Genomic DNA, 144,179 nt, shown 5'->3' with positions numbered 1-144,179 from the left:
GCTGATGGTTTATATACGGACAGAGCAAACATTCACCTTCCCTAGTGAAGCAGGACGCTCAGCTCTTATGTGTGACCAAACCTGCCGTTCTGGTAACTGCTACAATCTTTTGGTTATCTACACACCCACTTTTGTTTTTATTATAAATCCTTGTTTCCCTCTTTGCTTGTTAAAACATCTTTTTTTTTCTCACATAATCCTTGCTTTGAAACTTTTTTATTTCTCCTGTGCTTTGTTAGTTTTTTTTAGAGCACTGGATAATTTCTGGTTTCTTATCCCAGGCATTGCCTGTACTTTCCTTTTTAAGTATTTTCATGGCTTTTGTTACATTAGATTTTTTCAGAAGCTCTGCTCTAAGCTTTCACCTTGCCAGATGTCCCTGCTGGAAACACTCCAGCTGCCTAAAGGAACACAGCTTTTTCCAACAGTTGTCCACTTACTGCTGGTGTTTACACAGCAGAGGCAGTTTGTGCTTAAGGGTTTGCATAACGGAGCCTTCATTACACTGCACATTATTAAGAAGTGCCGGGAAAAGGAGGAAAAATGGGAAGATGAAGAAGGACAGTGATAGAGAGCAGGTGGAGGCAGGGGCAGAGCTAAGAGGTGATAATGCATGATAACATTAGACCATGAATGAGGGAAGAGCTAAGGAAAGAGGGAGCATTTGGAGGTGGCCTGATATCTTCACAGCACCTGGGTGTTTGCTGTGAGTAGGCAAACCAAACTCAGGGGACTGTGGCAGCAGCTGTTGGCTGTGGGAGGTAGGAAGCCTCAGGGGAGGAGGAAAGTGGCTGATGTGTACAATGCCCTTGCCTCATGGTTCCAGCACATAGGATGCTCTTTCCAAGACTTCTCACGGCCTTTGGATGCATTTCTAAGCTTGTTAGTTTGGTCTTTCTCCTGGTGGCATTTCTGTTCACTGTCTGTGCTAGTGTCCAGTGAATTGGTCACCACGCCTCTTCTTAAGGTGCAGGAGAATCTGGCACCTTGCTCCATGAATGTGCAGCTCTTTTCAGCCTGTTTTGTGTTACTGCAAACCCGAGGACTGAAGAGCCTGTCTTGTGGAAGCAATGCATTGTGCCTGACCCCTCTCATAGCCATCCTTGGGCACCTGCACTGGACTCTCTTGGAGTAAGATTAGTTACGCAGACCTTTAAGTCAGTGAAGTGGCTGCTGTCATAGTCTTGTAAATAGGCCATGGGAGTTAAATAATTTTTTCCTATCTTGAGAGTTTAACTCCTGACACATCTTTAGAGATACAGGGAGTTTTGATTTAAAACACTGAGGTGAAAGCATTGCCCTAGAAAATGGCTCTATTTGTTAACTACATTTACTGATTTTTTGAAAGGAGCCTTTTCAAACTATGAATTCAACTGGCTTCTGCTTCTAGCTGTTTGATCTGTTAACTCTCTGCTTACCAAAGAGTTTTCTGCTAATAGTAATCACCTCCGAATGCAGCTACTCGTAGATAAGTCACCTCAACCTTTCTGTGGCTGAACTGACTAGACTGTACTTCTTTGGTAAATAGATTTTCCTGGTGCTCCCCTGTGCTGGTTTGAGGCCAGCCAGAACATCTCTTGCCCCGAAAGGGACAAAAGAATGACAGACACAAACGGATTGGAGAGTGGTGGAAAAAGTTAAAATGGAAAAACGAATTGGTGAAGCTGCAGAAAACTACAAACTACAAAGCATAGTGGAAAAGAACACCCTAAAGCATACAGAATCCCCTCACAGGATTCCCAAAAGCTTCCCAGTCCTCCCTTCCTCCCACCTGAGGGTCTACCCAACCCCTCAGGGCTCTTCCTTCCCCCCCCTCCTACTGCTAGGCAAGTCTCAGGCTGGCCAGGTCTGAGACTGCCCCCCCCTCCATTCTCCTCCGGGCATTAGGCCTAGACAGGCCTAAGAGGCCTTGAGGATACTCCCCCAGCATTACCCGATAAGAGAGGACATCTCCCATGGGAGCACCGGGAAGAAAGAGGAAGAGAATGACTCTGCAGATGGCCTTATAGGGCGCAGGACTTATGGGTAGAAATACGCCATTTCCTGTGTCCACCCCTCTGGGTGGGCACCCAGGACACCAGAGGTGTATCTCATGTAGCAGTGGCAGGGGGCATCCAGCCTAAACTGCCACATCCCCTTGTTCTCCTTGTTTTTTTCTGAACTCTTTTCAGTTCTGCACTGTCTACCATAGAGGTTCTGGCAGAGGCGCAGGATTCCAAGGAGTGGCTGCACAAATGCCACATTAGCTTTACTTCTTGTGATCATGGTCCTGTGCTTATTACTTATTTTGTTAGGGACACTGACAGAGCAGGGTCAGTGGGTTAACCTACTTGATTCAGAATCTTTAGAATCCTTACTTTCCAAACTAGAACTGTGTTTGTGTGTCCTATAGCCTTCACTTTTATGTGCATATCTATAGACATAATGCAATGTATGAATGTGAAGCTGTTTCCCATTGAGATACAGATATGACAGTACTCATGACTTGATCTATTCTCCATTCCACCCATTTTGCCTCATCTTCCAACTTTTCCAGATGTATGTTTGTCATCATCTAGGGAAGATAAATCAAACAACACTGGACTGTGAACAGACTCTTTGGCCCACAAAAAAAAATATCTCCATTTGTCATCTGTCTTTGTAGCTTTGAGATCTAGCAGAGGGAAGATGTCTGCCAAGATGATATGCGAAGGTGTCATCTCGCCAAGTTTATATTGGTGGGTAGGGCTTATCCAGTCTCTGACTCCAAACTGAACTGAAAACTCGGCTGAAGTAATACTTGGTAGAAATCCAGGATCTGTGCAGTTCATAATTCATTACAGTCTTCAGACCATGGCCAGTCCCCTGTGGATGATTAACAGGAATTTTCCAGGAGTTAAATGATGAAGTATGTTATGAAGGTATGTTAAAAAAAAAAGGGGGGCAAAAAATAAACCCCAAGCCAAAACAAATAAACAAAAAACCAAACAAACAAACAAAACACCAAAAAAACTGCCTAAAAAAAACAAAATAAGAGAAGTAAAATTCTTAAAAGAGCCCTTCCTGGATACCACAGCAGCAGACTGAGAACTGTGGTGCCTCTAAGGAAGAGATGAACATTGGAATGCAAGCTTGCTAGGTTTGTGTCTCTGTGCAGAGCAGAAACAGAAATTAAGCCATCTGTTTCCAGCTGTGAGGCTGAATGTTTGCTTCTTTTTACACCTACTGATGTGACCTACTCACCCAGTTCCTGGGACTGCTGACACCCATGTATCTGGGACCAGAATGGGTCTTTAGTTTTGTCCCCTCCTCTCTCCGGCCCCACAATGTGGATACGAAGTTCTGGGCATGGCTCCAGACACGCTTCTCCTGCTTGCTGCTTTCTGCACACAACATGAGGAGGATAGCATACAACTTTTACAGCAAATAAGGACTTGGTATATCCGGCAGAGGTAAGCAGGCAAAAGCCTGCTTTGAAGCAAGGGTAACTCTGGCAGATCTAAACAGACAAAAACCTGCTTTGAATCAGGAAGGAAAGCTAGGCACAATGGAGAGTTCCATGACTGAGAACAGCTGGGTAATATAAACAGGTAGCAATATGGATAAGGAGAGTACCATCTGAGGATGAGCAAGGGTGCTTGAACCTCTGTAATGGAGGAGAGCATGGGGCTAAGGGGGCAAGCTTGGGTTGGTGGAAGAGGTTGTTATGAGCTGAAGACTGTACTGAAAGAGAGAGCAGGAATGCCCCTCCCACATTAACAATAACCAGGCTAACTCAGTCCAGAAGCAAATGAAGCTGTATTTACAGGCAAAACGACAATCTATGATGAAATGCAATGAATGTGTACAAATACACACTATTTACAAATATGTACAATCAACAGAAAAACACAACAAAGCCCCTTGGCCCCCAGAGGGGCCCTGCTTCTTTTCCCTGAGGGGCCCCCACTTCTTTCCCCCACTCCTCTCCCCTTTCCCAGAGCAGGCAAAAGGGAAGAAAGCCAAGAAGCAGAGAGAGGTTTGTTAAACATCAAGGTCAGTATGTGTGTGTGTTATCTCCAGCCAGAAGACTGCTCAGCAGAGACACACCAACAGCAAGACAGAGAGGGACTGCCTGTACCTTGTTTTGACTATTGACTCTTAAACATTTCTATCTCTCCAATGGAAGTGTTTAGAATAATCATTATTTTGCTTTCCTACACCCAGTAGTGATTTATTTACATTCTTTCACATTTCTGCTCGAACTTTGTGGAGTAAAATTAAAGGTATAGCCTTAAAGCCATCACAAGTGAGAAAATATACAGTGCATCTTATTAAATAGTCCCAGACTTTTGAATATATAATACTTGTATTCTAGCAAATGACCTAGTAAACGGTTGACACGAAAAGAAAAGAAAAGAAAAGAAAAGAAAAGAAAAGAAAAGAAAAGAAAAGAAAAGAAAAGAAAAGAAAAGAAAAGAAAAGAAAAGAAAAGAAAAGAAAAGAAAAGAAAAGAAAAGAAAAGAAAAGAAAAGAAAAGAAAAGAAAAGAAAAGAAAAGAAAAGAGAAAAAAAAAACAAAAAACAAAAAACAAAAAAGAAAAAAGAAAAAAAGAAAAGAAACAACAACAAAACCCGAAAAACATTCACTGCAGGAAAAGAGGGAGTCCAGGCAGCACATATTTAAGCCAAAAGCCCTCAATCCTTCTAGTACAGAGAAATAAAAGAAAATTTTGACCTAGGTACTGAGATGTCAGCACTTGGACAAAGAGGAAGTTCAATGGATTTGTGCCATCGAATAGTTTATATTTTCTCTGCTTTATTGTGGTTGAGATAGAAATAGGTCACTGTGCTTTAAAGGTGAATGATCACAAGGAGGTTAGATATACTGTGTTTTTCTCAGTGTATGTTTTTCTCAGTGTATTTACTTAGATATTCTCTGACTCCTAGTTATTTTGCAAATATCAGTGCTTTTAGTGAGGTCTTGTCTTCTGTGTAACTGCTCAATTATATATAAAGTCAATGCAAACAGGGCTTTTTCCTCCGCAAACATTTAGTTTGAAATTACTAGTCATCAAACTGATACCTGCTGGACTTTTGTGCATGTGATCTCTTCACCTCTTCTCAATGAGCTGTGAATTGACTGCTTAAATACACCTATTTTTGTCTTTTTTTTTTTTAAAGGCCTATCTTGAAATCTGAGTTCTCTGAGGAACTCGTGTTCCTCCTAAAATGAAGTTCAAACAATCTGGTAAGATTGTTCATGGTTTTTCAGTGAATTTCCAAATAAAGCATTCTATATTGTTGTCCATTCAATGATGAAAAAAGCAAAGCTGAAGAAATAATAATTATTTTAAAAGAGCAACATCATGAAAACCCATCCACCAAAGCCCAGCTATTTACCGTGGAATGTTTCCTAAAGGTAGGGAAAAAAGAAATACAAATGTCTGATTAAAAGGCTACTCTGTGTCTCAGAAGCAGCATAAACAACCATACCATGTGGCAGTTTCTATAGTGACTAGTGCTTTCCTTTGAAACCTCACTAAAGAGTCAGACAAAACCAGAGTGACAGACTGAGGTGTTGTGCAATTATTCCTCCCCTCCCCCCAAACACTGAATACACAGATTTTCAACCTTTGAATTAGAAATGCCCCTCCCTGTGAAAGAGCCTTTGTTGTGCGAGAGAAAGGCGGGAGAGGCTCCAGAAACAGTTCTGCGGTGGTGTGCAGAGCAGAAAATTAGTCAGCTAGCTGAACTGGCTTCTGGCTTGTGGCCTGGGATTTGACCGGCTCCAGAGCGACCATCGGTGGGAGCGACCGTCGGTGGGACCGCTGCCCACCAGGCATGCCACCATTGCACCCGAGGCATCACAGGCGTCCCAGCCTCGCCCCTCTCTCCTGGGAAGCGAATCACCGAGCAAGATAATGTCAAGGACATCGACGGAAACGGAGTGCTAGTTTCCTGCAAACCTCTGTGCTGTGCTGTGCTGTGCAGAGAGCACAGCTACAGACCTTTGGAGATGGATACACGCTGGTAGTTTAAAGAAAAAACTGTTTCTCCTCCTTTCCCCCACCAAGTCTTTTGTTCTCTTCCATCAGCTTTGCTCTGCTTTTATTTGATGCAGGTTTAACAGCAACAGTTTTTTGCTTTGTGATATGAGCATTTTATGGCATTCAGTAAAATCACATGCTTGATTCCTGCTGTAAGTTTTCAGATGATTTTTATGAGTGTCTTGTAGAACACTAATTGCTAGAGAATGGAGAATTGGAGATAAGTTCAGAAGTTTATTTTATTTCCCCTTTGCAGCTGTGCCTACTACATTAGTACCTTCCTCCCTGTTTGTCACTCAGTGCTTCAAGAGATGCCAGACAAGCCTCTGTGGCTGACTGACAAGAAATGGATATCAGGGCTGTAGTCACGAGGGAAAAAAAGAAACCAACAAATCACTTGGTGTCCAAAGAAATAAGACTCATCTGACAGAGCAGGCTGCAGTAATGTTGAGTTTAACCTCACCTCTACAGCAATATAGCTCCAAGTATGTCCTGACTAGTTTTGAGTAAATAATTCATCAGTGCATGATCCATTTGATTTGTTTCAGATCTTCTCTTTGTAGAATGGTGGTACGACAATCCTGACTTTCTTTCCTTGAGTTTCTCAGCAAAATTTTGCCTTCTTCCTGAGCTCTGTATTTATAGCAGACATTTTGCTGTGAAAATTTAGTGCTTAAGCTCAGAGGCACATTGACTAGAGCATTAATCACATGGCATTGCTCTGCTGTGTTTTGGGTCTCCTGCATTTTCTGGATGGATATAGCTTAGAATCATAGAATCAACAAGGTTGGAAAAGACCTCAGAGATCATCAATTCCAACCTGTCACTCAGCACCTCACGACTAACTAAATCATGACTTCATGTGCCACATCTAATCTTTTTTTGAACACCTCCAGGGACAGTGACTCCACCACCTCCCTGGGCAGCACATTCCAATGGCAGATCACTCTTTCTGTGAAGAACTTTTTCCTCATCTTGAGCCTCAGCTTCCCCTGGTGCAGCTTGAGACTGTGTCCTCTTCTTCTGCTACTGGCTGCCTGGGAGAAGAGACCAACCCCCACCTGTCTACAACCTCCTTTCAGGTAGCTGTAGAGTGCAATAAGGTCACCCCGAGCCTCCTCTTCTCCAGGCTAAACAATCCCAGCACCCTCAGCCTCTCCTCATAGGGTTTGTGTTTGAGGCCTCTCACCAGCCTCATTGCCCTTCTCTGGACATGTGCAAGTGTCTCAATATCCTTCTTAAATTGAGGAGCCCAGAACTGGACACAGTACTCAAGGTGTGGCCTAACCAGAGTGGAGTACAGGGGTAGAATGACTTCCTTGCTCCTGCTGGCCACACTATTTCTGACACAGGCCAGGATGCCAACCAAGCTTGTGACCAAAAGCTTGGGAAAAACTCCCTGTTTGGAGAGGGATGTTTGGGTATAAAACCTGTGAATATAAAACTTGATTCCTGAAGATACCATGGGAATAAAATCAAATTGCACCAATAATCATGGGAAATGAGGAAAGAGTGTATTTCAACGAATAGTTCAGAGAAAAACATGAGGATACCTTTGCTAGTAGGAATTTAAAAGCTAAGTTGGTATACTGACCATGGTAAATTCTTGTGGTAATTTTATTGTTGTGGAAAGATATTCTGCTGCTAAAACTGAGTACAATTATGCTGCTTCTTTGGAAGGACAGTCTTGATTTTGATGTATTGATGTTTTACTATAGAGCAAGACAAAACCTTTGAAAAGGAAAAAGGTAGGCAGCAAAGTGGATTTTTGGCAAGATAGGCACAATCAAATATTTGCTGCTCTTAATATACAGTTCACTTGTATACTATTTTAATTTTAAAAAAGTGCTGTCAAAGTAGATCTTAACCACCTTTAAGTTGAGGATGTTGAGTAGTGAATGAGAGTATGATCTCAGTAAACAATTTTTAGTCTTATGTGGCATTTAGAAAACACTATAAACTAATATGGTGTCCACCCATAACTACTGAAAAAAGGGTGACAAGCAGGTAGAAATGGTGCTTGCAGCAGTGCTGCAGAAAGTAGAAAAGCTGGTTTTAATATCTGACTCTACCACAGACTTTCTCTGAGACCTTGAACAGACCCTCAAAGCCTGGTCAACACAAAGCAGTTTATAGTGCATGGTCAGAGCTACAACACTCTGATGTAGAAGTTCATTGGGCAGGAGCCAAAATTAGCCTGGCATAAGGTGCTTTATACTGGAATTGTTTATCCCCTTCCCAGAGGAGAATATACTTCATGAGTATGAACAACGCTGTTCATATCTGGGATTCTTAGTATTTCTCAGTGGACCTCATTTTCATCCTGGGCATCATGGTTTAGTAGTCATGAGGTCTTGGGTGACAGGTTAGACTTTGATGATCCTTGAGGTCTTTTTCAACCTTCTTGATTCTGTGATTCTGTGATCAGAATCAACATAATGCAAGCTGGCTTTGAAAAGCTAGCCTTAGAATGTCTCATTTCAACATCACTGCTAGCATTAGCTGGTTTCTTTGCAACAGCAACAGAAAATGTCATCTGCATAATTACTGTGAATTTTATATTGTCATTGTAAAGGTGTTTAAAGAATACAAATAAATCATTTCATAGGAAAGGTTGTTGGTTTACTACCTGCCAGGGTTTGTTTACAGATTGTAAATGGATATGCTAAAGACAAATAAGCCAGGTGATTTATTGAAACATTTAGCACCTCAGCTTGAGCACAGATGTATTTGTGAGCTTTACATGCAGGCTGGGTAGTAGCTTGAAGAGACCTCACTTTTTTTTTTTTTTAAGATGCACTGGCAGAATTTTGTATGAAACAACATGTTCATTTCAGTAATCACCTTCTTGTATTTGGTCTCCTCTGGGGACAAGAGCAGCAAAGGACCTTGTTACTGTGACTTATTTGACTGCTCTCCACTGCATGAAAACAAGCTGCTGCTTCAGCATTCTGCACATGGAAGGAGATGGTTTTTCTGGCTTTTTTCCTTCCTGGTCTCAGCCCAAGACCATGTTACACAGCATAGTGGTCAGTCACTCATTGGTGCCCAGGCAAGTAGTGGACTGGGATAGTTTTTCTCATGCTATTTGAGCCTGGTCATGCTGGTGACAAATGTATTTATACATTTCTAGTATGTAGAGGAAGACTGCTAATGACTTTAAATCCTTGCATCTCACTAGGTCTAGGATCTGCATCATTCTACCCAGGCTAATGCCTTGTCTATTACATTTTCACATCTTTCATGCTTCATTTTGAAAGTATGAGTGCTCCTTTTCAAAGAAGGCTCACTGATTTCCATGTTGCAGAGCAGAGTTTTCAACTGCTAGCAAGGTTTTTTTCATCAGCTGAAATCCAGAAGAGATAAAAATGATAACAGGATTTTTCAATGTACTAACCTTTGCAGGCTGCCCTGTGAAAATACATCCCTTCACAGGGAGTAATAAGCTTGCAGTCACCTTACAGGCAGGTCAGATGGAATGCAAAACAGGCAGCACTTGCTTCAGGCAAGGGCAGGAGAAGATTGTATATATGATCTTGACTGATGTATATCTGGCAGGAGGATGAGGGTCATTAAAAGAGCACTTTCCTGAGCCAAAGGCAAACATTGGAGTCCCACTGAGGTAATTGCTGCACCACGTTGTATACCATGAGGAGGAACCTGGGGTCTGAGGTTCATCAAGTGATAAACTGAGAAGAGACTGGAGGCTCACTCACTGCTATGAAATCTCTCACTTCAGCAAAATCTTATTGGTTGCAAGTAACAACCCAAATAAAAATCTGAGTGGAGAGGAAATACAAAACCAAAGCTTGCTACTAGCCCATCAGTAGGAGTGTAAGAAGGCATCAACTTCCAGGCATAGCTACCCAAAGGTATTGTGTCCCAAAACTTTCTTTCCTAGTTTTGAGGGGAGGTGGTTGAGTTACCATCCCTGGATGCGTTCGAAAGCTGTGTAGATGTGGTGCTTGAGGGAACAACTTAGCAGTAGACTTGGCAGAGTAGAGTTAATTGTTGGAGTTGATGGCTTTGAAGGTCTTTTCCAAGCTAAATGATTCTATGATTCTATTACAAGAGACTCTGCTTGCAATGACATTTGCATAATGCACTGTACACAAAACCAGTTAACTTTAACCAGTTAGCATCACAAAATGTTCTGTTTCAAACAAGAAAGGAGATATCTTTGATGGAAAGGCATAGCAGCTGAAAATATCCTGCTATCAGTAAAGGGTAGTTTCCAAATTGTTAATGAGACATCATTTGTCTCAGTCACTGATACTTCCAAAAACTGTTTACACACAGAACTAGCAAGGAAGTTTTATAGCTAACTCTGTCTCTTTAGATAATTTTCTTTTCCTAACTATGAAGAAATATCATTCTGTATTGGTGGAGATATTGAAAACCCAACTGAACGTGTTCTAAAGCAACTTGCTGGGACTAGAAAATCTGTAGATGTGCCAGCTAGTAACCCTGATTTTGTGATTATTTTTTTCCTAAAACTATAGATGTTATTGTTTACCTTTTTTTTTTTTAATCCCACAGAAATAAACAGGATTGATAAGTGTATCTGTTACCTGATTTTAGTGAACAATTTAGTGAACAACATGAGGAAATATTTTTTCACTGTGAGGGTGATGGAACACTGGAACCAGCTGCCCAGGGAGGTAGTGGAGTCTCCCTCTCTGGAGATATTCAAAACCTGCCTGGATGCATTCCTGTGTGATCTGGTATAGATGATCCTGCTCTGGCAGGGGGGTTAGACTAGATGATCTTTCCAGATCCCTTCCAGTCCTTAACATTCTCTGGTTCTGTGATTCTGTGATTACCAGTTAAATAGAAAACTTATAGAAGGGTAAATATAATTTAAAAATAGGGACTAGAAAGAAAATCAAGGGTGAAACCAGTAGGTTAAAGCAAAAAGATCTGAAAAGAGATTATTAATTCCTTGAAAAATACATCAGAATACTCTAACACTAAGTCAAGGGAAACTGAGGCAACCCAGGATAGTCCCAGGTTCACAAAGGTGAGACCAGAGCTGTCTTTTTAAAAAGGTAATCCTTCTACATAGACAAAGAGCTTCCCATTGAGTTTTAGTAGGGCATCTGCTTTGTTTGTCTCTGTTTCGAGCTTTGAGATGCTGACCCAGCTGTCTGGTTTGTTTTTTTTCATCAATGTGTCAGACTGGTCACTTCCTCATATGGGGCACACCTGAACAGCAGGTCATGGCTTTGAGGTCTGTTGGTTGCAGGGGTCCTTCCTCCAGTAAAGGCATCAGAAGAATAGCTGGAGAGAGTGAGACCAACCAGGTTATCAGTTAGCCTGAGTTAATTGTGCCACTGCTGTGTTGCTGCTAATGCTCAATGAACAGTTGCTGGGACTGTACTACATCTTAGCCTAGGTGATAAAGGCAACCAAAAGTAAAATCAAGCATTGCTTTTAATTCAGTGTTTTCAGCTGTCAAAGAAATGTACCATTCCTCATGATTAAGTGCAGATTATAGGACTAACAAATTAATAAAGGGAGTAAGATTTCTAAGAAATTATCCTGATCATTAGATGCAAATGCTCAGAGCCACTTCTGAAGTCACTGGGACCAAAGGACCAGGAGTTAAATATGTAAATTTTTTTGCCACTGGCACCAGTAGAATGTGAGATCTGTTATTTAACTTGTGTTAAGAATAAATCATGAGTAGCTTTGACAGTCCTGATTAAATTCTTAACCTGAAGAAAAGAAGTAGGGTGATTTCACCCTCACCAATCTCTCTATAAGGCTCCCAGTTCTGATTTCTATTATCCAGAATACTTGGCTGCAGCAGCCACATGAGAAATATCTCTGGATGAATCCTCTACATGGCAAAAAGCTGCAGAACTGCAGTATTTGTGAAAACTGTAGTGAAATTTCATCTCCACTTATTGAAAATAGATCCTAACCCTGGAATAAAAACTGCACAGGATGAAATTTCTATGACCATGTGTCCATGGCCAAACATCCAGCATCAAGTCTAGTGCCTGACAACTGGAAGAAAGCAAATGTCACTCCAGTCTTCAAAAAAGGCAAGAAGGAGGACCCAGACAACTACAGACCAGTCAGCCTCACCTCCATTCCTGGAAAGGTGATGGAGCAGCTCATCCTGGAGGTGATCTCTAACCACAGGGAAGACAAGAAGGTTATCAGGAGTAGCCAACATGGATTTACCAAGGGGAGATCCTGCCTGACTAATCTGATAGCCTTCTATGAAGTAGTGACCAAGTGGGTAGATGAGGGAAGAGCAGTGGATGTCATGTATCTTGACTTCAGTAAAGCTTTTGATACAGTCTCCCATAACATCCTCATAGAAAAGCTCAGGAGATGTGGCATAGATGGTTGGTCAGTGAGGTGGACTGCAAACTGGCTCCACAACAGAGTTCAGAGGGTCGCCATCAATGGCACAGAGTCAACCTGGAGGACTGTGGCAAATGGTGATCCCCAGGGATCGGTAATGGGTCCAGTTTTGTTCAGTATCAAGAATCAAGAATCAAGAATCAAGAATCAAGAAGGTTGGAAGAGACCTCAAGGATCATCGAGTCCAACCTGTCACCCTACACCTCATGCCTATCTAAACCATGGCACCAAGTGCCACGTCCAATCCCCTCTTGAACACCTCCAGGGATGGTGACTCCACCACCTCCCTGGGCAGCACATTCCAATGGCCAACCACTCTCTCTGTGAAGAACTTTCTCCTCACCTCCAGCCTAAACCTCCCCTGGCGCAGCTTGAGCCCGTGTCCTCTTGTTCTGCTGCTGGTTGCCTGGGAGAAGAGACCAACCCCCTCCTGGCTACAACCTCCCTTCAGGTAGTTGTAGACAGCAATGAGGTCTCCCCTGAGCCTTCTCTTCTCCAGGCTAAACAGTCCCAGCTCCCTCAGCCTCTCCTCATAGGGTTTGTGCTCAAGGCCTCTCACCAGCCTCGTTGCCCTTCTCTGGACATGCTCCAGCAATTCAACATCTTTCCTAAACTGAGGGGCCCAGAACTGGACACAGTACTCAAGGTGTGGCCTAACCAGTGCTGTGTACAGGGGTACAATGACCTCCCTGCTCCTGCTGGCCACACTATGCCTGATGCAGGCCAGGATGCCATTGGCTCTCTTGGCCACCTGGGCACACTGCTGGCTCATGTTCAGGCGCCTGTCAACCAGTACCCCCAGGTCCCTTTCTGCCTGGCTGCTCTCCAGCCACTCTGACCCCAGCCTGTAGCTCTGCATGGGGTTGTTGTGGCCGAAGTGCAGCACCTGGCGCTTGGACTTTATCATATCTTTATCAATGATAATATTATCAATGAGAATATCTTTATCAATGACCTGGATGAGGGCATTGAGAGTACCCTCAGCAAGTGCAGTGATGATACAAAACTGGGGGGGTTGGCTGACACCTGTCAGGCTGTGCAGCCATCCAACGTGACCTGGACAGGCTGGAGAGCTGGGTGCAGGCAAACCTCATGAAGTTTGACAAGGACAAGTGCAGGGTCCTACATCTGGGGAGGAATAACAACAGACACCAGTGCAGGTTAGGGGCTGCACTGCTGGAAAGCAGCTCCACAGAGAAAGACCTTGGAGTGCTGGTGGAGAGCAAGTTCTCCATGGAACAAGAATCTGCTCTTGTGGCCAAGAGAGCCAATGGGATCCTGGGATGTATCAAGTATGGTGTGTCCAGCAGGTCTAGGGAAGTTCTTCTACCTCTCTACTCTGCCCTGGTGAGACCACACCTCGAATACTGTGTCCAGTTTTGGGCTCCCCAGTTCAAGAGAGACAGAAACCTGCTGGAGAGAATCCAACAGAGAGCCATGAGGATGATTAGGGGACTTGAGCATCTCCCCTATGAAGAGAGACTGAGATCCCTGGGGCTATTTAGTCTGGAGAAGAGAAGACTGAGAGGAGATCTCATCAATGTGTATAAATATCTCAGGGGTAGGTGTCAAGTGGAGGGGGCCAGGCTCTTTTTGGTGGTGTGCACTAATAAGACAAGAAACAATGAGTTCAAACTTGAACATAGAAGATTTCACCTCAACATGAGGAGAAACTTCTTTACAGTGAGGGTGACAGAGCCCTGGAACAGGCTGCCCAGAAGGAGTCTCCTTCCCTGGAGACTTTCAAAACCCACCTGGATGCACTCCTGTGCAGACTACCCTAAGCAATCCTGCTTTGGCAGGGGGTTGGACGCAATGATCTCTTGAGGTCCCTTCCAGCCTCTGATATACTGTGATACTGTATTGCAGCAACATGTTTTGTTGTGACCTGATGTCCACATTAGTAATTTTCAATGAAAAATACGTAGTGAAAGATATGGAGGAAGGGGAATAAAATCTTGATGTTGGGAGGAGATTTGCAAGAAAAAAATCCTTTGTGGGAATTAAATTAGGGAAGACTGACAAGCATCATTTAATTTTATCACCCGACCCTAATAAAAAAGGAATGGTAAAGGAGATTGGGCAAGTGATTGATGAGGGCCTAGCAGAACTCATTCCACGAAGGCAACCCTGACGGGTGCTATGAGGACTTGGTTCGTGACTGTTCCTTCTACATGGCAAGATGTTCTGCTTTCCTCTGAAGAGGTGCAAACCTTCTTCCATTCTGGTTGCAATATTTATCGATTCTTGAGAATATTACATTTTAGAGTGATCTGCCTTTTCCAGTTAATGGAACTTGAATCTGAATCTGGAAAATTTATGATGGCTTTTTAGATCAATACAAACCTGCCCAGAAGCACATTGCTTATGCAATGACCAAAAAAGGGAGACAAGACAAAGTTAGGTATTTCATCTGCAACATAAGGAACAATAAATATGCCTTGGATATCAAGCCTAATTTTGCTATAAGGGGATCCAGCTATTTGAGCCTCCAAGAAGAAATCACAAAGTATGCCACAGCCTAAAAGTAAACTTAGCTGCAGACAGTGATTTTGGGCAAGGACAACATTACAGTAACACCCTTTAAAAACCCAAGCCAAACAAACAAATCAAAGCAAAACAAACAAAGCAAAACGAAACAGAACAAAATCAAGCCAAACCAAACCAAACCAAAACCAGGCAGTGCCCTAGTAGCATGGCTGACTTCTGAAGATTAATTAATTTGATGTAAATATGCAGTTTACACATTTCAAAAATCTTTTCTGCTACTGAGTTCTCAATCCTTCTTGGCCAGTGGGCTAGTCTGAGTTACTTGTCACAATCTGAGAGGTAAGAATACATGTCAGGTAGAAAACAAATTATGTCATAAATGTCTATTGTGTTTTGGGGTGGTTTGTTTGAGGTTTTTTCAGGCATTGGTGTTTAGATCAGATCATTGCCTGAGGGAGCCTGCTGAAGCAAATGAGAACTTATATCAACAGCTGGGAGAGTCCTGAGGACTCCATACATTATTTTAGTTCAATTATTTTCTTTCAACAAGGTGCCATATTACAGCTGTAAAAATAAATGTATTGAAATGGGAAATACTGCAATTTAGGAGTAGTGATTACATATGGTAGCCCTCCATGGTATCTCATACCAGATGGAGTTGCTTGAGCAATGGTGTGCATTCAACAAATAATTGAGCAATCCTCTCCCTTAGTTTTCTTGTTTTTAACTCTTCCTTTCATAGCAATAATGGTGGGCATCAAAACTTTGAATATCTCATATCAAGGATGCAGAATAAAGAGACATTCCTTCCCTTCTGCTCCCTTTCCCCACTCCAACTTAACCTTGATAAACTGGTGTTGCTCTGAGGTTCAAGTGAACTCTGACAGGCATAGCTTTCATGTTTTACCAGGATGCATAAGTTTACTCTTCAGTTGCATGGACTCCTCATAAGTGCCACTGTTAACTTCTTCACTGTGGTTCTTGATTTTTAGGGTGTTATTTTTTATTTTTCAGAAGCATATTCCACACATACCTGTCACAGAATCTCAGAGACCTCCAACTCCAAACATTCAGTTTTGGTGAGGATGCTGTTCTTCTGATCAGTGCACTGGTCATTAAAACTTGTCTGATTTGTTGATACTTGGTGTACAGATAGCAGGAGAGCCTAAACACCAGCTCAGCAGTCAGGTAAATAAGAGAAGGCATGTGTTGATGACCTTATTGTCCATTTTTCATGTTTCAGCCCTTTGCCACTATCAACACTGTGCCCATTTAGGGAAAGCCACCAGGAAGTGGTGGCCCATCAAGGGGAACTCTCAACACAGAGTTGCCACTACACACTTACGGAATATTGCCAGTGGGCTGGGAGGACAGTAGGCAGAAGGCTGGATTAATCAGTGGTTGCCCTTCACAAATCAGGTGTTGGCTGTGACCTAAACCCCTGGAAAATAGCTTGATCTCCTAAACTGAGCTCTCAGGTAGAACTTCCTTAGCTCAGAGTTTGGATGTGAAGTGGCTTTTGTTAGGGGAATATCTGGAGCAGTGACATACATATACTAGAGGTCTCATGGCCCTCCCATCCTCTTCTTGCTTGCCCTTGTCAGGGGCTGTGATGCAGAGGTCACCTTGCTCCACTCTGAATACAAGATGCATGCATTTCTTAAACCAAGAACAGCCTTTAAGTTGCTGGGAAACAATGCAGATGTGAGATCCTGAGTGGCTGGGGTTTGATGAATTGCTGAAATTAAAGCAAAGTGGCTTTTTGCCTCTGTTTTGTAACGTGTGGTATACTGATACTGTGGTTGGGTCCTTGCTGCCAAACACTGCTGGATTCTGGAACTCACCCAATCCCTGTCTGGCTTCTGAAACGCTTCATGCAAGCACCTAGGGTCTTCTGAGAAGGATTGTGTGAGTCGTGTGAGGATTAAAAATATGAAGAAAAGGACATAATTGCCTTTCAAAGACTGGAAAGTCAAAAAAATAAGCATGTTACAGAAGCATCAAGATGCCCATTCCCAATAGGTCTTTGTTTTTATTTCAGTGAGTATTTGAAATGTGCTTGACTATTCAAAGCAAAAATGGGGTCTTCCAGAATAAAATTCTAATCTCAGGCAGGCTATCACTGCTTTCCTGATACCGCTGCAGTGGATTGCAGAGGATTTCATAGATGCCAATCCCCTGTGAGTCAACTCTTTTGCCTGACAATCTGCAGACAAATGTGCTCATTTTCAATAAAGGTCATAAGTTAAAGGGAAGCAGGAGAGCTAGAAAATGAAAAGGTGTGCTGTCCAAAACACTGTGACAGAAACAATATAGAACAGGTATTTTTAATGCAATGTAAACATTGGATTCAAGCCCAGTAACAAAGTTAGAAAAAGCAGCATTTCAGCTAGCAAAACCCTGAAAGAAGAGCTGGAACTACAAGAAATAGTTTCAAGACTGTCAGCCTCTGTTTTGAGCCAATAGTTTGAAACTGCAGCAGCAGGGGTTAGTGTTTAGGAAGGACCTCTCTCATCTCCATGCTGCCAGGACAGTGAAAGGCATTACACATGTTGAACAGTGAGGCAAATCAGAAGGGAAGGTGTGACAAGGTCACTTGCAAAAGTGAGGACAGACTGAAAGAGTTGGGGCTCTTCAGTCTGTTCAGAGAAGGCTCTGAGGAGACCTTATTGTGGCCTTCCAGTGTCTGAAGGGGGCCTACAAGAAAGCTGGGGAGGGACTTTTTAGGGTGTCAGGTAGTGATAGGACTAGGGGAAATGGAGCAAAACTAGAAGTGGGTAGATGCTAGGAAGAAGTTTTACACTGTGAGGGTGGTGAGACAGTGGAACAGATTGCCCAGGGAAGTGGTAGAAGCCCCATCCCGGGAGGTTTTTAAGGCCAGGCTGGATGTGGCTCTGAACAACCTGATCTAATGTGAGGTGTCCCTGCCCGTGGCAAGGGGGTTGGACCTAGATGGTCCTTGAGGTCCCTTCCAACCCTAACAATTCTATGATTCTATGATAATAGGTAGCGAGCTGATAATGAGCCAGACCTCTGTGTGTGTGACTATTTGGACTCAGCTGCAAAATTTAGCATAGTGTTATTACTTGCCCTTGGTTTATAAATAAATGTTGGTGTATTTTCAATTTTATTTCTCTAAATGAATGGCAACTGGTCTGCTGTATTTCATTTGAGACTAGTGCTTTCATCCAAAATAAATTTGGAATAGCCTCACTGTCTCAGTGCTTCAGTGGCTGCCCAGTTTCAGTAGTGTAATTTATTACTCATATTTTGGACGAAAACAAAGCCTCCCCCTTTTCTTAATTTTGAACATCCCTGCCTCAGAACTTGAGCTGGTGAGTAGTAAAGGTCAAAACACCAGTGAGATTCAAACTGATATTTGAGCTCTCATGTACATATACCAAGCCTTCCTTTATTTCTGCTTTCAGAATTAGCATTTCTGTATGGGTGCAGAGGCCACCTAGGCAGTATCTAGCAATGAATGTATGAATTTGAATGAATCAGCATACGCTTGTATGCCAAAGTATATGCCTGTATATTTCTCACACAGTTTTAGAGGCAGGAGTTCAAAAACTAGAACTGAAAATACAACCTTAAAGTAGGCAGAAGTGGCAAGAAGCTGGAGATATCTTGATGTGATGACTATAAAGATCTGTAGAGCTGTCATGAAATTACATCTGTGGTACCAAACTTGACTTGTATGAGGGTGAGTGATAGCAAAATTACTATGGATGGTTTCAATGGGTAATGAGTTTCAAGTTTTATATGGAATTAAATAGAATATAGTATCACATGTCCAAAGTGGGTTAATATGAACAATGACTAAATCTTATGATCCTTCAAGCAAATTCAGTGTTAGATATGCAAGATGCCAAATCTGTCACTGAATGTTACATTAATCTCCCATTGACTTTTGTGGTGGTTCCTCTTTCGGGGTGATGGTAAATGACCAAGGGCTCTGAGGCAGGTCACAGTCTTCAAAAAACATTAGAAATTGAAAAATAGAAAATGTGGTTATCAAGAAACTTTGGTTATCAAGAAACTTCAGGCATTTTGGATTCAAATCTCACTGCTATCTTTTAATGAGGCTCTATAAGGGGTATTCTAGGAAATATTTCGTCTTCAGTTTTAAGACTTCCCAGGTTTTCCCTTTCATTAATTTGTTTTTTGCAACTCATCCTGAGATGCTATTTAGATGTTGATTTTGTTTCATGCAAGTAGGGCTTTGTGATGGTTTGAAACTGTCTTTTTAATTTTTCCTTGCAAAATTCAGAACAGAGAAAGTGAAAGAATGTAAATAAGTCACTATTGGGTGTAAGAAAGCAAAATAACGATTGTTCTAAACACTTCCATTGGATAGATAGAAATGTTTAAGAACTATTACCCAAAACAAAGTAGACATTCGGCACATTCTGCGTTCGGCAGTGGGGGCAGTTGCTGGGCTGTCTGGCTGCTGTTTCTTCTTCTCCTCTGGCTGAAGATAACATGTACTGACCTTGGCAGCTAAGTTAACAACTTTCTGCTTAACTAACTCTGCTTCTCTGTCCAGGGGGGTCTGGGGGGAAGCTCCTGGGAGACAGAGAGGCCCCTTTGGGAGGGTCCCCTTGGGGGGAAGCAAAGGGAGCTTGGTTGTGCTTTTCTGTTGATTGTATATATATGTAAGTGTTGTGAATTTTGTATATGTGTACATATTCATTGCATTTCATCTGCTTGTAAATACAGCTTTTCATTTGCTTCCAGACTGAGCTAGCCTGGTTATTGTCGGTGGGGGGGGGAATTTCAGCTCACACCGACACACTTTTTATTTTTGGCGCTCCAACTCGGGGCTCGATTGCTTGTATGATTTATTCCTGCTCAGATTAGGAAGCAAAATGAAGCTGTTTTGGATTTTGAGTAATTTTATTTCCTCTGTTATCAGTGTGATTGTCTACAGATGGGCTGTTTCCTGCATGATAGACAAGATTGTGAGATATGTGGCATATAAGTAATTTCTTTGGGTTAAGAACAAGTTACTGAATGCTGTTGAATTCTGTTGTGGTCTTATTGGGCTTAGAAGATATGGTAACTCAACTATGAATCTGCTAGCAGACACATTTGAGTTTGTTACTCCTCTTACAACTACAGAGGGTCTTTGGAACCAGTGGTACCCTAGATATCTTGTGCTAGCCTTAATTTTGTTGTTTCTTGGAATAATCATATGGCTGCTGATAGCACTGTGTCAAGAAAGACGTAAGGCCACTCACTCTTCCGACCTGCGTAGATGTAAGAGGAAACGTAGAAAATCTCAGAGAGGTTCGGAATTGGTTTCTGATTCTGATTACGGTGACCAGGAAATCACAGTTCAGGTTTGTGAGAAAGCTGCTGATAGTTTTGACTCAGAGCCAGCAACAGTAGCTGCAGGACCTTTGCCAGAATCTGAGATAACAGACTCGGGTACACAGGCAGACATAGTTACACAGACAGACTCGGCGACACAGACAGACTCGATTACACAGGCAGAGAGGGGTGCACGGGCAGACAGGGGTACGCAAACAGACACAGTTGCGCAGAGAGAAATGGTTGTGCAGGCAGACATAGTTACACAGAGAGAAATGGCTGTGCAGACAGACATAGTTACACAGAGAGAAATGGTTGTGCAGGCAGACATAGCTGTGCAGGCAGACGCCATTAACGAGGCACAGTCTCCTCCTCCTCCCTCTGCTGCCCAGACGGACGCAGCAGTGTCTGCAGGATCTCGAAGCACACCTCCTGCCAACCCTGCACAGACTCCCTCTGCTCCTGCTAACCCTGCACAAAATTCCTCTACTCCCTCCAACTCTGCTGTGAATGTGAAAGCCAATCCAGTAAATTTGGTGGCCACTGTAAGCAGAAAGCGTAAAGGAGCTGCAGGAGGAGATGCAGATGCTGCAGGAGATGGTGCAATGGAGATGAGGGTCCTTCTACTCAGGGTCCCTCTGTTAAGAAAGATCCTTCTGGTGAGGAAGAGAAGGTTAGCCTTAAAACTCTGGCAGACCTTTTGAGACCCCACATGGATGATGGAGATGTAGACCCTGCTGAATTAGCAACTGCAGGCAGTGCCTCTGAACTCAAGGAAATTCAACGGAGGATTAAAATAGGATTATGGGGACAGCGACCTCAGGATGATGATGATGAGGAGGAGGAGGATGACATACAGTCAGCTAATGCACCCAGACAGGAAATTAGACATGTGAGGAAGGATTACATCAGAGGAGATAATGAGCCAGTCCTGTCTTGGCTAGCCAGGTGTTTTGATATGGGAGCCCCAGCATTGGTGGTAGGTGACAAGTCGGCCTCTCAGTTGGGGATGCTCTCAAAGGATACAGGCATAGACAGGCATCTAGGCAAGTGCATTGGTAAAGCTTCTCTGTGGGCACGCCTCCTACTGGCAGTCTCGCTGAGGTACCCCAGCAGAGATGATTTACCATGGAACCCTAAGCCTTGGACCAAAATAGATGAGGGAATCAAGCATCTGAGAGAATTTGTTGTGAGAGAAGTAATTTATGGAGATCATAAGACTCTGAATCCTGATGAAATTCCTGTTGGAACAGGCCTTGCCAAAAAGCTCATTAAGCTTGCTCCTCCTAATTATGCCACTATTATGGCAAGCAGGATTGTGGCAAGAAATTATGGTGGAGTGCCTCCTACTGTTGGCCATTTCACTGACCAAATGAGGCAGTTAGGGGATAGTCTTGCACGTACATCTTTGGTTTCAGCCATTGAAACTTTGTCTGGAGAAATAAAGAATTGCATGAAAGAGCTGAAGGAGGAACTTAAAACCTCCATATCCAACTTGATGAAGGGGGATGATTCTGATTCCTCTTCCTCCAGATGGATACAAGTTTCAGCTGTTAGGAACAGACGTGCTCCAAGAAGGCCATTCCAGAATAGGTCAAACCAAAACAGGCAGCAGAGGCAATCACGTGGCAGTATCTGGATAACTCTGCGTGATCAGTTTGGTGAGAACATGAACAGATGGGATGGTCAACCAACTTCTGATCTTTTCAAGAGGTTACGGGAGCTGCAGAGGGGCAGATCCCGAGGTAGCAATACCAGGAGGGTAGCTGTCACTTCCTCAGTTTCCCAGAACAACTCTGATAGCTCCAACAGTGATCCTAATTCTGGTGCTGGACGTTGTGCCGGCTGTACATGTGGAGGTAATCCCCACCATTAGGGGTGCCCTGCCTTCCTCCAGGGGGAGGTAAGGGATAATGGAGATAACAGAATCTATTGGGATGTGTACATCCAGTGGCCTGGCACTTCAAAATTTCAGAAGTACAGGGCCTTGGTTGACACAGGAGCTCAGTGCACCATAATACCATCAAATTATCAAGGGGGAGAATCTATAACTATTCAGGGAGTCACTGGTGGATCTCAAGAGTTGTTTAAGATAGAAGTTGACATAAGTTTAACTGGGAAGCAGTGGAAGAAACATACTATTGTAACAGGTCCTAATGCACCTTGTATTTTGGGAATTGATTTTCTGAGAGAAGGGCGTTTTAAAGACCCTAAGGGTTACAAATGGGCTTTGGAATAGCAACTGTAGAAATTGATGGAGGAAAATTGAAGTTGTCTATTAGACCTGAGCTTTCAGATGAATCTGCAGTTGTGGGACAACATGAGATAGAGGATGTAAAGCTGCCGGTTGTTTCTCAAACTGTGCATCACAGACAATACAGAACCAACCGTGACTCTTTGGTGCCCATCCAAAACTTGATTCGTCAGTTGGAGAGTCAGAAGGTCATCACCAAAACTCATTCACCTTTCAACAGTCTAGTCTGGCCTGTGAGAAAGCAGAATGGAGAGTGGCGTCTGACAGTTGATTTCCGTGCCTCGAATGAAGTAACTCCACCCATGAGTGCAGCTGTACCAGACATGATGGAACTCCAATATGAGCTGGAATCCAAGCAGGCCAAATGGTATGCTACCATAGACATTGCTAATGCTTTCTTCTCTATTCCCATAGCAGAGGAATGCAGGCCTCAGTTTGCTTTCACCTGGAGAGGCATTCAGTACACATTCAATCGTTTGCCCCAGGGGTGGATTCACAGTTCAACCATCTGCCATGCAGTGATCCATGATGCTTTGGAGAAAGGTGGAGCTCCAGAACACATTCAGTTCATCGATGACATCATCGTTTGGGGTGAGACTGCTGAAGAAGTCTTCGAGAAAGGTAACAAAATCATTGACATTCTCTTGCAAGCTGGTTTCGCTATCAAGCCAGACAAGGTGAAAGGACCTGCCAGAGAAATCCAGTTTCTGGGAGTGCGGTGGCAAGATGGTCGCCGTCACATCCCAATGGATGTGATAAACAGAGTCTCCACCATGGCAAATCCCATCAACAAGAAAGAAACTCTGCGTTTCTTAGGCATAGTGGGATTTTGGAGACTGCACATTCCTGGATACAGTCAGATTGTGAAACCTCTATATGATGTGACTCGAAAGAGAAACAGTTTCCAATGGGGTCCTGAGCAACAAGCAGCCTTTGACCAGATCAAGCGAGAGGTAGTCCAAGCCATGGGTCTGGGACCTGTCCAAACTGGTCCAGACATTAAGAACATTCTGTACACGGCCACGAGTGACAATGGTCCAACCTGGTGCTTATGGCAAAGAGCTCCAGGGGAGACACGAGGACGTCCTCTTGGTTTCTGGGGTCGTGGCTACAGAGGCTCAGAGGCAAACTACACTCCAACAGAGAAAGAGATTTTAGCTGCTTATGAAGGAGTGAAAGCTGCTTCTGAAGTGATTGGAACTGAGTCACAACTTCTTCTAGCTCCTAGATTGCCAGTTCTGAATTGGATGTTCAAAGGCAAAGGTTCTTCACCACATCATGCAACAGATGCTACCTGGTCTAAGTGGATGGCTCTGATAACACAGAGAGCTCGAATGGGAAATCTTGAAAGGCCTGGTTTGGTGGAGGTGATCACAAACTGGCCAGAAGGCACAAGCTGTGCAAAACCTCCAGAGGACAGAGTAACTCGTGCTGAGGAAGCTCCTCCTTACAGTGATCTGTCTGATGATGAAAAGAGATATGCTTTGTTCACAGACGGTTCCTGTCGTCTGGTTGGAAACAAGCGGAGATGGAAATCTGCAGTGTGGAGCCCAACGCGCAGAGTTGCAGAAGCGAGAGATGGAGAAGGAGAATCCAGTCAATTTGCAGAGGTAAAAGCTGTCCAGCTAGCTCTTAACATAGCTGAACGTGAGAGATGGCCAAAGCTTTATCTCTACACTGACTCATGGATGGTAGCCAATGCCTTGTGGGGTTGGCTGAAAGACTGGAAGAAGAATGGACAACCATCAGGCAGATCTAGCTGCAAGGGTTTCCCAAGTGGACACAAACTCTGATCCTGATCCTGATCTTGACTGGAAACACCGAGGTGAGCTGTTCTTAGCCCGGTGGGCCCATGACTCGTCAGGACATCAAGGCAGAGATGCAACCTACCGATGGGCTCGTGACAGATCCATTGACATTTCCATGGATGCTATCACACAAGTCATCCATGACTGTGACATTTGTGCTGCTATTAAGCAGGCAAAGCGGATCAAGCCCTTGTGGTACGGTGACCGATGGTCCAAGTACAAGTATGGTGAAGCCTGGCAGATTGACTACATCACTCTACCTCGTTCTCCATCTGGTAAGCAGTATGTGCTGACTATGGTAGAGGCAAGCACTGGATGGCTGGAAACTTATCCAGTTCCTCATGCAACTGCACGTAACACCATTCTTGGCCTGGAAAGACAAATCCTGTGGAGACACGGAACTCCAGAGAGGATTGAGTCAGACAACGGAACTCATTTCAAGAACAATCTTGTAAAAAACTGGGCCAAAGAGTACGGCATGGAGTGGATATTCCACGTTCCCTACTATGCACCAGCTGCAGGGAAGATCGACGCTACAACGGTTTGCTGAAAACCACTCTCAAAGCCATGGGGGGTGGATCTTTGAAAAACTGGGAGAAACATTTAGCACAAGCAACCTGGTTAGTGAATAGCAGAGGTTCAGTGAATCGAGCTGGACCTGCCCAATCAGATTTGTTGTGAAAGGAAGAAGGTGATAGAGTTCCTGTTATCAGAGAAAAGAATCTGTTAGGCAAAACTGTTTGGGTATTTTCTCCTTCAGGAGAGGCCAAACCTGTCCGAGGGGTGGTTTCTGCTGAAGGTCCTGGTCACACCTATTGGGTGATGCAAGAAAATGGTGAAATTCAGTGTATTCCACAAAGAAATCTAACTTTGGCTGAGAGAGGTTAAATTCAGAGTGTTGCGCAGACACAGCATCGCGCCCAAGAGGAGAGTTCATGAGATCTACGGTGCACGAACCCTGAGAGCCCTGAGTCACCTGAGAGTCCCTGTTCTGTTCTTCACTCCATCTGCGAGGAAACAAGCTGTTTGCTGTTTTTCCTGTGATTTGACTCTTTTGAATCATCTACATCTGAGATAGCCAGAATGGACTATGGTCTTTATTCACTTATTGTTGTTCATATTATTTTAAATTAGATAAATGATAGTAGCAGCCAATGGAATTGTTTAGAAGGGGTGGACTGTGATGGTTTGAAACTGTCTTTTTAATTTTTCCTTGCAAAATTCAGAACAGAGAAAGTGAAAGAATGTAAATAAGTCACTATTGGGTGTAAGAAAGCAAAATAACGATTGTTCTAAACACTTCCATTGGATAGATAGAAATGTTTAAGAACTATTACCCAAAACAAAGTAGGCATTCTGCACATTCTGCATTCGGCAGTGGGGGCAGTTGCTGGGCTGTCTGGCTGCTGTTTTCTTCTTCTCTTCTGGCTGAAGATAACACACTGACCTTGGCAGCTAAGTTAACAACTTTCTGCTCTAACTAAACTCTGCTTCTCTGTCCAGGGGGGTCTGGGGGGAAGCTCCTGGGAGACAGAGAGGCCCCTTTGGGAGGGTCCCCTTGGGGGGAAGCAAAGGGAGCTTGGTTGTGCTTTTCTGTTGATTGTATATATATATGTAAGTGTTGTGAATTTTGTATATTTGTACATATTCATTGCATTTCATCTGCTTGTAAATACAGCTTTTCATTTGCTTCCAGACTGAGCTAGCCTGGTTATTGTCGGTGGGGGGGAATTTCAGCTCACACCGACACAGGCTTCCATTGCTCTGACAGGCAGAGTTTGCAGAACTCAAGTGCTCTTTTGCTTGGTGTCCTAGGGTTGAGGGTATTGTTTCATTACAAATTCACCGTGACTTGCAGTTTCCCATTTTCTCGCATTGCTTCTGAGGGCTGTGTTGCTGATTATTTAAATGCCCTCTTGTTAGTAAACATCGTCTTGTGTTGAGCAAACAGGTATCAGCTTTATTAAATAAAATTTCCTCTACAAATTTTGGCAATTAGAAAGTCATTAGAAAGCACAGACAGCAAGGAGTAAGCTAAAAATCACTTAGCAAAATGGGAATATTAAAATAATCATTAAAAAATGAGAAGAGGTTTGATCATTTTTGAAAGTCCCTGATTCATCAGAAATGTTTTTGTGCTCATATTCTCCCTACAGCAGGCATGTAAAGGAATAGTGATTGGAAAAGACAAAATGACAGTGTAAACTATCTAAGGCTGTTAAGGAGAAAATACATCTTCTGATTAGCTAGGAAAGAGAAAAATGTCAAGAGAGGAAAGCAGCACTGAGAGGATATAAAAGATAGACTGAACAAAGCAAAAATCAGACACAGCAGGTCAGAAGAAAATAGCTGAGAAGGGGAAGGGGGCATTAGCAAAATCCAAACTTGAGCCTTTTTTACAGGCAAAGGTCATCTTGGAGGCTTCTGGAATAGAGGAGGGCATCCCTGAACTCTCTCACAGAGTTTGCCTGAAAATTTATATGCAAATTATGTCCATTGCTTCTTTTCTGTTAAGTGATGAGCAAGCTCCCAGTGCTTGCCCAAAATTCATACAGGCCTCTGTCTCCACTCTAGCAGACAAAAATATAGATGGGGACATTTCTGAAATGTGATAATAAACATGTGGTGCCTTAATTATTCAACTCTACGTTTTGCCTTCAGAACTCATAGCAAAGTGTCAATGTTTGCTTACAGAAACCCTAAAGCTATGAGAGTGAAAATGGAGAGCTGAAGTCAATTCACTGCTGCTCCATTCATGCAACTGGAAGCAAGCCAGGGTTACCAAGTTTGTATCTGTAGATGTGTGAGACCTTACTATGCCTGTGACCCTTCCTGCTCATTCGGATGCTTCTCTGTGCTTATAAATGCAAAACAAGGGCATGTGGGTGGCAGAGAAGGAGCTGACTCTCTAGGAAAAGCCTTTAGTCTGGAAACCAGCAGGCCAACCAGCTGTGGTTCTGCTTCCTCAGGGAGGGCACTTTGAATCCAAGTCTGAAGGTTGCAAACTGGAGCTGGAGCTGTAAGAGTGAAAATTTGCATAATTCGCTAAATTTTTAGCCACTGCTTTATTTTGAGCAGCTACTTGCAAATGTAATTTTAAGAGAGGTTATTCAATATGTTAGTTTTCCTCTGATAGGAAGCTGAATAAGCAACTCATGCATTAAATATAACAAGACTAGCTAATTTTCCATTAATTCTGTGAAAAGGGAATTTTCCCTACAGACAACATGAGTATTATTATAATTAATAACTAATGTGCTAAAACCTGAATCTGGATTTCTCTTGTTGTCTTTCTTCCATGGATATCTAGGTATATACTTTCAATATAACTTTAGAAGATTGTTTATCCTACAGAGTCTGATATGTAGATGTATGTATATATAGAAATATGTCTGTGTGTCTGCACATTTGTGCATGCATGCAGGAACAGCAAATGTGTGAGTTCCTCTCTCTACATAGCATATATGTTATGTATAAATATAAAAAAACCTCCCTGCAAATGTACAACATGTACTTTCAGGCGTGGCTGAAATGCAGCCATCATGGTGTGACAGAAGGAGGACTGTTGACAAACCATTGTATAGAAAACAGCCATTTCAGCCAAATGCATCAGGCAAATTCTCACTCTTTTGTGCAACCTGATGCTATCTTGAACATGCACGTTAGGAGGAGACAGGTGGTGAGTTGGAGTGTACACAGATAATCTGTGTGAACACATGCTCAGGTTATCCGCTTCCTGATAACATCTATTTGTTTGGGACAACAGTTTAATTCTATTATTGGCAGAAAGATGTTGGCCTTGAATATTGCACAGTTCATTCTTTTATAGGAAGAGCCAGAACTGAGCCGGAGAAGGACATTTTACTCTGTCTGAAGTAGTCATGTTTTTTCCTTTTGGATTTCTGCAGCATCCAGCACTGAACTGCTCACCCTAGACTTGGCCTAGAGAATGATGTAAGACAAATGAGCGATGATAATAATGCTAAAGTATTCCTGAATCCAGATGAAGTAAAATCGAATAATTCAAACAACGAAAAAGGGAGTATTTTCTAAGGAAAGCATACTTGTAGCCAGGTGGATTAATTAAGGGCCTGTGACCCCTCTGTGTTTTTGTTTTATATGGTACAATAAGCTTGTTTCTAACATTAGGAAACTGTTCCTCCTTTATTCTGCCTGGCTTTCTTGAAGACTGAGAAATCAAGAGGTTTATGACTTCAGAGTGGCTATGAAAGTAGGGTGAACTTCACTGGGAAATTTTCTTCCCAATCCTTTTGCAGTATTTTTGAAGATGGATTATCTGCTGCATCTGGTATCTCCCAGGACATTGGGTGGGCCACATCCACACACACATACACAGTAGACTGGAGCTGGGCAGAGTCAAGAGTAGTGTCCCCAAAAAGACAAACCAGGAAAGCACTGCCTGAAGGTGTTACTCATACTTCCAAACTCACCCTGGCATATACCATGTGTCAAGTATTACTTCATACTCCTGCTTGATACTCCATTGTTGCCACTGGTGAGGCTTAGCAGAGATCTTGTGGGGAAGAAAGGCCATTGTCCAGCCTAGTTGCAGCTGCAGGATGAATGCAAAGGGGATGTGCAGGGGGCTCTGGTCACTGGGATGATTCACGGTGTGTGATAACGCAGCACATTTCCATACATCTCCTTCCTCATCCTGTAGAACACCTGGCTTCAGGCACATAGCCACTCAGACACAGCTGCAGAATAAAACGTGTCTAATAGAGATGACCAATGTGCAGTGGGAAAAAAGTGTGTATAGGCAGGGGGGTTGGACTAGGTGATCTCCAGAGATCTCTTCCAACTCCTAACATCCTGTGATCCTGTGATCGTGACTGCTATTTTTCTTATCTTTAGAACCACACTGCAACTATTACAAGTTAGTATACCACATACAAGATTCAGGCAAATAAGCTTGCATCTGATTGATTGACTGATTTGTAAATTACCTGATTTCTGTGCTACAGAAGCCTCTCTGAAGTTAATCAAACTGAATATAAAAGGCTGGCACATATTTCATTTTAGTATGCTGTCCTATTCTATATTTAAAGTGGCTTTGTGTACAGCATTCAGGATGCTGATGACATTTCTATCAGTACAAATCCAGAATAACTCCACTGGCTTTGATGTCACACATGACAATGAGAACATGATAGCACAGCTCGCTCATTTATTTACCAGCTGTCACTTGTTAATCGTTGGTTACATGCTCCTAAAATATTGCTTAACCAGAGCACCAGTGCTGTCCTGGTCAATCCTATGGCCTTGGGCCCTGATTTTGCCCATGTGCAATGTTGTGTACATGCAGCAGTACCTCTGTGCCTATGCAGAGCCATGCTGTGAATTTCTCAGTGAGACCTGGTTCTGAGTAGCACCTCAGGCAGAGCTGCTTTACTGATACCAGGTTCATTGCCTTGCCCGTTGTGGGCAATGCAACCACCACCAGTGTAAAAGCTAAGCACTTGCTACAGGACAACCTTCAAAGTGTTATTAGGGTTGTGGTTTTCATGGCTGTTTTTTGTTTGTTTGTTTATTTGTCGATTTTGGGTTTGTGTGGAGGTTTTTTTGGTGGATTTTTATTATTATTTTGGTGGTGGTGGTGGTTGGTTGGTTGGCTTTTAATGGCGGGGGGAAGGGTGGAGGGTGGTGCAGGGTGGTGTCTGTGGAAATTATACATGGAGATGGTACTGAGTAGAAAAGACCCCTTACCAGAGAAGAAGAGATTTTAACATAGCTAACAGCTAACACATGTTATCTTGCCTGATGCTTCAAAAGGCCATTCCTGTCTGAAACCCTTAAATTCTGAAGAGGAGGCATCAGTCACTCTTTAAAAATCTTTAAGTCACTTCATAGCCTTCAAGACCCACCTTTTAAAATACCTAGCTGGTATTTTCTCTAGGTTTAAAATACCTAGCTGGGTTTTCTCTGCCTTGTATCCCAAACTGTGCTGAACTACTTCTGGCAGTTCAATGCAGTCTTGGAACAACATCACAAAGTAGAAATTCTGCACTGTTACACAGTTTATGAATAATAATTTGACAGGAAGTGTAAATGTTAGGATTGAAACCAGCCCCATTCTGATTCCTCCATGAATTTTCTGACCCAACTGCTAGTAAATTTTTTTCTGTGTGTACAATTAAATAATGTCTGCTCAAGAGATGGTATTAATAAATTAGTACAGAGCAGTGTATCTTTTGAAAGCAGTGCCCAGTCTCAGACTGATGTGATTGGTTCTGGACAATAAGACAGTGGCAATGTTTATTCTGACATAAGAAAGACTGCTCTGTAATTCTGCTCCTGGTGTTTCATTCTGGTGTGTCCAAATGCCTGCCAACCTCCTCCTGCATAAACTGAAAGGCAACTTTTTGTAACTAAATGAATAAATAAAGGATCTGGCCAGTGTTTTGCAACCCACATGTTTTGTTTATTTTCTATTCCTTTAATCCAGAGGCATGCAGAGAAGATTTAGCTGTTGCAAATCAGTGTGTCACTACTGTAGTATGAAGTGTAGGTGTCTGTGCTTTGAAAGAAAGCTCCACTCCTTTGTAGGCCAGTTTTTTTAATGTTTTGCCAGTTGTAGCATTAAAAAAAAACCCACATGTCTTTCTTTTTCTTCACCATGCATTGAATGTGAAAGTTAAACACCGTTTATCGGTAAAACACAATATAATTTTCCATTTTGACAGCAAAGGATATCTCTTATTATAGGAAGATTTCTGTATGCATTTGACTCTTTTGTCGTTATTACATTCCCAGCATTGCCAGCTGAGGCAGGAATGTGAATCCCAGTGAGGTGAAAATGTTTGGGGTTTGGCAAATCAAGACTTTGGTACATTGATACTGTATAAGGAATGACACCACTAAGAGTCTGTGTTAATGAGCTACTTTTGAGTGAAGGAAAGCAAAGTGTGTAATGATTAAAGAAATAAGGATAAGCAAAAATAACAAGGTTTCATTGTGGTTCAAAGCTATTAAAAATGAGCAAATAGTGAGCCTTCACTAGTTCTGTGAGGTATTTGTCATATGAACTGACAAACACCACATACACCAGTTCCAGTATTCATATGCAAGAGAGCATGCAAGAATGAAAGTAAAATGCCAATTCAAAAGCCATGATTCTGTTTTAATAGGAAAGGAAAAAAGGCAAAAAGGCAAGAGTATGGAATAGTTCTTTTCCAAGACCTTAGATCCTAAGCTTGTCACTGCAGGGTATAAAAAACAACATTGCAAGGAATGACATGCCACAACCATAATAAATCCCATTGTCAGTCCCCTGGGATATCATTAAATTAATTGAGGATAAGATGGAAATGGTCCGGGTAGTAATTTTCAGAGTTCTACTGGTGACATCCATCCAACATTAGCATCACCTGGGTTGCAAATTAAAGAGGAGCTGACAAAAAACATCCCAGGGAATCTTAGACCATTGTTTCATGTTAAATACCTATAGTTACACAAAGTAAAATATATGTCATGTTTTTTCAAATGTTTCATGCTGTTGAACACATATGTCAAGCAAAGAATCACAGAAAAGTTCAGGTTGGAAAAGACCCTCAGGATCACCAAGTCCAACCAATATCCCTACTGTACAAGATTCACTCCTAAACCATATCCCCAAGCACTACATCCAAACAACCTTTACACACACCCAGGGTTGGTGACTTAACCACCTCCCTGGGCATTCCAATGCCTGACCACTCTTGCTGTGAAAAAAAATGTCGTAATATTTACCCAGCCACACAAGTGGCCATTCCCTCTTGTTTTGGTGCTAATTACCTGTGAGAAGAGACCAGCACCAGCCTCTCCACAACATCCTTTCAGGTGGTTGTAGAGGGAAATGAGGTCTCCCCTCAGCCTTCTCTTTTTCAAACTAAACAGCCCAGCTCCCTCAGTTGTTCCTCATAAGATTTATTCTCCAGGCCCTTCACCAGCTTCATTGCTCTCCTCTGCATTCACTCCAGCACCTCCACATCTCTCCTGTATTGAGGTGCACACAACTGGACACAATACTCAAGGTGTGCCCTCAGCAGGGCCAAGTACAAGGGGACAAACATCTCCCTACTCCTGCTGGACACAGCACTTCTAATACAAGCCAGGATGCCATTGGTTTCTTGGCCACCTGGGCACACTGCTTGCTCATATTCAGTTGCTTGTCAGTTAGAACCCCCAGGTCCCTTTCTGCCAGCTGCTCTCCAGCCACACTTCCCCAAGCCTGTAGCATTGCTTGGGGTAATAGTGACCCAAGGGCAGGACCTGGCATTTGGCTGTGTTGAAGCTCCTCCCATTAACGTTGGCCATTGATGCAATCTATCCAAGTCCTTCTACAGAGCCTCCCTACCCTTGTGCAGATCAACACTCCCACCCAACTTGGTGTCATCTGTGAACTTACTGATGACACACTCTACGCCTTTGTTCAGACATCCAACCATATTTTATCTCAAACATCATCAGCATGCCCCATTTTCTGTTGTTATTATATCAGTGGAAGTGAGGATTGTGAAGACAAAAATGAACCCATGGCATATACCACTTGTTTGGTAAGTGCAGTATTGGAAAAAGAAAAAATGGAATATTTCTTCTATATTTATATTACTGCTTTAATGCAAACTATTCTATTCTATGAACACATTACAAACAAAAGGAGGGCTAAAGAGAATCTCCATCTTTTATTAGATGTAGGGGGAAACATAGTGCCCAAGGATGAGAAAAAAGATGAGGCACTAAATGCCTTCTTTACCTCAGTCTTTAATAGTAAGGTCAGCTATTCCTGGGGCACCCAGCCCCCTGAGCTGGAAGACAGGGGCAGAAGGCAGAGTGAAAATCCCAACTGCAAATGGTCAATGACCTACTACACTGTGTAGATGCTCACAAGTCTGTGGGGCTTATTGGGATCCACCCAAGGGTATTGAGCAAGCTGATGGAAGTGACCTCTAAGCTACTTTCCATCATATATATTATACCATTAGTCCTGGCTAACTGGAGAGGTCCCAGTTGACTAGAGACTGGCAAATGTGATAGCAATGTACAAGAACAAGAATATTGAGACCTATAGCCTGTCAATGTGTCCTTGGTGCTTGAGAAGGTTTTGGGGCAGATAATCTTGAGCGCTATCACACAACACGTATAGTACAATAAGATGATCAGGTGCAGTTATCATGGGTTTATGAGAGACAGGTCCTGCTTAAACAACTTGACCTCCTTTGAAGAGAAGGTGATCCACTTAGGAGATGAGAGAAAGGCTGTGTATATTGTTTACCTACACTTTAGTAAAGCATCTCCTCTATGAAGACAGACCGAGATCCCTGGGGCTATTTAGTCTGGAGAAGAGAAGACTGAGAGGAGATCTCATCAATGTGTATAAATATCTGAGGGGTGGGTGTCAAGTGGAGGGGGCCAGGCTCTTTTTGGTGGTGTGCACTAATAAGACAAGAAACAATGGGTTCAAACTTGAACATAGAAGATTTCACCTCAACATGAGGAGAAACTTCTTTACAGTGAGGGTGACAGAGCCCTGGAACAGGCTCCCCGGGGGGGTTGTGGAGTCTCCTTCTCTGGAGGCTTTCAAAACCCACCTGGATGCATTCCTGTGCAGACTACCCTAAGAGATCCTGCTTTGGCAGGGGGGTTGGACCCAATGATCTCTTGAGGTCCCTTCCAACCTCTGATATACTGTGATACTGTGATACCATTCCTGGAGATATTTAAAATGTTTGTAGATGTGGTGCTTAGTAACATGGCTTAGTGATAGTAGTTGGCAATGCTAGGTTAACAGTTGGTCTTGATGATCTTAAAGTTTTTTTCCAACCTGACCCATTCCATAGTTCTGTGTATTTTCCAGTTTCAAGTACACTTTCTGAACCACTGTTCTGGATATCATGTGTCCTCATTACCAAATACTATACTTGGGCAAGGTATTACACTGAAAACCAGAAGTGAACAAATGTGCATTTTAAACAATAGAGAAATCATTCTGGTCATTTCTCTTCTGAATAACCATTTCAGTTAATGTCCCTTTCATTGTCCCTGGCAAATCATTTTCATCTGAAGCATTGATAACCAATGCTCTTATTTTCACTAATGGACCTGGGGATAGCTCTGATCCTCAGCTGCAGTTGTACTTACTCATGCCTGCAAAAATTGTTTCAGAAGCTGAAAGCTGCTATTTGACTAAAGTTGATTGATAGCCAAAGATGATTCATCAAAGCAGTTGGGGCACTTTGATTTGGGAAAAATAATACCCAGTAACTGGAACAATCCAGGATAAGAGACGGGAGTTACAGATATTAATTCTTTTTTGAAGATGAAAGTCCATGACAATGACAAAACCGAGTCTGTATGGCTCTTACTTTATGTCCATTCTCATTCTCCTGTTTATTTTGGCAGAATTTGTCCCTTGGTTATCTATTAAATTCAAGAGGCTAGAGGAGCATTACCAAAGAGACACATTTGCCCCCAAGCAAATGGGAGATTTCTAAGTGAAGGGAAATGGGGATTTATGTGCTTATTTATTTTGGAGTGCATAGATTTGAGACCTTTTAACCTGTTGGGGGGCTTCATGTGATCATGACCTCAGCAGGAATATTCTTTGTGGGTGCTTAGTAGCATCTGAAGCCATGCAGTGTCCGAGCTGTGAAGTGTCTCCTTAGGTATAAAGTGAGGTTCATATCCTGTCTTGGGGATTTTCCATGTGAGGTATTCCAAAAGCAGCAATGTTGTGTGCACTGTACAGGCTGTGTGCTTTGTCAAGGAGATGTTATAATGATTCTTTCTGTCCTAGCTGCAATAATCTAAATAAAGCCATTCAGACTAAAAGCATTGGTTGTGAAGATGGGTTTCATGAATAACATAACACTGTTGGGCTGGAATTTCTAATGCAGCTGGACATTGTTGAAAACTAAAGAGTACAATGTTTTCAGTGAAGTAGTGCAAGAAACCTTGAGAATTGTTTTAGCTATAGAGCAAACAAGGAACAAACTTTATTCTCAGGCTCTATGAACGTTCTTTGTCAAAACTCACATAGTTTGAGCCTCCTTTTATGGTGACCCTGATGACAAGCTTGCTTTGTTTTTTCTCATCTGTTGAAACAGACAGTATTCTGTCTGCTAGGGACTACAGGGGAACTATAAGCTCCTTGAATATGCCTTCTTGAAAAGCCTTTGACCAAGTTCTGCTTTAGAAAACTAGATTGATTTTAAAAAAAAGAAAAAAAACCCCACAAACAAAAGCCCACCCCACATTTCTTTTAATTTTATAATCTTTAGTCTTTCCTTAAATTTTTAGTGAGTTAGTTGGCTTTCAAAATGTCTACATGGCTCTGAACATGGTATTTCTATTCTCACATTTACTGGTGACCTTACCCTTAAAGTTATCCTTACCTGTATTTTGTCAGCTTGACATTCTGCTATGTTCAGCAGTAACCTGGCGGCTATATACCCAGTTTCAGGTCCCTTCAGCACTCTAGCAGGAGTGATAAAGTCTACCAATCTTGCAGTGCTTCTCAGAGTTTTTTCTAATGGTGAATTAAACTAACAGCATTGAAAATTTTGACATTTGAAAAATCCCAAATAAAAGGATGAAGAAATTTGCTTTTGCAGGAAAAAAAAAATCTGAAAGTTGTGGCAAAGTCTTTTTAAATCCAAATTAGAGGATATTGAGAATTTAATTATTATCTAGGATTCACCTACATGCATATTCCTTAATAGCTCATTTCACAGAGGTGGATATGTGATCTATTTATGCAGATGCTCTCTGCATGATAAATATAATGCAGGAAAAGGGGATCAGAGACAATGGTACTCTGTAGTTCATCAACTATTTATATTTCTCAAGACTACAAAAACAGTGAATCACAGCAAAAGGCTGAAGCTCAACTTCTTGTTTCACCTTTCAGGCCATAAATGGATGCTGACAGTAATCAGCAGACAGTGGGCTGCTTCTGAGCATGCCTGATAGGGAGGCTTGTTTTTTTCCAAAGCACAGTTTCTATCTTGAGAGATGGAGGGAGCTGAGATGTGCTTGATCACTCTCCTTGCAGCCTGCTCTGGCACAAGTCCCTCTGCTGTGCAAGGGAGTTCAGCCATCATTCAGCAAGGCCTTTGGAGAGGAGTTAGAAATAATGGAAACAGAACTGAGAGCAATACAGAGGACAGAGATGAAAATACTGCTATGATAAAAGGAGTCAAAGGCTGAAAATACTGTAACATATAGCCCCTTGTTTTGTATGAGACTGATGCTGGAATTCAATATAAATCTAATTTTATAGCAAGGTAAGCATAAGAAACCTCAAGATAAAATGTGAGATAAGCGAACAATACAAAGGAAATCTTCAGTGCTGTTCTGTGAAACAAGTGACCTTCCTTCCCTGTATCAAAGAGACTACTCTCCATCTATCTTAGCTGATTGTAAGCTTTGCTTTATCATCACTGATGAACTCCAGTTGGATGGAGTCCTAGAGCTAAAAGCCTGAAGCATCCAGAGTAGGAGTACATTTGGCAGCAGGTGCTGATGGTATAGCACCTTTCAGGGCAACTTGGTACTGAGCAATCAAACTGGAAATTTCTTCAGTTCCTGGTAGTACAGGCTGCACTGGCCTTCTGACGTCACTTGCAGAGCTATTTTATTCCATTTATGCTTTAACTTCATGGATGGCACTTGGTCTTAAAATAGGAAATTAAAACATGAACCAGAGGTTTTGCTCTGTTTGTCTGTGCTCTCCAGTATTAGACATCATGCTGGAACACTTTAATAACAATAAGAATCCACATTAGGGTAGCAGCAGTATAGTCACAGACTGAGTTTCTTTTAAGCTGCCAGGGAAGCCATTGACAGCATAGGTCTTCAGACTGGGACCAAAGCTAGGAAAAGGAGAGCTAAAAAGAGCTACCTTGTGCAGTTCTGCTCTTGGAAACAGTTTGGAAGCCTCTGGAGATGGTGTTACTATAGAGACAATGCCCTTGCATTACTGTCAGCAACTTGCACAAATAAAGACTGTCAAAAAGATTTCTGCTAAGTGTTTTCTCTAAGATGAAGCATTTTTACAGCATATATATATATATATATACACACACATTCAAATGCTCTCCTTCATTGTTATACAAAACTTTTGCATGTTTCTTATTTCCCAAAGCAGAATGTCACTTCTTTTTATGAATTTTTTCTTTCAGAACTTTGATTTAAATGACAAGATAGTGCTGTACTACCCCAGTTGTGTATGGACTCACAATTCCCTGCCTGCAGCACCTACTTTTTTTTTTCCTCGCAGCCCATTTTTTTATCACAATTATGCTGATTTTTATTTTATTTTACCAGGAAATTATTCTACCAAGTGCTGCATTGAGTAGAATACAAGTGAACCAACAGATCACATGGTCCCCAGCCAGTCCTTCTGCTATAATCCAGCTGACCAAGACATGTGCTAGAGCAAGCCACTGTTACACAGCTACCTAGGTGGCCTGCTGCTCAGCTAGGTAACCAAAACTACCATTTCATGTTATACATTCACTTCTGTGTTACAGTGAATTGCAGAGACTTCTTGGAATTTGGGCAGTGTTTCTAGCTGTTTCAAAGAGTGTGGGACTGGTGCAATCACACTGTCTGTTGGCTTCCCTTCTTCCTCCTCCCTGTGACTTCTGGACAAGTTTGAATCAAGTTTGAGAGAGCAGATGATGTCACAAATGTTATGAAGTTCTTGCACATATGAGCATTAGTGGCATTATCACAGTATCACAGTATATTAGAGCTCAGAAGGGACCCATATGAGAAGTTAAAGCAAGCAGTGAGCTTTTCAGACAATGTCTTTCTACTGAATAATAATTTAAAAAAAACCCTTAAAATTTAAAAAGAAAATCTGTTTAATGAGTTAATGAGTTAGGAGGAAAGCAAGTCAATAAACCTTATACGTAAAACACTGGCACAATGCTTATGGTTGCCAAATACTCTGTATAGATGCAATAGCTGACTAAAAGGCTAGCAACTTTGGCTTTAAAGACAGAAACAGTATTTTGCTATATCTAAGTTTAATTTCACTTCATATTTGAAAACAACACTTGGTTGTCTAACATAGTCTTTAGACTATGTTAGAAGACCAGAGCTTTAGTCAGCAACTAAATGTTTTTACGTTTTATTATATTGCAGGTTAAGCATTAAGGAAGACAACTGCAAAGATGCTCTGATGCTTGGGTTGAATGCGTGACCCAGATAGTGTAATAAGTGGCAATTTATATTTATCTATGTTTTACTTTCAAATAATACTAGAATTGTAGAATCATATGATTATTTAGGTTAAAAAAAAAAAAAAGACCTGCAAAATCATGGAGTCCAACCATCAACCCAACTCTACCAAGCCTACCACTAAGCCATATCCCCAAGCGCCACATCTACTCTGCTTTTAAACACATCCAGGGATGATGACTAAAACACCTCCCTGGGCAGCCTATTCCAATGCCTAACAACCCTTTCAGTGAAGAAATTTTTCCTAATGCCCAGTCTAAACCTCCCCTGAGATAGCTTGAAGCCATTCCCTCTTGTTCTATCACTTGTTGCCTGGGAGAAGAGATCAATAACCACCTCACTGCAATCCCCTTTCGGGTCTCCCCTGAGTCTCCTTTTCTCCAGGCTAAACAACCCCAGTTCCTTCAACCATTTTCCACACAACTTTTTCTCTAGACCAGCTTTATTGCTCTTCTCTGGACATACTCCAGCACCTCAATGCCTTTCTTGTAGTGAAGGGCTCAAAATGAGTACAATATTCAAGGTATGGCCTCAAGTTGTGACAGCCTTCCCCTTAACCAAACCAACCCCTTAACCAGAAGCAATTTGATACATGTCCAAAGGTAGTAATAGGCTGAGCCAAGAACGCCTCTAGGAAACCCACAAAGTAGCAGAAGGAACAAAAAAAGTTGTGGATACAGGGAGTCTTGTGCCTATCTTTCCCATTGTACGCAATCTGACTACAAGACAACCACTTTATCTCATAAATGTGACAGTTTAATTGAGCCTTATTTGTACTTTCCCTTCCAGACAGTAATCTCCAGGAATGAGATCTTTTACCAACAGCAGAGTGAACAAGCCCAGTTTCAATTCTTCCTGGACAGCAACTGGACTGCACACCAGGCAGTTGTCCCTTTGTTGCAAGGTGTCTCTCGGTATTAAGAGGAATTAGGAATTCAGCTTAAATAAATAAGTTTTAAATAGAATGAATCCCACAGATTTATAATATATGTTTAGCTTTACTTATTTAGCATGAGTAGCCTTAGGCCACAAGCTGTAAATTTCCACTAGGATTTTAGAACTTGTATCTACTTAGCCAAAACAGAACTTTATCAGAAGGTAAGGAGGCTTCAAAGCTACAGCCATCAACAGAAGCTGCAACTAGACAAGATAACAGCCTGTGTGGAGGCAGTGAAGAAATTCAACAGAGAGTCGGAAGATGTTCAAACTAGAATCATTGCTGAACTTAATAAGGAACAAGAAGACTTCAGACTCAGATGTTAACACTGGGCTGAGCTATCATGTGAGAAGCAAGCCTGTAAGGGTATAATTGCCCAGGGTTTTTTTCCTTTTGTCATTTCATTTTCCGTTCCTTTGTGGGACACCTCTGTGGAGGCACTCTACAAGAGCTGACTCTGCTGCTTTACCACTCTATTATATTATGTATTTTTGTAAAATCTGATGCCTGAGAGTGTGCTTCCAGAAACGCAGGGTTCAATCTCTGGAGCAAATTAATGCTGGACACCTTGATGAAAGGTAAGTGAATTGGAAGTACGCATCCTGGAACTTTGCTAATTGACATAAAGAATTGAGTCACTACATATAATCCTTTAGCTACAACACATTGATCAAGTCTGAGACTAGGTGTGGGTCTAGTTGCAGCTAGACTCATCTCCCAGATAGAATTTAGAAATCAAACAGGTCCATTCTGGACCTTGTGACTCCATGGGAAAGGTCTCTGTTACTTTTGTGCATCTCCAATCTCTGTTGATTCTATCAATCATACCAGGTTGATTCTAATTTAGTTTTCCATTGTATATTGCCTCTGAGTAGTAAGTAATAGAGTGAACCTTGCTATCAAATGTTGTGAAGTCATATTTTTACAAACTCAGTGATCTAAAAGTGCTTATTCACAACACCAGTGTGACAATCACTTCCCTAGTCCTGATGGCCACACTGTTTCTGATATGACCAAGAATGCTGTTGGCTTTCTTAACCACCTGGACACACTGCTGTCTTGTATTCAGGTGGCTGAATACCAGCAGCCCCAGGTCCCTTTTGGACTGGCACTTTTCCCAAGCCTGTAGTGCTGCATGGGGTTGTTGTGACCCAAACAGCATCTGGCACTTGGCCTTGTTGAATCTCACAGTATTGTCCTCAGCCTGTCCCGTTCCCTCCCTGCTCTCAAGTAGATCCTGTCTACCTTGATGTCATCTTGTACTGGTTTACTAGAGATCAGATGATGAAAATTTGCTGAGGGTGTCCTTGATCCTTTCACAGAATCACAGAGTCAAGGTGGCAGCTCATTATAGGTCTGTGTGTCAGACTTCCTAACACTATTTGACATATTATTATAAAGGTAGCCAGGATTTTTTACAGTCACAGAATCATCAGGGTTGGAAGGGACCCCATGGATCATCCAGTTCCAACCCCCCTGCCATGGGCAGGTACACCCTCCCACCCTCAGGTTCCCCAGAGTCACATCCAGCCTGGCCTTAAAATATCCAGGGATGGGGCTTCCACCACCTCCTGGGGCAACCTACTCCAGTGTCTCATCACCCTTAGGGTGAAGAAATTCTTCCTGACATTTAATCTAAGTCTTCCTTCCTCTAGCTTGGATCCATTCCTCCTAGTCCTATCACTACCTGACTCCCTAAAAAGTCCCTCCCCAGCTTTCTTGTAGGCCCCCTTAAGATATTGGAAGGCCACAATAAGGTCTCCTCAGAGCCTTCTCCAAACTGAACCACCTCAACTCTCTCAGCCTGTCCTCATAGGAGAGGTGTTCCAGCCCTCCGATCATCCTCATGGCCCTTCTCTGGACACATTCCAGCATATCCATACCTTTCTTGTAATAGGGGCTCCAGAACTGGACACAGTACTCCAGGTGGGATCTTATAAAAGCAGTGTAGAGGGGGAGAATCACTTCCCTTGACCTACTGGTCACAATTCTCTTGATGCAGCCCAGGATGTGGTTGGGTTATATGAGCTGGTGGCTCATATTGAGCTTTTCATCCACCAGCACCCCCAAGCCCTTTTCTTCAGGGCTGCTCTCAGCCCCCATACTGAGCCCTGAGGACCACCAACCATCAACTAGGTAACTTCATTCACCACGATTCTCTCCACCCCATAAGTTTTTCATCCAGTGAAGAGCATACCTGTTCCAGCCACGAGCAGCAAGTTTCTCCAGGAGAATTCTGTGGGAAATGCATTCAAGAAAAAAATCTTGATTTATTATACATTCCACAGTGGATCTATGTCACACGTCTTATTGATCATTACTTAGTCTGTATTCTCTTAAACCTGAATAGCAGATTTACAAGACACCACAGACAAAAAATTAATAAAGAATATGATGCAGGGAGATAACAGTGTTGGCAGTACCACTACTGGTTGGCAAACCACCATATGGTGGTTTCTGCTTTCCTAGTCTATGACTGAATTACATGTTGGCATATGTACAGCCAGGATTTTAGTTTGTTTGTTTGTTTGTTTTTTTAATAGATGTCTCCAGTAAGATTCTTTGCTTGTAGTAAGCTAGTGGGGAAATTCCAGTTAAAAATTAGATTATGCTCTAAATACAGATATGGGTCTCTAACTTCAGGAGCACATCTTTCAAAATCTCTGCTTTCATAGTTCCAGAGTTTGATACACACCTGATTTGCATCAGTTTATAGCAATAATTTCAGAAAACACGATCCTTTGAACATTAACATGAAAGCACAGTAAATCTTTATGGTATGCACATGACTATGGGTGTCCACACAAATACTTGGTGTTTGCAGATGCTCAGAGTTTTCCTCATCCTGTGCACAAAGCTCAGAGCATGAGAGCAGATGTCAAGATAAGATTGTAGCCAAGTTCCATCAAACAGAAAGCTTCACAAAGCTACTGATTCCTGCTTCATCAAGGTGTGTGTGCACAGATCCCTGGGCAAATAGGCTGATCTGCAAGGTTGGCCCTCTATATGGCACTGGAGTATCAGGGCTGAAGAGAGCTGGGGACTCTGTGCCTTGAACCCAAAAACCTTACATAAAGCAGGTGAAATATTCCCAGGAAATACAACTGCATTGCTTGGGTGTTTGTGACTGTCCCTGAATACAGCCCTATTAGCCTGAGAATGGATATGAAGTAAACCTTATGCATACAGTCTGAAATTTATAAATGTTGTATCGTAACCTTGCAATATGTAACTATAATAGAACTATGCAGCAGGACTCTCAGGATAGGAATAGTGATTAAAAATGATGCAATGAGGAGGAAAGACCTTCCTACAAACTCTTGGGACTTTGTTCAAAGATGACTTAGTGAACAGCTGATCCTAAGCAAAGTTCAGGAAATAGATAGTGAACTGCAGATTAAGAAGCGGAAAACTGCCAAGACAAAACCTTACTATGTAAGAATTGACTAATTTGCAAGAGTTCCTTGGAAGCTCTTTCAGGAATTAGACAGCTTGTCTAGACTGCTTTCCTCCTCTTTTATATCCTGCTCTGTCCCTATCATCATGTTGATCAACACATTGTTTTAAGAAATCTACCATATTCACCATGAGCCACAAACTCACAAAGGGAATAACGTCAATCCTGGACCCAGTCAAGCCTCCTGGGTAAGGATGATCACTGCTCTCATTTAGCACTTAGCATAAAAATGAGGAAAGAACATGATGAGTTATCTGAAAGGATAACATTGTAGAAGGGAGAAGCAAATGAGTTGCAGCTATTAGCCTAACCATGAACACTGTAAATCCATAAAACTTCTCCATTCCAATTTCAGTTATAAATGCTTTAAAGAAAGTAAACCTTGTTTGCAACCAGTGCATAGAATTCTGTGTTAATGTATTTACTGAATTTGCATTATGAAGCATAGAAAAAGTAGTACAAAATGATGTTCCAGAAGTAATATTCAAGGCAAAACTGTTCATAGGTCTTTGATTTACTAAGAACAGGACATCAATTTTTCTTTAAACATCTATTGGATGGTAAGCATCTGAAAAATGGCATTATTAATGATTTCGTACTGTGACTCACTGATTAATTATAGAGATCTGGAGAGAGCTGAAAGCATAGTAAATTCCCATCAAACTTTTTTTTCATTTAGAAAGGAAAAACACATAGCACAGGCTCCTTCTCTTCTGCAGTTGGACAGACTTTGACTTCCATGCTCCAAGACAAGGATTATTAGAAATGCAACACAAACCCCATACTGCACAACAGATACTCACTGTATCAGAGGCCATAGTTAGAACACTTGTCTTACTCACCTGCCAGTGTGGCAGAGGGTAGGGGAGTTCTTGCACAGTTCAGTTCAACTCCCTGACCTCCCAAACTGCAAATAAGGCTTAAGTAACCTTTCTTGCTACTCAGATTGTCCTATGCACCATAACAATGACAGAGTGATGGTGGTGCAGATCCCACCTTGAAAACAAGGAAAACTGAACTGCATTGCTGGTACTGTCTAAGGGAAAGAATTTTTATTGAAGAAGTATGACTGCAGTAATGAATTATTCATTGTTCACACATTTGAGGTATCTTCCATTATTTCATTAAATTTCAGTTTCAATACCAGGGCAACTCTCATTTGATAGAAGACAAACCTTTTATAGAATGATCTGCATTTCAAAATGGCTGTGACCTCTGTGCTAGAGAACTATGTGATATTTGGTGAGAACAAACCCAAATCAATATTATAGGATGAGGTTATGGGTCAGCATTTACCAATATGACAGAGATGCAGTGGAGAAAAGGGAAAGTAAATGAGTTTTTCTTTCATCTAAAGTATACATCAATGTTTCTTCCCTCTGGGCATCCTGACAGTCAATGAATATTTCAAGAAGCAAAACCATAAGGTTTAGCTCATTGTTTCATTTTCTACCTTTCCATTTGGACAGTTAAGTTTAGCTGAAACTCGGCAATGAGACCACTGCAAAAGTGACAGTGTTCACTCACTTCAGCTGGGTTTCCTTTACACACCAAAGATCTTCAATGTCTTCTAAGAGCCAAGGAGCTGTCATCAGCTAAGCACATAAAAGTGCTTTAGCCTTCATTCAAAATTAGCAACTCAGTCACTTTCCATACAAAATACAAATATAAATTTGTAACTTTATAAGCTTAAGTTACCACAGTTAATGTTTTAGGCTTCTAATCTAGTGTCCTGAATCGATCCCCACTGTGATCTGCAGAGGAAAAGGGGTGCTCCTGCTCTGAACACCACCTTGTCCTTTTTTGATGGCAGCAGAAATCCAAGTTTAGTGTCATTCTTAGGCAGTAGGACTGGTCTCAATATTCACAGTGCAGTTTTCAAATTGAATTTGACTGGCTATTTTTGGGAAATCCTGATGCGATCATTACCCAACATACATGTATGCAGCCAAAGTAATAATGCAGAAGAACAGACTGTTAGGTTATTAAGGCTGAAATTAAGACAAGATGTAGTTATTTTGGTCTGGGCTAGAAATATGCTACAAATTTTAAATTGCTAGTATCCTGAAACTGTGAAGCAACCAGGCTTTGATTCTCACCCTGTTAAAAGAACTGAAATTTTTCCAGTGATTTCATTACACTCCAAATTAGACCCGGTACGAAAGACCCAGGCTTGGAAAGGTGAGCAGACAAACTTGAAAATCAAGGCAATAACTGATTGAACTGGACATCAGGGACTGAAGTGACAATATTAAGGATATCTCATTTTCAGAAATGTAACCTTTAAGGTTAAATGGAATGAATGCAAAAGATTTAAGTATTAAAACAAAACAAAGCAAAACCAAAACACAACTAACCAAAAAAACACTAGAAGCTATTCAGATAAACTTTCTACTCCTATGAGATGTTGAGCATACATTTAAATCATGTGGCTCATGCACACCTTAGGCATACCCCACACTTCCCTAAGGATGCTGCCTTCATCCAAGCCTGAAACATCTGCAGTCAGTCTCAGCTTATAATAACACCTCCATCTGCATTTTGGGGTTCTGCTTTGAGACGAAGGGCCATTATGATGCCTTGGGCCAGGTGTTCATCCCCATCACCTGTTAAACCAGCAGCAATGTTCATTACTTAACTCAGTATCATCCAGTTACTAGGAAGATGAACTCTTACAAGGGTGGTTAGGATGTGGTAACTGCATAGCTACAAGCAAATCAGATCATTACTTACCATGGTCTATGTTACGTGTACAAATTATTCTTCCAGGTGGTTCAAAGCAGTTGGCTGTGTGTCTAACAACTCACCTAGGCATTCTGGGATTGCATGATAAAATACTACTTGTCGTGTCTTGTTGCTTAATTATTGTTATCAGCTTGCAGAATTTCAGTGAACTAGGTGTACTGCATAATGAGGTTATAGTAAGCCAGAGGCGTTGTATCACAAGTACAAAGAGAGCTACTATATTGTACCAGACACACTATTAGCTCAGTGTAGTAAACTTAAAATTCTCCTTTCTTTTTATGTAGAGGAATCCCCCCTCCCCAGTTTACAGTACACTTTTCTTCAATGTGTCTGTATCTTAAATTCCCCAGGAATGATAAACTCTCTGATATGATAAGCTCCCTTAGCCAATATCATCACAGCATGCTTAAAAAGTATCTGGAGAGTAGATGAGACGACCCCTCAGGCTAGAGTATGGCAAAAGGGAAAGCAAAAAGGGAATGTTCGTCCTCTCATGTTAGAGAACTCTCACCTTCACTCATTCAGATTGTGACAACATCCCTCTCTTTTTTTAAACAGTGATACCAAAAGCATAAATGTTTAAGGTAAAAAAACTCAAATGACTGACTAACATTAGCAGAAAATTACTTAAAAGCAAAATATATGACTAGGAATCCAAGCAGAAGAAAACGTAATGAAATAAAAACCACCACCACCAGTAGGGAAAACCAAACCAAAACAAAAAACAAAACAAAACAAAACAAGACAAACCAAACCAAATCAAGCCAAAAGAACAACTCCCCCCCCAACCACCAAACAAACAAAACCAAAAATAACCAAGACACACACAAAATACCCCCAAAACCTACTGACCAATCAAAAATCTCTGGTTTTGCTGTTCTCTAAGAAATTTTATCTTTCTTTTCTCCTATGTATTTTATGCAGCTCTCCAAATCCAAGAAAATTTGCAGCTTGTAAATGAGAAAATGGAAAAAGAATGAAGGTCAAGTACATGATTTAATATAAATGCACCTGTGTGACAAGTGTAAAATACATTGTTTCCCTTGGCAGGTGAGATCCTCTTACTCTTTCACTATTATCTAAGCTTAGTATGCTTAGATTTTATTAATTTTTACTGCCATTAGCAGTAGAAAACAAATTCAGCTCTTGGAAGATGAGCTGCCTCTTGTTCTAGTTTATTTATCATTAAAAGAACTGCTAATTAAATTCTCAGTGCAAAATATCACTGTAAATCCATCAGCCCAAAATAACCCAGCTTGGTTTTCAGTGTTTATTAGATTCTGCTGAGTATTTTCCTTCCCATGCTCAGGAAAAAAACCATAGCAAAACAAAACCAAACCCTAAAAAAGGCTTTTAAATAGATTTTTTTAATTATTATTTTTTCTAGAAGCCACTTGGCAACATGGAAAGAAAATTTTAGTGTCTCTGGTCAGACAGCAAGGCAACATAAAGTTTGGGATAGGTTAGATGCCCCTGATTAGTCCTTGTGCACTTGCTGTGGGTGCAGTAGTAAATGGACAGGCCAAGCCACCACTGGTGCAACGCAGAAATACAGGGAGGCAGGGATGTACAAGTAATCTTATTAAATTTCTTCCAAAGACATGAGTTCAGGGAGATAACAGTGCACTCAGTCTGGAAAATGCTTACTCATGAAAGCATCCCATTAGCACTTGGACCTGGAGCCAGGGCATATTGGCACTGCTTGAAAAGAAGTTGAAGAGCAGCATGCTGTACATCAGCCTTGTGGCGTGATGCTGTGACTATGCTTTGGGCAAACAGTCCTGTCGATTACAGTAGGAGGTTTATTGTGGTCTATAGGTGAATGAGAATCTTCAGGAGGCCTCTCAGGAGCTGTAGAAGGCATCTTAGAAAATCTAGTCTGTCATCAACAGGTTTAAATTTTCTCTGTGGTAATCTGCATCTCTACAGGACAGCTCACATATTTGATAAAGGCTGAAACTGGATTAAAATCATAAAGAGTTGTTTGTTCAGTCTTACAATCCTGGGGGCTGCTGGTGAGTCCAGTCAGTATCAGTCAGTGCCCAGCAGGGAAAATGAAAGCTGTTGCAAGGATCCTGAGTCAGGAGCTGCCAGAGGTGCTGACTATATAGCTGATGCTCTGCTCCACAGGGAACACAGATAACTGCTGCTGCAAGAAACTGTTCTGCTTGTCTGAGATGATGAAGCAACTCTTTTGGCCAGTGCCCACTTTGACTTACCCTTTGTGCAATGCTTTGGACTTTACAGGCCTGAGGATGAAGGAGCATTGAGCCAGGACCAGCCTTCTCCCCCTTTTTTCCTCAAATGATCAATTTCCATCCCACATCTGGGACAGTGATTCTCTCAAGCAGAGTGCACTGGAAGGGATCAGGTTTTATGCTTATTTAGATTCTACTGTTCAAATCTCTTCCTACAGCTGCCTATCCTTCTTTATGTAATTACTTCACAAATTCAACTGACTATGCCATGCCCTCTTGCTAGTCATCTCTTTGCTCCTACTCTACTTTCCCCCCCAGTGCTCAGCCTGAAAGCAAGTATTATTAAGTATTATCATAGAAAGTTGCACATTATCTGGGCCATTTTCCTCTGCCAAAATAAAGGTTACTCTTTCTTGCTTTCATGATGTTCTTAGTCAGAAACTTTTCCTCTTAAAACTATTTTATAGGCCTTGACATTTATCCCTTTTCTGTGCTAGATGCCAGCAGAACAGGGGCCTTGCCAGTCAGCAGCACTCTTCAGCACCAGACCAACATGGCAGCCACCTAACTTGACTCTCTGAAAAGACAATGGCAAAAAAAGTTCATCCATGAAGTATAAAACCAAAGCCTAGTCTTCAAAGAATATTTCTGAAGGAGAAAATAGCTTCATCAATGTCCTTTGTAGTTTCTATTCATGACTCTTCTCAGTACTTTGCACCATAAAGTGGTTTTAGCAGTCGTCTTCTAGATACAGTTTCACTGGTCCTTCTGCCATGGTCTTAATTTATTTTTCTATAAAAGAAGACATGGGCAGCTGCTTTATACTACCCAATGAGTTTGTTAATATCAAATGGGATTGAGACACTAACTGAAGCCAAGGAAAATGCTGTGGTCAAACTAGAAGCCTAGAAGCCAGTTCTGAGATGCTGGAAAATTAAAAGGTAATCAGAGATTCTAGAGATAAGCAAAATTTTTTTACGGAATAAATAATCTACAATTATTTTAATGCAGAAATATAATAATGAACAATTTTATGACCCTTAACTCATATGGAATTGTTTGGGTCCTTTTTAATCAAGGACGACAAAAGCTATTGAGGCAGTACCCAGTGCACTCAGTCTGGAAAGTGCTTACTCATGCAAGCACCCCAGTGCAAAGTCTCTGAAGAAAGCACAGCCTGCTTGGGCAAAGATGTCCAGATAAGTAACACTGTTTCATCAGTTTATTAGTTAACCTATTTCCTATTACAGAGTTGACACATCATGTTGGCAGAACTGTGATTTTCTCAGTGAAGCAGGAGAAAACATCTCTGACCACATATTGCTAAAATCCAGAGCCTTTCTATTAACCAAAAATGGAGATTATATTCAGTCTGTGCAATGTAATTCCTTGACTTTGCTTGGAAAGGATCTATGTTTTCATGGCTTTTCATAAAACTAAGTGCAACTGCAGGGTACTGTGTGTTATGCAAGAAATAGCAGCACGCAGCACTGGAAAAAAATTATTCCTGTACATAAAAAGTCACAGGTGCTCAACAGAACATGAGACAGGGCCCTTGTGAAATAATAACAATCAGGTTTAAATTCTGCAGAACTAGCAGATCTAGACAAAGTCTGTAAAGTATTTTAAGGCATGTCTTAAAGCTAGATGGGGGTGGGGGGGAGAAACACAAAAACCCACAACAAAACCAAACCAAAACCAACCAACCAAAAAAAAAAACAAAAAAAACAAAAACCCAAACCCAAAGCCAAAACACAAAAAAACACAAAAAACCCCAACGAAACAAAAAACCTCAAACAACATAGAAAAATCCACGAGTAAAATAGCTATTTGCTGTTGGATTTTCAGAGGAGCTTTATATGATTCATCCTGAATCATATGAAAACAAAAAACCTGCCTTTTGCTCTAGAGCAACTCCATGAGCTTTTGCCACCCAAGTAGCTGGGATAGAGCCACGTGTATCCAAAATCTTTCTCTTGTGTGCTTGCAGTTAAGTTATGAGACTATCACCTGGCATAAAAGATGGCTGATGGTCTTTCAACAGGGCCATGGATAGGGTGGGATTGCCAGGGCACACAGGTTTCAAGTAGGCTGTGGCCAGGCTGAACATATGTATTACAGCAACCAATGCCACCTTGCAAGAAATCTCAGCTTCCAGATGCCCTCTGAATTAAGCAGATGATAGTGTATACATTAGTAATTCAAAACCTGTGGGTTGATTCACCCTGCTCTTAAGCCAAGAAGGAGCTCTAAAACTGGCTTGAAAGGATGCATATGTTGAGGCTCTGGACTGCAGGGCTCCTGTATCTTGTCTGTAGAAGACAAATGTAATGACGTAATTTGCAGTCCTTCAGAAAGAACTAAAAACCTGCAGAGCTCACCTTCTGAAACTTAAGCTATAGGTTGTATCACAGACCATTCATCTCTCTTCTTCTGAAGGGTTCAAAACTGCTCAAAGGAAGCTCAAAACTACTGCCTGATTCCAATTCACACTGTCTTACCATTGTTTTTGCTGCTGCTGTTGTTTTAACTATATACCCAACTTTGCAGTACAATGAGTATCACTGCTTTCAACGTTTTACTTATTATTTCTGGCTGAATTGCAGATGTCAACCTAAGTAGTAAACAGGATCTAGCAACTTAAAACTGCTTTATTTTCTTTCCAGCAGTGGGGAAGCAATCATTTTATTTGAATGCAAAGTTATGCATCTTTTCCCAATAAATTTGAGTATTAGTTTAGTCAAAATAATTATATCTCCCCCCCTTTAGTATATGCATATTTTTTTTTTTAGTTCTGACTTATTTTTCCAATTATTAAAAGAGGGAAATTACTCTGATTAAAACAAAACAAAATAAAACCAAAACCCAACAATTCCATTGGGAACTAAAGCAAAATGATACTTGGTGTTATTTTTTTCTCACTTCAAGAGAGAATGCTGAAAGTGTGAGAAATTGTTATTTTTAAAAGCAACAGTGTTGCTTTCCTCACTTTATTTTTAATATTTAACTCCCTCTTCTCTGTAGGGAAAGTGGGAGGAATGGGAAACTGCTGAAATATGGATTAAATGAGTATTTCACCAAAAGAAAATAAAAACTTTATTTTGCTGGTTAAAAATCATTAAAACGGATGTCATTTAATTTAAAATACTGGAATGTCAGACAAGTGATTTTATTTTTGTGTGTAGTTAAACATAAAGCTTGCTATGTGAAAAAGTAAAGGAAGTATTTTCCCTCTTTTTAAAGAGTCTGTCCTACAGTTCAAGTCCCTGGCTGCTATCTTAGGTGCAGATCCCTTTGGTGCCTCTGACCTTGACCACACCACTGCTGCCAGAGAAGCTCCTTTTGCAGGGCCTGCCTGAGGATGAGGTTGCCTCTCTGTATTAAAAAACAGGGGAAGGCAAGGAGTTGTATTTATGAACCCAGATAAATAGGTTCTTGCAGGGACATGCAGGGCTCCTGACTAACCACATCACAGCCAGTGGCTGTAGGATGATACTTCTGCTGTGCTGGGGTCAGGATAACATCCCTCTGCCTGTGCTGCTGCTGTGTGCTCTACTGAGCTGCCCTGAAGGAGCAACACATGGAGTCTCTGGAAGCTAAAGTTTGGGAACAGTGTAGGAACATTGCGGCTGCTCACTGAGGGAAATGGGAAGTGTGGGGTCACACATGGAGGAGTGGGAGTATTCCCTTCACATGGGGAAGGTATCGAGTATGGTACAAATTGTTATGGCCATTATTTATTGGAATATTGATGGCATATTCTTGACTTCACTATGCATCAGAAAACACTTTTTCACTGTGAGGGAGACAGACTACTGCCACAAGTAGTGGAGTCTCAGTTCACAAAGATACTCAAACTGAAGCAGTTTGCTGTTGGTGACCTTGATTGAGAAAGGTGAACAGACAAGACAACTTCCTGAAGTCCCTTCCAACTCCAGCCATTCTGTGATTCTGTAACCTCTGGTGTGGGCTGGCAAAGTTCCATCTCTAATATACATTATGCCTTATAGCCTCTTGTGAAAATCTACCCACTTCAGGTACCTGCTTCATGATACATTGTCCCATCCTCAGACTGACATTTCTCTGAGTGAAGACCACCTCCTTAAACCACTTTACTTTCAGTAAAGTTCTTAAATTGGTCTGAGGTAATGTACATGGATATGCACTTATTTTATGGTAGGGGTGACATTTGGCCTGGGACATATGGCCAGCCTAAGGTTCTGTGTATCACTGAAACATCATTTAAAACTTCGAGACAGGACTTGAATGAAACCTGACTATGCGGGTAACAAATGGCTTACACCATCAAGAAGCATGTTCTAGTTTTAGACTTCAAGTATTTAGTTTAAAAGTGCCTGCTTACTTTAGAAAAGCAAACCACTGCCCAGGGCAGTGGTGGAGTTCCCATCCATGGAGGTATTTAAGAGCTGTATAGACACAGTGCTTAGGGACATGGTTTAGTCAGTGTTAGGTTAATGACTGGACTTGATGCTCTTAAAGGTCTTCTACCAGCTGCGTAATTCTGATTATCAGAGCTGCAAGCCCTGCATATAATGTTTTACTATATTCACTTGAGGGACACTAATTTGATATTGAACGTACTAAAGGAACAAAACCAAACCAAAGTAAACAAAACTGGACAGCAGTGGCTATCAATCATTACCTCTTTAAAACAGCAAGACATATTCCACAGTCCACATGAGTTTTGCTGTTTCTTCTACTGAAGTAGTTAGCCACAGCAAGAAGCTGATACAATTTTTGAAAAGTGAGGGTCACATGACACTGGGTCAGCTTCATACAGCACATCTCCACATTTCACCCATCAACAGGTCTGTTGATATGCTCTACATTGCTGAATATAACTGGGTTTCCAGACATGAAAAGATGGCAAACAAAACTACCCAAGTGAGATACCAACAGGGCAAGTCGCAGTGTGAACACTGCCGATGGAGCTGGAAACCTGCAGCTTTCTCACACATGAATCCGAAAGATTAAAGCACCTTTTCTTGTCTAACTTCCATCTCAAATGAAGTGGTATATGCTTGGGAATAGATGAGGGCAGAGGTCTCCATCCCTTGAAGACTTTAGCAGAAGACTGTCATCTTTCAAAGGCAGCCTCTTGTCCTTAGGGTTTTCACTTGTCACACATTTCCCATTGTGAGACAGTTTGACTGTAACAGTTCACCTTTTATCATACCATGTCCTAGCTGCATGTCATTTTACAGCACAATATAAAACAGACAACTACGTCAGCAGGGTATTTTAAACATATCTGTACTATCTACCTGCATGTAAGCATTTTCTTCTTTGACACTATACATTCTTTTAACCTCTTTTCAAATTTTTCCAGTTATGAAAGTCTTCCTTTTTTCTTAAGAAACTGAGAAAATGTAATGTGCTTTGTGCACTGGTGTGTTTTCCTTTCTCTTTTATAAGGGTACGTGGTGATAGGACATGCGGCAATGGTTTTAAACTAGAGCAGGGTAGATTTAGATTAGACATTAGGAAGAAGCTCTTTACAATGAGGTTGGTGAGACACCAGAACGGGCTGCCCAGCGAAGCAGTGGGCACCTCATCTGTGGAAGTGCTTAAGATAATCCTGGATGACCCTTTGAGCAACTTCGTCTAGTAGGAGGTATCCTTGTCTATGGCAGGGGTATTGGAACTAGATGATCTTTATTTAAAATCCCTTCCAACTCAAGCCATTCTATGATGATTCTATGATGATGATTCTCAGAGTAATGCATTTAACCTGCTTGTGCTTGTGATGCAACTAGCTGGTTTGTTGTTTTGGGTTTGTTTTTTTTTTTTTTAATGTCCAGGAACCACTGCCAGTCTATTCTGTAACCAGTTAACAAGACCCCTTGGGAAGCCCCTTCCATGTTAGAGACCACCTGCTCTAGTCTGAAATTGGAATAAAGATATACACTAAAGCTATATACTGCAGTGGAAGTAGCCATAAGCTGGCTTTCTCCAGCAGACACCATGTGGCCAGTCTTGAGGCTATCTATAATCAGAATAGATTACTAGGGTGGGGATCATACAGGACATGGCCACAGGGAAGTGGGCATTATTTCTAGATAGGCATCTATACTATCCCTGAGAAACTGCCAGGATCATCAAGGAAACACCAAAGTCACAGCTGGACTCTGACAAATCAGGGCTCCCAAAGAGCAACATTCTGTACCTATGAATACCTTGTGAACTTTAAATGAAATATTAGTAGTTCTGCATCTCCACCGCTGCATTTGTTCTATCAGCAGTGTCGAATGAGCACTGTCCCTCTTTACCACTGTGTCATCTCAGCCACCTGACACAGCTGTAAAAATGCTTGTCCATAGTCTACAACCTTCAGACTACGAGCAGCTGAGAAAAAAATATTCTGCTTTGGATGCAACATCCCAATGCACCACACTGCATTATCAAAGGCTCTCAAGGCTTCTCTGTATTTATACAGAGAAACTACTAATATTAAAAACAAGTGCTATAGACAGATACAATGTTATAGACCACCATCTACAACAATCATATTTCAGTATTTGTGGATGCCTTTAGGCAAGACAAATAATTTTGCAGTGACAACCTGAAATGCATGTTAGATTCCAGTGTGCCCTGAACAAAATACACATTCTGAGAAAATAAAACTGATGTGTCAGTTCATCCAGGCAAGCACTTTGTATTGCTGAGCAGCAGGCAGAGAAATATGAGCAGTCAGTACTGGGAGGACCTGCACACAGAAGTGTCTTCTCAGTCAGGGACCAGAGGATATCTTTAAGAACAGGCTTTAAAAGCTTATATCCTTTCCTAGATCACAGTGAGATTTCTGCTACATCACTTCAGCCATAATAAACTGAACCATTAGTGTGAACCATTGCCTTGCTTCTAAGAGGAACATCTCTGAAAGGCTGATTTATCTGATGGCTTTATCTCATTTTAGGAAAGGAGAAAGGACTTTTAGGATGTGACTGAGTTTATTTTGAGTGGATCTCAGTGACTACTGAGAAGCAGATGTCTGACTTTTACATGGAGAGCAATGCAAGCTTTGGTTCTGTAACTGCAGATGTTTTCTGATATTGTTGCTCCCTGGAGTTGCTTCAATGTGGTAAAAATTTGTTACTGAAAACACTTTGAACTTCTAAGTATGGATTTCAGCAGCTTGACTAAAATCAGTGCTTTTCAGGTCTAAGTCATATATCCATGGGCCTTGACTGTGTACAGGAAGACTATATTTGAAGTCTCTTATTAAATGAATTGTTTTTAAGTTAAAAAGATTATTTGCCAGTTGTTCTAGTTGTGTGTGGGAGAACTATGACTCAAATTTTGTGTCAGTGCTACAGTGAGGTGTGGCAGACAGAGCCCTTGGCCTTGGACAGTGGAACTGATTTTCATCTGCCAGCGTCTAGCATGTAGCTGGATCCTGATTTTGTCTTCCATAGATGAGCTCCCCTAGCCTGTCTGGGTATCACCTGCGGCTCCTCACCACCGTGTTTCAAAGCCGGGACCCCAGGAGTGTCCGCGGCAGCAGAGCCAGACCCCCGAGGGTGAGCAGCCTGGCAGGGTGATGCCCTGGAGGGTTACGGGCAGACAGGGGTGCGGAGGTGGGAGCCGGGCCCCGGGACGCAGCTCCTCGCGTCCCCTCGGGGCGTTGTTCGCCCCCCGCGTCCTTCCTGCTTCCGGGGGCTGCCGCGGGGAGGATTTGCCGCAGATGACATCAGCTGTGGATGCTGGAAACGCGGCGGCGGAGCGCAGGGATGCGCCGACTCCCCCCCCCCCACTTCCTCCTCCTCCTCCTCACCAGGTCCCTGCCCTGCACCATCTCCATATAAAAGCGCCGCCGCCTCCCCACCCGCCCTCACTCCTTCCTTGCCTGCCGCTTGCGGATCCGCCACTGAACGGCCCTTCTCCACTCAGCACCCCGGAGCCGCGGGGCGGAGCGGGGCGGTGGCGATGGCCACCGTGGTGGTAGAAATGGACTCGGAGCCCTCCTGCAGCATCCCCAACCTCACCTCCACCTCGCCCAGCCTCTCCCACCGCTTCCTGGACAGCAAGTTTTACCTGCTGGTGGTCGTTGGAGAGCTGGTGACAGAGGAGCACCTGCGACGGGCTATCGCCAACATCGAGCGAGGTGAGGTGGCGGGGAGCAGGGACGCCGCAGGCACTGCCGTGGCACCCCCCCGCCGGCGCGTTCCCCCCTCCTCGGACGCGGCCGGGGCTCGCCCTCCCAACACACCCATCCCATGCAGGGCATGGACACGCGAGTCGCCCAGTCGCGGTCTCCGCTTTATTCCAGAATTGTCCCGCTGCAGCCCCCCTGCCTCCTCCAACAGCAGGGTACGGGCGCTGCGGAGCAAGGGTTGCGGGCCGGGTCCCGCTGCCGCCAATGCAGAGTGCTGCAGCGGGCTGGTCGCCTGTAGAGCCAGCCTTGCAGAGAGCCCCCAGCCCGTCATTGTGAGGCAGAAAGCCGGGCACCAGGGCGGGAGCAGAGCTCCCGCAGTGTCGCCGCTGAGCCCGTCTGCCCGGAGACACCGGCGGGTGGGCGTGGCGCAGTCCGCACTGCGGTCCCTATAGCAGCCTGGAGCGGACAAAGGGCGGCCGCGCTTTCGGCGGCAAACTGGCTGGGGCTGGGGCTGCGGGGCGGCTGCCGCCCACAAACCTGCGTCCCCCGTCGTCAAACCAAAGCGTCGGGCTCGGGGCGTTTTCCTTTTCTCTTCTCAAAGACTGAGCGGGAGCGCAGCCGTGCCTTTGTGTCTAACTTCGCGCGGCGAGACTTCTCCCATGGTTGCAGAATTGTTCGCCGATGAATATTTCAATAAAGATCTAGGGGTGACAAGGCTGATACCGAAGTGTTCAACCTCATTGTTGCCCGTTTATGGGCTGCTTTGGCTCGCTGTTTGTCCTTTTCTTAAGACGCGGGTAGAGGGAAGGTATTGCAAGTGAAATGACAGCTTTCTAAGTTCTCAGTGTGGTTTTCTGATACAATAGATTGCAGCGTACATGCGGGGGGGGAGGGGGGGGGTGGGTGTGCAAAATCCCCATTGCGGTAATCGTGGTGTGAAACACAAAAATTATTGCCAGATCCTATACTATAATTTGTTAAACTCAATTGGTTCCTGATTCTGCAACATTTTTTTTGTTAATGTTCTTTTTCTGGGCTGGTGAAAGCAGAAATTGCAGAAACCTGCCATTGTTAGAGGGGAGAAAGAGACTCTGGAACGGGGAATTGGTGGGAGCCTTGTCATGTAGGTGTGGTTCAGCCATCCAGCTAGGACTTCATTTATGGTCTCTATTGTGCTTTCTCAAGCATTGTTGCTTCAGTTGTCTCTTTATTCTTTTTTCATGACTGTGGTAAAGGGCTACCTCATCACAGCTAGCCACTTTCATCATGACCTGTTCACCGTAATTGCTACCATTGTCTCCTAGGAAGAACTATTGAGGCAGATGCTTTGTCATTTAGAGCTTCTTCAGCATTGCACTTACCTAATTCTATTTAATTTTTGGTTTTGTCAGGAGTGAATTGGCTATATATAAATTAAATTATTAAAAATGATAAAGCAGATGGATAAAACTTCTGCCCCCAGACAACTGATGTCATCCTTCCTCTGAAGAAATGTTTTTCAGTCTTTTCTTGAAGCTTCTATTGTACAGTTGCTGCTGCTGCATAGCTCTGCTGCTGTTACCTGCTGCCACTAAGCATAACACCCACTTACAGTTCTAGACGTTCAGAGGGAATACTTTGGCCTTTTTAGTCATCATTTTGGATTAGAAGTCACCTCACTGCTTCTGGTGTCGGATGATCTGATTGAGATTTTACCTGCTGGAAAAAAAAAATATCAGATTTTGAGGTGCATTGTTCTGGATGAGTACACTGAGAGTCTGAAGCTCTATCTGCATGAGGCAAATATGGGCTTGACTAATCTTTTTCTTTGGAAAGTCCACTGTAGTCTGAAAAACCACACTTCTTTCAACTTTTATTCTCAACAGAGCTTTAAATGTGTTTTGTATTTTTGATAACTCTGCCTCACTGTCTTTTGTAATAAATCATGGAGAACTGTGGATTCATGCGCCAAACTGCAGAGCAACGTGTCAAAGAAAACATCTGCTGATAACACATCAGTGGCGTGATGCTACGCAACCTGGTGGAATGCAGAGTCATTTCTTAATATGAAGAGGGCATGGTGTAGCAAGGTGCACTTTCAGCAGCCATGTTTGGGATGTGACTCTAAGGGCGTGATCCTCCAACCTACCATCCACAAAGAAAAAGAAGGGAAGAATGAAGAAGAGAAAGCTCCAAGGTTTTTTTCACCAATTTAGCAGATACTTCTGGGTGTGTCCTGCCTGCTGTCTGATTAGTCTTGTGTCTAGTGGCACTGCGCTCCTAAGACTGCAGAAAGGAAGAAATAGCTCCAGTTTAGCCATGCTTCCAGTAGCTATGCCCATGCTCTTAATGATCTACACCATTGGACTGACCTTGGATTTTAATTTCAGATTTACCTCCCACACCTGATTTGGTTGTATAATGTATATAATGCATTATGATACTCGATAATGCACATGCATAGTTTTTGCATCCAGACTGCTGAATCATGCAGCTGCAAAATTGGGATATTCTATCCAAATTGCAGCTTCAGCTTTGAGGACTACTGTGTGCATGGGGTATCTAGACTTTTTTTTTTTTTCTATTTATTTTGTGTTGAGTCCTGTACTTTGAACATTGCGTGGTGCAGCAATCTTGACTACATTTAATCAGAATCTTACCCCTACCTACAGCAAATTTGGATTCATGACAAAACCAGCTAGGAATGCTGGACATGCCCTGTCATTGGCAGCATTGCTGAATCATAGTCAATCTTGCCTTACTGACCTCCAGAATGCTTTGTAGTCTCACTACACAAGCTTGCTGCAAAAGGCCAGCAAGCTGTTTTCTTTGACATTCTTGACGTTCAGCACTCATTTACACACAGATTCACAAATTGCATTGGCTTGGAAGGGACCCTCAAAGGTCATCTTGTCCAATCCCCCTGCAGTCAGCAGGGACATCTCCAACAGGATCAGGCTGCCCAGGGCCGTATTAAGTCTGATTTTGGATGTCTTCAGGGACAGAGTCCCAACCACATCGATGGGCAACCTGTTCCAATATTTTACCACTCTCACAGTAAAGAACTTCATCCTAATGTCTAACCTAAATCTACCCTGCTCCAATTTAAAACCATTGCCCCTCATCCTCTCACTACAAACCCTTCTAAACAGTCCTTCCCCAATCTTCTTGTAGGTCCCCTTCAGGTAGTGAAGTGTAGCTATAAGGTCTCCCTGGAGCCTTTTCTTCTCCACACTGAACAGCTCCAATGCTTTCACCCTGTCTTCATGGGAAAGGTGGTTCAGCTCTCTGGTCATCTTTATGGCCCTCTTTTGGACCCAGTAAGTCCATGTCTGTCTTGTGCTAGAGGCCCCAGAGCTGGACACAGTATCCCTAGTGAGGTCTTACCAGAGTAGGGGGGCAGAATCACCTCTCTCAATCTGCTTTCTGGTTGGTGTTGGTTCACTAGCCATACTTTTCAGATGTGCTGTATGTGCATGCTATTTTATCATCTTTACTTTCTTGCTTTCAAATATTCCAACACCTGGAAAACATTAAAGCCTGCTGAACTCCGTCTGCCAAAGCTGTGACCCAAAAATGCACCATATGGCCAAGAGATTTTTGAGAAATTAAAGTACCAGGATTTACAGAAGAGACTAGCCAGCAGCTTGTGCTTCTGAATGATGCATCAGTTAGGAAGTGAAGGTGGATCGTTATAGCTCAGTTATTTTTCTCTTGAGTGGCTATGAGACACACAGGCAATACTGTACTTCCAAATCTATTTAGAAGTTCAAATGGCAGCTACTTAATAGGTTATAGCTTATCTCGGTAATCAGCATGCTCCTGACTGGACTGGGATGGTGACAAGGATCCCTGGATGAATTCTTCCTGAAGAGGCTTCAGTCTTTTGAAATGCAGATATTCATATTTGCATGGCGAAGCTACCCAGTACTGCAATGGGAGATGGCAGATCTGGTTTCTCTCTCTTACCCCAGTTTTTTCTCCACATCCATTGGCCCTACAACATGGCTTCTGCCAGCACAAGTCCTGCTGTTTCTGCTGCCTTGAAAGGATATAGCATAGGAGGCAGCATTGAGATTAGCATTCATAGCCTGAAACCCCGAGCAGCAGGAGTGTTACTGCTAGTCTCACAGTGAGGGGATGGCCACACACCTCTTCAGGCATCTCCTGACAAACCCCAGAGTGACTTAACTCACCAATTTTATACAAAAGCACCACCAGGCAGATTGGGAGGGGCCACCAGACACTTTCTCATCTGCAGTCCCTTCTGTGTTTGCCAGCTAATATGTGAAAGTCTAGTGATGTCCCTTTCAGAAGTAACAAAAAAAGAAAAAAAAATATCACTGTAAGGCTGGTAGTTAAAATCACAGCGTTTGCTGGACTTACCTTTAGTGTAGCTGCCTGCTCATTGTTTTTTAAAACTAGAAGACTTTTCAGAACAATTTCAAACCAATAAAATCATAGAAAAATATTTACTGTGTTCTCCTGTTATTATGTATCAATCATCAAAATCTTAGGGAAAGAAACTATAAATTTGTCTTCTGGTTGCAATTAATTTGGAATAATACATTTTTTGATCATATGTGTCAAGTGTCTCATTTTCTAAGTAGTTGGGGGAAAATCCAGTGGGGAATGGAGATATGTTGTTTGTTTTTTAAAATAAAAATATCAAGCACAGACTTTTTAAATCCCCAAACTAGAATTTTGATAATTCATAAATAAAAGATAACTTAAATTATAATTTAAAATATGGCATGCTTCATTAATTTTGAATTAAGAAGTCAGCAGTTTAATAATTTGTGTTTAAATACTGATTTCCAGCATGTTAGGTGTTGCAGTTTGTGGTTTTGTTTGTTTTGGGGGTTGGTTTTTTTTTGTTTTTGTTTTTGTTTTTTCTTCTCTCAGAGGGGAAGGTATGGTAGTCCTGCAATATGACTGAAGCATCCTCTAGAGTGGTTCACTCTGTTTTGTGAATCAGTGTATTGCTATTTTAAAGTCAATTTGGGGACATCAGTAACTTCTTGTCAATATGGCCACTAGGATGTAGGAACAGCAGGCCTAAAGCTGGGGCCTTAGAGGATGGTCACCCTTCAGAAACACAGATTTCCTCTTGCTCATGACTGATTCCTGTCTGGCGTGCTCCTTCTGAGCATTTGGCACCGTCCAAAAAATGTCTGTGTGTCTGCAAAGGAAAGGAGGATGGGTTTGGAATTTAGAACTATGTTAAATCATGAATGCAAATGGAGAAAGGCTCAGCTAAAAGTTCTGTGCTTGTGTATCAAACTAGATCTGTTCTGTGTTTTGACTTTAGGAATCCGATCATGGGACACAAACTTGGTTGAATGCAACTTGGATCAAGAACTGAAACTTTTTGTGTCTCGCCATTCAGCTCGATTCTCTCCTGAAGTTCGAGGTGAGTTTTTGGATGTGTTTGATAGAGTTTGTGTTGACTTCTTGTTTGATTTTTTTTTTTTTATTTAGAGAGCAGAATTAATAAAAATACACTATGGAAATGTATGGCCTATTTTCACTTCTGTTTCTTTACAATAAACATTTCTTCCTTTTATGTATGTTTTATTTTGACTTTCTCACAACTTAAAAATGATCAGCCTTTTAGGTTATCCTTATGCTTGCTTTTGTACTGGATGTTATTTTTAGGGCCACGTTAAAGTGAAGTAAAAGCCATTTTTTGACAGAACAAGAGCTTTTTTGCATAGCAGCCAATCTAGTAGTCCCAGAGGCTGCAGTTTACTGTGTGGTAGGTAGAGCACATACAAAAAAACCTGAAAGGTTAGTTCTACAGATTGAGAGAGCCAGAAAGGCTGCCACAACTGTTGCACAAACCCCATATTTCTTCCCAAAGGGCGTGGACTTTTTGCTTTCTTAATATCAAAAGCTGAAAGGTGGAGGGTCTGCCTTCATTCACAAGGACTTTCTTCAGCTTATATGAGAAATTCGCTTGCCTCATGAGACTAAATATCTTTTGCTGCCTTTTCTTCAAACTTAGAGGATTCATATGATGAATTAAAACCAAAACACAAAAAAAATCTGTTTCTGTGAAGTATAAAATTTTATTTTGTTCCAGTTGCACAGGAATCAAATGCTTGGTAAGTCTTATGATATCTCATTACTTTAACACAAATTCTCAGTGAGAATTGGTGAAATGGATCATGATTTTAATGTAAAAAAATATAATCCTCTCAAAGATGTAGAGGTTGCTCTCACTGATGAAATCGTTGTGGTCATGTGCATATTGACTAGTAGAACTAGTTTCAACTGCAGAAACATCTTTCAAGTGTGACAGAAGAGGGCTACGAAAGTCATATCATGCTACTACATCACGTTTCTAGGGTCAGTTGCTGTACAGCTGTTGACAAAGATCCTGATATCTTGCTAGCATGACAGCAGTGACCTGATGGTTTTGAATAATGTACAAAAATATGTGACTAATTCTTCCTCTTGCAGCACAGGTTATAGCAGATTTTGACATATCTCCGCATATGTATAAAGTAAAATATTGCCAGACTATTAAAAAAAACCAAACACAAAGCAACAACAAAAAAACCCACAGCCAAACAACAACAAAAAAGAAGAAATAAAAAGAAACCAAGATCAAACCAAAAAACCAAAACAAAACACTAAAAAACTAACAAAAACCCCAACAAACCAGCAAAAGCAAAACAAAACCCAAAGGGAAAAAAACCCACCTCTATGATTTTCCCCCTGGTTTGAAAACCAACAGAACCAATTCAACAATAACGCAAGGCATGTTGTTCCTGATTTACATGGAAGTAAACTCAGGGCTAGATTATGTGTCTTTCATTTCATTTTTAGTGCTATTAAGCCAATTAAACTTCGTAATGATGCCAGTAGTTTTGTTTTATAGAGAGGGTATTCTGAAGTGAATTGAGCAGAATTTATCTTTAAGGAATGCAAGATGTAATACATACCATTTTTAACATGTATCTGTTTTACTTTAAAACTTCAGAGACAAAAATGTTCTGCACTTCTCCTTTAGCAGAAATATTCCAATATTCTAGGGTTTTTTGCTGTTTTGTTTAGATGATATGTTCTCATTCCATTGCATGAATTAAAATGAAGCAATAATCTGCATTCATATGATAAATAAGATTGTGCACCTCTTTTTCTTTTTTTTTTCTCAACAGAGTGTAGAATCTCCTAGGAAATTTTCTCTAGAAGTTGTATTTTTGGTTGATTTTTTTTTTAACTTCTTGTTTGTCTAGACTTGTTTAGTCTGTCATTACGTTGAATTACAGCTTAATTGCTTGTGACTGGAATTCATCAACATCTCTATGACAAGCAGTAATGAATGTGTTTTTCACCACTACTCAATCTTTAAACAATAAATGTATGCTGAAAGACCATTAAAGGAGCCTGAAACTTGGATAAAAGGACCATCCAGGAATAAAGCTAGCCCTCTTGACCATTTTTTTTCTTTTTGGTCTAAAATTTGTTGAGGAAGGCCATTTGTACCTCAAGGATCCTACTTCATAGATCAGGGGATCATTTACTTTAGTTTTTCTGTCCTTCTCTGTTGTTGAATGTGCATGAGGTCCTTTGTATCCTCTTCACTGTTGGTAGGGAGGAAAAGGGGTTTGTATTTATTTGTTTATAAAGTTTCCAAATGTTTGATTTCTGCTACAAGGCCCGAATGTTGAGTTTTGAGTGTTTAACCAGTGAAATGTCCAACGTTCATATTAAAGAGATGATTGTAAGTATGTATTCCCTCATGGTCCCAAACTCAGAAGTTCTTTTGAATTTGGGTAGCTAGGTGATCTTTTGTCCAAGGAAAGTATTCATCCAAGTAATGAGTAGTCTGTGGGATGTAATTAAACAGCCCTTTTTCAATCCTTTGAGACAGAACTCTTTTTGTGACTTTCACATAGGGACAGTTTACTCATGAAGGGTAGAGTAATCTAGTGTGTCTGGCAATTTATGGATGATTTATGATACCTGAAAAAATAGGATTCTGAATGGAAATGCCAGCAGGGTTTTTTGTGATTCCTTATAAAGCAGCTGAGTTAGCAGACTCCTTAATAATACCACATCTTGCAGAGATGTCATTGTCATGTGCTGCTGAAAAGCGAGTAACAGAGCTTGTTAATTGGTTACCAAGACAACGGGCAACATGACTTAAACTGGGTACTCCAGTGCTTGCCTCTGTTTTGTGTCATGTACCTAATAACTTCAGTAACTCTTAATGTTAACATCACAAGGACAAAAAATTCAAACAATGAATTGTAGCATGTATGTACAGGGGAAGGAGCTATGGATCAGCTGTTGAGGTAGAGCAAGAGCAGAATCTTGGAAAGAGCTGTGAAATTGCATCTGTATGCACCAATATTTTCTTAATTAAGAAAGAAAGAAAGAAAGAAAAAGAGACAGTAAATGGATTTTGGGGTGGAGAAGGACTCTTCTGGAAGACACATATACCTGCCATTTTGTCTCTTCTCTTCCACGTGGGGACACTTCACTGTTCCATTGGTGGATATTGAAGCCTTTGTCTAGATCTGTTTGGTAACTGGTTACCCTTGGCCTGCTAAGAAGTGCGGTTCAAGCAGTGCGCTGTGACTGCCTTGTCCTGTTTTTATGAAGAATGTGGCAGATGTGTTTCCTAACTTAGCAGTACCAGAGGGTCTCCTGTTGCTCATAAGTCATCAGTTGGTCACTGTATTGGCTTAAGTGAGTCTTCTTTACCTATGCCTTTATATTCACCAGTCTGCCTGCAGCCAGGGAGGACCTCAGAAAAGTGATAGATGTGTTCAGTCTCCCCTTGTCAGCCACTGGCAGAAGCAGTGAGCTTTCCTCTGTCAGAAGTTCATTGTTCTCTGAAACTGTCATTATCTTAAAAAGCCTTAAGAGCTACCATTTCAGGAGTTACTGCTTAGCACTGTTAGTATCCTAACAGTGGATCTGGGAATTTTGGTCGTCAATGGCCACAGCTCCATAGTTTGCTAAAGTGGTGTATATCCCACTGCCTTTGTCACATCAGATCTTAATCCAGTTATATCACACCTAGAAGCTTGAAATAAGAGCTTGTGATGTCATTGATAAAATCCTAAAAAGGAATTGTTTTCACAAAATCACAAAACTGTTGAGATTGAAAAAGACTTTTGAGATTATCCAGTCTAGCCACTTGCCTAGAGCTCACAGGCTCACTACTAGCACTAAACCATGTCCCTAAGTACCACATCTACACATTTTTTTAACATTTCCAGGGATGGTGACTCTACCACCTCCATAGGCAGCCTGCTCCAATGCCTGATAATCCTTTTTGCAAATAGATTTTTCTTGATATACAACTTGAACCTCCCTTAGCACAACTTGAGTCTGTTTCATCTTGTCCTGTCACTTGTTGCATGTAAGAAGAGACCAACCTCTGCTTCCTTTGAGGTAGTTGTAACGGGTGATGAGGTCTTCCCTCCTCTTCCGAAGACTAAACAAACCCAGTTCCGTCAGCTGTTCCTCATAAGACTTGTGTTCAAGTCTTATCAGGCTCCTTCATCGGCTTAGTTGCCCTTCTTTGGACATGCTCCAGCAAGTAAGTGTCCTCCTTGTAGTTAGGGACCCAAAACTGCACACAGTTTTTGAGGTGTGGCCTCACCAGTGCCAAGCAGAAGGGGACAGTCACATCTTTAGACCTGCTGGCCATGCTATCCTGATGCAAGCAAGGATGCCATTGACCGTCTTGGCCACCTGAACACACTGCTGGCTCATATTCAGCATTTCAGCACTTCCTGGTCCTTTTCCACCAAGCAGTTCTCCAGCTACTCTTTCCCAAGCTTGTGACATTGCATGGGGTTGTTGTGGCCTTGTGAGAGCCTTATTGAAAATTACATTTCATGATAATTTGTCAAGTAAGAGGAGATAGGTACTTGAGCAAAATCTGTCACAAAAAATGAAAGAAGGAGGACAGAGCCAAGAAGTCCAGATTTCTTAGCTGGTGTTAGAGCACCATCACTAACTGCCTAGGAATTAATTTTGCTGAAAATCTCAACTAGTTTGGTATGCTCATTTAGGGATGGCCTATAAATATGATTACTCAGATAGCAAAGACTGTGATAGCTGGAAGCTATCAACTGTAGTCATTTTAGCTCATATGTTTTGGAGAGATTCATTTTAGTTGGCTACCAGACTCGTTTTGTATCTTGAAGCATTTGTGCCTTGGAAGACAGAAAATGGGGACAAAAAAGGACATGAATAGGGAATTGAGCTGATTCATGCTGCTGCAGTTTTGAGTAGCATCCCTGTCGTGCTTTGTGATCACTGGTCCAGGGCTGCAGTGTTGAGACTGCCCAGCCAGAGACCCCATGGTGTTCTTGCAGGGGCAGTCAGCTAGGAGACATGTGCAGCACACCCATACACTCGTGAGCTTTTTTTGTGTGACATGTGAAGATGTTGATGGTCCAGGGAGAACTGCAGTGTAACAGCCTTATATGTTTGGACACATAAATTGTAAATGCCTTCCTTTCTTAGTACTAATCAAAATTCCAGAGGTGAGCTAATAAGTGACTTGTGTCCTTTTTTCAGTGAATAAATTGTTGCACTTGTGTGGCAATCATTCTAGCAGTGACTTCCATTTGTGCTTTTTTAGGAATGATCTTGAAGAAAATTTGCATAAATTTACATTGCTGCCAAAACACCAGTACCTGCTGATGCTAAGCTGTTAGAGTGATTCAGCAAAACTGACTGAGAAGTTATTTTTAAATGCTTTATATCACAAGTACATACAATGAGTTCAGTGGTCTTAGAATAGCCCATATGTTAAATGAGTTGTGAATAATGATAGAATTTTAATTTCATTATGAGATTTGAATCCCAGTTCTTCCTTATTAGGCTGATAATTCAGCATACCTAATGGTACATTCACAAGGGTTTTTTTGTTAAGGGTTGTTTGACAGAACCTTCCAGAATTGTAGTTCTTAAATTGTCCCTTATGAGACTCCTCAGTCTTTCTTTCATAACATTTTGTCTATGGCATGTCTGAAACTGAAGGATTAAACAGTATTTTACTTTCGACCCTTGCCCAGTATCACTTACAGATGACCTAAGTCTCGTCTCTTCTGTCGTAGGTTTATAATGCTGAATGCTGGGAGGTCAGACTAGATGACCTTTGGAGGTCCCTTCTGGCCTGGAGTAGTCTATGATAATAAATGTGTGGCCAGAACATAATTGCCACTTTTTTTTCATCTTGTTTCTGATTTGTCATGGGCAACATTTTTCTCAGATAGCTGTTTCTCTAAGTTTGTTAAGACTTATCTTTTTTAATTGCCTGGATTTTCTCTTACTTTCTGGTACAATTTATCAATCATTTCAGAAAATATAAAACATTTGTAATTGGACTTGATAATGCTTTCAGGAAATACAGTAGGGTATGTTTAAGGTATAGAACAAAGACCAAAGACCAAGTTTTCACATAATGAGGGATAAAGCGAACATTTTAACTCTTTCTTGTTGGAAAAAATGGTACTTTATTTGCCTGCTATATTCAGTAATATGACCAGACCCAGGGAAGAAGGGTTGTGACGCTCCTTGTTTCTAGACTGAGTGGAATGGGAAGCACTCATTCATTCCTTTTGCCAGCTGTAGAATGAAAGTGGCCACTGTGACTGCTGCTGTAAGCCTTGAAACAGCTTGAGGAGCTCCTGCTGTCATCTACCTTATAGAGTCTAATGCAAAAGATGCATTAGTGCTGGCTACAGATCTAGATGCTCCTGTCTGTAGACTACTGGGAGTATTCCGTAGTACCTCACATAACCTGTGAGTAGTTAGGCAAGATAGGTACTTCAGTAGTAATAGTCACAAAAAGAAAGATGGGTATTTCTGTAACAGGGGCCCATACTTTTGCATCAACCCCCCACATGGTCATGCCAAAAAGACTTGCTGGTTACTTTTGGCTGGCAATCTGTTCCTTGAGTTAAGAAGAAAAGCCAGTGCTCCTGATGATCTGGGTTTCCACATTGTTTGTGCATACAGCATGAGCTCATAAATGTCAGGATATGACTCTTCTGGTTCCTGGCTTTTCTGCTGATTGGAATTAGTATGTGTATGATGCAAAAGTAGTTGCTGATACAACACAAACATATGTTTTTTTGGGTGTCAGGTTTTTGTTTGGGGTTTTTGTTGTTGTTTGTTTGTTTGCCTACTTTTTAATGTATTAAAATAACTAAAATTAACTTTGTGTGAATTTCACTAGTATTTAGATGTTGCAGCTTTATGTATTTTTGTACTCAAGAGCTTGTCTGCTGTGATGAGTCATTGCTCTCTTTCCCTATGTCCCCATCTTCTGAATAGCTGTGTGTGTGAGATTCTGTCCATCAGAACTCTGGGAAGCCTGAGGTTTTATTTAAAGAAAACAAACCCACAAAAAGACCCAAATCAACAAATAGAGACACACAAAAAAAGTTCTTCCGATGGGGTAAGCCGTATTCTTAGTCTGTGCAATATCTGGCTTTAGGTCAACAGGAAGGGTTTCTTCAAGTTTATCAGAGACTAAAGGAAAATGTGGGCCCACTGTTGAATGAGGCAGGTGCCATAGTGACGGAAGATGCAGAGAAGGTGGAGTTACTGAATGCCTTCTTTGCTTCAGTCTTTACTGTTCAAGTCAACCCTGAAGAGTCCCTGAATTTAGAGATAACAGAAAAAGGCAAAGAGAGACTTTCCCTTGATTGGGGAGGATCAAGTTAGAGATCAGTTAAATAAAGTTTATATCCACAAGTCCATGGGTCCTGGCAGGATGCACCTGTGAGTGCTGAGGGAGCTCACAGAAGTCATTGCTGGGCCACTCTCCTTCGTCTTTGAAAAGTCCTAGAGAACAGGCAAGGTGGCTGAGGACTTGAGGAAAGACGGTGTCACTCCAGTCTTCAAAAATAGGAAGGAGGAAGATCCAGAAAACTGCAGGCCAGTCAGACGTACCTCCAGCCCTGGAAAGACAATGGAACAACTTGTTCTGGACATCATCTCATGAAGGTTATCAAAAGCAGTCAACATGGATTCACCTGACTAATCTGATAGCCTTCTATGAATGCATGACATGAATGGATGGACGATAAATGAGGGAAGAACAGTACATGTCTACTGCAACTTCAGCAAGGCTTTTGACACCATCTCCAACCGTATCCTCATAAGCAAGCTTAAGAAGTATGGGTTAGATGAGGTGGATTGAAAACTGGATAAAAGATACAAGCTCAGAGGGCTGTGGTCAAGTGACACAGAGTCTAGTTGGAGGTCCATAAGAAGTGGCAAACCCCCGGGAGTCCAGCCTTGTTCAACATGACCCAGATGAAGGGATAGAGTGTACTCTCAGAAAGTTTGCTGATGACAGAAAACTGGGAGAGGAGGCTGACACATCATCAGGCGCTGTCACCATCCAACGTGACCTGGACAGGCCAGAGAGTTGGGCAGAGAGTCACTTACGAAATTTAAGAAGTGCAAGTGTGGGGTACTGCACTTATGGAGGAATAACCCCAGTAACATAAGGTTAGGGGCTGACCTTCTGGAAAGCAGCTCTGTGGGAAAAGACCTGGGAGCCCTGCCAAACAACAGGATGGCAGTGAGACAGCTGTGTAGCCTTGTGGCCAAACCAATGTCATCCTGGGTTGCATCAAAAATAGTGTGGCAAACAGGTCGAGGGAAGTTCTCCTCCCCCTCTACTCTGCCCTGGTAAGGCCTCATCTGGAGTACTGCATCCAGTTCTGGGCTTCCCATTTCAAGAAGGACATGGAACTGCTTGAGAGGTACAGCAAAGGGCTAGAAAGGTGATTAGGGGACTAGAACATCCCTCTTATGAAAAAAGGCTGAGGGACTTGGGGATTTTCACCCTGGAGAAGACTGCTTATAAATACTTAAAAGGTGGGTGTCAGGAGGATGGGACCAGTCTGTTTTCAGTGGTGCCCATGGATAGAAAAAGAGGTAATGCAGACAAAGATTGGAAGATCCATCTAAACATGCAGAGGAATGTCTTATGTTGGGAGTAGTGGAGCACTGGAGCAGGTTGCCCAGAGAGGTAGTGGAGTCTCTGTCTCTGAAATAATTTGAACACGCCTGGGTGCCATCCTATACAATCTCTCAGTGAACCTGCTCTGGCAGACAGTTTGGACCCAATGATCTCCAGAGGTCCCTTCCAACCTCTGTCATTCTGTGACTCTAGTACATCTGTGGAGACTTTCACTTGGAATTCAATTTCCCTACCCCCCACCCCCTGCCAAAGACATCTTTGGGAAGCTATCTCAGGTTTATTGCGGTTTTGTAGCTCTTCTGGAGAAAAGACTAATCCTAGCTCCAGTCCCCATGTCCTGTCACAGTTAAGCTTTTCTAGGTCATGTAAGATCTTTTTTGGGGGATTGAGTCCCCTCCCCTGAGAAACTAGAAAGGGCAACAATAAGGAAACTCATCAATCAAGATAAAGATGCATTAATAGGTGAGGGAAAGACTCAAAAATCAACAAAGTGGTGGCAGGCAGGCAGACTAATGCCTGGCAGTCTCTCAATGACAGCCACCTTGGAAACCAAAACCTCCATCTTCTTCCTGTGATCACAGCACTATCTCAACTGCATAAATAGTTTGGCTGTACTGACTGTATTCTGGGAGTGTCCCTAGTGGGAATAGTTGCTCTGCACCAAGCAATCGTCTATTAAAGCCTGTAATTACAACAAGAATTGCAATTTGTATCTAGCTTTGTCGAGATAATGTCATTGTATGTCAAGTAGGAGGTTATTGTGTGGAAGGAGTCCTTGCCAACATTCTCATTTTGTGTTGAACAGGATGGTCTGATGGTACTAATCTTGAGCAGGGGAAACCGATTTACTGGAATGTGCTGCAGGGTGTGAGTCCTCTACAGCCATTTGTAAACAGTCGTAACAGGAAAGAGGACATGCAAAGCATTCAGATTTCCTTAAACTGTATAGTCTTACAATTCAGGCCATTGAAGAGTGTAATGCAGTCATGTGTTAGAGCCATACTTACTTATAAATGTGTAGTTTTAACTTCTGAAACATTTGTTGGCTTGTGTGCTTCCTTTGTAATTAAATTGGTTTAAGCTGAAAGCAAGTTCCAGGCCAAGGAATTAGTTTGGAAGAAATATAAAGATTTACTTAGTTTTACAGGTCTCCAGTATTTTTTAGTTTCACACAACATACTATGTATTTGCAGAGTTAATGCTCCTTTAACTTTCAGTCCACTCCTAGTTGATTTCTTTTTTTCCCTTGGCTGATGTTGATGGTGCAGTTGAAAAACTTCTTAGACAGTGTTGTGTGTAAGAAGTGGCATTTCTTTATCAGTGCTGGGCTTCGTGGGGAACCTCTCCACAACCCAGGAGCACTAGTGAAAATTTTTCACTGTTATTTATATATAAGCCTTTACAAAGTCACACCTAACACATTTATTCCTCCTACCTATTACATATTGATGGGGCATGATTCAGTGAAATATTTGTGTCTGCTCCTGCACAAGTGGTCTGGGGTCTCCCAAACCCCCTCCTCAAATTACCTTTTGTGGCATCAAGGACACCCTTGATGTCCTTGATGTTTTTCTTACCTACCTCTAGTTCCTGCTAACCAGTTTATACTGTAAACTTTCATTCTTACTGATGCTTAGTTTACATACTTGAACTCTCTATATTAATTAGGAAAGGGAAGGAAAAACTTTGGAAACAACTTCTGACAAAAACAATGTGTCTTGTGACAAAAACAATATATTCCAAAGCAACTCATAAAACATGAGAAAAACATCGGTTGACTAGCTGATATAATGAGAAACTCAAGGAAAACAAAGGAAAGAAAGAAAAAAGCTAAAGTCTTGCTCAGTATTGCTCTTTGAAATGTAGACAGGCCTAAGGCTTGGTCTTTCAAATGTGAGCTTAAGATAATAAGACAGGCATAAAACCTGGTCATTAAGGTGACAATGTTGGAGACACTGGGCATCTGTGAAATTACCCATGTCCTCCCATGCTTTTCAGGCCCACTTTTCCACAGTGTTAGGAGAATCAAGTAAGTTTTTGATACAGTGCTTGTATCTTTCCAGAGGAGTAGTTGTTAGTGTTTTTATGTTCAGCACAGGGCAATGTTCCAGTTCTGGCATGGTGACACTATAACATGGTAACTCCTTTCTTGTCTTTGCTTGTCACAGAAAAGCAGGGATAACTTTAAAATAAACAGTCACTCTTAAAAGCTTTCTTTCACTACTGAAAGTAAAAGCTTTGCAGAGCTGCCTTACCAGCTCTAGATGACCTAGTACCTCTACCCAGGACACTGTATCCTCAGACTTTCATCCTTGGAAGCAGAATGATCTCATTTGTGATGGGATTCTCAGAAGACCATTGGGAGGGTCTCTTCATATCAGTATTTAGCTTTGACACAGCTCTGAGCTGGCAGGGCTCTACTGCCATGCTTCAGAGACAGCTTCAGTGTCTCTGCAGGGGCAGTTTTTGCATGGACAAAGTAGGGATCAAAGACTTTATTCTGTGACACTGGTGTCCAAAGCTGATGTCTTGTTTTCTTGCCTTTCTAAAATGAATGAAGTTATGAGTTGTGGTATTAGCAGACATTTTCAAGACTGCGGAGAAGCTTGTGTTCATCCTAGGTGACGCTTACTTTTCTTCCTTTGCCCATGCTGTTCCTTCGTGTATGTCACGGTAAGTCATGGTAATTTAGTGGTAAAATGTGAAGGGCATCTTGTCAGTACTGGCGCTTTCAGGCTTGCTTCCCTTCTTTGAGGCACACCACAGCTCACAATAAAGGAATGTTTACTTTTTTAGGAGGCAAGTTTAGAAAAAGCTGTGGTCAGAGGTGTTTCTGCTCACACATGATCATCAACTGGTTTGAGTTGGAAGGTACATTTCAAGGTCAGCAAGTCCAACCCATCTCACTTCCCTTTTCTATTAGATATGTTGTAGGCTACTCATGGCATTCCCAGTTGTTTTTGTTTTGCTTTCCTTTTGTGTCTCTTTGTCAGTGTTTGTTGCCTTAAGGCAATGATCAAATTAAATTTAGACCAAAGTCCTTTCTGAACCCTATCAAATACTACTCCCTCTACAATCCCATGTCTGTGACTTATTTGAAAAGATGGGGCACTCTCAGAGAATATTAGGTTAATTGTTTTTCACTAGATATTGTAGGTAACTTGTTTGTTGGCCAGGTGTGAGCTAGACATAATAAAAAAAATCTCATGAGTAATCACTGAGAAAAGAGATGTTGTTTTCAAACCAGCAGAGACAGTTGTCAGACTAGCAGAGATGTAGCTTACATGGATCTAGCTTGTCATAGTAATATAATAGTTACTGCTTTGTCAGTGGAGTTATCAGGACAGATACTCTCCACTGAGGTGACTGTTTGGAAATGAATCATGGGTTGACTATATAAAGCTTGGAATCACTGTTGCAATGGCTGATGGCACAATAATACACAGATTCACTGCTGAATTAGATGCTTTTCCAGAAAAGTTTAGATTGAATATTCTCACCAAATATTTAAAGAACTCTTGAGAGTTATTTTTGAGTTCCAGTGAAATAAGTGGAGTCATAGGAAAGTACAAACAATCCCAGTCTTGCAGCTCTACTTATTTTCTCATCCTCTCTGATGTCTTTTAAATTGTTACTGTTTTCAAATATTGTCTTCTTCTGGTACAATACCAAGTTGTAATAATACACTTCAGCTTCACAACTTACTCCCACCAATGTTTCTACATAAAATTCAGCATCGTTTCAGGCAGTTACAGCTATTTGATTTTTAAAACCTGAAGTGAGCAATTAAAAATAAAAACAAAATAACCCAAACTCATGGCAATACGTGTTCTTTTATTTTTTCAGAAATCACCTTCCACGGAATTACTCTCCCTTGTGCTTTTTTTGCCAGTAGATGGCATTCTCAGTGCCCATACTCACTGCATGCAGTAAACAAGCACAAACTAAAGTCAGTGTCGGTACTGGTTTTAGGTCATAGTACTTAATGTGAAACCTAAGTTTCCATTTTGCTTTGAGATCTTCTTTGAGTTGAAATTTAAGGCAATTCAGGTCTGTTGACTAAGAAGGATCAGTCCCTCAATGTGAAATGAGCTTGGTAAACAAATCTCTTAGAGTCAGTAGAGGAAAAGCAGACTATAGCTCATGTAAGGTGAGAGCTCTCGATTTGAAGCCTGCAGCTAGTGATCATTTATTGAAAATGCTTGACATTACATTAACTGTCTAGAACCACTAGGGAGACAAGCATGCTGTATTTGTGCAAAAGTAAACACATCTTGTAGACAGAGTGAGGGAACTCAGCCTCATGGATCATGTATTCTCTGTAATTCAGGATATTTCTAACAGACCTGAGCTTCCCGTGTTTTGAAACGGTAATCTAAGAACACCCAGATGTTTAGTAAAGCCTATTTTCTTACTCTGAATTTAGAACACTGCATGAAATAAAAGACCTGAGACCTAAGCAAGTAGACTGTAATTCATTTGTCAAGTTTAGTATATCTCAGGTTTTTTCCCGTCTCAATCTGTGCTGTGACTGTCTGTTAGAATTACAGGAATACAGTAGCATGTACTTTGACAAAGCATTTCAGTATTGTCTGTCTAAAAATACTTGTTCATGCAAGTAAATCCCAGTGTGGCCCTTTCTTGACTTTCTAAATGACTGTAGAACATAGATCCTAAATCAAGAGACCTCAAATTTAGTCCTTAACTTTGCCCCTCAACTACATAGAGTCTGACTGCTTGTCACAATCAGATGCTGTGGATAATCTTTGATCTGGATTATTCAGTTGCAGGGCCATAATATTTAATTATTTTTGTCTTGCTTCAGCTTCCTATGGAGGACTGCTCTGTCAAGTGTGCCAGTAGGGAATCTAATGTCAGTGACTTAAGCGTTGTTTAGAACGTTAGAATTCAAAATGAGGCCACCAACTCTCTTCAAATAAGCTACCAGCCAGATGTTAGAAAGTAATCACCACAGGGATCACTTAACTTGATTTGAGAATAAGACTAAGATGAAAAGCTGAGATTAGCCATCCACCAGTTTGTGTAACGCCTTCAGTTTTCTGAGTTGTATTAAAAAACCCCAAGGACCGTTTAATGAAACTGAACACCTGCATACATCTGCATGGGACAAGTACTTTTATATAGGCAAGTGCTGGTAAGTGGACATTCAAATACTTTTTCAGTTGATTTAATTGTGGACCACGCAGGGGGCTCTGGATGCTTGCTGAGAGCTGCTGTCTGTTAACCATTTATTAAAAAAACCCAACCTAAACAATGAATAAAAAAACCCCCAAAAAACAGCCCAAAACATAGACAGCAATTTACATTAAATTCTGATTGCTACATCACTTTGACAAGTTCTGCTTTTAACAAGTATCAGTTATAAGTAACTTAAAACAGAAGGGTCTCTACAGGGCTACCCCATTTTATGTTAGGGCAGCATTGGAGTGCTGTTGAAGAATTGCAGTTTGTATATCCCATGGACAAACAGCTGAAGGGAGATGACTGTAGGAGGGTACTCTGTACTCTGTAACAGAGTTCCACATAAAATGAAATGCAGCACTGCGGGGTTGCTGTGGCACCACTTGAAATAAAGTGCAGCAATGCTCCCCTACAGTTTCTGTGGGAGTCTGGGTGGTGCTGAGGTTGACAATAAATCAGCTGACTTCCATTAGACCTAAACCTCTGTGGTACGCTAAGTGTCTGTGTAAAGTGTAAGCTGAGATGGTGAAATACTGTCTGCCATCTCTAACAAAGCTTCATGTCAAGTGGGAGTGAAATGCTTTTAAGTGCTGCCACATGTCTGTGGAAATGTGTGCTGTATGATTACAAAAACTTTGTTACCAGTCTTACATCCAGGAATACTTACAGGGTGAAAGTTGAAATGCCATGGGGAGATTAAGTAAATGACATTTTGATCACCCCTCTGAGTTTGGCTTAGTGATTGACAAAACCTTCAAATCCAGGGGGAACAGAAGCAGCAAGGACTAGTCTCTTGCCTTTTGTCACCTCTGCTGTGCCATCCCTGTCTCTGCATGGCTGCTTATCTGAAGACTCAGGGTTAATTAGAAGACTTTGAGGCTGAAGTTGTGGAAGGGAATTTAAATTGCATATATATGGATTATGATTTGGTGGAGTTCATTAGCATGCAGGCAGAGTTCCTGCACCTCTCTTCCCAGAGCTTGATTGCAACTTCCAGGCATTTCCACACTCTGATCTGTTATGCCTTATGGGCTTGGCCTGCATCTTCATATTAGCACAGTTTAATTAGGCAAGGAGAGATTGCTATGTCTCCAGAATGATCTATGGATAACATAGATCAATATTTCTTACAAGGATTCTTTCAAATAAATATCTGCTCTATTAGACAAGTTGGCCTATTCAGAGGCCCTAGAGCTGCTTAAGAAGCAATTAAATTCTCTCTGGTGTGAAACAGAATATTAAAGAGGATTAAGACTGACAGACTCTGTGTTCTTACTAGTTTCAGCTACATTCATATGCCTTGCTTCTCTAGTACGTGTGTTTGATACAGAGAGTCGGTTTCAAGGACCACTGCCCATCCCTTGCAGCAGTGTAGAGTGCAGGGACAATGTAAACTGGGTCAAGACATAAAAGCAATACATCCTAAACAGAACTATGTAGCTGGAGAGAAGTTATAGCTGCTGAGCTGGGAAGAGCTTTCCACAGCTTAGGTCCATAAAATTTATCCTGGTTATCCACGTTCATTGTGAAAGGGAATTATGGAGCAGTCCAGGCCTTCTTAACACTTGTGTAAGTGTTCTGTGCAAGGGAAGCAGTTTTGCCTTTAAGGGAGCAAGTTGGAACAACATGCAAAATCTGTTCATCTATGAGGATTCACAAAGAACCTGAAACAGAAGTCATAAATCAAAACCTTTCCACAGAAACAGTCAAGATGAATGACTTTGTGATGTCATCTAAGAAATTATATAATATAGAGAGAGAGCAAAAAAAAAAAGTTTTATGCAATTTGGATTTATTTACGTGGTTGAGTTTGCTACTCATCTTATTGTGCTTGTTTCTTATGTGTGACTTCCATATATGTTAATACTATGTTTATAAACATTCCTATTTCTAAATTTTAATCTTTCAGTTTAAGGTCCTATGAACTACACAGTAATGTAACTTCATAGAAGTGTAGCCATCTCAAAAACGTGCAATAAGGACCACAATCACCAAGTTATCTATTATTTCAATTATTATGTTATTATTACTTTATTTATTATTCCTGGTCTCCAATACAAGTTCCTTTGTCAAGAGAAAATATTGACAGGATTTCTCTTCCCCAAAAGCAGATAAAATAAATACTGAGTTTTTTCTATTGATTTTTTTTTTTTTACAAATTATGATGATCCTAAAAGTATGTTTGAGTTGTGCTCATTGAATGCTGTTGCTCTGTCATTCCAATGAAGTACAGTTCATGAGTGTCTGTAACTACACAGCCTGTGTGCAATCAGCAAGATTTCTAAAGGGAATGTATTACATATAAAATAACATTTTCTTCATTGCATAGTCTAATTTCACTTGATATTTTGCCAGCCAGTGCACAAGCTGTCTGCAGCAAACATCAAAGTATTTCTGTTCTCCTTTATATAAAAAAGGTAGAAAATGAAGTTGTTATAAATCTGCTTCTAATTTTGTTGAGGAAATATTATAGCAGGTAGATCAACCAGCTGTAGATTTTAAATATTTTATTGTTTTAATAATCTCCCATTTTGTTATTCATGAAAAATGCTTTTGATAAGCCATGTTGATCATACTTGATAATGAAACAGTACCTACAATTATTGTAGTTAAGGATATATCTTCAGAACAAACAATGTTAGAGGGTTGATAATGAGCACAACAGTAGCTGAAGACATTGTTTAATTTAATCAGAGTTATATTCACTGCTGCCAAAGTGTAGGATGGGTGGATGGGTGCTGCCACTGGAAAATGGTGTAGCATTGAACTTGTGGCTATGTTTTTAGGGAAAAAATCAGTTCAGCCAGCCCGTTTCAGGAACAACGAAAAACATTTTCTCCATTATGAAGGTAGTATGCATTTACTACCATCTTCTGAACAGTTTATTATGAAGCAGCATGACACTTTGTTCTGCAAATCTTAATAGTGCCCAGAGGCATTCACATGAAAATAGTTCATTTAATTTTCAGTGGATTACTTCTCTCATTTAAAAAATAATAATAATGAGCACAGAGCCTCAAGAGTTTCCAAGGCTCCTTTCTCAATACTCTTCACCTAATTTTTAAAATACAGCTTCAGATTTCAGAGATTTACTTACTTATTTGTTTTGGCCTTATGTGGAAAGGTGAATATTTGTTACTGATTCTCTTAGTTCAGCCAAAGCAGGGTACTTGTCACCAAGGCATGCAGGCCACTTTTTAAGGGAGAACTTCTGTCAGCCCAGCTGATCAAAAGAAAATGTATAATAAATATAACTTGCACTAGGTCAGTAATTACCATTGTAAAAAAAAAAAAAAAAAAAAAAAAAAAAGGTCCAGCACAACAGTTTTATCTGTGTGTCTGGAAACCAGACACTTAAAAGACATACTTTGTCACTGAGATGGATATTGCTAATGGAATTGCCTGTGAGAGTATTGTCTGCCAGATGATTAATAGATCAGCACTAGCACAGCCTCTCAGAGGCTGCTGAAACCATCCTCTAAGTCAGAGGAGAAGCAGTGTGTTAGTGACAGCAGGTCTCAGGGGAGAAACAATAGGGGCTGATGAATATATCAAGGGGAAGATCAGTGGTAAACAGGCAGAATGGATGGCTTTTAGTCACCTTGGACTAAACCTCTGGATGTCCCCCATTGCTATAAAAGAATAAAATGGGAGAAATTTACAACTTTTGTATTGTCAACTAGTACATGGACTGCAAGATTGTATTTCGATTCCTTTAGATTTAATTATGTCCAATTTTCCAGTATTTTAAAACAAAACACCATCAAGAAATAATTTCTTTTTGGTGGCTTCTACTAGCAGAATTCCTGAAGATACAGCAAATTTTTGCATCCTCTGCTGCCCTCTTAGCATGCTCTTTCCAGTAAAATGTGCCCCCGTGGGGCAGGGGCTGTGGTCAGGCTAGCAATAACGAAAAAGAAGATGAAGGAAGATGGAAGCATGCTTGGAGTTGCAGGCCCCTTCCCTTCCTACTCCCTCCATCCCCTCACAGATATATTTGCATAAGCTCAGGAGGGAGAGGGGAATGAAGATGGAGACGAGGATCCATCCAGTGGGTCACACAGGACTTTTTACTCACCCCCACACCTTGGGACTTCTTCAGGAAGAAAAGGAGGGTAATTGTAGTAGGTGACTCTCTTCTGAGGGGAACAGAGGGGCCCATTTGCAGACCAGACCCATCCCACAGGGAAGTCTGCTGCCTCTGTGGGGCTCAAGTCAAAGAGGTGAAAAGGAGCTCTCTGGTCTGGTGCAGCCCTCTGATTATCACCCTTTGTTAGTTATCCAGGTTGGTAATGATGAGGTTGCAGAGAGAAGTCCAAAGGCAATTAAGAAGGACTTGAAGGCATTGGAGTGACTAGTTGAAGGCTCAGGTGCACAGCTGGTGACAATAACAACACAGGCCTCACTAATAAGTTAGTAACCACAGAAGTGACCAGGAATGGTTGGAGAGCAAGAGTGAAAACTAATGGCTTAAATCTGTCTCTGAAATGCTCATATGCCAACGCACAGACTATGGGGAATAAGCAGGAGATCTGTGTTATGTTGCGTGACTATGATATGATTGCAATCACTGAAACGTGGTGGGGCAGCTCCCGTGACTGGAATGTTGTCATGGATGGCTGTGTACTATTTAGAAAAGACAGACCGAGAAGGCGAGGTGGTGGTGTTGCTCTCTATGCACAACAGCAACTGAGATGTATTGAGTGCCATCCACGGGTGGAGGTAGGACAGGTTGAAAGCTTGTGAGTAAGCATTTAGGGACATGAAATGGGGGGTGAAACTGTTGTGGGTGTGTGTTATAAACCACCAAATCTAGAAGATGTTGATGAGGCCTTCTTCAGTCAACTGGAGGTAGCCTCTAGAACACACTCCTTGGTACTCATGGCTGACTTCAATCACCCTGGTATTTGTTGGAGAGCCCACACAGCTACACATATTCAGTCCAAAAGGCTCTTGGGGTGTATCAATGATAACTTCTTGACACAGGTAGTGCAGGAACCACCAAGGGGAGGTGCACTACCAGACATTGTACTGACTAATAAAGAAGGACGTTAAGGCTGGAAACAGCCTTGGTGATGGTGATCCTGACATGGTGGAGTTTAGTATTATACAAGGTAGAAGCAGGGCAGTAAGTACGATTACAACCCTGGACTTCTGCAGGGCTAACTTTGCACACCTCAGAGATATACTTGCAGGAATCCCATGGGCTTAGACTCTGGAGGGTAAAGCAGCCGAAGAAAGTTGGTCAGTTTTTAAATGCCACTTCATCCAAGCCCAAGGTAGTGTGGACACATTGCTGAATGAGATGGCAGCCCTTGATAACTGAGGATGCAGAGAAAGCAGAGTTGCTAAATAACTTCTTTGCTTCAGTCTTTACTACTAAAACCAGCCCCTGCGAACTCCAGATTATGGATGAAGGAGAAAAAGCCTGAAAAAGGGAAGACTTTCCACTAGTCAGTGAAGACTGGGTTAGGGCTTAGTTACTTAAACTGAACATTCTAAGCCCATGTGCCCTGATGAGATGCACCCAAGAGTGTTGAGGGAGCTGGCTGATGTTGTTGCTCTACCACTCTCCATCATTTTTGCAAAATCCTCGCAGACAGGAGAGGTGCCTGAGGGCTGGAGGAAAGCCAATGTCACTTCAGTCTTCTGAAAGGGCAAGAAAGAGGCTCCAGGGAACTACAGAGCAGTGAGCCTCACCTCCATCCCTGGAAAAATGATGGAGTGACTCATTCTGGAGGTCATGTCTATGCACTTGGAAGAGAACAAGGTTATCAAGTCAGCATGGATTTACCAAGAGGAAATCCTGCTTGACTAACCTGATAGTCTTCTATGATGTCATAACAGAATGGGTAGATGCAGGGACACCAATGGATATGGTCAACCTTGACCTTAGCAAGGCTTCTGACACTGCCTCCCATAAGAGCCTTGTAAGCAAGCTCAGGAAGTGTGGGTTAGAAGAAGAGACAGTGAAATGGATTAGGAACTGATTACACAATCAACTGCAAAGAGTGGTGATCAGTGGTGCCAAGTCCAGCTGGAAAGCTGTAACTAGTGGAGTCCTCCAGGGATCAGTGCTGAGTCCAGTCCTGTTCAACATCAATGACATTGATGACAGGACAGACAGACAGAGTGTCTGCTCAGCAAGTTTGCTGACAGTACCAAACGGGGAGGCTTGGCTGATACACCTGAAGGCTGTGCAGCCTTTCAGCAAGACTTGGACAGGCTGGAGAGCTGGGCAGAGAGGAACCTAATGAGGTTCAACAAGGGTAAGTGCAGAATCCTGCACCTGGGAAGGAATAAGAAACTGCACCAGTACAGGTTAGGAGGTGATCTGCTAGAGAGCAGTCCTGTGGAGAAGGACCTGGGAGTCCTGGTGGACAACTACTTATCCATGGGACAGCAATGTGTCCTTGTGGCCAAGAGGGCCAATGGAATCCTGGGGTGCATTAAGAAGAGTGTGTCCAGCAGATCTAGGGACGTTCTCCTCCTCCTCTCTCCCTAGTGAGGCCACACCTGGAATATTGCATCCAGTTCTGGACTCCCCAGTTCAAGAGGGACAGGGATCTACTTGAGAGAGTCCAACGGAGGGCTACCAGGATGATTAAGGGACTGGAGCACATGCCTTATGAGGAAAGGCTGAGAGACCTGGGGCTGTTTAGTCTGGAGAGGAGAAGACTGAGAGGGGATCTAATAAATGTTTATAGATGTATGAGAACTGGGTATTAGGAACGAAAGGGACAACCTCTTCTCACTTGCATCCTCTGATAGGACAAGGGGTAATGGATGTAAACTACAGCACAGGAAGTTCCACCTCAACATGAGTAAGAACTTCATTACTGTAAGGGTCACAGAGCATTGGAACAGGCTTCCCAAGAGGTTGTGGAATCTCCTTCTCTGAAGACTTCCAAGACCCGTCTGGATGTGTTCCTGTGTGACCTGCACTAGATTATATGGTCCTGCTCTGTCAGGAGGTTGGACTCAATGATTTCCAAAGGTCCCTTCCAACACCTAACATCCTGTGATCCTGTCTGCTCAGACCTCTTGCAGAACCTGGTCATGTAACTTCTGATATGCTCAAGCATTTGATGGGAATAGCCAACTACCTAAGATGGTGTTGTCCAGAGACCCCTCAGTTTTCATAGCTACCAACTACTTTCTGGCTCATTCAGTGATGAGTACAGATCACAGAAGTTAAAGTTTGCATAGGCATTAAAATGAAGGCAAATTTTTTATTGAACATCATTCAGGTAAGCTCCAGAATCACTCTGAGTGTTATAAGAAAAGGCTTGGATGTGTTTCTTGTTGAAGCTTTTTTTGAGAAAACTTTTAAAACAAAGCCACCCTAAAGTGCTAGACTTGGTCTGTCCATCCACCAAGCAGCCAGGCCTGGAATAGAATGGAGCTAGTGGTGGCTGAGAAGAACTAGAGGTAACTTTCTTTTTCTGAGTATTACAGTTCCTGACTCAGAGCGGCCTTTATTCCTTACTAGGAAAAGTATTTTGTCAGTTATATCATACTACAGCAAAACTCATATTGTCTTCATTTTACTGTTATTTGAAAAAGATATTAATTTTTTTTTTAAATGTTGAATCTGGACCTTTTAAAAGCCTTTTATTTTCTTTATATCAGACCAAGGGAAATCTTGTTATTTCCAAAGTAAGATTTTTTTCCCCTGGAGGCAATACTTATTAATACAGTGAAATTCAGACCTGGAAACTGCTTTTGTGTTTCCATTAAAAAAGTATATCAGTGCAGTGAGTACTCCATATTATATGTGCTCTTCAAGCATCAAGCATCAGGTGAGTAGCTCTTCACTAATCAGACAACCTGTTCAGACTAGTCCTCGGTGTACTAATGTTTGAGGGTAGAGATAATCCACTACTATATTCCTTTATCATTGTGGGGTGTTTTCTTATCCCATTCTTTTGCTAACAGCTCCTTTCTGCACTGCTAGCCTGATAATTGAGGATAAACTGAAACACATCATGACATGATGACATAGAATCATAGAATCAACCAGGTTGTGAGACCTCCAAGATCATCCAGTCCAACCAATCACCCAGCCCTAAGCAAGCCACATCAATTGTATCAAATCACCAAATCATTTTTAGGAGAATCGTGCAGTAATATGATAGAGAGTGAACAAGCCATAGCTGTTCAAGAAACTCAAGTCTTGTTTCAAGAGAACACTTAATGAATTCTTAAATCTTTCCTTGACTGGGAAAGTGCTGGTGTAATCTTTGGGTTTAAACCTTAAGATGTAATAGTTGCAGCTACAAAGGTATGCAAGATCTGTTTTCCACATACCAAGTCTCTAGGTTTTAAAGGACAAAATTCTAATATTTTCTCCATTTCTGCCAAGTGACCAATCTGAAGTTAAGAGCAATAATACCAGCATTGTTAATTATGTTAATTTTCTACTGTGTTGTCACTGTGCTGAACTATTGAAATTAGACAGTACTTAATTCTGTGTCTTCATCTGAAGAGATCAGTATGGATTTGGTGATCTGTAAGTAGGGAGTGTGAGATGAGTCCCTGAGAATCAAATACTGATTCTATTTTGAATAGGTAATTCAAAAAAATGTCTTTTCTATTAATGGAAGGGGAAACTTGTACATCGTAATATATTTCAGATCTTCCTATTCAAAGATATTTTCACAGTCCCTAGTTTGTGGGGCTTTGTTTTCACATGTGTTCAGACAAGATGGAAGATCAGATTCCTTTTCCTTTCATAGTACTTGCACTCTGATGTACTAAAGCAGTATTCCATTAACAGTCCTTTTCAGAGGTAGTGGAAGTTCCATGATCAGAAGATCAAGGCTTTGGAGGCCTTGTTGGGTCCTACTTAGTGTAAGGATCTTTCCACTCATTTCAGGCTCCCAAGCAGCAATGGCATGAGTAGCAGGCTCATCCTTGATTTGTGCTGACAACTGTCCATGCAGGATCTGACTGCATGGAAAATTCACACTCCAGCTGGAAAGCCTGTTGGCTCCTTCACAGGTTGTCATAGATCCAGAATCGTAGAATTGTTTAGGTTGGAAGTTCTCAAGTCCAGCCATTAACAGGGCTACCAAGACCACCATGTGCTTAAGCATGTCTTTTAAATATCTCCAGGGATGGTGACTCAACCATCTCAAGGGAACAGCCTATTCCAATGCTTGACAACCCTTTTGGTCAACAAATGTTTCCTAGTATAGAATCTTCTTGCAGTGTGGTAGGCTGAAATTCTCCTCCCACATTAACACTACCAGACTAGCTCAGTTTGGAAGCAAATGAGGCTGTATTTACATGCAAAAAGTACAGTCTATAACGGAATGCAATGACTATGTACAAATATACAGTATTTACAATATTTACAAATATGTGCAATTAACAGAAATAGCACAAAACCCTCCTGGCCAAAGCCAGGAAAGCTGCCCCCCTGCCTCCCACTTCCCTGCCTTCTCCAGACCCCCCTGGCAAAAGGAAGAAAGACAAGAAGCAGAGAGGTTGTTAGAATTTAGCTTTCAAGGTTAATATGCCAGTATGTTATCTTCAAAAGCAAAGCCAGAAGAAAAACTCAGAAGAACTCTGTTAGACTGCCCAGCAGAGAAACACCAGACAGACTGGACTTTGTTTTGAGTACTGACTCTTAAACATCTCTATCTCCCCAATGGAAGTGTTTAGAATAATCATTATTTTGCTTTCTTACACCCAATTGTGATTTATTTACATTCTTTTACTTTTCTGCTCGAACTCTGTGAAAAGAAATTAAAGACATAGCCTTAAAACCACCACAAATCTAAACCTCCCATGGTCCAGATTGATACTATTTCCTCTTGTCCTATCACATGTTACTTGGTAGAATACACTAACAGCCACCTTGCTATGTCTTTTCAGGTAGTTGTAGAGAGCAATAAGGTCTCCCCTGAACCTCCTTTTCTCCAGGCTAAAACCCAGCAATTTCCTTAGCCACTCATCACAAGACTTGTTCTCTAGACCCTTGTCCTTTGGGTGTACTTCAGCACTTTAATGTTCTTGTCATAGCGAGGGGCCCAAAGCTGAAAACAGTATTTGAGGTGCAGCTTTGCCAGTGCCAAGTACAGGGCGACAGTTGCTTCCTTAGACTTGCTGGCCATACTGATGCAAGCCAGGATGCTCTTTGCCTTCTTGGCCACTTGGGCACACTGCTGGTTCGTCTTCAGCTGGCTGTCAACCAATACCCCCAGGTCCTTTTCTGCTGGGCAGCTTTCCAGCCTCTTGGCGTCAAGCCTGGAGCGTTGCATGGGGTGGTTGTGACACAAGTGCAGGACTGGGCACTTGGCCTTATTGAACCTCAAATGACTGGTCTCAGCCAATTGTGGCAGTTCAGGCTGGGTGCCTCCTGTTACTGCCACGTAAGTTACACCTCCGGTGTCCTGAGTGTCCAACCCAATCAGGTGGACACAGGAAACGGTGTATTGCTACCTATAAATCCTGCCCCCTATAAATCCATCTGCAAAGTCATTCTCTTCCTCTTTCTTCCCTCTTTGCTCCTGTGGGAGATGGCCCCAGTTGGATTTAACTCTATTCACCACCACTCTTTTGGCCTGTCCTTGCAGCCAGTTTTTAATCTAATGAAGACTGCACCTATTCAGGCCATAAACAGACAATTCCTCCAAGAGAATGCTATGGGAAACAGTGTGAAAGAGTTTATTAAAGTTTAGGTATACCACATCCACAGCCTTTCCCTCATCCACTAAGAGGATCACCTTCTCATATAAGATCAGGTTAGTCAATCAGAATCTGATTGTCATGAACCCATGCTGTCTGCTTGACCTGTACACTCTGTGTAATGTCACTCAAGACAATCTGACATCCTGGTCTCCAGGCTGGTAAAGTACGGGTTTGATGGAAGGACCATTCAGTGGATAAAGAACTGGCTTGATGGCCACACCCAAAGAGTGGCTGTCAATGGCTCCATGTCCCAGTGGAGGCCAGTGACAAGTGGAGTCCCTCAGGGCTCAGTCCTGGGACCAGTCTTGTTCAACATCTTTGTTGGCGACATGGACAGTGGCATTGAGTGCACCCTCAGCAAGTTTGCTGATGACACCAAGCTGTGTGGTGCAGCAGACACGCTGGAGGGAAGGGATGGCATCCAGAGGGACCTTGACAGGCTGGAGAGGTGGGCACAAGCCAACCTCACGAAGTTCAATAAGACCAAGTGCAAGGTCCTGCATCTGCGTCAGGGCAATCCCAAGCACCGACACAGGCTGGGCAGTGACTGGCTGGAAAGCAGCCCTGAAAAAAAGGACTTGGGGGTGCTGGTGGATGAGAAGCTCAACATGAGCCAGCAGTGAGCACTTGCAGCCCAGAAAGCCAACCAGATCCTGGGCTGCATCAAGAGAAGTGTGGCCAGCAGGTCGAGGGAGGTGATTCTCCCCCTCTACTCAGCTCTGGTGAGACCCCACCTGGAGTATTGCATCCAATTCTGGAGCCCCTATTACAGGAAGGATCTGGATATGCTGGAACATGTCCAGAGAAGGGCTACAAGGATGATCAGAGGGCTGGAGCAGCTCTCCTATAAGGACAGACTGAGAGAGAGAGTTGGGGCTACTCAGTCTGGAGAAGAGAAGGCTCTGAGAAGACCTTATTGTGGCCTTCCAGTATCTGAAGGGGGCCTACAGGAAAGCTGGAGAGGGACTTTTTAGGGTGTCAGGGAGAATGGAACAAAAATAGAAATGGGTAGATTCAGATTGGATGTTACAAAGAAATTCTTCACCATGAGGGTGGTGAGACACTGGAACAGGTTGCCCAGGGAGGTGGTGGAAGCCCCATCCCTGGAGGTTTTTAAGGTCAGGCTGGATGTGGCTTTGGGCACCCTGCTCTATTGTGAGGTGTCCCTGCCCATGGCAGAAGGGTTAGAACTAGATGATCCTTGAGGTCCCTTCCAACCCTAACAATTCTGATTCTATAAATCTGCTCCATAACCTTCTGCAGCCCTGAGATCAAACTGACAGGCCTGTAGTTCTCCAGGTCCTCCTTTCAGTCTTTCTTGTATGTGGGCATCACATTTGCCAATCTGCAGTCAAGTGGGACCTCTTTGGTTATCCAGGACTGTTGGTAAATGATGGAAAGTCACTTGGTGAGTACTTCTGCCAGCTCCCTCAGTACCCTTGCATGAGTCCCATCTAGTCTTATGAGTGTCTAAGCAGCATTTCCCTATGAGGAACTGGGTCTTCATTCTGCTTCCTGTCTTCCAGCTCATTGGGCTGGATACCCAAAAATACCCAGTTTTAGTATCAAAGACTGAGGCAAAGAAGGTGTTGAGTACCTCAGTCTTTTCCTCATCCTTGGTCACTATGTTTTCCCCTGCATCCAATAAAAAAATGAAGATTCTCCTTAGTTCTCCTTTTATTGTCAATATATTTAGAGAAGCATTTTTAATTTTTGCAACAGTAAAACATACTACCTTATCCTTTGGCTTTAGCCCTTCTATTTTTTTATTCCAGCATAACTTTACAACACCTTTGTAGGCCTCCTGAGTTGTTTGTTACTTCTTCCAAAGATCATAAACTCTCCTGAGTTCTAGCCAAAACTCTGAGTTCAGCCAGGCCAGTCTGCTTCATCAGCTGTCAGGCAGTTATCTTACACTCCCTGTATTTCTGCTGTGTTGTGTTTCAAGCAGACATCTGGTGAGTTGAAGTCCACCACAATTGTGAGCCTTATCCCAAATGCTGAAAGAATACTTCAACTGTTTCTTCATTCTGGCTGGGTGAAGAAATTAACTCCCACCATGATATCTGCCCTGTTTGCCTTCCTCATGGATTCTTATGCATGAACACTGAACCCTTATCATCACCATCATTAAGGTCTAGACAATTGAAACACTCTCTAATATACAGAACTACCCCTCCATCTCTCTTTTCTTGTCTCTCCCTTCTGAAGAGTTTGTAGCCATCCATTGCAGCACTCCAATTGTGTGAGTTGATTTCAAAATAGCTCTGTCTAGGAATTTGTCCCCTTTCTCCCCTTTTAACACTCAAGGCATTTGAGAACTAGACTAATTGCTAGTTGCTAGTAGCACTTAAGACATCCCTGCAAGAAGTTGGGAGATGTCAGAAGATAATAGTGTTTATCCTTAGAGATGAGGGTAGAAGTCTGACCGGGTGGTTTGTCTATGTTTAGCAAACCCTTTTCCTGCTCTCGTAGAGTATTTATTATGCATTTATTTTTGTGTCAGTTGGTAAGCTGTGTGCTGTACAACAGGAGATCACAAAAGACAGGCATGAATAAAATCAGGCATGCTAGGAGGTAAGAGAGGGAAGTGAAATAACTTTTCATCTTTCACTTGTCCTTAAGTTGTCACTGGACAAGTATCTGATCTGATAGGACTTGTCTTCAACAGCAGAAGAGAATATAAACTAGAAAGTACTGTTTCTTTGTGGATGAAAGAAGGATGGTAATCTTGGTGTTGATTTGCATGTACACTTAAGATGCACCTGTGAGAGCTAAAAGGTAATGATTTAAAATAGTTATCACCTTCCCAAGGTATTTGTCAAAAATCTGGTTTAGACGTTACTGTAAGTCACACACGCACACACAAAAAAAAATGTGGGATGAATAGGTATGAAAGTAAGAGATTGTCTTCTGAAATTTTTAGAACAAATTAGTATCACAATGGCTGTATTACTACATGATTTGGTCTCCTGAACTTCTTACTGTGGTGACTTACTCAGTGGACTTACAGGTTTGGCCGGATCCTATCCTTCGAGGATGTAAGCACTTGATTATGTTTTAACATAATCATGTGACAGAGATTTAAAAAAGTAGCACTTTGAAGTGTGGAGTTTTTAAAACTTTATCTTCTGATTTGTGTCCTTAGTTTGATTTTGTTGAGAAAAGCTTGAATGACATAATAAAAAAAGGACACACATATCTGCAGATGCTTGGACCTAAATTAGTAAAATTAGATCTATACTTTAGTGGGTTTTAAGCTTTACACTGAAATACTAATTTTTTTTTTATAGTGTTTACTGCAGCTCTCAATCCATCTAGTAGCCAAACCAGGGAGTTTATGCTAGGACTGCTGTGGCACACCTGTGTTGCAAAACTCAGGCCACAGGAACTGTTTAAGTTACTAAAAACATTCTTGAGTAAAATTTCTTAGGCCTGTTGCCAAGCGTGCACTAAATACAGGATAACTGTGAATTCACTGTTGCTGTGCCAGTATACATTAGGTGGAATCTGAGCTGGAGGGTAATTTCCACAGAAATGGAAACTGGAAATGGACACTAATAGAACTTTATGAGAAAGGATGAATAAGTTACATCTGAATTCATAATATTAGACCAAGAAATGACTCACAACTTATTTTTGAAGCCGTGGGAAAATTCTCATTGTTGTGCATCCTTCATATGTTAATTCGTTGAAAATCTGTCTGCATTTCCTTGGGATTGCTAATTAGTAAGTTGAACTATTTTTTTAGCAGTGTGGAAATTCCTGTATTTTTATCTTGTGAAACATGTTTTCTGGACTGTTGTTTTTAATTACCCTGTCTCTCTATTCAGTTTGTCTAACCCCATTGTAGTCAGTGGAAAATGTTCTGATATTTGAAGACCGGTTGAATCAGCCCTTTTTTGTGTAACTTAGGATGTTTCTTCTGTTTCCAGCATCTGTGATAGACGGCGCATGAGAAATACACACAGTTGAATTATCTCTGTACAGAAGAACAATGTCTTCTACTCTGTAATAATCCTGTTATTTTTATTGCAAATCATGCACAACCAGCCACTGCTGGAACAAAGGCCCTTGTGTACAGCAAGTTATAAAATACAACCATTTTCAAATTGTTCATTAAACAACTTTGTAAACTGAAATCAAACAGTAAACAGACATGCCTTATTTGAAGTGGAGCTGTGGAGCGAAATATGTGACAGCTTTATTAACAGCAGTCAGGAAATTATCACAAAAAGTAGAAAACATACTAGCCAGGGAGATACTAAGCAGGAATTCAGTTGTGAGTCAAAAAATATTTTGTAAGATGTCAAGAGATGCTCTGTGGGCAGGACCTTGTTTTGTGTCTGTCTGAGTCACCAGTGCTGCAAGTGCGTCCTAACATCTATAAAGAAGTAAGTCCCTGCAGGACTTATGGTTGAGGGATGTACTAATTCCTAACTGTTCACACTTAGGATGCACTGACGAGCCCAGAGGTCCATTAAGAAACAAACTACTCTTGCTATTAGTGTCCGAGCCATCAGCTTAAGAGGTCTGATGTCATAGCCACAGGATCAATGTGGTGATTTCAAATCTCACTGCTCTCCCTCTCCCCTGCTTTCCAGGGAATTGGAGTGGGTTGCCAGAAAGGTTCTTAGGTACTTAAAGGCAGTGATGTATGTTGTTTAGAAGCACATCAGGGCATGGTGTTCAATACTGACAGTGCTATTCGGAAGTAGGGGAGAGCAAACAGAATTAAATGGCACTTGAAGCTGTTACAACGAGCAGAACTGAGTGCTGCCTTAACAGCAGGGATAGCCAGAGTGGTAAAGATGGGGAGAGTGCTCTCATTCTGCTCCCCCAGAAGGTCTGACTGCCTGCAGACATGCTAGTGCAGTACTGACACCCTGCAGAATTGCTGCCATACCACAATGAACCATATAAAAAGGAGTCATGTTTGATCATTGTTGTAGACAACGCCCGTGAAGTTTGAATAAGGATATTGTGGCTTATTTCTGACTTTGCTGTCTTATTTATTTCTCTAGAATCCTGATTTATAACAGTGCCTGCAGTTACTCCATTATATTAGAGACTAGACTCCAAAGTAAATTTTCATATTGCCTATCGCTGCAAGTTAGAAAGGACCTACAGGCCATGGGAATAGGGTTGAGATAAGTATCAATCTGTGAATGGCAAATCAGACTTCCAGCTAGGAAATACAGACTTCTATAGCACATGAAATATTTAGGAAAGCAGCATAAGATACTTAGGGGAAGGAAAAGGAAGAGCTAGTAAGCCTCAATTTCTTTTCTGTTGCACTGGTTTGGGAATCTTATTTTAACATGTTTAAGCTGGGCTACAAAGGTGATTATCAATTGAATGGTGCGTAACCACCATCTGTGGAAAATATTTCCTTTTTAAATTACAGATTTTAACATATTAATACTGTTAATCACACCCAAAATGCTACTCAGCATTAGTGGCTGTGCAGTCTTAGCAAGTTTTCCATGTTTCAGTACTTCAGTAGTTGAGTCAGATTAATAAGAGGCATTTGTTTTCTATGTAGAAATTCAGTTTATTTTGTAGTTCATTGCTTCCATTGATTCTGTTTGAAATGCAAATAGTGGCAGAAACAGTAGTCCAACAGCTGCAGCTGTGAAGCACCACACTTACTCCAAATGTAAATGAGACACACTGGGACTTAACCCCATTATCCTTGAGGGGGGAAGGGTTTTGTATGGAATAAAGCAATCAAGCTCTCTCAGGAGCTAAGGAAGTGAGCTGGAAGGAACACTGCAAGGAAAACAAGAGTGAAACGTTGACCTCTCTCTCTAAAAGCAAAGATTGTGAAGTTGGTCAAAGATTTTAGCTAAGCATATTTTAATTGAAAATGCATGTTCAATAAAAATGGTATTTCACATTCTGCTAAAATGCCTTTTTAATTTTTTCCTTAGATGAAGCATTTTTAACATACAAGTGAGATGTGTTAAATCTTACTTTCTTTTGCTGCCCCCACAATTTCCAAATTGAACATAGTATAAAAATTCATTTCTATTTAAAAAGTATTACCAGAAAAGCGTCGCTTTCCATACAGTGTGAGACTATCGTTATCAGGAACTTCCTTTCCACCAGACTGTTAAGGGAGTGAGATGAAGTGAGGCATGGGCACTAACTCAGGTTTTAAGTACTAGCAATGGCTGTAGCCTGATGTGCTGATGCTGCCCATGTCCAGTCCCCTGGGGGAACTGCAGCTAGAGGATGTCTTGGACATCTACATTGCCTTGACACACCTAATACCTGCTGGGCCCATGGGCTGCTTTTGTGTTACTTGTTTCTATTGCATATTTGTGTCGGTTCACATACTGCTCACAAGAGTTTTGGCCCCTGAAAATTACAAGTGAGACAAAAAGAATGCAAGGGTCAAGCAGGGAAAAGGCCTGATGACAAGCCCTATGAGGAGAGGCTGAAGGAGCTGGGGTTGTTTAGCCTGGAGAAGAGGAGGCTCAGGGGAGACCTCATTGCTGTCTACAACCACCGGAGGGGAGGTTGTAGCCAGGAGGGTGTTGGTCTGTTCTCCCAGGCAACCAGCAGCAGAACAAGAGGACACAGTCTGAAATTGTGCCAGGGGAGGTATAGGCTGGATATTAGGAGGAAGTTCTTCACAGAGAGAGTGATTCCCATTGAAATGGGCTGCCCAGGGAGGTGGTAGAGTCACCATTGCAGAGACGTTCAAGAGGAGACTGGATGAGGCACTTGGTGCCATGGGCTAGTTGATTGGATAGGGCTGCGTGATAGATTGGACTGGATGATCTTGGAGGTCTCTTCCAACCTGGTTGATTCTATGATTAAGAGTCATTTTACTTAGCAGCTGAAAATAAATTTTAAAAACAAAACCAACCAAACAACCAAACCCCCCCCAAAAAAGGAAAAACAACAACAAAACACCAAAAAGCCAACCAACCAACCAAAACAAAAAACCCAAACCAAACCACCAACCCAAAAAACCCACAACTGTCCACTAACTGTTCTTTAAAGAGGAGGTCTCCAGAAATTACCTTCAAGTTAAGACATGCAGGAAATACAGAGCACACTTTTTCTTAGGAGAACACAGTGAAATCTCACCCTTGGTAATGTTACCTCGTCGTGTGTACTGACCTAGTGCACATGATTCACAGTAAGACAGGTGTGGCTTGAGGCACATTCAGTCTGAGTTTGTACAGCACTTGAATGTCCTAATGCTACTTTTGGGCATGACTTACTTTTGCCATGTAGACATCTGTTCTTAGACAGCACGCAATGTTACCCCATTGTATCTGAATAAGGAAAATGTTTTTTTCTCTTGATTTTTCTAGAGATCTCCTTCAATGTATCTTGGAATAGGCCTCCTTTTTTTCCTTTTTTTTTTTTTCCAAACTTGTCAAAGGCTTATGAATATCCTCACAGAGTGCTGCCAAATGCTATAAAATTCCCAGTTTTGATGCTGTAGGTTCTGCAGAATTTTGGAGCAAAAAGCTGCAGGAATTTTTGAGAGTAGCTAGATCAGAATGAGAATGTTTGCTATAGAGAAATGATTTATACATACAAAAATCTCAATAAAGGCTTCCTGCTGAATTTGCCACACTCCCTCATTCTTATTTATGTGAGAGCTGAGATTTTTTTTTCTCAAGTTACCTGGATTTTTTGCATACCAACTTCTTTTAAGAAACTCACAAGACCTGCTTGTTCAGGGTTTTTGGGTTTTTTTTTTGGTTGTTTATGGGGTTTTGTTGTTTGTTTGTTTGTTTTTCTGGCTCTCCGTTTCCCCAGAAGATACTTTCAACACTATGACCTTTGGGGCTACAAGTAAGAGCATCCAGACTTGACAACTCCAGGAGCGCTTTTCTAATGGCAATCAGTGCACAGAGATAAAGACAAAAGCTGGACCCTGCTGTGGAGAGGGGACAGAGAAATGGAGGGACTACCTTTATTAATGAGAAAATGAACTGGCTTTCTTTAATAATCTGAACTGTTCTAGATCCCATGATTATACAAAGATCTTACATCTCAAGGATCCACCCAGTATTACTCAAAAGCTTTAGTATCAGTCATTACGCGCAGGTCTTTTCACACACACACGCACACACACAAGTACTGTACATTCCTTTCTTCAGTGCTTCCATTTTAATTGTAGCCCTTGTTTCTCTATGTCCATATCAACACATCAGCCCTATTAATAATATTCTCCCTACACATCTCTAGATTTCAGTTTTGACACATTTTTAAGTACATCTTCTGTAATTACCTTTAAAGTCTTATCTTAGCAATACATTGCTAGAGACTACTTGGTGTCAGTTGCCACAAGTAATCAGAAGGATGGCATTTGTTTAAAAAGCTAGTGAACACCATTCTTCCTGGATGTACACTGAAGTGTCACAGCTGGATCCAAAACAGAGGAATGAATTCTGAGTCTGGTGTGAACAAGTCTCTTTCTTAAATTTGATTTTTGTGAATTTATAAATTTCACATACAGAAACTAAGGTTGCCAGTGGTAAAAAGAAAAAAAAATCACACTGTGATGACATCTGTATAATTAAACCAGATTTGATTATTCAGTTGGTTCCTGCAAGCAGTTGCTTAGTGATTAGTGGCCTTTCTGTTTAAATGTGCAGTAAAACTGATTTATGGGCTAGGTTCCTAGCTGGTTTAAGTCAGCATGACTCTGCTGGTTTGATTGGCATGCACTGGGATAAATTTAGTTAAAAATACTTCTGTATGTTTAAGAATAACATGGATAGCTTCTATAGACAAGGTAATGCTGACCAATAAAAAAGGGATCTCATATGGTTTTCAGAGTGGTAGTTTCTGCTTTGCAGATGTCTTTGTTTTCTCTGATTGCTGTCTTGAAGGGTACTCAAAATCAGCCCTTCAGCAATGCTAATTTTAGTTTTGGAAAAGTAGTAGGTGAAGCCAATTATATGGTACCTCAAGAAGATTAGTCTGTGTGAAGTTTGCACTGAAAAGCATCACAATATACTCATTCCTAACAAAAAGCCTTTGTGTTTCAATCCATGATTCTTAAAAAAAAAATAATGGATGTGTGTAGTTAACATTAATTTTGAATACTCTTGTGTAGTTACAAATACTCATCCCGAAAATAAAAACACACATTGTTTTCATTGTGGAAGGAAGTGTCAGAAGAATAGATTCATAGCAGCTTACAGATTAATCTCATAAGCAGAGACTGGTCTGTGCATGTGTTGTAGATGCAGCTTTCCAGTTACAGGGCACCAGGTGGCCATGTATGGTTGATTTAAGAAGCAAACACTGCCATAAATGCTATTAGTAGTGTGTAATGAGATTAACTCCCCACAGTACTTGCACTATCCTTGAGGGTTTTCCCTAAAGCAGTGCGGGGCTGATCACTACCTCTTAAACAATGAAGAGTTTAATCTTTCATTGTTGCATGCACATAATGCTCATCAGCATTAATGGGAGTTAAGCATACACATAAAAGGAAGAATAGACCTTAAAGTTTAAGTAATCGTGATATTCTAATGGTTTCCAACAATTTCATAAAGGATCAGGCCAAAATTGTACAATTATTCCCACTGGGTGACAGTAAGAATTTCCAGAGCTTTGTATTTTTGAGGCATAAAGGGTGATCAGAGGTCCCAAAATAACAAGCTTTAGGAAAAGGTAAGAAGACTTAGCTGCAAGAAGTAGAACTTGAGGCAAGTGGTTATTTAATTAGAGGTTTTTCTTTTCCATGACAGGATGAGATTTTGCTCTTTCATTTTAAAGCAACTAATTTTGAGGTGTACAGAGCATTGTGGTAGACCTCCTGGGAATTTGGTGGACATTTATCTAGTTAGAGATGATACTGTCCTCTGCAGCAGTTCTTACATACGCAGGAGGAAACTATTTCACTAGGTGTGAATTCTGTGCTCTCCTGTAAGGCTGTGTAAGCAGAAAGGATCCTATTATTACAGGTCAGCGAGATTAGTCCTCTGCTTCTCAGCTCAGAGGCTTCTTCAAACATTTCTAGCCACATCTGCTTCCTCCCTAGTGTGATGGTTTTAAGACTGTGTCTTTAATTTTTCCTCACAAAGTTCGAGCAGAAAAGTGAAAGAATGTAAATAAATTACTATTGGGTGTAAGAAAGCAAAATAATGATTATTCTAAACACTTCCATTGGAGAGAGAGAAATGTTTAAGAGTCAGTACTCAAAACAAGGTATGGGCAGTCCATCACCCTCCGTCTGTTTGCTCTGCATTTCTCTTCTAGGTGCAGATAACATACTGGCATACTGACCTTGACAAGCTAAGTTTAACAAACCTCTCTCTGCTTCTTGGCTTTCTTCCCTCTTTGCCTGCTCTGGGAAAGGGGGTGGGGAGAAGGCCCCTTGGAAAGGAGCACAGCCCCTGTTGGGGCCAGAGGGCTTTGTTGTGTTTTTATGTTGATTGTGCATATTTGTAAATGTTGTGAATAGTGTATATTTGTACATATTCATTGCATTTCATCATAGATTGTAGTTTTGCCTGTAAATACAGCTTCATTTGCTTCCAGACTGAGCTAGCCTGGTTATTGTCAGTGTGGAAGGGGGATTCCAGCTCTCCACTGTAACACCTAGACTGGGAACACAAATGGATATCAGTAATGGTAATTCACATACTTAAAGATTAAAATAAGTGTTTTCAGAAGTAGATAGTTCCTCAATTACTCTTCCACACAGAAGTAGGTGCAGGGAGAGCACAGGGCATACAGAGCCAGTAAAGAAAAAAACTCTCGGCTAGCCTCTGAAGTCTTCCCATTTTGTCAGAGGGCCAGCTTTTGGTTTCACACTTGCTGGTTCATTGATTTCTGATTTCCAAGCCCTTTGACTTTTGTTAGTGGGCATTTTTTTCTTGTGTCATGTCAGTCAATAGGGGCAATCATCACTCTTTCATACACTGCTCTTTGACACTACAGTTTCCACCACTAATTTGGCTAATTGCTTTGTTAAACCTTATAGCTTAGGTATTAAAAGATATTGATTTTCAAGATAATACTTTTATATGGGTTTGTATTTTCTGAAGTTACTTGTTGGTTTTTATCTGTGTCCCTGGTTTTAGCACTGACTTTTCAGTCTTACAATGTAGTCCAACTGGTTATACTTAAGCACATCACCAGAAAATGTAAGACCAAGGACTTAACTCCAGAAATGAAAGCCGCAAGAATATTCCCTTTCCACTGAAACATGTAGCTCACAGGTGTGCCTACTTATTTTCTTCATCATGAAACCTGGAACTGATTAATAACACTTGCCTGAATTGTATGCAGAGGCAAGTGATTTTATATTATATTTTCAATTTTTATAAAGCCATCATGTTGGAGAATTGGACACAGTAAGGAGTCAGAGCATGAAGGTGTTTTCAGGCTTTCGAGTCTCTTGGCAGAGCAAGAGCTCTGCCTTTAGAGAGAACAGTTGGTGAGCTCATTCAGACCAGGGAAGCAGTTGCTGCTAGAATAGAGCGGTGAATTTGCAACCAGAAATTGATTAACAACACTACTTGTCAATGTGGCTTTTTCCACTGACTATATGTAAAGCTAAATAAAAGCTTTGGTCAAGTTGTCCTATGGAACTGGGAAGCAGGATGGTTGCCAAAGGAAAAGCTTAAACTCCGTTTCTCATTAAAGGCCTACAAACAGAGCATCTTGTTATGTTTTGCAGTGGTTGCAAAGGGTCAGGGATATTCCACAGCTGGTAAATTAGTTGACAGTAATAATACATTTAACAGAATGACAAGTTTCTAAAGCATAGAAAAGTGAACCCGAGTATTGAAAAATACAGCTTCTTGGCTGCAATATAGCTATAACAATTGTGTGGTTTGTTCAGCAGACAGCAATAAAGCTGCAGTGTTATTTGTGAAAGAAGAACTTCATTCTTTAAAGAGCAGCACTGGGTAAATTATGGTTAAGGACATATTTTGGTAAACAACATGGGATTTTTATTATACATAATAAATGTTGCAGTGCTTTTATTAAGGGTGGATTATAAACTGTGGGGCTTTCCCCAAGAAAATTTATTGGTTGCCAGACTGTTGGAAGATTTAACCTTAAAAAATTTTATATAGTGTGAAGTTAAGCATCTAATCTGGAGTATAAGGCTCCCTGCAACAGTGCCTGCAAACAGATCTCAGATCTATCATTTATTATTCATGGGCTGCCATGGCAATGAAATCCTTCTCTGATTTGAACTAGGAGGAAGGATAGAAATTACATATGCACTGAGAAACTTCAATTAATACATGTCAAAGAAAATATGTTTGAGGGAATGAATGAATTCTCCATAAGAGTAACCTCCATAGTTTGTATTGACTTTTCTGACTTTCTGCAGAGATAGCAGATGAACTTATAACTAAATTGCATATGCAGTTATGACCCCAAGACCAGAAATATCCTCCAGAGGATTTTAATTGTAATTCGAGTTTGAATTGATCTGCCACAGTGATGAAAACCCATTAGGAGTAGGCTCTGGTAATTTAGAAACATTGACAGAGATCTCCTGAAATGATGAAAATTCGGACTTCTTTTAGAAGGGAGGCACTAAAAGATTAAAAATGTATTCAGATAAATATATCTGGTAAGAAGAAAGGTGGACTTCTGAAATTATTTTTTTCTGAAATATTCATTTCAGTATTTATCCCTTTGCTGTATGTTTTGCATTTGCATCAGCTTTTGTCTGCTGTGCTTCATTTTCTATATGAAGGTGGGAGTGAAAGATGAAGTGCAAGGAAATATCTGGACAGTGTGCCCCAGAGAAAGAAAAAACTGAGCACAATTCCATTTCCTTGTAGTTGGGTTGGTGAGAGCAGAATTGTACAGCCAGGCAGATAAAACAGGAGAATGTAAAAGGGAATGTTTAGCAATGGCAACATTTGCAAGGAAATAAAGTACATTTCACTGAGGTTGTGTGTTTTTTTAAGTACAGGGAGGATCTTGGCTACCTGCTTGAATATTCCACTAAGGAGAATGTGCTGGTGTTCCCTATCGTGTGTTCACCTCACCCCCAGACACTTATAATCAGAGAATTTTTTCCATTTCTCATTAAGCTCAGGGGCAATTTTGTATGCAGTGCACTTGTATTTGAGTTAGACACTGTATTATTCAATGCAGATTGGCATAATCATATTTTGGTATAATAAGTCATTAAAATCTGGTATTTGTTTTTCTTAAAAAATGGACTTTGGATGAAGTCCCAAGCACTTTTCTTTTGATGCACACATTTGCTTAGCATCTTTAACAGCCAGTAAATGCTTTTGTTGTAACATGAATACGCTGAGCACTTGGTGTGATAAAAGAACTCTTCAGCTTCTAATCAGGCCTGTGAATTATGATGTATGCTGCTATTCAGTAAACAGTTGTGTGAGGTAATGAACCAGAGAGATATTGTGATGGTTTTAAGACTGTCTTTTTAATTTTTCTTTTCACAAAGTTTGAGCAGAGAAAGAATGTAAATAAATCGCTATTGGGTGTAAGAGAGCAAAATAATGATTATTCTAAACACTTCTGCTGGAGAGAGAGAAATGTTTAAGAATCACTATTCAAAACAAAGCCACTCAGTCTCAGCTTGCTCAGTTTCTGTCTGCCTACTTCTTCTTTCCTGGTTGAAGATAACACACTGACCTTGACAAGCTAAGTCTAACAGCCTCTCTGCTTCTTGACTCTCTGCCTTCTGCCAGGGGAGTCTGGGTGGAGTCCTTCTGGCTGGGGCCTGGGTGTTGGGAAGGAAGCAGAGCCCCCCTTAGGGGGAACCCAAGGGGCTTGGTTGTGTTTTTCTGTTGATTGTACATATTTGTAAATGTTGTGAAACATGTATATTTGTACATATTCATTGCATTTCATCATAGATTGTAGTTTTGCTTGTAAATACAGCTTTCATTTGCTTCCAAACTGAGCTAGCCTGGTTATTGTCGGTGTGGGAGAGGGATTTCAGCTCTCACACTCTTACACATATGGAGAAAGAAGTAGTATATTTTCCAAATAAGATTTATTTGGCTCTTTGACAGTTAACATTGAGTTTGAATGTGAAAGAGAGATTAATCTTCTGAATAACTGAACAAAGTTAAAATACCATGTTGTGGAGACTGTTACAGTAACACTGGGAAAAGGTCTGTTCCATTTAGGATTATTTTAGTTTCTGAGTTCTAGATGTTTTCCAGTGGCTTTAAAAGAAGAAATCTCCTTTCTAGACAGATGTTATCGATTCTGGAAGAAATACGATGTTGCACAGCTCTTTCTCTTCTCTGGTTATTAATACTCCCAAATGCAGGCTCAGGCACAGACTTTCACTGACCTTCAGGACTGATGAGTCAGCTCTGCATCACTGCAGTCTCCCACACCCTGGTGTGTGTTGGCTGCTGCTTTCTTTGCAGTACCAGGGCAATGTGCCAATGCAGTTGGAAACTAAAGCTCTAGATCCACAGATCAGTTCTGCAGTGTACTGTAGAGCTACCCTTGTTGTTTTCTATGCATTTAAAGATAGGAGAGAGGTTAATGTGAGAGAATGAAATGCTTACAGCCTCAAAGTACAGGGCTAACTGGAATATCAATGGCATTAATTTAGTAACTCACTGTTAACTTTTTAAAGATTATTACTTGTAATGGAGTTCTGTAACTCAACACAACTGCTTACAGAAAATCTCACATTTGCCAGCCTGCCTGTTTCAAGTTTATGAAATACAAAAGCCAAGAAAGGAAAATATTAAATTGCTTTGCCTATGCTCAGATAGTCTCAGTCAAATTTCTGAATATTAGTTTCTGTTTTCTGTTGCCATTTGTAGTGAGAGTTTCAAGGTCTGCAGTGATAACATGTTTGTGAAATAATATAAATATCTTACTAGCCAGGCAAGTAGTTTGCAGAAGAATTTCAGAACTGAGAAGTAGTTAAAGGTGACTTAGGGAGTCCATCAAAAATGATAATCCATTATGCATACCTTTTTAAGTATTCAGTATTTTCTAATGTATGATATAGTGATATACCTTGCAGGACAAAAAGGATTACGTAGCTGCAGCACTCAGGTTAGCTTCTAAAGATTCAGGTTTCTGTTTCTATGTGACCTTGTAAACTGCTTTCTTATGTCGATTTTATGGGGTTAAAATCCTTTCACACCTACTAGATATATTCTAAAGATAAAATTGTGAAAGTAGTTGTTCAGAAATCACAGTGTCTCTAGAGTTTTAATCTACAAAACCAATATGTGGAAATATTTCTAACCAACCTTAAAATACGGGTTTTCAAAAGGCACTCTAAAGTGTAAATTTTTTTGAGGAAGATCCTAAGTTTTATTTATCTGGAGCATTAATAAGTGTTACATATTGCCTTAAAAATAATGAGCTATTCTACAATTTCTATACTAAGGATTTAAGGGGGGGAAAAATTATACATAAAAGTACACACAAAGATTTTCATGTTGATGAGTGCAGCAGTTTTCTAGCTATCTCTGAAGCCCCTCATTCCAGCTTGGAAGAGTGATTCCTGAGGTAGATGGTAACTTCAGGTAAATCAGTTGTTGATGAAAGCTCATGTCGAACACTGGGTATGGGGTGCTGGTTCCTCAAAGCCACACTGACTTTCATACTGTTGAACAAGGCAGTTCTCATGACTACAAACATTGTGTGTCCCTCTGGTAAACAGGCCATCACTCCTCCTTCTCCATTCTCCTCTGTGCTCTGGTCTCTAAACACTCCTGTATTTTGGTCCAATAATTGCAAGAGATAATTTCTTGGAGTAGGGACACAAAGCTGCATTCACCTGTCTGCAATGTGTAATTCCACACATGATGTGCCAGTTCAGATTTATGTCATTTGCTTGCCATCCTCTCACTGAAATTACTGCCAAACAGTGGCAGACAAGAATTCTGGGATTTGAGCTTTATCCACCACGTGGGTTGTCAATGATACATGTCAGTGGAAGAACAGGGGCCACGGGGATGATCAGAGGACTGGAGCACCTCACCTGTGGAGACAGACTGAGAGAGTTGGGGCTCTTCAAGTCTGGAAGAGAGAAGGCTCTGAGAGGACTTTATTGTGGCCTTCCAGTATCTGAAGGAAGCCTACAAGAAAGCTGGGGAGGGACTAGGGGGAATGAAGCAAAAATAGAAATGAATGGATTCAGATTGGATGTTAGGAAAAAATTCTTCCCCATGAGGGTGGTGAGACACTGGAACAGGTTGCCCAGGGAGGTGGTAGAAGCCCCATCCCTGGAGGTTTTTAAGGCCAGACTGGATGTGGCTTTGGGCAACCTGATCTAGTGTGAGGTGTCCCTGCCCATTGTAAGGGGGTTGGAACTAGATGATCCTTGAGATCCCTTCCAAACATAACAATTCTATGATTCTATAACATAAACAGCAGAGTTCAGAGACTACAGCAGTAGTCAGGCATCAAATGAGACTGCTGATGTTATCTCTGCAATGACTGGTTAGGATATTGTGTAGTTTCTTCAGAAGTATGAAATCTTCAGTATTGGGAACTGGATAAGAAATGTTTGATTTCTTGATCAATAAAATATCCCGGTAATTAAAGACAGTCACTCACCTCAGGAACTTTTTTTCAGTTGGTAGTAAATTTTAATGCTCAGTAGCAACAGTTTTCACATGATCTCATTGTACACATTGGTGCAGTTGACTGACTACTGGATGTATTCCTTTGTTAAGCAAAGTCATGTGTGAACCCACTTATCAGGAGCATTGTATTCCACTGCTTTTGCAGGTGGTATATTATTCTCTTTGCCTCTAATTTTATTGAGGTCTTCAGCAATGTAGGTGTTTAATTTCACTCCTGTCTGAAGTCTCAGTGAAATTGATAATGAAATCCCTGTGGTACTTAGTACATATCCCCTTTCTTTGAAGACAGATCTTCTGTCTAGCCTTCCACTTTCAGGGCCCTGTTATTACCTGGAAGTATAAACCAAAATGGGACCTCACATATAAGGACTTACCCAAGAACTAAAATTAAATTATGTGCAAGTAGCCTTATTTCATTAAATAAACATGAGCTCAAAAATCCTAAAATAAAATATGCTGCAGGAAATTTCCTCTCAGGAACTGTAGTTAATAAATTTTAGCAGGTCATGTGTGAGAAGAAAAAACATTTCACTACCACCACAGGCTGCAGCTGAACCATATGAAACATGAATATGAATTCCATTTATGCAGGCAGAAGGATAAGATGAAACAGGGATTTATGCTTCCTGCAGAGTCACAACACAGTTCAGTACTCCAGCGGGTCAGATGCAAGAAAGATTAACCTAACTTTGCAGAGACAACACATAATTCTCTATAGAAAACACATAATTCCCTATAGAAAACACATAATTCTCTATGGAAAAGACATAATTCTCTATAGAAAAGACATAATTCTCTATAGAAAAGACATAATTCTCTATAGAAAACACATAACATTAGATATTAATCTGAATAAACCATTATGTTCAAACCAAGCAAGTTTGAATAACTGCAAGGAAAACAGCCACACTTTGCAGTCAGTGTCACTCCTCCAAACCTTTGTCATTGTCAAAGGGCTCAGCAATGTTAGCAAATCTGACTTTATCTTCACAGCTGTCACACCAACTCAGCATCCCAGCAGGTGTGGGTTTTATCTTCACCTATAACTGTGTAAAATACTCCAATATTTGTACACATATAACAGTTCTTACTGGAGAAAAATTACTATACCTTCCTTGCACCCAGCTCAAATTTAATAAGTCGTTGGGCTGAACTGAGTCCTAGAGGCAGCAAATCTTTCTTCTCTGATGTGAGTGGAGTTAGGCACTCCCCCATCATGTCAGTTACAAAACTGACTGATTAGCCTCTGCAGCCCCTAGCGTCAGCTGCAGGGCTTTCAGTGTGCCTGGAAGGGATTTTCTGAAGTTCTGCTCTTGTAGTCCAGTGCCTGGATGTTATTTCGCCATTTACCCATCAAGTATGCATATAATTTTCTTAGTTGCAGCTAGATAATTTCAGATTTTTACAAAGAGGAATTTGCCTTACCGATTCTGTAAAACCTGCTACCTTGTTTAATGCTGTACATGTCCTAGTTCTCCAGATCAAAGTTTACCTCAGCTGGAAACTTAAGGTGTTCTTGTGGTCGCATTTCAATGGAGAAGGTGAATGGGATGGCAGAGCTCCATATGAATTACACGAGATTTCTTTAGATAATTGATTATATGCTGTAAAAGAGGATCTTGACCTTTTCTTCATGTCTAGAATCATTGCAATGGAGTGCCTCCAGGTTGGCAGTGGGAGTTCTGGGAACTGGTCACAAATCATGTCCCCACCAGAAAAAAGAAGGTGAAACAATGAGCAGTTTGAAGTTACTTAAAATGTATGGGTTATTGCGTTATTATTAGCTAGACAAAAAAATTCTATTTTTTTCTGAAGGAATGATATGTTGCTTTAAATTATCATGTGCAAGGGATGTGATAACATTCCAATAACTTTAATCAGACATGGTAAATCAGACATGGCAAATCAGACATGGCAATCTTGAACATCAGTTATTGCTTTCTTAGTTAACTGGCAGACACCAATACTGCCTTTCAGAGTTATAGCAGCATAAAGGCAATGCTCCCTCTGACCTCTTGTTCAGTGGTGAAGACCCTTTGTTACATTCCTCAGACTATTTATTATTTCTACTTTTGCTAGAGGTGTATTTTATCACATTAATTAAATATTAAAGTGGCTGATTTGCCCATGCCTTGACTTTTAGTGCTTGTATGCATAAAAATGGAGTGTGGAATATCTTTTTTCTTGCCCTACCCCTCCTCCAAGTCTCCTGTAGGCTCACATATATAAAAACCTTAGCTGGTTCAGTCATTCAGGTCTTGCTTACTACACTTGTAAAAGCATGAGGACTAAAGCTTTTAAGATGTTACTCTCTGTGGATATCAATAAACAGGGTATTGTCCTGAGCAAGAATTAAAACACATCAAGCTTTTCCTGCCTTTCTGTATCCAGAAATGTTGAGGAAAAATGTTTGCATGTTGCTGCTTCTCAGTCACAGCCTTGTCCTATTGGGAAGTTGTCTTTTCCTTGGTGATTGTCTGTTAAAGACATCTTCTCAAAGCTGAAGAAAGAATTCGAGGAATGTATGTTTTATGGTTCATTTTGGAGGATTTTTCTCTCCTCAGTGCCCAGAAATCCCTCCACAGGACAGGGGCGGCTTCGGCGGCCTAAGCATTGCAGTTGCTTTCAAATGCGGAGCACTGAACATTTACAGATGCAGAGTTCACTGCCTAGTCATGAGTTGTAGTAATTTTCATTGACAAGCCTTGCAGGCTCTGCCATCTGCTAATGCTACCCAGCACAGTGACTGATGTAACACAGCAGTTACGTCTTCTCACCATGGAAAGTGTCTTTAAAATTCTTTACAATGAAAAAGAAAAGGTATTTAAGGTTGACAAAGCATTGTGTTTGAGTGCTAGCTAGCTCAGGTGTCAAACAGTTATCTTCAGGAAGAAGGCATTCTCCTTTCCGTCTTTGTTCCAGGAAGGATTTGCTTTCTTCCTCTGTGTTTACTTTGCATGGGAATGGCACTGATGGGGAGTGAGGGAGTTCTGGTGTCCACCCCAAGGGGCAGGACAGGCTGATGGGAACCCCTCTCTTGAGTAGCTTGCTGCCTGCAGCATGCACCGCACAGGCTGGTGTTGCAGAGGTATACCCAGTGAGAAGTGTGTCAGTAGTGATCCTCAGTTAACAAGTCTTGACTAAGGACTTGCTTTCTTTCCCTTGCCAGTCGTTTACATTTTGTCTATGCACAAATTTAACATAATCACTGTTAAAAGTGGGCCCCATGATCATCCTGTTTGAACTGAAATGGCCTGAAATGATTAACTGTGTAAGTTCAATTGCTTCTCCAGGAAATGTTACTAACACCATCCCCATATCTATAATATCACTATAAATATCATTGATACTTGTCCTAGTAGGGGAGCTATAGTGACCTATGGCCATAGGAAATGGCATGGGATGATGCATGTGGAAATCACCCTTTAAGCAATTGTCACGTGCTGTTTATTTTTCTTCTCTGATCTGATTCTGAATCAAAAAGCTGCCAAGACTCTTTACTCATACCTGGTTTTAATTTGAAGCTTTAAATAAAGTCAAGAATGAGCAAATACTTAGATTTCTTTAAAGCACAATTAATATTTAATTTTGGAAGTCTGTGATGGTTTGAAACTGTCTTTTTAATTTTTCCTTGCAAAGTTCAGAACAGAGAAAGTGAAAGAATGTAAATAAGTCACTATTGGGTGTAAGAAAGCAAAATAACGATTGTTCTAAACACTTCCATTGGATAGATAGAAATGTTTAAGAACTATTACCCAAAACAAAGTAGGCACTCTGCACATTCTGCGTTCGGCAGTGGGGGCAGTTGCTGGGCTGTCTGGCTGCTGTTTCTTCTTCTCTTCTGGCTGAAGATAACATGTACTGACGTTGGCAGCTAAGTTAACAACTTTCTGCTTAACTAACTCTGCTTCTCTGTCCAGGGGGGTCTGGGGGGGAAGCTCCTGGGAGAGAGAGGCCCCTTTGGGAGGGTCCCCTTGGGGGGAAGCAAAGGGAGATCGGTTGTGCTTTTTCTGTTGATTGTATATATTTGTGAATGTTGTGAATTTTGTATATTTGTACATATTCATTGCATTTCATCGTAGATTTTAGACTCTGCTTGTAAATACAGCTTTTCATTTGCTTCCAGACTGAGCTAGCCTGGTTACTTGTTGGTGGGGGGGAATTTCAGCTCACACCGACACACTTTTTATTTTTGGCGCTCCAACTCGGGGCTCGATTGCTTGTGATTTATTTCTGCTCAGATTAGGAAGCAAAATGAAGCTGTTTTGGATTTTGAGTAATTTTATTTCATCTATTATCGGTGTGATTGTCTACAGATGGGCTGTTTCCTGCATGATAGACAAGATTGTGAGATATGTGGCATATAAGTCGTTTCTTTGGGTTAAGAACAAGTTACTGAATGTTGGTGAATTCTGTTGTGGTCTTATGGGGCTAAGAAGCTATGGTAACTCAACTATGGATGTGCTAGCAGACACATTTGAGTTTGTTACTCCTCTTACAACTACAGAGCGTCCTTGGAACCAGTGGTACCCTAGATATCTTGTACTAGCCTTAATCTTAATTTTGTTGCTTCTTGGAATAATCATATGGCTACTGATAGCACTGTGTCAAGAAAGACATAAGGCTACTTGCTCTTCCAACTCTGCTGTGAATGTGAAAACCAAGCCAGTAAATTTGGTGGCCACTGTAACCAGAAAGCATAAAGGAGATGCAGATGCTGCAGGAGATGGTGCAGATGGAGATGAGGGTCCTTCTACTCAGGGTCCCTCTGTTAAGAAAGATCCTTCTGATGAGGAAGAGAGGGTTAGCCTTAAAACTCTGGTAGACCTCTTGAGACCCCACATGGATGATGGAGATGTAGGTCAGGATGTAGACCCTGGTAGATTAGCAACTGCTGGCAGAGCCTCTGAACTCAAGGAAATTCAGCGGAGATTAAAACAGGATTATGGGGACAGCAACCTCAGGATGATGATGATGATGATGAGGATGACATACAGTCAGCTAATGCACCCAGACAGGAAATTAGACATGTGAGGAAGGATTACATCAGAGGAGATAATGAGCCAGTCCTGTCTTGGCTAGCCAGGTGTTTTGATATGGGAGCCCCAGCACTGGTGGTAGGTGACAAGTCGGCCTCTCAGTTGGGGATGCTCTCAAAGGATACAGGCATAGACAGGCACCTAGGCAAGTGCATTGGTAAAGTTTCTCTGTGGGCACGCCTCCTACTGGCAGTCTCACTGAGGTACCCCAGCAGAGATGATTTACCATGGAACCCTAAGCCTTGGACCACAATAGCTGAGGGAATCAAGCGTCTGAGAGAGTTTGCTGTGAGAGAAGTAATGTATGGAGATCATAAGACTCTGAATCCTGATGAAATTCCTGTTGGAACAGGCCTTGCCAAAAAGCTCATTAAGCTTGCTCCTCCTAATTATGCTACTATTCTGGCAAGCAGGATTGTGGCAAGAAATTATGGTGGAGTGCCTCCCACTGTTGGCCATTTCACTGACCAAATGAGGCAGTTGGAGGATAGTCTTGCACGTACTTCTTTGGTTTCAGCCATTGAAACTCTGTCTGGAAAATGGAGAATTGCATGAAAGAGCTGAAGGAGGAACTTAAAACCTCCATATCCAACTTGATGAAGGGGGATGATTCTGATTCCTCTTCCTCCAGATGGATACAAGTTTCAGCTGTTAGGAACAGACGTGCTCCAAGGAGGCCATTCCAGAATAGGTCAAACCAAAACAGACAGCAGAGGCAATCACGTGGCAGTATCTGGATAACTCTGCGTGATCAGTTTGGTGAGAACATGAACAGATGGGATGGTCAACCAACTTCTGATCTTTTCAAGAGGTTACAGGAGCTGCAGAGGGGCAGATCCCGAGGTAGCAATACCAGGAGGGTAGCTGTCGCTTCCTCAGTTTCCCAGAACAACTCTGATAGCTCCAACAGTGATCCTAATTCTGGTGCTGGACGTTGTGCCAGCTGTACATGTGGAGGTAATCCCCACCATTAGGGGTGCCCTGCCTTCCGCCAGGGGGAGGTAAGGGATAATGGAGATAACAGAATCTATTGGGATGTGTACATCCAGTGGCCTGGCACTTCAAAATTTCAGAAGTACAGGGCCTTGGTTGACACAGGAGCTCAGTGCACCATAATACCATCAAATTATCAAGGGGGACAATCTACAACTATTCAGGGAGTCACTGGCGGATCTCAAGAGTTGTTTAAGATAGAGGTTGACATAAGTTTAACTGGGAAGCAGTGGAAGAAACATAGTATTGTAACAGGTCCTAATGCACCTTGTATTTTGGGAATTGACTTTCTGAGAGAAGGGCGTTTTAAAGACCCTAAGGGTTACAAATGGGCTTTTGGAATAGCAACTGTAGAAATTGATGGAGGAAAATTGAAGTTGTCCATTAGACCTGAGCTTTCAGATGAATCTGCAGTTGTGGGACAACATGAGATAGAGGATGTAAAGCTGCTGGTTGCTTCTCAAACTGTGCATCACAGACAATACAGAACCAACCGTGACTCTTTGGTGCCCATTCAAAACTTGATTCGTCAGTTGGAGAGTCAGAAGGTCATCAGCAAAACTCATTCACCTTTCAACAGTCCAATCTGGCCTGTGAGAAAGCAGAATGGAGAGTGGCGTCTGACAGTTGATTTCCATGCCTCGAATGAAGTAACTCCACCCATGAGTGCAGCTGTACCAGACATGATGGAACTCCAATATGAACTTGGATATGGAATCCAAGCAGGCCAAATGGTATGCTACCATAGACATTGCTAATGCTTTCTTCTCTGTTCCCATAGCAGAGGAATGCAGGCCTCAGTTTGCTTTCACCTGGAGAGGCATTCAGTACACATTCAATCGTTTGCCCCAGGGGTGGATTCACAGTTCAACCTTCTGCCATGCAGTGATCCATGATGCTTTGGAGAAAGGTGGAGCTCCAGAACACATTCAGTTCATCGATGACATCATCGTCTGGGGTGAGACTGCTGAAGAAGTCTTTGAGAAAGGTAACAAAATCATTGACATTCTCTTGCAAGCTGGTTTCGCTATCAAGCGAGACAAGGTGAAAGGACCTGCCAGAGAAATCCAGTTTCTGGGAGTGCGGTGGCAAGATGGTCGCCGTCACATCCCAATGGATGTGATAAACAGAGTCTCCACCATAGCAAATCCCATCAACAAGAAAGAAACTCTGCGTTTCTTAGGCATAGTGGGATTTTGGAGACTGCACATTCCTGGATACAGTCAGATTGTGAAACCTCTCTATGATGTGACTCGAAAGAGAAACAGTTTCCAATGGGGTCCTGAGCAACAAGCAGCCTTTGACCAGATCAAGCGAGAGGTAGTCCAAGCCATGGGTCTGGGACCTGTCCAAACCGGTCCAGACATTAAGAACATTCTGTACACGGCCGCGAGTGACAATGGTCCAACCTGGTGCTTATGGCAAAGAGCTCCAGGGGAGACACGAGGACGTCCTCTTGGTTTCTGGGGTCCTGGCTACAGAGGCTCAGAGGCAAACTACACTCCAACAGAGAAAGAGATTTTAGCTGCTTACGAAGGAGTGAAAGCTGCTTCTGAAGTGATTGGAACTGAGTCACAACTTCTTCTAGCTCCTAGATTGCCAGTTCTGAATTGGATGTTCAAAGGCAAAGGTTCTTCACCACATCATGCAACGGATCCTACCTGGTCTAAGTGGATGGCTCTGATAACACAGCGAGCTTGAATGGGAAATCTTGAAAGGCCTGGTTTGGTGGAGGTGATCACAAACTGGCCAGAAGGCACAAGCTGTGCTAAACCTCCAGAGGAGAGAGTAACTCGTGCTGAGGAAGCTCCTCCTTACAGTGATCTGTCTGATGAAAAGAGATATGCTTTGTTCACAGACGGTTCCTGTCGTCTTGTTGGGAACAAGCGGAGATGGAAATCTGCAGTGTGGAGCCCAGCACGCAGAGTTGCAGAAGCGAGAGATGGAGAAGGAGAATCCAGTCAATTCGCAGAGGTAAAAGCTGTCCAGCTAGCTCTTAACGCAGCTGAACGTGAGAGATGGCCAAAGCTTTATCTCTACACCGACTCGTGGATGGTAGCCAATGCCTTGTGGGGTTTGCTGAAAGACTGGAAGAAGAATGGCTGGCAGAGGAAAGGAAAGCCAATCTGGGCTGCAGATCTGTGGCAAGACATTGCTGCTCGCATTGAGAGAATCCCAGTGAAAGTGAGACACATTGATGCTCACATTCCTAAGAGCAAAGCTACAGAGGAACAACAACACAACCAGCAGGCAGATCTAGCTGCAAGAGTTTCCCAGGTGGACACAAACTCTGATCCTGATCCTGATCTTGACTGGAAACACCGAGGTGAGCTGTTCTTAGCTCGGTGGGCCCATGACTCGTCAGGACATCAGGGCAGAGATGCAACCTACCGATGGGCTCGTGACAGATCCATTGACATTTCCATGGATGCTATCACACAAGTCATCCATGACTGTGACATTTGTGCTGCTATTAAGCAGGCAAAGCGGATCAAGCCCTTGTGGTACGGTGACCGATGGTCCAAGTCCAAGTATGGTGAAGCCTGGCAGATTGACTACATCACTCTACCTCGTTCTCCATCTGGTAAGCAGTATGTGCTGACTATGGTAGAGGCAAGCACTGGATGGCTGGAAACTTATCCAGTTCCTCATGCAACTGCACGTAACACCATTCTTGGCCTGGAGAGACAAATCCTGTGGAGACACGGAACTCCAGAGAGGATTGAGTCAGACAATAGAACTCATTTCAAGAACAGTCTTGTAAAAAACTGGGCCAAAGAGCACGGCATGGAGTGGATATTCCACATTCCCTACTATGCACCAGCTGCAGGGAAGATCGAACGCTACAACGGTTTGCTGAAAACCACTCTCAAAGCCATGGGGGGTGGATCTTTGAAAAACTGGGAGAAACATTTAGCACAAGCAACCTGGTTGGTGAATAGTAGAGGTTCAGTGAATCGAGCTGGACCTGCCCAATCAGATTTGTTGCGAAAGGAAGAAGGTGATAGAGTTCCTGTTATCAGAGAAAAGAATCTGTTAGGCAAAACTGTTTGGGTATTTTCTCCTTCAGGAGAGGCCAAACCTGTCCGAGGGGTGGTTTCTGCTGAAGGTCCTGGTCACACCTATTGGGTGATGCAAGAAAATGGTGAAATTCAGTGTATTCCACAAAGAAATCTAACTTTGGCTGAGAGAGGTTAAATTCAGAGTGTTGCGCAGATACAGCATCGCGCCCAAGAGGAGAGTCCATGAGATCTACGGTGCACGAACCCTGAGAGCCCTGAGTCACCTGAGAGTCCCTGTTCCTTCCTTCGCTCCATCTGTGAGGAAACAAGCTGTTTGCTGTTTTTCCTGTGATTTGACTCTTTTGAATCATCTACATCTGAGATAGCCGGAATGGACTATGGTCTTTATTCACCTATTGTTGTAGATATTATTTTAAATTAGATAAATGATAGTAGCAGCCAATGGAATTGTTTAGAAGGGGTGGACTGTGATGGTTTGAAACTGTCTTTTTAATTTTTCCTTGCAAAGTTCAGAACAGAGAAAGTGAAAGAATGTAAATAAGTCACTATTGGGTGTAAGAAAGCAAAATAACGATTGTTCTAAACACTTCCATTGGATAGATAGAAATGTTTAAGAACTATTACCCAAAACAAAGTAGGCATTCTGCACATTCTGCGTTCGGCAGTGGGGGCAGTTGCTGGGCTGTCTGGCTGCTGTTTCTTCTTCTCTTCTGGCTGAAGATAACACACTGACCTTGGCAGCTAAGTTAACAACTTTCTGCTTTACTAACTCTGCTTCTCTGTCCAGGGGAGTCTGGGGGGGAAGCTCCTGGGAGAGAGAGGCCCCTTTGGGAGGGTCCCCTCTGGGGGGAAGCAAAGGGAGATCGGTTGTGCTTTTTCTGTTGATTGTATATATTTGTGAATGTTGTGAATTTTGTATATTTGTATATATTCATTGCATTTCATTGTAGTTTTTAGACTCTGCTTGTAAATACAGCTTTTCATTTGCTTCCAGACTGAGCTAGCCTGGTTATTGTTGGTGGGGGGGGGGAATTTCAACTCACACCAACACAAAGTCTTTAGATAGGACTTCAACTTGTTTTCCAGAAACTATAATCGGGTAAAATCTGTCCACCCAACCACTTCTGTGCAACCTGGAAGTTTCTTTTCTTCCTCTGATAGTTTACAGAAATATTCTGTCAAACTTGTAGAGATAGGCTTCAAAAATCCAGTAGAATTAATTTAAACCAACTCCAGGTTTTCTACATGAGTCGCAGACTCTCCCACCCCATCTGTAGCTGCAGCAGTCTCTTGACAGTTGGTGAAATGCTATTGCTGCTTTCAGCTCCCACAGCATGATGGTTTATATCTGTTTGATAAAACTGTTCCCGTGGGAGACTTTCCTGCATTCCAGCTGAGTCTCTTAGTGAATCAAGCTGGGGGGGGTAAGCTTGTGTTGCCCTTACAAAATCGTAGCTAGTTTTCCAAAATAATTCTTTTTACCCTCAAGCAGTGGCACAGGATCATGTTACTGATACCAGCACGTAGACACAAACTTTCCAAGTTTTGCAGGGGGTGGAAGCCCCCCTAGTGACTCTCACCTTTCCATTTCTGGGTTGCTGCCCTATATGATAAGCAGTAGCTCCTGTGAATGAGGAGTCAAAGAGGGAGTCAGTCAGGTATGCAGCTCTGAACAAGCATTGTGTATGAGGTGCAAACCTCTATGCTTGCCTTTGGAAATCAGTCTCAAGTGCATGAAACCATAAAACCACTGAGTTTCTGGCCCATGGAGACATGGGATCTAAATAACAACTATCAGTGCTAGTCAGCAGGAGTTAATGACTCCTCAGGACAAATCCCTCCCAAGTAGACAAATAAACTACTTGGAGGAACTTCAGTGAAGTCCAAAGTGGGTGCTTTGAGTCAGGTGCAACTTTGTCTAAGTTTGCGTGTGGCTAACTGCATTTCTTTTCTACCTGCATTTCTTTTCTACCTATGTTTAATGTGTTAATGTCTAATCACATGTGAGGCTTAGTCTGGCCTGAAGCAAGGTGTGCACTATGTGTCACCAACTATTAGAGAGAAATGTCCACGTCAGCTAAAAGACAATGGTTACTTTTGCCTCCTTAGCAACAGTAAGGACTAGATTCAGTAAACTATGCCTGATCTCTCAATTTGAGCGAAATCTGCACAATAACTGAAATATCAGATGCAGAACATCTCCTGAAGGAGTAACAGTAAAACATCTGGATGTTTTATTGAAGGTAGCCTTATATATGCATTCCTGCATATGGTTGGCCACAAAGCAGAGCTATGAAAATAAATTGAGTTACAAGGGTAATGCCAGAACTGGGTGCTGCAGAGGGAGACCTGCTCTCCTTCCCTTCCGTAACACACAGTCTGTCTCCTTGTTTCAAGGAAGTGAGGCCAAAACAATATCTGTTAAGAAAAACAAGTTTCTTCAAATAAATTAGGTTGTTATCCACATGTCTTTAGGCATTGTCTTGTACAAGAGTGAACTACAACCCTATCTCATATTTTGCTTTATCTCATTTTTGCCTCTTCCTTCCTTTATATCACTCGAGCAAACTCTTATGCCTGCAAACCCAGAGCTTCCCCAAAACAACAGCAAAAGACACAGCACGTTGCATGATCAATGGGTGAGAAAGAGGGCATCACAGGAGGGCATAACAGGCGCAGGCCTGTACGGGGGTGCTGCCCAGGGAAGGGCCAGGGCAGTGTGGGGAAAGGTTGGCTGCTGGCCCTCCCAGGCTGCCCACACCCTGCCGGGTCCACTCAGGAATGTGAAGGTCCTTTCAGTCCAGCCATTCGCAGCTTTGCTGTTTTTTGTCTTTTTTGCAGGGGAGTTTTTCTAAGTTGGCAAATAGGTGACTTGTTCTGTGCCCCTCATACTTCCTTTTAAGCACAATTAATTATTTTAAGTGATTAATACTGCACTGAGAAGTTTACTTGGAGGGGACAGCTCTTCTGGTTTTTTTTTGACTAATTACCAGTCTGGATTTCTGAATGACAATACAGCTGCTAATTAATCTCAATACAGTTCTCACAGACCCTGATAAGAACTTTCCAATTAACACAAGAAGAAAAACTATGTCAAGAGTCTTGTTGTGTTTTTCTGGCATCCACTCCCAGTCAGATGAATATCATTTTAAGTACAGAGACAGACTAGGGATGAGAGCCAGTGGGCTGTGAAGCAGCTCCAGACTTGCTCAGAGGTTGTTAACTCAGGAGTAGCTGTTATTTATATACCCCTTTGCTCTTGTTTCCTGACGTTGCTTGCTACCATTTTTGTAAGCAGGAGGAAGATGAAACAGGGCAGTGCAGCAAGTATCTGACCATCTCCATAGGGGATTTATCACAGTGTCCCAATGTTAATATTAACAGAAGGCTGAAAGGGGTGTTCTGATAGGGTTTTTACCTAACATCTGGTGCAGCCAGGGACAGGGTCTGTGTGGGTCACTGCTTGACTTGCAGCACTCCCATGGTATATGATGCCATGTGGGATGATGCTGGTGGTGGGGGGCAGTGGGGACACTCCTGAGGTCCTTTTCTTGTCTCACAAATTGTGCTTATCAGCCAAAGTGGCCAGTGTCAGCATACAGCCCAAGTATTCACTTTGCTTCTTGCAGGAGAAGGTTGCAGCCCACACTGACTTTCCTGCTGCCATAGCTAAACTGCTAATAGTTCCTGGAAAAGCCCATTTAAAACCACTTGGGCACAGTACACAACTATGTAATCTCAGCTGTATCTGTAGTGTAGACACACCCATGAAAATACAGAGCCAGATGCTCAGCTGGGGACAGTTAATTAGGTCCCTGATTTGTACCAGCTCTGTGGACCAAGGTAAATTATAAGGACTCCTTCAGCCAGGGAGGAGGGATAGGAACTGATGCTGTTCATTTTCATTACCTTGAATTTTCCAGTGCAGTATTTCTTTCCCACAAAATCACGTGCCAGGGATGTTTCTGAAGAGATGAGCAGCACAGCAGTTGCTGTGGCCACTGCATGGCTGCTCTGGGTGCTCAGAGAGCTTTTGTGTAGTGGGACATAAACAAGCTTATGAAAAGTGCTGTTTTAAACCATGCTGGTTGACTTTAATTTCTTTTCTTTTTTTCCTCTGTGTCTTGAAGGTCAGAAGATTCTTCACCACAGAAGTGATGTCTTAGAAACTGTAGTCCTGATTAACCCCTCAGATGAAGCAGTTAGTACTGAGGTAAGTCAGAAATATTTCATTGGATGTATCATAAAAGCTCAATTAAGTGGATAGGATAAGAGCAGTGAACCAGATGCAGTTGAGGTGATTTCTTAAATGTCAATTACTGCCTTCCATCTTAGTGACTGACAAACCCCAGTATTTTCTTTCAGAGCATTAACAGACTAAGAGCAGGTCCTAACAGTGAATGGAAGGACATGTTGGGAACAAATACTAAGGAAAACATCAGCCATCCATTAATTTTCTCCCTGGTTTCCCATACTCCTGACAAAACATGAGAGGATGGGATAGAAATACACCTCTGATGCCTGCATTCCTTTTCTCATAATGCATGAAATTCCCTTCTTGCTGAAGTAGAAGTAGCTGTGGTAAAGCTATATCTGCGTTTCTTCTGCTCCTCCATTTATTGGTATCTCTGGAGGTCAATTTTATACATTAAAAAAGTGAGTGAAGCTGCCCTGAAACAAATTTAGATCTTTGAGAAGAATTATCAGCTGTGTGGGGGTGACTCTATATTATCTACTGGTCCTTCCAAAAGCATGTGACATGATCAACACACTCTGGAGAGTGCCCCGGAAGAGGACTGCCAATTTCTCACAAAGTCATTAGAGCAAAGAACTGAGGATGTAGGTCAAAGACAAAATTGATAAATTTAGGTAGTGAGACTGAAGACTGAAAAAAGAGAGATAATTGCTTTGCTAAACTGTGACATGGTAGCATTTCTGCTGGGAAATGAAGTAGCTCTGCTTGTAGTACATAGTGAACAGTCTATTTTGTTACCAGCCTAAAGTGATATTAAACACAAACAGGAGGAAAGACTCCAAAACAAATGAAATTACTGAAGTTGCAAAAGTTTAAATAAGTAAATTACTTTAGTTAATAGCAATTCATTCACTAAAAAAGCTATGAGTGGAAATCTCTACAAGGCATTAGAAGTACTTGGGATAAAGAGCAAGGCAGTCAGCTGGGTAGCCATGCTTAATACATTCAATTTGGAGTAAAAATCTTTGAAACGTGTGGAGGGGAGGAAGAGCCACGGGAACTGCCAAAAGTAGGGAAATGCTGTTACTGTCACTGTTGCTCATGGTAGCTTTGATGAATGACCACGTGGAAGAACGTAATCTGAGGTCCAGTAATGACTTCTGAACCTTGGCTTTACTCCTTGGGCTCTAGAATATGTTTGGCTAGGTTACTGTTAATTTCCTCTCACTAGACTGTTGGAGGCAATCTTTTCTTCACTTTTCATCTTGCCAAACTTATCACAGCCAGAAGTTACAAGCTGAGATTTACCTTGGCTGGCTAAGCAATGCTCTGACTGGACACAAGCCAGAAAAAGGCACTGAGAGGCAGGAGAATTAAATCAGAGGTTGGAATAGACATGCCTTGGCCATTATGGCAAATAGAAAACTTTGTTTCATATCTCAGGAGATTTTTGAGTTGCATCTGGGGAGACAGTGATATTCCATGGAGCTCTGACTTCACTAAAAGAGGAACTTGAATCAATACGTTCAGGAAAATCAAAGGAAAATTCCACTAAAAGAAATTCCTGCCACTCTGGCTGGTGATAGCTGTACGGGTGGTAGTCTGAGCATGGTTCTGCGCAAAACTTCTGTCATGTTCTGTCAAATACCAAAATACCTCCCAGAAGAGAGAGGCCCAAAGGGAGAGAGAACATTGTTTCCCAAAGAAAACAAGTTTCAGAAACCCCCATGAACAAGTAGGTCCTTCTTAAGACCTCACTCCATCACTCTAACACTCCTGCAACTGTACCATATATCTGGGAAACCTCTGATCTCCTTATCCTCCTGTGTCAGTTCACAGTGCATCTTCATCTCCATTTTGACTGAATCTATATCCTGCTGTTCACGTCCTTCAAACAGTTTGGGATTTCAGCTAAGGGTAAAGCTGAACAGAATCAACACCTTGCAGTATTTCTTCTGAAACAGAGAGGTGTTGAAGTCAGGAAATTAATTTCTAGTGGTCCTTCAGCAAACCTTGATCATACCAAGACAAGGAACTTACGTGTCTCTAGAAGGTCTTCAACGCATATCATAAATAGTGCTCAGTAATCTGCAAGCATTTATTTACTTTTTGGACCATAGTTTGCTAGCTCTGCAGAAATTATTTCATCATCAATAAAATACATTGAAGGAGCAACATACATCAGGCAACAGGCTGCATTCATCTAAATTTTTGTCTGAAACAGAAATAGATACACTCAATCCTGCAGGGCTGTTGCATAATTTACAACTACTTAGTGCAGTTAGTGACAGAGCAGCATTAGTCCTGCATTTAATTAAAGGAACTTTCTGCTCAACATCAGGGTCACTTACTTTGTAAAATAACAATGAAAATGTGGTAGAGTTGGGAACTTCTTTCAGATACATACCTTTGTGCTTCTTTTATACTTGTGCTGCAAAACACAAGTTGTTCACCAGAGATTCAGATGGAGCCTTTGTGGCTCAGCCTTCCTGGTGTGAGCCAGAATTATTTAGAAGAACTGATTGCTAAACAATCAATACAAAAGTTTGAAAGAGTGGCTTACCAGGAGAGCTAAGGTTATTATGTCATCTCCATGGAGATGGAACTTGGAATTAGTATCATGTGGAGCTGTTCTAGATGGACTCTGCTCATTTAGTTTAATATGTGGGTAGCCTCTGGTTGAGGCCTATTCTGGCAATTCTGGTTTAACTTAATTCCTCCTTAAACAGAATTTGTGCTCTCATTCATACTTACTGACATAATGTGATGTAATTAGTGCATGTGACTCCACCTGAGTCCTTGAAATTCAAGCTTATGATTACAGTGAAGCAGAATTGTCCCTTCACTTTCTAGATTATTTGGGTTACAAGAGAATGGCAGTCTAAATATAACACTTCTCTGTGTGATCTCTGGCTGTTTCTTTTCAGTGGTCTTTTTTGCAACTGAGTAGCAATTAATGCTGTACTCAGGAAAAAGAGCAGCCTTCCAAAAACTAAGTCTGATACATGCAGTTGACCCTCAATAGTACATGGGACAGTTTAACAATGTTGTCCTGAGACAGCGCTATTAAAATTCACCAAGAGTTGTATAAGACATATGGGGTTTTTCTATTGAAAGTATTTTTCTTTCATTCAAATTTTATTCTATTTTGCTCCTTGATCTTTTTTCCATGTCATTAGTTTGGCTTATTCATTGGACCTTCCCTCTAATCACTTCTTGTTCCTCTTTTTTTCCCCTTTTGTGCCTTTTTCATTGTCTTTTGCAAACAGCATTATAACTTAATGTTTTGACAGTCCTGGGAGACTGATGCAAGATGTTTTAAATTAGGAGAGATACGCTATATATTCTGAACAGGGTATAGAAACACGTGGTAACTCTTATTATTGATGTATTTCTCTCCTTCACTGTAGGTGCGCTTAATGATCACAGATGCTGCAAGACACAAGCTCCTTGTACTAACTGGACAATGCTTTGAAAACACAGGAGAACTCATTCTTCAGTCAGGGTCCTTCTCCTTCCAGAACTTCATTGAGATCTTCACAGATCAAGAGGTGTGTTCAGAAAAGTGTCTTCCTTACATTGATATGTAATGGCAAATGTTACTAGAAGACTGAAAATGGTCCTCTGTGTTAAGTGGCCTAATGCTGATGCTTTTTATTCTTTAATTTAGCCTTTGTTTCAAAACATTTATTTAATTTACTTTAGACATAATGTAAGTTGATTAGCAAAGTAACTACATTTTAATTTCAGGAATTAAATTCTGACTTCCAGAAAATCAAGGAGCCCTTTAACACTGGAGAATGTAGAGCTGTGTTTAAAATATACATGTTGTTTATCAAATACAAAGGAGTCAAATTGAATTTGACATCAGATTCTTGCCTGGTGACAGCCAACCAGTAGGTTACATTAAATATGACAGAGGCTGTATCTTGGAAAAGCTGCAGGTTTTTTGTGCCATCTGCTTGGCTTCTTTATAGTAGTGCTTAAAATTTGGCCATTGAAATTTTAAGTCTTGTGGTTTTTTACATACCAAAAGGTAGGTATGAAGTGTACAAGTATTTAATTTCGCGACTTGGTGTTTTGCTGCCTTGTTTAATATAGTGTGTCTGAAAGCTCCCATAGGGAAGGAACCCACAGTAAACAAGCTGTCACACTTAATTGGGCTGTTGTATAAAGTATATATTTAAATAAACAATATGGCTGGGTCCCTTTGAATTTAGTAACCAATATTAATTAGGAGCATGTCAGTGGAGGTAGATTTGGAAGTTCAGCAAAGTCTGCATGAGCTCCAGGGTGATCTTATTGTATCTATCTGATCCTATTCTAAAAGCCTCTTTATTCAGCATATGGTTGTAGGATTGGGGAAAATCTGGATTCCTACTCCCTGAAACATGCCACAGTGGTGGCTGTGCAGGACGTAATCCCATGGGCTATGAGTAAGGCTCACTTGGCTCTTCTCTGCAGATGGCTGCAAACTGGCCAGCCAGCCAGCCAGCCAGCACTGATCTTTGAAAATGCTGGCTTCCAGCTTGTTGTTTCTGAAGCCCTGGGTTCTCACTGCTTCTGCAAGATTTTCCTAAAGCACAGAAAGATCACATTTGCTATACTGCAGTCTGTTTATGAGACAGTTTTAAAGAGATATTTTTAGGTGGTCTGCAAACTCAAAAAAAGTGTTCTAAGTTGTCAGTGGTTCCTAAGTGGTGATCAGAAGAAGGAAGTCCTGTGGTGTCCTTACCCTGGTGGACTTGGCAGTGTTTGATTTACAGTTGGACTCAATGTTCTTAAGGGTCTTTTCCAACCTAAATGATTCTATGATTCTATAAGCCTGTAAGGTTTAATGAGAACTGTGTAGAGTTGGTATTTCTGACCACCGCCTTTTTAACTTCACTGGGTCAAACCTGAAGGCCAAGGAATTTGTTTACGAATAAGTAAATGCCCTTTAGGGGATACTCATATAGTCTAATTCAGAAATCCATCACTAGCATAAGGAAATCCATACATTCTATGCCTAAAAGTGGTGCTTTCTGCTTAGACATTATCAGAATCCTGAAAATGTTCCATTCCACTGCCTCTGCAAACACAGCAGAGGGAAACTTTTCCTTTTACATTTGTGGTCCAGAGTGGCAAACAATCTTGTTTTTCCTCTGAGCAGCCAGCCTGATGTTTGCCTCCACCATCCGTGACACCTTTAAAACTTGAGAATTCTTCAACATATGTCTCTTAGGGCTTGAAAAGACCACCAGGTTCAAAGATACTCTTTTTTTGCTCCCTGAGTGACTTTGAATCCAGAGAAGAGAAAGAGTGGTTATATCTCTATATTATCAAAGAGCATAAGCAGTGGAACTGTGAATATCCTTCATGTCACCATTTGACATGCAAATACATTGGGGTCTTTTCTGAGGCTTTCCTGAACTTGATATTCCTAACAAATACAATTTATGTCTGGAATAATTTTGCTCCAGCTTTTCACTGGTTTTCTCTGTCAGTGGCTTAACACTGCATTATGTATGTCAGCTTTTAGGAATAAAGAAAGTCAACATTCAGAAGTACAAAGCAGAAATCGAAATACAATATAATATGAACTGGAGAGGATGAAACACAAATTTTGGCCTAGTGCATTCAATAACTCGTAGTGTATTATCATAATTATTGTCTATCTAGCCAGAAAACTTGCCCTACATGAGAAACAGTCAGTAGTTATCTCCTTACGTGTACAACAGATTTATTTATCCAGAGGAAGTGGTCCTTACTACTTTTCTCTGTCCCTGACAACGTCTTTTCAGACTTGATCAGAGACAGCATAAGGAGTACACTTGAGATTCTAAATCCATTTTGAGCTGTTTTCTCTGCTACCCCTATTTTTTTTATTTCTGCAATAAACAACAAGAATAGTTCTCTTACTTTCCTTATCTTTCAGCCTTTTAGCCTTTTTTCCTTTTATTTAGTTAGTTTTGCTTTGTTTTCTCCTTTGCTCATTTTCAAAGAAAGCCATGTCTGACATATGAGTGAGATTTATTTATACTTCTGTCAAGTTGTTTGGAAATGAAGTAGATAAAAAGGAAGATGGAAGTAATTATTTTCTGCTTTATTTGGGTGTTGGTTGGATTATTTCTATCTGTATAACAACCACTGTATCTTTATTGAGTTTTATTTTTGGTAAATGCTGAAAATAAATTACATAACACGAAGAAAGGAAGTGAGACATAGACACTTGGAGACCTAAAGAGAGAGCTAGTCTAATCAGACAGCTTTATATATATATTAATTTCTTCTGCTGTTTGAGTTTATGGTCCAAGATTTTCAAGTTATTTAGCTGTATCATAACCTATGTCATCTTTATGGAAACTGGTCTTACAGCATGAGCTGACCATTGAATCTCTGCAAAGGAGGTTGTGGTATTTTCCATGATGCTATTCTGACGTATTTTGAACCGACATCTTATGTCTGAATTACTTCTTTAAAGAAAAAGTGTACATAATTTGGCAGTCTCTGTGTTAAGAACAAACAGAGCAAGAAATGGGCTGCAGTTAACCTAATTGTAAGTTTAAGAACAAGCAAACAAACAACAAAACCCAAATGAAAGCATCTCTGGGAACTGTGAGAGGGTCATACTTTTTCATGCTTGTCTGCTATAGTGGGCCCATCAAACACTGTTTTTAGTTCAGACTGAAACAGATCAACAGCTCTTCATGCTATGGCATAAAACCTCTTGTTTTCTGTGCCTGTGTTTGACTATCTGGATTTGTTATCAAATATTGACAAAATAACAGAGTTATTCTGTGTTTCAGCTTCAGGGGTTTGTGAATTTAAAGTGAAAGTAATGAGCATTTTTAACATTCACTTTCCACTTCCTTTAGCACAGCGTCTTGTACTCTCAGAAATACAAAACTTGTAGCAGTTTGCATTTCTGAAGCCGTAACTCATTTCTTAGTGTTCTAGAAAGCTTGCCTGCTGTCAGTCATGCTGATCTGGGAGTTATGATGGCCTTTCAGGAGCCAGCCTGCAGAAAGAACTGCAGTGTGGTGGAATATATTCCATCAGAGAAGGGACAAGGAAGGTGGCTGCCCTTGAGAAAATGATTGGCTCCTCTAGGCTGCAATTACTCTCTGCCTGTTAAGAGGATGTGTTTTGTCCTTTATGTGTTTTGCTGACTTCTCTGGATGGACAGCAGGAGAGTGCAGAGACAGAGGCAGCTCCTGGCAGCATTAACCTCATAAGTCCTCATACCCTCTTAATATAAAAGCTTGTACCATCCTCCTGTAAAGGGTGGAGGAGGGTAGCAGGAGCCGTCTTTCTTTAGGCACTAGGAACCGGGAATATGGTCCTTCTTTGTACTTCAGAAAAAAACAGTAGTAAGCTGAGGTACTCCCCAGTTCAGAAGCAAATGAAAAGAGTTTTATCTATCTGATCAGGAAATATTATATTCTGACATTAATTGTCATTTAAAAATGAATTTACATGCATCTTCCTGTGTTTTTGTTTTACAACCCTAGATTGGTGAATTATTGAGCACTACACACCCTGCCAACAAAGCCAGCCTAACTCTTTTCTGCCCTGAGGAAGGAGACTGGAAAAACTCCAACCTTGATAGACACAATCTTCAAGACTTTATTAATATTAAACTCAACTCAGCGTCCATATTGCCTGAAATGGAAGGGCTCTCTGAATTCACAGAGTATCTGTCAGAATCAGTCGAAGTACCATCACCTTTTGACATTCTGGAACCTCCAACCTCAGGCGGCTTCTTGAAACTCTCCAAACCCTGCTGTTATATTTTCCCAGGAGGAAGGGGGGACTCTGCATTGTTCGCTGTGAATGGATTCAACATGCTTATCAATGGAGGATCTGAAAGAAAATCCTGCTTTTGGAAGCTTATCCGGCACTTAGACAGGGTAGATTCCATTCTGCTTACTCACATTGGAGATGATAACCTGCCAGGAATCAACAGCATGCTTCAGCGAAAGATAGCTGAACTAGAAGAGGAACAGTCTCAAGGATCGACTACCAACAGCGACTGGATGAAAAATCTGATTTCACCTGATTTAGGAGTTGTATTCCTTAATGTACCTGAGAACCTGAAGAACTTGGATCCTAACATTAGAATAAAAAGGAGTGTAGAGGAAGCTTGTTTTACTCTCCAATATTTAAATAAATTGTCTATGAAACCAGAACCTCTTTTCAGAAATACAGGAAATACAATTGACCCAATCATTTTATTTCAGAAAATGGGAGTTGGCAAACTTGAGATGTACGTGCTCAATCCTGTCAAAAACAGCAAAGAGATGCAGTATTTTATGCAGCAGTGGAGTGGTACTAACAAAGATAAAGCTGAATTCCTGCTATCAAATGGCCAAGAACTGGACATTCCATTGTCCTACTTCACCTCTGTCTCATCCCTCATTGTGTGGCATCCAGCTAATCCTGCAGAAAAAATAATCCGAGTTCTGTTTCCTGGAAACAGCACTCAGTATAATATTCTGGAAGGACTTGAAAAACTCAAGCACTTAGACTTCCTTAAACAGCCATTGGTTACACAAAAAGACCTGACTGGGAACATTGCTAGTCCAGCTGTGAAACAAACAAAGCTGAAACAACGAACAGACAGCAAGGAGAATCTCAAGCCTGCTGCGAAGACACCGCCAAGCAAGCCTGTCAGAAAAGAGTCTAAAGAAGAAACACCAGAGCCTGTGAAGCCTGGTCTGGCACCAGAAAAGGCTCAGAAGTTGGAAAGCAAAGAGAAAGTTTTACTTAAAAAAGAGAAACCAGCAAAAGTGGAGACCAAAACTACAATGGTAGAAAAAGACGTAACAAGTAAAGAGGAACAATTAGTAAAATCTGAAACTCCTGAAAAACAAACTGTGGATGTAAAACCAAAAGTGTCAAAGGAAAAGACAGTGAAAAAAGAAGTCAAAGCAAAGCCTGAGGAAAAAAAAGAGGACAAAGAAAAACCAAAGAAAGAGGTTTCTAAAAAAGAGGAGAAAACAACCATCAAAAAAGAGGAAAAACCCAAAAAAGAAGAGATCAAGAAAGAGGTTAAAAAAGATGTGAAAAAAGAAGAGAAGAAAGAAACTAAGAAGGAAGTAAAGAAGGAATCTCCACCAAAGGAAGCTAAAAAAGAAGCTAAAAAAGAAGAGAAAAAGGAAATTAATAAGGAAGAAAAGGAAGCAAAAAAGGAAATAAAAAAGGTTCCTAAAGAAACAAAGAAGACAGCTACTCCTTCTGCTGAAGCAAAGAAGTCAGCAGCAAAACCTAAATCACAAAAGAAAGAGGAACCTGCTAAAAAAGAATCAGTACCTGCTGGAAAATCAAAGGAAAAAGGAAAGGTTAAGACTGTGAAGAAGGACATCAAAGTCAGTGCAGCACAAGCTGCTGCAGCAGCTGGAGTTGCTGCCACCACTCTGGCAGCTGTAGCAGCTGCCGAAATTACAGCAAGTGGAAAGGAACTCGAAGCAGAGAGGTCCCTTATGTCTTCACCAGAGGACTTAACGAAGGATTTTGAGGAATTAAAAGCTGAAGAAGTAGAAACAGTAAAAGAAACAAAACCTCAAGTTACACTTATAGAGGATGAACTGAAACTCTCTAGTACAGTACAAAAGGAGACCTTTGAAGTACAAAAAGAAAAATTAGATAATGAGGGACCTGCTGAGTCCTCTGATGAGGGCATAACTACTACAGAGGCTGAGGGTGAGTGTGAACAGACACCCGAAGAATTGGAACCTGTGGAAAAGCACAGGGTTGATGACAATGAAAAGTTTGAAGATGAGGGAACTGGTTTGGAAGAATCATCTGAAACAGGAGATTATGAAGAAAAGGCAGAGACAGAAGAAGCTGAAGAACAATTTGAAGATGAAGAAGAAAAGACATCACTGGACATAACTAAACCATATATAGAGAAACCAAGAAAAATTGAAGAGACCTCAGAAGAAAGAATTCTGTCTCAAGCAGATGCTAACATTAAAGATGAAAAGTATCTTGAAAAGGCAGATTATGAAGCATCAGATGATCGGGCTGAGGAAGACAGAGAAGAAGCAGTAGAAAAGGCAGAAACTGAAGAGACTGAAGAAGATGAGGAAGACAAAGCAGAAGACATCAGAGATGAAGAGGAAACTGAAAAAATAGAAGCTGAAGAAGATTATGTGATGGCTGTGGTAGACAAAGCTGCAGAAGTCGGAGAAGTTGAAGACAAATATGGCCTACTCATAATTACACCAACAAAACACTCAGAGCCTCAGTCTCCAGCAGTTGAACCAGCCTCTTCCATACATGATGAGACATTACCTGGTGGTTCGGAAAGTGAAGCCACTGTTTCTGATGAAGAAAATAGAGAAGATCAACCTGAGGAATTCACTGCTACTTCAGGTTACACACAGTCTACCATCGAAATATCCAGTGAACCAACTCCAATGGATGAAATGTCTACACCCCGGGATGTCATGAGTGATGAAACTAACAATGAGGAAAGTGAGTCACCTTCTCAGGAGTATGTGAACATCACCAAGTATGAGACATCACTGTACTCCCAAGAGTTTGGCCGACCTAAAATTTCTCCACTTCCAGATGCTTTTAATGGATTATCTGAAGGATCCAAAACAGAGGCCACAGAAGGCAAAGAATATAATGCCTCAGCTTCCACCATCTCACCACCTTCTTCATTAGAAGAAGACAAATTCTGCAAATCTGCATTCCAAGATGTATATCGCCAAAAAGAAAGTGAAATCCAAGGCACTGTCAAATTAGAAATCAAAGAACCATATCAAGAAGGTGATGGAAAACATAGTCCAGTCAGGAGTCCAGCTGACAGTCTGTCCCCTCCATCACCTGTTGCCAAAACACCGCTGAATGAACGTAGTGTGAACTTTTCACTCACTCCCAAGGTCTCATCCGAGCCTGCCTCCGTTACTACATTGCCTGATGTACCTCAAGAAGTTACTGAAGAGCACTGCGCAAGCCCTGAAGATAAAACATTAGAAGTAGCATCTCCATCACAGTCTGCTGCTGGTAGTGCTGGCCACACACCTTATTATCAGTCTCCCACTGATGAGAAGTCCAGTCAGCTTCCCTCTGAAACCAGTGAAAAGTCAACAGAAGCTCCTGTTAGCTTTGAATTCAGTGAAGTCAAAGATGAGTCTGCAAAACCCAGAATAAGCCCTATGGATGAGCCTGTGCCAGATTCAGAATCTCCTATTGAAAAGGTTCTCTCACCTCTACGAAGTCCACCACTGATAGGTTCAGAGACCCCTTACGATACATTTTTGAGTGCTGATTTGAAGTTTCACAACAGAGATTACGGAAGTCCTTCTGAGGAGAAACCTGAAAAAGAAAAATCACCTGTGCAGATGAGCCCATCTTCTGAAGCCAGCTCTGTTGGCCTTTTCCAAGAAAAACAAGATGAAAAAAGCATGGAGTTCATGGCAATTAAGGAAAGCTTCAGTCTAGAAAGGAAAATGGAGGATACAGAACCCAGCAGCTCCCAGTCTTCACTGGTCTTGGATGAGCGCAAGTTAGCAGGTGATCTCTCACCTACTCAAATAGATATCAGTCAGTTTGGTTCTTTAAAAGAAGATACCAAAATGTCAATTTCTGAAGGCACTGTTTCCGACAAGTCTGCAACTCCTGTTGATGAGGTTGTAGCAGAAGACACCTATTCCCATATAGAAGGAGTAGCTTCTGTCTCTACAGCATCTGTTGCAACTAGTTCATTTCCAGAACCAACTACTGATGATGTGTCTCCTTCTTTGCATGCTGAGGTTGGGTCTCCCCACTCTACTGAAGTTGATGATTCCCTTTCAGTGTCAGTTGTACAAACACCAACAACTTTTCAGGAAACAGAGATGTCTCCATCTAAAGAAGAGTGCCCACGGCCAATGTCAATTTCTCCACCAGATTTCTCACCTAAAACTGCAAAATCAAGAACACCAGTGCGTGATCACAGATCTCCTGAGCAGTCAACTATGTCAGTGGAGTTTGGTCAGGAGTCCCCTGAGCAGTCTTTAGCAATGGACTTCAGTAGGCAATCTCCAGAATATCCAACACTGGGCTCTAGTATACACCATATATCTGAAAATGGGCCAACAGAAGTGGATTATAGCCCTTCAGATATACACGACCCTACTTTTGCACGGAAGATTTCCCCTGTGGAGCAGTCATCTTACTCTCAGGAAAAAGATATTTCAGAAATTATTTCAGTTTCTCAAATTGAAGCTTCATCCTCAACTTCATCAGCTCATACACCTTCCCAGGTAACTTCACCACTGCCAGAGGAAACTTTTTCAGGTGCTGCTCCACCCAGAGATATGTCGCTACATTTTACCTCAGAAAAGGTGCAGAGCCTAGGAGAAAAGCTGTCACCAAAGTCTGACCTATCTCCATTAACTCCGAGGGAATCTTCTCCTCTGTACTCGCCTAGTTTTCCAGATTCACCTCCTGCAATCACAGAAGCAGTGTCAGCTAGTCACACACCTTCATTGTCACTGCAAGTGTCCTCTGACAAAGCATTTGGTTACCAGGAAGCCCTAACAAAGCACAGTCCGGAACCTTTATTCAGCCCAGAAAAAGAAGATTCAGACAAAAGTAGCAGGTCTCCAGAAGAACTTAATTATTCTTATGAGGCCACAGAGAAAACTACTAGGTCACCAGAGGATGTTAGCTATTCCTGTGAATCATTTGGAAAATCTACTAGATCACCTCAGGCCACAGATTATTCCTATGAGACAACTAAGGAAACTACTAGGTCACCTGAGGAAACAAATTATTCCTATGAGATAATTGGAAAAAATATGAAGTCATCTGAAGCCACAGATTATTCCTATGAGATGACTGGGAAAAGCACCGGGTCACCTGGGGCCACAGATTATTCCTATGAGATGACTGGGAAAACCACCAGGTCACCTGGGGCCACAGATTATTCCTATGAGGTGACTGGGAAAACCACCAAGTCACCTGGGGCCACAGATTATTCCTATGAGACAACAGGGAAAACCCCAAAATCACCTGAGGTCACAGAGTATTCCTATGAGAACGTTAGGAAAATTACCAGATCACCTGATACTATGGATTACTCCTATGAGACAACAGGAAAAGCCTCTAAGTTACCAGAAGGTATTAGCTACCCCTATGAGACAGCTGGGAGAACTACCAGATCACCAGAGGCCATGGCTTACTCCTGTGAGACAACTAGGACAGCCTCCATTTCACCTGAAGCTACAGATTACTCATTTGAGACAACTGGGAGAGCCACCAGATCACCGGAAGCTGTTAGCTATTCCTATGAAGCAAGTGATCATTTCACTCCAGGAAAATCATTAGCGGAATCTCGTCAAGATGTTGACTTATGCCTGGTGTCCTCTTGTGAGTATAAACATCCCAAAACTGAACTTTCACCCTCATTTATCAACCCAAACCCCCTTGAGTGGTTTGCAAATGAAGAACAGTCTCAAGATCAAGAGAAGCCATTAACTCAGTCCGGGGGAGCTCAGCCACCTTCTGGGGGAAAGCAGCAAGGACGGCAGTGTGATGAAACTCCTCCCACTTCCGTGAGTGAGTCTGCTCCATCTCAGACTGATTCAGATGTTCCCCCGGAGACTGAGGAATGTCCTTCCATCACTGCAGATGCTAACATTGACTCAGAAGATGAGTCAGAAACCATTCCAACCGACAAGACAATTACATACAAAAGCATTGACCCACCTCCTGTCCCGATGCAGGATCGCAGCCCTTCCCAAAGGCATCCTGATGTTTCCATGGTTGATCCAGAGGCTCTGCCTGTTGATCAGAATTTAGGTAAACCTTTGAAGAAGGACCTTAAAGAAAAGACAAAGACAAAAAAGCAGGGTACTAAGACCAAGTCATCTTCTCCTGTTAAAAAAAGTGATGGAAAATCAAAACAAGTGGCTTCACCAAAGCCGGCTATAAAAGAATCTTTAGACAAAATTTCCAAAACAGCTTCTCCAAAAAAGAAGGAGACTGTGGAGAAGGCAACCAAAAATCTCTCTTCTCCAGAAGTAAAGTCTCGAATGGAAGAAAAAGATAAAGACACCAAGAATGCAGCAAATACAACATCCAAGTCAGCAAAGACTGCAACCACAGGTAAAGACAGTTAGCAATTACTTAATGTTAAGATTTTCGTAGCTGTTGCAGTGAAGTTAGTTTGATTTTGTATGACGTGAGAATGTAGTTTGCAACAAATCCCCAAAGTCCAAGTTTTAAAAATAAATTCAGCATGTGAAGGCCCCATTTAAATGCATGAAATTCACTAACTTCAGTAATCTGAGAAATTTCTTATGTCAGTTTGCTGAGCGTACACAAAATAGAAAGAAATTGATACAGATATCTAAATTGTTAAACGACTGATAGAATTTAAAATGCTACTGTTGTAGGTGAAGTGAAATCAGTGACAAAGTGAACCAGTTTGTTCTTTATTAGAAACAAGTAGGCATAGTTATCTTAATATAAATTAGTAGAATGTAATATTATGGGAGGCAAAGGTGCTATCAGCCATTAGATGCTCTTATTACTTTTTCTGGATTAATTTTAAATGGAGTGTTTTAAAAAATTGTAGCAGTAGTAAGAGCGCTTGCAGTGAACTATGTATATCACATAACCCAGTTAGAGTCTTAGGCAGTTAGTGGCGACTAAACATACAGAATATTATTATCATGTTGAATGGCTGTTGTGTATTCTAAGTAGTAATAAAACATGAATTAGATTACTGAAGAAGGTGCTGTGCTAATCTATTGTTTCTGGCAGATCTTGTTAGAGAGTGTTTTGGGGATACTTCAGTCTTGCTGTTGTTGAAAATTTTTTTTTACGAGAAGCAGGTCTAGGATTTAGTACAAACAGATCAGCACTCAGCTGTCTTTAATTTTCCCATTTTATGTGATCCACCTTCTTTTACCATTATTATTACCTTTTCCACACCATTATTTGCATGTCTCTGTTGGCAGGTATGTTTCAACTGTAGTGCGTTTAGCTACCTGTATAGTATGTGACCATAAATCAGATCAGGTAATTGTTTACCAAGTTTCATGTAACAACATGAGAAGACTGATAGAACATAACTGCTGATCATCTGGATAAAATTGTCTTGATTTTCATGAATTAGTGTGTAGCGAGCGATGCCACAGTTTTGGGGTGGTGTTTTTAGTGTGAGCCCAGAAATCCCCAGCCTGCATCATAGCTGCATGGCTCCCTTTGCGACCCTAGGTTTTATAATTGTGCTTTTGAAGAGCTGTATTTCTTAATCTGGAAAATTAAACCACCATTTACTGAATGGTCATTCAGTAATCACAGCTTTGCATAGTAATTGTTGGATAATAAGAGTATATTACTGAGAAAGGTTCAGAAATTTTTGGTTTACGTGGTAGTGGGTTTTTATTGTTACAGGTTTCTCCTCTCATTACAATCGTAATTGGCACACAACAAAACTGGAACATGTAATTTAGATATAGCAGGGTAATACCATTACTGGATGCCTGTTACATCAGTGGTTATGATTAATTAATCAATGCATATTTTTAACCAGTCTTCTGTTGATTGATTTTTAAGGACCTGGAAATACTAAGGTGGCAAAATCTACAGCAGTGCCTCCAGGACCTCCAGTGTATTTGGATCTGGTGTACATTCCCAACCACAGCAATAGCAAGAATGTTGATGTTGAGTTTTTCAAGAGGGTCCGGTCCTCATACTATGTGGTGAGCGGGAATGATTCTGCAGCTGAGGAGCCAAGCAGGGCTGTTCTGGACTCCCTGCTGGAGGGCAAGGCACAATGGGAGAGTAACATGCAGGTAGGCTCTTCACTAGTATCTGTACCTGGAAACAGAACTTTCTCTGGAAAGCAGCTATGGTGAGCTACAGCACCTCTGGAGTGTGTGGTTGGCTGCTGAGAAATGGGGTCCCCAGGCTGGACACCTTATTTCAGTGGTGATGTGTAAGGACACCTGAGTGAAGCTCAGAGCTGCACTGCACTCAGGCACGTCCCCATTTCTGGCCCTTCTGACTTGTTCTTGGTGCAAAAAATATCTGGGAGCTGGTTTACAGGGCCATTTGGCTGTTTGATCTTGTTGCTATTCCATGTATGATCCAAGTTTGGAAACTTTGTTAAGAAGAAAGAAAGAAAAACTGATGTTTCATGGTTTACATGGTAATCATAGATACTTGGAAACTTCACATGCCTTTCCATCGTGATCTGTAAAGGTACCAAATATTTGGCCGTAAGAGTGAAGATCACTGACTGCTACTTCTCTGGAAAGCTGTATCTCAGCACCTTACAAATCCAGGGTTTTATTTTGATAAGCTACTTCTTTGCAGTCACTTTACCTTACCTGAAAGTTTAATTATTTCCTTTTACCCACCCATTTATTACAGGAAGACCCACTCTTTCCGTAAGAGAAGCATACATGTTGGTTGGGTCTTGTTACAAAGATCTTTTTGTTTTCTGCTGTTTCTGCTGTCCATTCCTCAGGAATTCTCCTGTTTTGCATTGCAGGTTACCTTAATCCCAACCCATGACTCGGAAGTGATGAGGGAATGGTACCAAGAGACCCACGAGAAACAGCAGGACCTCAACATCATGGTTTTGGCAAGCAGCAGCACTGTTGTTATGCAAGATGAATCTTTTCCCGCATGCAAGATCGAGCTGTAAGAAGAAGACCGTGCATCACAAGATGAAACTTTGTCTCCAGAAATTCTTCAGTTTGAAAACACCTTTTCTAAAAATCCAACCCATCTATTTCAACTACTGAACTGTATACCTGCCAAATGCTATACTTGTCACAGTGATGCAAGTCACTAATATTTTTCAGTCTTTGCTGATTGCTAAGGGAAGTTACACTATTCCCACAGTAGGGTTCAGACTACTGGAAAATACAGATCCAGTATCATCTCTGATGAACGTTTGGAAACCATGCACTAGCAACCCTAACTGACTTCTTCCAGGTCGAGGCATTTGCCCTCTAAAGAAATACAAAGAAAAAAAGTGAGGGAGGGGTAGGAGGAGAAAGTAATAAATAATTAAATCTGCATTAGTCTCATGGCAATAGATGTATTGCTTACTGCAGTCTGCTTATGCTCTCACATGAAAATAAAGTTTTGAATTTGTCTCAATCTGAGCTGTCTTAAAGGGGATACTTTTTTAACAGAATTAAGTTAGCTAGAAAATAAATACTAATAGAACGTGGCTAGGAAGGGCCGTACAACCTAAACTCTCATCAGCAGTTTTCCACTTTAATTTGAACTCTGCATACTGACATACCATAACAATCACAGGCCAAACACACATGTAAGTCTGCACCCCATCTAGAAGTCCACAATCGTTCTTTCAACATTCAGAATCATTGGTCTAAGTCATGCCCCCAGTGGAAGTCCACTCAATCCAGCCAGAATTGACCAGTCCACGTGCTTGAACACCCATGTCCACTGTCAGTTAATTGAAGCAAAATACCAAAGCGGTCGGGAGTACATACAGTAGACAAATTGCCTTAGAAAGTGACTTGAATGTACAAAGAAACTTGATGCACTTATTTTTTAATGTCGAGACAGCAAATTTCTAAAACATCTGTGTAGGATCATAGTTACACCAGTAAAGAAGCATGAGTGTGCATGTGTGGTACTAGAAACCTGACTGGTCAAATGGCTTGGTGCTATGAATTAGGTATGTTAGTTACGTGAACGCTCCATTGATGCACCTGGACAGCTCAACAGGGCAAGACGAGCATTTGTTTTGAATGCTTCTTTTGTACTGTGGAAGCAAGATTGAAGTGGTGTCCAGTATCAGAGTTACGAAACTTGAGTGAAACGTTCAGAATGATGAAAAAGGTCACCTGTGAGCCTGTACAGTATTCAGCCTTCCTTTGTCATACCTTATTTTATTTGTTTAATTTAAGAGTGGATATGGGAACATATGTACAGAAACCTTTTTTTTAGTGCTATGTGAACTTTTAATAAATGAATTTTTAACAAAATTTTTCATTTACAGGAAAATGCAATGAAAAATTTTTCAGGTGAAGGCAATTTTTTTAGCATTTTTGTAAGATAAATGAATAATGTTGTTTAAGGTTCTATTGAGAATGGATATTGAGGTGAAATTTATCAAAAATAGTCAACTGCCAATACTTTTTTGGGGATGAGGGTGTGTGGAAGGGCACCCTGGTGGCAAAATTAGCCTATTAATGATGACAGAAAATGGGACTTGAAAAGCTCATTGCCTAATACTTACAGGGGTGTAACCTACTTTCTCAACCCGCACAAGATCTTAAAAAAAAGATAGAATAAGCAATAAGATAAAATATATCCCTTCCCCTCTCCCCTTTCTCCCCCTTTCTCCTTTTTCTTTCTTCCCCATCCCCTTTCTTTGCCTTTTCTTTTACTGTTCTTTTACTCTTCCTGTCCTTGCCTTGTTCCTCTTCTCTCTCCTTTCCTTCTCTAGACTGCTTGCAGTGGAACAGCATCACTGTTCTGTGTCTTAAGACAGTTTGGATTTTTCAGTCTCAGAAGTTTTACCCCATTTTAAATAAAAAACAAACAGCAGTTGCGTGGTAAAAGGTTTGCAAATCTGAATTTAAAGAAGGTGTAAGAACCTCCAGAATGGAGATATGTGCTGGGTTGTAGGATTCACCGTTATGGCTGGTATTAAGTTTCACAGTGTAGTGAACTATGACCTCATTTTATTTTATTTATTTCAATTTTACATTGTTAGGGTATTTCTGTTTAATACATATATCTTTGCACTCCTAATTTTTATGAGGATTTTTTTATACTGCTTTAGGGTCCTTTAAATATGGGCTCCTGAGGCCCATTTAATGCTGTGAATTACTGTTTGTCAGTTGATGGGGGTTTTGATTTATTTTTCATGTCTTCTCTTTTTTTTAGGTACCTCTAGCAATGCTGGTTTATTTATTGCTATACCTTTTAATTTGTTAAGAATAACTTAGAATGACTATGGCACAAAAGGCAGATGGAAAGGTATTGTGAAAGCAAGTATGTTTGCTGGGCTCATATTCATTCACTTAAAATTGCTGTTGTAATACATAATCTGCAAAGTAATAGGCAAAATGTTTGCAGAATAGTTGTACTAATTCTACAGTTCTTTCTGCTTTGTCTACTTTCTTATATGGGTCAGATTTCAAACTTTTTGAGTGGGTGGGAAAAGTTTTTCTGACAACATCTGACAAAATCTCTGCTTTGGTAGAAAATCTGTTTTAAGTACAGCAGTGGTCCTGAGATTAACCTCACTTACGCCACTTACTCCTGTGAATCAGGAGCAGTTTCACTACAGTCATGGAAGTTACAGTCATTTGTTTCTACTGTAAATGATATTGGAATCAAGCCTTAAGTCTCCCCAAGCAAATTTTTGATGGCTCAAACACCTGTTTTACTTTTAAAGTAATAATTAGACTGTTACAGCTAATCTTAAAATGTATGTTGTTTTTTTTTTCTTTTTTTCTGATATAAGTACGTCAAAACCCCAGTATGGCTATTCTGAGGTATTGTAATGCCTTTTCCATCCATTCTGTTTCAAATGGCAATGGTACATGGGTGCAACACAGCGATGAACGCCTCCATTAGCTCTTCTTGCCCTTAATGTCTTTCCTGCCTGTGGAACTAATCTAACTGTGCTAGTCCTAGTACTACACAATTAGTTTAGTGTAACAGTCAACAAAATGTACCATGTACATTAGCGATGAGTGCTGTTGATCAGCATAGATTTCTAGGAGCATGGTTTGTTATTGATTAATTATAAAGTTTCAATATCTGAGTGTAAAAACACTCCACATAAGTGATGGTATTACCCATAACAGCCTCCCCAGTCATGATCTTTACGCTTATACTGCTTCATATAATTCAGTGAAGAAGTAACTTTGGACATCCCACTCCACTCCCAAACTTGGACAGGGCCTGTCTTGCATGCCTTTTCAAAGTCCTGTGGTGGGCCTGACTTCATTGACCTCTACTTTCACCCCATCTTTCATAGAAATCACTTTTGATTTTTTTTTTCCACTTACTTTACACGTGGTGAATGGAGATAACTATGTACATGAAAGTTAGGGTTTTTTAATTGTCTATGATAGCTAATACATTTTAGGATAGTTCTGGTACTTATTTACTAAGATTTAATCAATTTGTTAATGAATTTTCAATCCTTCCCACTACAAGCAAGTCAGCTCCAAAGAGTGCTTACGGTGTATTTGGGACATTCCTGTCATACGCTTCTCCTTGTTCATCTGTCGCCAGAGGTTCTTGCTCAGTAATGATGTTTTGAGAGAAATAGTAATTTTGTTGGTCTGGATTTATTAGAAAAGCAAAAAGTATAATGTTTACACTTGCCAGAAACTGTAAGCTTTCATCTTTTCACTTAATAATTAAAACAAACACTAAAAGCAACTAGGGATAGGCATTTCTTAGAATCCAATTATATTATTCACCTGGTTTAAAAATGTTTGCTATCTAAAATTAAAAAAAAAAAAAGGAAAAAGTCTGTTGTGACTTTACAAAAAATTCTAAAAAAAAAAAAAAATTAAGTAACTAAATAAAACAACGACATTAAAATATTGAAGGGTGGGTGGGGAAAGGAAAGGAAAAAAATTATTTTAAAAAAGTAGCTTCTCCACACTAGCTAGGAGCTCCAGGTGGCAGGAGCTACCTCTTCAAGACTGGGCTGTAATCACCACTGCAAAAGAAAAAAACAGAAATATGCTTTCACACATTTGCATGCAGCCATTATCTTCCAGACTATGGAAAGATACAGTCTTGTTTCTGGCTGAGAAGCACCTCACACACCTCCTCTCTCTTGTTCTGAATGGTGTTTGTGTCAGTCTGCAGCTGTGTATGGTATTATGTCTTATAATCCTGCATCACTTCTATTCTATCCAGTCATATCTAATGTAGAAAATTAGTTTCCAGTGAAAGTAATATGTAGTGCTTTTATGATATTTGTGTGCAATATCCCCTCTTCCATTGAGGATATTTGATGTAAAGGAAACAAACTCAGTTCCACAATAAAATACAAAAGTGATAAAGTGGTGTTTATCTGTTTCTTGTCTTTGTGTATGTATGTGTAAGTTTTCCCTTTCCTTCAATCATGGTTAGCTACTATATAATTCTTTTTTTTTTTTTTCCTCACAAGATCAATGACTTTAAATACTAGATAAAAAACAATCTCTTTTTAGAAACTGGAAGATAAATGAGGAAGGTGACTTTTACCTGTTGTGGCACATGTGGTACCATGATGTGGCTTCTTTTTCTCATTTTCGTAACCCTCAGCAGCATGAGAAAACACCTCATTTTCAGTATGTAACATTCAAGGGACTGTGTCAGAGATTATACCAAATAAAATTACACCAAACTGAGTCCACCCTGATTTGGAAAAGAGGTCATTTCCAAAGGTCGTAAACTTTAGCGAGAGTGTGCAGCTTGTCCCCAGTAGCATGGACACTCCTGACTGCTGCTGTCCAGTAATCCCAGTGAGAGGGGTGGGAGCATTTGGGAAACTGCTCTCAGTTTCGTTTTTTTACTTCAGAAACATAAAGGCTTTATCAGTCTTTTCCTCTGCTGCTGTTAAAGGGGTACTGTAAGATCATACTTTCTGCCTTTATAATTTTGCATGCCAGTGTACTGCCTGGCATGGCAAGGTGCAGAAGTCAATGCATTTTTTAGCTTGGAGAGGTGGTAGCAACAGGAAAGCAGGTAAAGGCTGAGGGAGCAGGGAGCAAAGGGTGCTTGCTCCCAGGAGAAGCAGTGGCCCTATGGGAATTCCTTCACCCTCAGAGAGCAGTATTTTTGTGTACTCCTCTATGTCTCCAATGCTAAAGTTTCATTTGTAACTTCTAATGACATTAAGAAGATATACTTTGATCAGATTGAATGGGACTGAGCATGGTGAAGCAGGGAAAAAAAAAAAACAAAACAGATAAGGGGAGTCAACAAAAATCTTGTATCTCAAGTATAATTGTGCATATGTCTACATCAAAGGGTTTTGAATTGTGATGGTAGAGTAGCATCAGGCTACTTAAAATACTTTACAATGATTGTGCAAAGCAGACCAGGTCAGGTGTCAACCCCTATTACTCATCTGCAGTTGCAGGGTGAAATTCTGAGTTTGCACTAGTGGGACTGCCTATAGTACCAGTGGATATGGGCAGGCCAGCCTGGTCTGTAGCATTTGGCTTGCTGCTTTCAGATGCCAAATGAAAGCTCCTTTCTTCAATGCAGTTACTGCAGAGGAGAAATTTTATTTCCACTACTGCTGTTAATGATGAAATTCAACCACATTATGAAGTATTTCAGATAGCATGGGAATATGACAGTCCCTCATATCTTTTTAATCTGTTTAAAATGTCTTGTGGCATCCTAGATCTGGACACTGTTTAATACTTATTTCTAGTGTTCTGTGGCTGCAAGGAAATGGTAGCTTTTCATGATTCCTTGGATGGGATAAAAGGAGGTGTTCAGGAGTCCTCAGTAGTAGCCATGGTGACATCTCATTGTTTCAGTTCATTTTAGAATTGCAGCAAAACTCCTTGGCTTTTTAGAGAGCGTCCCTGGGCTTATGGTACTTCTACTACATGAGCATTGCCCATGCATGTGCAGGTGGAAGCTGACTGTGTGTCTGCTGCCAGCTTCACTGCCAAAACAATTGCAAAAAACCAATTACCTGCAAAGTCTTTATAACCCCAGCAAAACCAGCAGCAGTACTTGCAGAATCAGGTGCTGCTCAGTGGAGCGTATCTTCCATCCTTCAAAGTGCAATTCCCTTTAGTGACCATGATTCTAGCTTCCTGAGGAGGTGGGGGGGAAAAAGGACACTTGCTAATCTGTGGTCTGGGCTTTCATCTCCATGTCTCAGTGGCACAGTGACAGCTGCTCAGGTCAAAAACCCCCTTGCATCAGTCAACATTTATCTGCAGCTGAGGTAGATCATCTTCGTGATCCCACAGTGTCAGGGTGATGAGAGAGCCCTGGGATGAGCAGACAAGCAGCTGGAATAGGCCACTGGGGGAGGGAGCAGGTGCCCGAAGCTGTGGGAAGGGGCTTGGTATCAGCAATGTGTGTAGGACATAGTGTCTGACTAGGTCTGAGAGCATCTAGTAACCTTGTCTTGTCCAGGTTAGGTGTTACCATAAACAGGGCCCATCTGTGCAAAGCTTCAGGCAACATTCATTTGAATGGCAAGGGAATAAATAGTCATTTTCCTCTTGTGAATAATGGATAATGACCTTCAGTGCACCACTGGAAGCGCTTCTGCCAGTGACACTTGTGGGAGAAAGAGTTACATACTTGCTTGCCTGATCAGCAGTGTATTTGGTGTCTGCCTGGATTTGAACTGGGAAGCTGCTTTTTGAATAAAAAGGAAGAGCTTTAACCTTTGAAGTGCTGGGGTTTTTCCCAACAGCAGACGAATTCATGCCAACATACCAAAACAGGCTTTGCATCTGTACTGATTTCTGTTTCTCTTGCTGAGAGAAGGGAATCTCCTAGAACCTGGGGAAAGACAGACAAGCTGCTAACGTTGCCTAGCAAGCACAAGTCTGCCAGTGCTGCCCTGAGCAGCAAGCGTGAGCACAGGCAGCTGCTACTTACGCTGCTGGTCACCTCATTTGCATGCACAGCACCGTGACTGCACATGCAAATGCATAGCACTGGGATTTTCTTCTGCCTTTAGCTGTACAGACACCAGGATAATGAGTATGGAAATTATTCAAAAACTTTCATGGAGAAAGATGAAGTCCTTTGCTTTAGAAACACACTGACAAGAAAGAAACTGCAATAGCTTTAATCCAAGTCATAACTGAGGTCACAAACAAAAACAAGATGTGAAGGAGTGTTTCTAGGAAGGGTGACAAAAAAAAAAAAAGAGACAATAGTGTTAGTACCATGAAAGATTTTGCTGTCTACAGGAAGTATTTTGCCAGTCTCATCCACATACAGAAAGGCAGCTGTCTGAAACAGCGCAGCAATGAGCAGTAGCATTCCAAAAATCTTGAGAGTGTCTTAGAAAGTTCTCACTGGGTTGTGAGCTCGCATTGAATGAGCACCAGGGCACAGGACTGGATGAACTCAGAAGCTTTTGGTGTTTGCAGAGTGCAGAAATGTTTTCTTTTTTGTTATATGCCTATACACATATGTCTACATTATTTCCTTAGCAACACAGCTCAGTGTTAAGCAGTAGCAGACCAAAATTACAGCTTTCATTCACAAGCACTAGTCTTCATGGGGGAATTCAACCACCTGTCTATTGGAGGAACAACATAGAAAGGCATCAGCAGTCCAGAAGGTTCCTTGAATGCATTTCCTCCTCCAAGTGGTAGAGGAGCCAATGGGGAAAGGTTCTATGCTTGTTCTCACCAGCAAGGAGGGCCTGGTGGGCAATGTGAACCTCAAGGGCAACCCTGGCTGCCATGACCATGAAATGGTTGAATTCATGATCAACAAGAAGGGTGCACAGCAAGCTCATGAGCCTGTACTTTAGGAGAGTAGACTCTGAACTCCTCAAGGACCTGCTTAGGTAGGGTACTGTGGAATAAGGCCTAGGGCCCAAGAAAGCTGGTTAGTATTCAAGGATCATTTCCTTCAAGCGCAGTAAAATGCATCCCAACAAAGAATGCCAGGAGGCCTGCATGGATGAACATGTTGCTCCTGGGCACTGTTAGCTGCAAAAAGAAAGAGGGTGGAAACAGGACAATTAAACTGAGAAGAATACAAAGAATTTGTCCAAGTAGCCAAGGATCAGGTTAGGAAAGCTAAGGCCCAGATAGAATTAAATCTGGCTAGGGACATCAAGAGTAACAAAAAAAGCTTTTAGAAGTATGTCAGTGACGAAGGGAAGAACAAAGTGAAGTGTGGGTCCTCTCCAGATGGAGACAGGGGATCTGGTCACAAAGGAGGTACTCAACAGTTTTTTTTGCCTCCTTCTTTAATGGTAAGGGCTCTAATCACACCACATAAGCTGCAGAAAGAAAGGACAGGGACTGGGAGAATGAAGATCTGCCCACTGTAAGAGAGGACCAGGTCTGAGACCATCTAATGAACCTGAAGGTGCACAAGTCCATGGGGCCTGACAAGATCTTGAGGGAACTAGCAGATGATGTTGCAAAGCCACTTTCCAGCATATTAGAAAAGTCATCGTGGTCTGATGAAGTTCCCACTGACTGGAAAAGGGGAAACGTAACCCCCATCTCCAAAAGGGAAAGAAGGAAGACCAAGAACTACAGGCCTGTCTGCCTCACCTCAGTGCCTGGCAAGATGGTGGAGCAGATCCTCCTGAAGACTGCAGAAGCTAGGGCACATGGAAAACAAGGAGGTAGTGGCAACCAGCATGGCTTCACCAAGGGCAAATTCTGCCTCACAATTCTTGTAGCTTTTTACGATGGGGGCACAGTATCTGTGGGTAAGGGAAGAGCAACCAATGTCATCTTCCTGGACCTGTGCAAAGCATTCCTCACTGCTCTGCATGACATCCCGGTCTCTAAATTGGAAGGACACAGGTTTGACGGATGGACTACTTAGTGGATAAGAAATGAGCTATATGGCTCAATGTCCTGTGAGGAGTGGAATCCCTCAAGGATCCATACTAGGACTGGTGGTGTTTAAACACCTTTGTCAGTGACATGGACAGTGGAATTAAGTGCACCCTTTGCAGATGACACCAAGCTCTGTGGTGCTGGCAACATGCTGGAGGGAAGCAATGCCATTCAGAGGAGCCCTGACAGGCTTGAGAGGTGGGCCTATGACAACGTCGTGAAGTTCAACAAGGCCAAGTGTAAGGTCCTGCACCTGGGTCATGGCAACCCCAAGCACAAATACAGGCTGGGTGAGGAGTGGATTGAGAGCAGCCCTGCAGAGAAGGACTTGGGGGTGCTGCTTGATGAAGCACTTAAGTGAGCAATGTGCAGCTCAAAAAGTCAGCTGTATCCTGGGCTGCATCAAGATGTAGGGATGGGTCAAGGGAGGTGATTTGGCCCCTCTACTCTGTTATGGTGTGTCCTCACCTGCAGCACTGTGTCCAGCTGTGGACCCCTGAACACAAGAAACACATCAAACTGATGGAGAGGGACCAGAGGAGGGCTACAAATATGATGGGAGGGCTAGAGCACCTCTCCTACCAGGACAAGCTGAGGGAGCTGGGTCTGTTCAGCCTGGAGAAAAGAAAGCTCTGGGGAGACCTCATAGCAGCCTGAAGGGGGTCTACAGGAAAGCTGGAGCAGGGACTTTTTGTAAGGACATGTACTGACAGGACAAGGAACAATGGTTTTAAACTAGAGGAGGGTAGGTTTAGATTAGATATCAGGAAGAAATTCTTTACTCTGAGAGATACTGGAATGGTTTTCCCAGAGAAGATATGGATGCCTCATCACTGGAACTGTTCAAGACCAGGCTAGATGAGACTTTGAGCAACTTGGTCTAGTAGAATGTGTCCCTGCACATAGCATTGGGGTTGGAACTAGATGATCTTTAAGATCCCTTCCAACTGAAGCCGTTCTAAGATTCTAAAAGCTGCTGTATGACTTCTTTGTGCTCCTTCTAAATATGTCTGTCTGCATCACAGCAGGTGATGGCTATCGCAGGGGGGCATGCAATGGTGAGGGCATCTCGACAGAGGGGCTTTTGACTACCTGGGGCCCAGTTTCACTCCTAAGTGTTGATGGAAGTGTTCTATAAACCTCTTTTTACAAGTAATTCAGCAAGAAACTGAAAAATGGGTTGTGTGTGCAGCATGATTTATGCAAAAGGGTGAAGAGTCAAGTCTGTCTTAACTTTTCCTAGAGTGGGAAGAAGAAAAGCAGTTAAGTTGATTTTTCACACTGCTGCCTTTGTGGCCCAAGAGTCTCTTCCATAGGACACTGAGCACATGCCGGAACATCACTGTAAATTACCCTGTCTCACAACTTGTCTTACTGTTGACCTTGATCAAAGCTAGCAGGCAGGAGAAAGCACCAAGTGGGGAGTACCTTCCTCCCATTCCTCAAGCTTCAGCTGCTAATTCATGTTTCCAGTCTCTTGAGTCTAAGCTGTGTAGAGGAGCCTCAAACCTCAGGGTACCTGAAGATCTGGTAGCCTGGGCTGCGTGCTGTCTGCAGAGCTGGGGCACATTTCTGTCTGAGGGGTGTGTAAGGCAGACATGGCCAACCTCCTTGGAGAATGGGAAGAAATAATTGTGAAATGACATAAAAGAGGAACTTGAAAGGGATCAAGAGTGAAGTCAAAGGAGAAACAGCAAGAAAGATTCATGTAGAATTCAAAACAGTGCAGGCAGGCTTGTGGGAAATAACAGGATTTGCTAGGAGAGAAGACTAGTCATGCAGAAGCTGGTTGCCACTGAGCTAGACAGTGGCAAAATCTGGGGTGGGAAGATGGAGGCTGCTGTGTCATGGGGAAGTACTTGGGTGGACCATGAGAAGGAAGGAAGAAGGCCCTGGTGTGCAGCTGGCCGCACTGGTCCAGGTGTCAAAAGTGGTTTCTTGCTCAGGGTGATATTGAAGAGACAGATAAATGAAAAGGCTTGGCAAAACTTTTGGCTCTTTATGCCGCAAGTGGTGTGGATCCTCTGCCACAGGCCTTGAGTTTAGTGTCCTTCATCTGGCCCAGGAATGTGCTTTGCTGTCTGCAAAGCATCTGGTAGAGTAACCTCCCTCTCCTACAGGCAGAAGCAGTTATGGAGGGAATTCAGGCAAAGGCAGAGAAAGGTTCTATCTACACTAAATTTAGGCTTTGGACTGGGCTCAGCATATTCATGCCTGGAGTACAACAAGGAATAGTATCCATTAGCATGCCACTCACAGCTTAGATGAGGATTTTTTTTTTCTTCTATTGATGTTAAGTGTAAATAAACAGAAAGTGAGGTTAGTTGTGGGGGAAGTGAAACACACTGTGTGAGAGAGCAGGGCGCACAGCAGCTGGCAGCTTGCTCCATCTCAATTAGCATTAGCAGCCTGGCTCATCTACAGAGAAGGGGGAGGAGGTGGGGCCAGAAACAGGCAGACTCCTGGTGCAGCTGAGAAACAGTTGCTAACCAGAAGCAAGGAGAAAAGTGGCAGTGCCCACTGCAGCCTAGCCAAAGGGTGTCTCATAAGCAGTAAAATCAGCAGTTGTAGTAGCTACAGGCCATGTCAGCAAGTAGGGTTTTGAAACTGTGGTGGTGTAGAGAAGATCCTGGGAGCAAGAGGTGATGTCTGTAGAGATAAGCTAAGAAAGCAATCAGGATGCAGGAGTGATTGTGAAACTTTGGAGGTACAATCCATGTTCTGGTATGGAAGAACTGAAATATGTGGTCATGGAAGGGTTACTTTGTTGCAGTGAAGGCCTTATTGCCATGCCCCTGGATATAGAGGAGCAATCTGGCTCTGAGTGTGTTTGCTAGGAATAAAGGAAGCATTTGATGTATGCAGTTAAGAGGCTTTCCTACACTTAAAATTAGTTTACTTCACAGATTTCGAGTATGTCCTCATTAGATTTACAGTGAGACTGTGATGTGAGTTTTATGACTGTAAGACTAGACAGGTGCATGATAAAACTGGAAATGTTTATCAGCCCCTGTGATAAAGCAGTGAGACAACACTGTTGTTGCCA

At 41.6% G+C, this 144,179-nt stretch overlaps 1 protein-coding gene across 1 annotated transcript; it reads left to right on the top strand.

The window, feature by feature from the left end:
* The first annotated feature begins 55,784 nt into the window (after positions 1 to 55,784).
* MAP1B (microtubule associated protein 1B) lies at positions 55,785 to 132,261 on the top strand. The gene is made up of 8 exons (XM_054397722.1): positions 55,785 to 55,962; positions 61,244 to 61,345; positions 115,558 to 115,640; positions 119,033 to 119,173; positions 123,116 to 128,403; positions 128,506 to 129,707; positions 131,166 to 131,404; positions 132,106 to 132,261. Exons 1-8 carry the CDS (start codon positions 55,785 to 55,787, stop codon positions 132,259 to 132,261), a joined length of 7,389 nt encoding a protein of 2,462 aa, XP_054253697.1.
* Positions 132,262 to 144,179: the final 11,918 nt, after the last annotated feature.

Source organism: Indicator indicator, chromosome Z (genome assembly GCF_027791375.1).
Source record: "Indicator indicator isolate 239-I01 chromosome Z, UM_Iind_1.1, whole genome shotgun sequence".
NCBI lineage: Eukaryota > Metazoa > Chordata > Aves > Piciformes > Indicatoridae > Indicator > Indicator indicator.
The sequence above is the reverse complement of the archived record's forward strand: the minus strand, read 5'-3'. Positions and strand labels throughout refer to the sequence as shown.

Coding starts and splice junctions, on each gene's coding strand:
- MAP1B (XM_054397722.1), top strand. CDS start 55,785: ATGGCCACCGTGGTGGTAGAAATGGACTCGGAGCCCTCCTGCAGCATC. Junction 115,641..119,032: donor ATGAAGCAGTTAGTACTGAG/GTAAGTCAGAAA, acceptor CCTTCACTGTAG/GTGCGCTTAATGATCACAGA. Junction 119,174..123,115: donor AGATCTTCACAGATCAAGAG/GTGTGTTCAGAA, acceptor TTACAACCCTAG/ATTGGTGAATTATTGAGCAC.